Raw genomic sequence first — 121,896 nt, forward strand, 5'->3', positions numbered from 1 at the left:
TTTTCCATGCATTTGCTCATTTGATTCCCACCCATGTGGTTAGGCTCCCCATTTGCCATATAAGCAAAGAGTCCTGGAAATTATAATAAGCCAAAAATACTAGTAGCAAAGCCAAAACCAGAATACCGTCTTCCTGACTCCATACCCTAGTCAGGGGCAATGGGAACTGCATAATACAGTGGACATAGGCCATTCTGGCTACCCAGCATCATTCCCCTTTAGCCCCTTTCCCCTCTGGGATCTCTCCCTCCTACCTCTCCTTCCAAGGGATGTTCTAGTGGTGCTGCCAATCACGTGGTCCTATGGGGGTGGGCACCAGGCCAGGCTGACCAATTACAATCCTTCTCAAGGATTAACATGGCTGCTAAGGGAGAGAGAATCTCAGTGGTTTTTCTGGGTTGGTAACAGTGAGGACCATAGAAACCTGGAGACTCTGGCAACTGTCTTTACTGTCATCCGGGGAGTGGCACTTGAGAAAGAAGCCAGCGGAGAGGACAACTGGGCTGAGAGGTAGAGGGAGGGCGATGGCCCCAGTGACACCAGTGAGAGCCCGCTGGTTCAGCCGTGGCTTGGCCTCTCAATTGTCAGCCACTCTGACTTGCTTTTCTTTCACTCACAACTAAAGAAGCCATGACACACAGATGTGGGAGTAAGACAGATTTGGGTCCTCTCTGAACCTCAGTTTCTGCATCTGTAAAATGGGAATAATCAAAATAACACTTTCTGGAGATTTAAACATACTTCACAAACCATAAAGTTGTTAAAAAGAAAGAAAAGAAGAGAAAGGCAAAAAGCCAAGTTATAATGGGAAAGAATAAAGATTACTGCCATTTTTAAAACAAACAACCCATCAAAAAAATGGGCAGAAGATCTAAACAGATAAATCTCCAAAGAAGACATACAGAGGGCCAAAAAACATGTGAAAGGATGTTCAACGTCACTAGTTATTAGAGAAATGCAAATCAAAACCACTATGAGATACCACATTACACTGGCCAGTATGGACATCATCAAAAAGTCTACAAACAATAAATGCTGGAGAGGGTGTAGAGAAAAGAGAACCCTGTGACACTGACGGCGGGACTGTAAATTGGTGCAACCACTGCAGAAAACAGTATGGAGATTCCTCAGAAAACTAAAAATAGAATTATGATTTGATCCAGCAATCCCACTCCTGGGCATCTATCCAGATAAAACCATGACTCGAAAAGATACACGTACTCCAATGTTCATTGCAGCACTCTATACAATAGCCAAGACAAGGAAACAACCTAAATGTCCATCAACAGAGGAGTGGATCAAGAAGATGTGGTATATATACACAATGGAATATTACTCAGCCATTAAAAGGAAAGAAATAACAGGGTTTGCAGCAACATGGATGGACCTAGAAATGATCATGCTAAGTGAAGTCAGTCAGACAATGAGACACCAACATCAAATGCTATCACTTACAGGTGGAATCTAAAAAAAGGACACAATGCACTTCTTTGCAGAACAGATTCTGACTCACAGACTTTGAAAAACCTATGGTTTCCAAATGAGACAGTTTGGGGGGTGAGGGGATGCATGAGGATTTGGGAAGGAAATGCTATAAAATTTGTTTGTGATGATCATTGTACAACTGTAAATGTAATTGAGTAATAAAAAATCTTATGTATTTTTTTAATTAGTGCCATTTACAAATAATATAATTATCCTCACAGAAATTTCAACCTGTAGGTGTAACATTAGAACTCTTAAGAGAGCTCAGCAAAGTTATTGGATAGAGGATCAACAGTCAGAAACCAGTAGCATTTCTGTACTCCAGCAACGACAAATTTTAAAATACAACTCTCTTAAGCACCTTGTTCACCTTAGCCACAAAATCTGTCAGATTCCCCAGAATAAATCTAATGGGAGATGTGCGAAACCTCTGTGGAGGAACCTCTAAGTCTGTGCTTGAAGGACATGAAAGAAGGCCTAAGTAATTGGTGAAAGACAGCAAGTTCAGAGAGGGGGAAGGCACAATATGGGAAATATGGCAATTGTTCCCCAAATTTAATTTACAAATATAATACAATTCTGGTCAAAATCCCAGTAGGCTTTTTCACTGAACTGGACAACTTATTCCTACAATTTATGTTGGAAAATAAATAACAGAATTACAAAGCCTAAAAAAGGAAGACTCAACCTACAAGACAACAAGACCCACTCACTCTAAGGCTATAGTTAAGAAACCATGAAATAACAAATACAGATTCATTGTTATGCGCCCCATTGTAAAAATCCTTTTGGGGTTAGTGAACCATCTAAATTAATCCGTATTTTAAAAGAGGGTGGCTCCTTTCAAAAGGACAGAGTGCACAGTTTTCTTGTTCACAAAGCTCTTGCTCTCTCTCTCCTGTAAGAGGACTGTACTTCCTGTGCTGTTGACATCAGGCCTGGCCTTGTCACTTTCTTTGGACAAAGATTTGTGAGCTTGAGTGATGTAATTAATGCCTCTTCTGAGCAGAGGCTTGAAGAGTCTTCGCATGTCTCCACCGTGGCCCACCCCCTTCCACCAGAGCTGCCCATCCCAAATAGGGTCTCTGGGTCCAGCTGGGTCCTAGAAGGAAGGGGTTGTAGACAGAGATGCAGCCAACCTGGGTGTAGGATGAGCAAGAAATAAACCTTTGCTGTCGTAAACTAGTGAGATTTTATGTTTGTTACCTCAGCATAACTTCGAGAAGTTGACTGATGCAGAAATCTAACTAATGAATTGACAAAAATGTTTGTCCTTTATTAGAATATAAATGGCATCTTTTTATAAGTAGTATGTGGATGCTTTACACTGGTTTCTCATCAGAAATTCTAACAAACAAAAACATTCCCTCAAATATTTACAAGGATTTATATTTTTCAAGACATTTGAGGAAATATTGTAGGCCACTGTCTCCCATGATGAAATCCACGCCTTATTTTAGGATATTAAGACTGCAAAGTAGAGAGTTCCCATTGTGTCACAGTGGTTACAAACCCAACTAGTATCCATGAGGATGTCGGTTCAACCCCTGGCCTTGCTCAGTGGGTTAAGGATCTGGTGTTGCCGTGAGCTGTGGTGTAGTTCACAGATACAGCTTGGATCCTGTGCTGCTGTGGCTGTGGTGTAGGCCGGCAGCTACAGCTCCAATTCGATCACTAGCCTGGGAACTTTCATATACTGCAGGTGAAACCCTAAAATGCAAAAAAAATAATAAAATAAAAATAAAAGAGAGAGAGAGACTGCAAAGCCTTGCACTAAGGAAAACTGCATTGATTTGTTTCTCCAAATCATTTGATGCCAGAACCCTTAGCCTGTCTCTTAACATATCATGAGAGTTTGGGTCACAGGTTTTTCTTAAAATGATACTTTTCCTCTTTCGCTTTACATATATCATATCACTTACACATTATAATAACCTGTTTGAGAGCAACGACATTACCCCCATTTTACTGCTGAGACAGTGAAGGCACAGAGAGACAAACTGACTTGCTCGAAAAAAAACCATGGCCAAAAAAGGGTGGAGCTAGGGCTTGAATCCAAGTCTGGAAACAAGACTGAGCTCTTTGCCCACCTCACTTCCTCTTGCCTCCAAAATCACCTCCTGGCTCTTGAGCTAATGGTTGATGCTGCCAGATCCACCAAATCCAGGCCTCTCCATTCCTTTCTCACTCAGGGCTTCCTTCCTGCTACCATCTTTATATCTCTTCTTCATCCTTAAGCCTTCTTTGAGGCTTAGCTCATGACCTGTCCTCCAAGAAGCCTTCCTTGACTACTTTTCTCTCTGACTTTATGAAAATAAAGAGTGGGAGTTCCCATTATGGCACAGTGGAAATGAATCCAACTAGGAACCATGAGGTTGTGGGTTTGATCCCTGGCCTCGCTCAGTGGGTTAAGGATCCAGCGTTGCCGTGAACTGTGGTGTAAATCACAGACACGGCTTGGATCTGGTGTTGCTGTGGCTCTGGGGTAGGCCGGTGGCTACAGCTCCAATTAGACCCCTAGCCTGGGAACCTCCATATGGTGCTGCTGTGGCCCTAAAAGAACAAAAAGACCAAAAAAAAAAAAAAAGAGAGAGAGAGAGAGTGGAGCAGAACATGTCCCTGAGATTTAAATTCTCAGACACCCACTTGGATCTGAATCAAAAACTATGGGGATAAGACCCAGCTGTCTGGGTTTTAACAAGCCCTCTTAGTAAGATACTGATGACTTCAAGTTTAAGAATCACCAGTCCATGCTGACTACTTTGGTTCCTTTCCCCTGACCAGCAATTAGTGTTGGAGGAGATGAAATTCTGGAGATGTGAGGCAAATCTGCAGAGAGGGGGCTTCTGGAAAATTTCCTCATTCTTAATAAAAGACATAGGATGAAAGGCTCTACCCATTAAGATGCTTTGGGTTTCAAACTGTGGAAAATACAGCTAACAGGAGCATAAATAAATAGGGATTTTATTCTCACTTTCAAAAAATCTAGAGCTGGAGTTTCCTTGCATTGCAGCATATTAGGGATCTGTCATTGTCACTGCAGTGGCTCGGGTCAGTGTGGTGGTACAGGTTTGATCTCTGGTCCAGGAACTTCCACATGCCGCAGGCATGGCAAAAAAAAAAAAAAAAAAAAAAAAAAAGCTAGAGCTAAGCAGTGTCTAGCTTTGGCTTGATGGCTCTGCAATGTCTGTGAATCTCTTAGTGTTTCCCTCTGAACACAAGAAGGCTGCCACAGATCGAGTGTCGCATCATATTCCAGGCAGAAGGAAGAAGTGGGGAAGGCTGCTGCAAGCATGTCTCTCTTTTAGGGAAAAGTGGAGGCTTCCCAGAAGCCCCCAGGAGGCTTCCATGAATGTCTCTCATCGGGCAGAATTGGCCATGTGGGCACCTTTGGCAGCAAGGGAGCCTGGGAAAGTGGGTATTTGGGTTTTCCAACCTCTATGATGAAGACAGGAAGAGAAGGCTTGGGAATGATGTGAGGAGAGCAAATCAGCAGTGTCTTCCTTGCTGAGCTGAGTTCTAGCTGCTCACAGCTGAAAAACTTCCTGACAGGAAGTGGCACAGTAGGTGGCGGACATCAGGCCCAGGGTGGGTTTTCGAACTAAATGAGGCTGGGCTGGCAGGATTTCTCCAATACACCTTCCTCTTCTCTTATCTTCCTGTCTTTGTTTTCCACAAAATCATTCCTCCGGGATATCCGAAGAATGGGCCCTTGGAATTTACCACAGCCAACAGGGTAAAGCAGTTTGGGTTCTGAGGCGGGAGAAACCCAGGGCTAACTTCTGGTCTGTCACTTCCATGCTGTGTGACATTGGGCAAGTGGCTGCACCTCTCTGAGCATCCGTTTCTTCATCTGTGGCATGGAGCTAATAAGAGCCCCTGTCTCCCCTCAGGGAGGTACAGGGATAAAATGAGATTAACAACATAAAGCAACAAGCTCCATGCCTATTACTAAGGTAGGTGCTCGCTGAACTGGTGGCTATTGTCACTCTTATCAATTATTTTAGCACAATCCTACTGCTGTGGCGTTGAAGACAATGCTGTTCAGACATCAGGCCAGAGAAAATTAGTAGGCAGGATTCTTAGTACACCTCCTTTGAGAACGGCCTTAATGAAACGAAGAACAAAATTCTTATTAGCACATTGGTCATTTCCATGTAAACGAGCATCATCCTAAGCACGAAAGTGGTGCCCTTGAGTGTAAGGCGAAGAAGATGCTGACCCCCTCAACCCCTTCTTCAGCAGCCCCTAGTGAGAGGGGAGGGGAGGTCAGTGACTGTCCCTCTCCCAGGATGGAGATGGCCAGCATTTTGAGCTGCCCTCCGTGCTTCCTGACATTTGTGGTTTAATCAAGCCCCATTAATCCCTCCCAGTTTCAAAGCCCAGCACAGGAACCACAAACTCCCACAGCCTCTGACGGGAATTGTGTGGCTAAAGCCAAGGGAAACTCTTTGAAAGGTAATTAGTGTCCTTTGAATCCAAGGCCCTTTGATTTGGCTTCCTGGCTTTAAATGGTCACAGGAGATTTTGCAGCAAGGGGGATAAACAAGAAGGCAGCAACAAGAGCCCCTTCCCGGGGCCTTCTTGTCTGCCTCTCAAGTCTTGCTGTGGCCTGAGAGAGGACACCAGCGAGCATGGTCAAGGGTGGATAAGTGGCTGAGGGGGGTGTTCATTCATTGGTTCATTCATTCAGGTTCACAGATGTCTGTGCCGGGCACGGTGCTAAGCCCTGGGTATGCAGGTTTCATCAATCATTCCTTCATTTGTAGCATCTCTGTGTCAGACACTGAGCCAGGCCCTGCGGCTATAAGCTTATTGTTTTGTGAAAGGGGCACGCAATAAACAAGTCCATAAATAAAAGTAATTCGCTTTTGAGAATAAAATACCAAGAACTAAATCAGGTTCCTCCAGCAAAGAGCAGAAGGGGTGTTTTTACAATGGGGAGTTAGGGAAGGCAGAGCAATATTGAGAGCAGTACTGGGAGGCACCAAGATACATATAAGCCAGTTATTTAATACAGGGCTGTAGGAGATGAGGGATTACTAGAGGTGTCTACTGGTTGCCATGGAAACCCATGGGCCACATTCAGATCAGCTCTCTTTGAGGAAAGCTTTCTTAGGAAAGGAGTCAATACACACTAGGGACAGCTCTTGTAACAACTCTGGAGTTTTAAACCACAAAGGTGGGTTTTTTTCTCAACAATTCTAGCCTGGCTTGGCTGTGGCTCTGCTCACACCATCATCCTGACTCCAGGACCCAGTTGCTGTGGCAGAGGGAAGAGAGAATTCTGGAGAGTCTTGAACCTGCCTTTAAGTGCTCTAGCCTGGAAGAGACATGTGTTACTTGTACCCACAACCCACTGACCAGATATTGTCACGTGGTCCCAACTCAACCACAAGGGGACTATGAAATACTATCCTACCACATAGCCAGGAGAACGACACAAGCTTGGTGAACAAAGCTAAGGACAATCTCAGCAGGTGACTGTGGACGGAGCCTTGTGGCAGAGAAGCAGGACGTGAGAATTGTAGATGGAGGGAGAAGAATGGCAAAGGCAGAGAGACCTAAAAGAGTCTGGAGTGTTTAGGTAGCTAGAGGACTGGTAGGGCTGGAAATAGAACTGGAAAGGTAGTCACAAAACTCTATGTGAAGGTTTTACCATATGATATCACTTATATCTGGAATCTAATATACGGCACAAAGGAACCTTTCCAAAGAAAAGAAAATCATGGACTTGGAGAATAGACTTGCGGTTGCCAAGGGGGAAGGGGAGGGAGTGGGAGGGACTGGCAGCTTGGGGTAAACAGATGCAGAATGTAGCCTTCGGGATGGAATAGCAATGGGATCTTGCTGGGTAGCACTGGGAACTCTGTCTAGTCACTTATGATGGAACACTTAATGTGAGAAAAAAGAATGTATACATGTATGTGTAACTGGGTCACCATGCTGTACAGTAGAAAAAAATATATGTATAAATAAATGATTAAAAAAGAAAAAAAGCTCTATTTGATGGGTACTATTATTGCCTCTATGTTTGAGATGAGAAAATAGAAGATACAACTGATGAGTGGTAGAGCTGGTATTTGAACCCACGTGGTCTGATCCCAATGTCTGAATTCTTAATCTCTCTGCCATATTGTCTTTAATTTAGGGAGGGGCCAGATTACAAAAGATCCTCAAGGCCAAAAGATTGGCTTCCGCTGGCCAGGCAGTAACATTTACAAGGTGTGGTGTGGCTGTACTGTTTAAAATACATATACAGGAGTTCTCTGGTAGCTCAGTGAATTAATGATCCAATGTGGTCACTGCTGTGGCTCAAGTTCGATCCGTGGCCCAGGAACTTCCACATGCTGCAGATGCAGCCAAAAACAAACAAACAAAATGTATATACATTATGGTACATTAAATATACAGGAATAGGAGTTCCCATCGTGACTCAGGGGCTAAGGAATCCGACAAGGAACGATGAGGTTGCAGGTTCAATCCCTGGCCTTGCTCAGTAGGTTAAGGATCTGGCGTTATGATGGAACACTTAATGTGAGAAAAAAGAATGTATACATGTATGTGTAACTGGGTCACCATGCTGTACAGTAGAAAAAAATATATGTATAAATAAATGATTAAAAAAGAAAAAAAGCTCTATTTGATGGGTACTGTTATTGCCTCTATGTTTGAGATGAGAAAATAGAAGATACAACTGATGAGTGGTAGAGCTGGTATTTGAACCCACGTGGTCTGATCCCAATGTCTGAATTCTTAATCTCTCTACCATATTGTCTTTAATTTAGGGAGGGGCCAGATTACAAAAGATCCTCAAGGCCAAAAGCTGTGGTGTAGGTTGTAGACGTGGCTCGGATCCCTTGTTGCTGTGGCTCTGGCGTAAGCCGGTGGCTACAGCTCTGATTAGACCCCTAGCCTGGGAATCTCCATATGCCGCAGGAGCAGCCCTAGAATTGGCAAAAAGACAAAACTAAATAAATAAATAAATAAATATACAGGAATGGTCTTCTCTCCTAATAAGAAATGTGGTCCCTCTAATTCTTCTTAAACTGGGAAGTCCTCCCAATGCATCTTTCCTTTGCCACCCTTCAATATAGATGAGGTTGAAGAGAAGTATTTCTTTCCAGTAAGGAAACAGCCCCAGGGTAATTATTAACAATCACTAAGGAGTTCCCATTGTGGCTCAGTGGTAAGGAACCTGACTAGTATCCATGAGAATGCGGGTTCGATCCCTGGCCTTCCTCAGTGAGTTAAGGATCCCATGTTGCCGTGAGCTGTGATGTTCATTCACAGACACAGCTCGGATCTGGCATTGCTGATCCTGTGGTGTAGGCCAGCAGCTGCAGTTCCAATTCAAACCCTAGCCTGGGAATTTCCATATGCTACACCTGCGGTCTTAAAAAGACAAAAAAAAAAAAAAATTCCCTAAAATTGTTTCCCTGTCAGGGATCAATAAAGAATGGTGGGGAATGCCATAAACTAGAAAGAATTATGTCCCATGCTAAAAGGGCAGCTATTGTTCACTGCCATCCTATTGTAGCATATGTGGAATAATTTAGATATTTTTGGAATCCCCAAATTAAAAAATATTGGCATAAAGCGTGGCGCAAACCTAAGATGATACATCTATAGATCAAAATACTCATGTGCGCATGACTTTGCCTCCTCCATGTGATAGCCAGCCTCTAAGTTGGTCCCAATGATCCCACCTCCTGATATTTATTCTCCTGACATCATTACTATGTTGAATCAGGGCTGGCCAGCGTGATCGGTAGAATATGGCAGAAGTGCCAGGGCGTGGCTTCTGAATCTAGCTCATAAGGCATTGAGATTCTACCTCGTTCCCTTGAATCACTCCTTCGGGGGACAGCAGCCATACTATGAGGACACTCAAGCTATCCTACGTTGGGACCCCTGTGAAGAGGAACTGAGGCCCCCAGCCTATAGCCAGCACCAAATGTCCAGCCACGTGAGTGAGTCTTCTTGAATGGGAATCCTTCAGCTCCTGTCAAGCCTTCAGATGTGTGCAGCCTCTGTCAATACCTAACTGGAACCTCATGAAAGACCCTAAGCCAAAACTGTCTGGCTAAACTTCTCCCAAACTCCTGACCCAAAGGAACCATGAGAGACAATAGATGATTATTGTTGTATCAATCCAAGGATCCACAAACCTTTTCCATAAAGGGCCAAGTGGTAAATATTTCAGTCTATGTGGACCATCTAGTCTATATTAAAGCTATTCAACTCTGAAAAATTGGCCATAGATCATACATAAATGAATGGGTATGGCTATGTTCCGATAAAACTTTATTTACCAAACAAAGCAGTGGGTCAGATTTATCTCGAGGACCATAGTTTGCAAATCTCTCCTTTAAACCATTTTGTTCTGTGATTTGCATTATATAACTAATCCCTTCCCTGAATTTGTGGGGTGACCTGAGTACCTCGTGCTTTAGACAGAGCACACTGCTGGTGATTTGCAGGCCAGAATAGAAGCTGCTGGCAGCACAAGCATCCAGGGGCAATGGTCCCAGGAAGAGAGCCCAGGCTGGGTGAGGAGATGTACAGACCCAGGTGATGGCATGGATGCTTTCTGTTCTTGCCAATCAAGATCTTAAGAAAGATACTAAAGACATAATGGAGACCATTCCCTTTCATTCTCCCTGCACTGTCTAGTGCTGACCTTGAACTGTCCCAAGAATAAGGATGAGGACGAAGGCTTCTCCCTCCCTCAATGCTGTGAAGAGTACACAAAGCTGGCATGGGGCAAGCTCCTAACAAGGCTGAGGCTTGAGCCCAGAACAGAGGAACTCCCTCTGGATGGTGCTAGGAACACATTGCCCAGTTTCTCTGCCCCTTCCCCATGTGCCCTCTGCAGTCTGTGCCTCACAGCCCCTCTGGGGACCCAGTTCCCACCCCTACTGGGGTCAAGGTTGCAGCTGGGCCAGTGCACAACCTGGGACAGACCTGAGCCTGAAACCTCTGCATATATGGGCATATATGGGGCTGCAGTGGGAGCAAGGGGCACAGGACCTGGGGAGGTGGGGGAGGAGAGACAGAGGGCAGAGAAATAAAGAAGGGAAGGGAGAAAGGTGGGGGGGTGGGAGAGAAGAGAGAATCAAATAATCCATGAGGCTGGATACAAAGGTTCGAGCGGTGTCATCAGAATCTTGCCTCTCTCAATCCATCTATGTGAATCCCATTCTCTAGCAACCTAGGCAGCTCCAGCTTTGGATTCTAAAGCTGCAAAAACAGTGACAGTCCTCCAGCAACCCCAGCAGCAGTTTTTTGTTTGGTTGTTTGTTTAGGGCCATACCTGCAGCCTATGGAGGTTCCCAGGCTAGGGGTCGAATCAGAGCTGTAGTTGCAGGCCTACGCCAGAGCCACAGCAACGCCAGATCCGAGCTGCGTCTACATCACAGCTCACGGCAAAGCCAGATCCTTAACCCACTGGGCGAGACCAGGGATCAAACCTGCAACCTCATGGTTCCTAGTGGGATTCGTTTCCGCTGCACCACGACAGGAACTCCCCAGCGGCAGTTTTGAGATCCACTCTAACTGGCTCTCAGGTCACATGTCCTCATGCATTACCATTACCAATCGCTGTGTCCAGGGCCTGCCTTGGTCAGACTGGCTTGAGTCCCATGCCCTATCCCCAGCCCTCCAGGACTGGAAAAAGATGAAACCAGGGCGTGTACCGGAAGAAAGGAGAATGTTTAGGGTTAAAGCAGGATAGAGTCAAAAATCATAAATCTTTCATTAGAGTTTCCTGGCTGATTGAAAAATTCCTTTCTAATCGCTTCCTTGCACAAAAGGGGCGATCAGACTCCTAGAGGAGAAGGCTGTGCCGGTGGTCACACAGCTCAACAGCACACTCACTGAATGTTTATTTCCCTCCAAAATTTACGTGTTGAAGCCCTAATCCCTAGAGGATAATATTTGGAGGTGGGGCCTTTGGATGGTAGTTAGGTTTGGAGGAGGTCAATTTGGCGGAACCCCCATAGGGGGAATAATAAGAAAAGGCAGAGACCAGAGGCACACCCCTGCCCAGCCATGTGAGGGAACAGCAAGAAGGCATCTGTCCACAAACAAAGAAAAGGGACTTCACCAGACACCAGATCTGCCAGTACCTTGATCTTGGACTTCCCAGCTTCTAGAACTGTGAGAAATAACTGTTTGTTTGTAAGCCACCCAGTTTATGGTGTTTTTTTTGTTTGGTTGGTTTTTGGTTTTTGGTTTTGGTTTTGTCTTTTTGCCTTTTCTAGGGCCATTGCCGCAGCATATGGAGGTTCCCAGGCTAGGGGTCTAATCGGAGCTGTAGCCGCCGACCTATGCCAGAGCCACAACAACGCGGGATCCGAGCTGCATCTTTGACCTACACCACAGCTCACGGCATTGCCGGATCCTTAACCCATTGAGCAAGGCCAGGGATCGAACTGGGAACATCATGGTTCCTAGTCGGATTCGTTAACCACTGTGCCACGACGGGAACTCCCCAATTTATGGTGTTTTGTTTCAGCAGCCTGAGTGGACTGAGACAGTGATAAAACCCAGGCATGATTCTAGGTCTTGCTCCCTGGCAACTGTCTGCACAGGAGCAGGTCAAATGAGCCAGGTACCCAGGGGCCAGTGGGGTTCTGAGGCCACTTAGGAAGACGGACGGGCAGGCAGGGTTGTCAAGGTCTTTGAGCAAGGATTGAAGGGAGGGCAGAGTTTCTCTCTGCACAGAGAGCAGGGAGGAGGACAGAGCTCCCCGCCAAAGGGGGTTGTCTTTCTCTGGCTCTTTCTTCCTCTAAGGACCCAACCATCTGATGGGAACTAAGACAAGTGGACAGGCTGTTGCTACAGTGTGTGACCAGGACATTATAGGGAGAAAGTATTGGGGTGGAGGGCGGGGGCAAGCATAGTCCTTGGTCCAAGCAGAGGCAGTCAAGGAGGCTTCCTGGTAGCAGCAATGTGTGAGCTGAATTTTGAAAGATGAGTGCCAGTTAGCTAGAAAGAGGGAAAAGGCCTTCCAGTGGCAGGAAAAATCAGAGCTATAGCCACTGGCCTATGCCATAGCCACGGCAATGCCAGATCTGAGCCGCATCTGCGACCTATACCACAGCTCACAGCAATCCCAGATCCTTAACCCACTGAGCAAGGCCAGGGATCGAACCTGTGTCCTCATGGATATTAATCAGATTTGTTTCTGCTGAGCCACGATGGGAACTCCGCAGACCAACTTCTATGTTTCACTGGCTACATTAGGTCACAAGACCACCCTTAGCTGCAAGGGGGTCTAAGACATCAAGCATCTGGCAAAAGGAAGTGGAATTTCCATGTCAGGTTTACTAATGATGATTAATTTCCCAGGTCAGGGTACAAAGCCCCCTTAAACAAAACTAAGAAAGAAAGGGGTAGGATGATAGGAAATGGCTGTTGAGAAGGCAGCTTAACCATGCCTGCCACACGTGGTGGAAAGAAAGTTGACAACCGAAGACTAGTCCCTCCTAATGTGGAAGGTGAAACTTACTGGCCCATGAAAAGCTGAAGACTAAGAACCACTGGATTAGGTGACTGGTTTTCAAACCAGATCCCTGTGTTGCCCAGAGTTATTTAGAAGCTACTGTTAGGGTGAGAAGGTGGCAAAAAGGGTGGAAGTAGCAGCCCCTAATCATCCTTCAACCCAAGGGCTTCCAATTTTGTCTGAATATTATCTTGAGCATCCATATGAAATCCTGCTGGATGCATATGGAGGTATGTGTATTTTTCTGTGCGCATGTATGTATGTGTCTATGTGTACATTTTCATATACATCTATATGTATTTGAGACAGAGAGAGAGAGAAATCTAGAAAGATACATAGCAGGGTTTCAAACTGGTGACCCCCCCACCCCCCAGAGTCTCAGTCAGTATTTAAAAATCTCTTCAGGAGTTCCTTTCATGGCTCAGTGGTTAACAAATCCACGTAGGAACCATGAAGGTGTCGGTTCTATTCCCTAGCCTTGCTCAGTGGGTTAAGGATCCGGTGTTGCCGTGAGATGTGGTGTAGGTCACAGACTCGGCTCGGATCCCGTGTTGCTGTGGCTCTGGCGTAGGCCGGCGGCTACAACTCCGATTCGACCCCTAGCCTGGGAACCTCCAAATGCCGTGGGAGCAGCCCAAGAAATGGCAAAAAGATAAAAAATAAAAATAAAAATAATAAAATAAAATAAAAATCTCTTCAGCATTTGCATATCTTTATATACCACTGCATACTCTCAATTATTGCACAGATTCAAACATTCCTGACACCTTTAATATCACAATTCACATATTTATATTAATTTTCATGTAAATTAATTCATCATCCTCACACATTTTTATGAATTTTAATACCATTTGATGCACACATATTTATGAATTTTAATACCATCCAATTCACATTTACAGGCCTGGCCCCCTGTGCCTTTGGTTTGTGACCCCTGCATGTACCAGGGCATTAATAATGTCTCTCTCTGGGTCATGGGTCGTTTTTAATTTTTCCTTTTTCCTGGTCTGGCCTGTCTAATTTTGCTAAAATAAACAGACATGGCTTTTGTAATAAGGGGGAAAGACGCCATTTTAATTAAAAAGTAATAACCATGTGGCCTGTGATCCTGTGGGCTGTTGGGCCGGTCTCCATGGGCCCCCGCGGAGCCTGGCTCTTCTGCGCTGCTCCTCCTGCCTCCCCGTCCTGCCTCGAATGTGCTGCCAGGGGAGCCACTGGGTCCCAGCCTGGCCTCATGAGTGAGGATCTCCCCAGAGGTGTGAGTGGGAGATGGGGCTGGACAATCTCTGAAGAATAGGCCCTTCCCAGAAGAGTGAAGACGCCCCGTTGGGGTCCGAGGCTCATTCCAAACACTGAACTCAAGGGTGGGGGACACGGTTCCTTGCAAATGCTAACTGCTTCACTCTGATTGGGGCGGCTAATGGATAGATTGCTTCAAGCTCATGCGGTATTATCACAGCCCAGCCCCACGCTCAGCTACTGCAAGTCACCAGGACAACATCTGGTTTGAATCTTTTCTCATTACAACCTACAAAAATAAAAGCTGAAATCTAAGCTACCCCTTTAACACTCTGGAGCTCGTCTTCCTTTCTTCCTCTCCCTTTCTTTCCTCTTCTCTTTCTCTTACTTTCTTGCACTCCAGAAACATCAAGCCAGGTGTAAGAGTTGGACGTAAGAGTAAGTCCAACCTAAGTGCCTTTTTGTCCATTTTACAGCTGAAGACATTGGGGCCCAGAGAGGAGCCGTGGCTGTATCTCACACCTTCTTACTGACTTTATATACTGACACACCTACTTACTGAGCCTGCTAAGCAGCCTGTGGCAAGCAGCTTGAGTCTCCCAGTTTCCTTTTCTCCAAGGCAGGGTGGGGCTGACACCCCCTAATCCACCATATCTGAAAGCTTCATGCAAGGAGCAGACAGGAGAGTGGGCAGGAAGGGCTGGGTGACCAGCAGAGGGGTTGTCCCTTCACTGAAGGGCTTTTAATTAACTGGTGGCAGAATTAGGTCTTTTTGGAGAATCCCCTGATTTCCTTTTATCTTTTCTTTCTTTCTCTCTCTCTCTCTCTCTCTTTTTTTTTTTTTTTTTTGGCATTTTAGGGCCACACCTGCAGCATAGGGAAGTTCCCGGGCTAGGGGTCGAATCAGAGCTGCAGCTGTGGGCCACAGCCCCAGCCACAGCAACACAGGATCTGAGCCGTGTCTGCAAACGACACCACAGCTCAGAGCAATGCTGGGTCCTTAACCCCCTGAGCAAGGCCAGGGATCAAATCTGCATCCTCATGGATACTACTCAGGATCATTACCACTGAGCTACAACATGAACTCCCCTGATTTCTTTTCTTACTTAAATTTACTTTTTATTAGAGTATAGTTGATTTACAGTGTTGAGTCAATTTCTGCTATACAGTATAGTGACCCAGTCATAAATACATATGTATACATTCTTTTTCTCATATTATCTTCCACCATGGTCTTTCCCAAGAGACTGGATATAGTTCCCTGTCAGTAGGACCTCACTGCTTATCCATTCTAAATGCAATAGTTTGCATTTACCAACCCCAAACTCCCCATCCATTCCACTTCTTCCCTCGACCCTCTTGGCAACCCCACGTTTGTTCTCTATGTCCGTGAGTCTCTTTCTGTTCTACAGGTAGGTTCATTTGTGCCATATTTTAGATTCCACACATAAGTGATATCATATGGTATTTGTGTTTTTCTCTCTGACCTACTTCACTTAGTATGAGAATCTCTGGTTGCATCCATGTTGCTGCAGATGGCATTATTTCATTCTTTTTTATGGCTGAGTAGTGTTTCACTGTGTATACGTACCATGTCTTCTTACTAATTGCACCATCCTCTACAATTTATTTGGGAAGAAGCACTGGGAAGACGGCAACAATAATTCCTTTTAACATATAGGGTGCTACATTCAGTGTTTTAGGAACAGTGCAGCATCACACACAAGAGCGACATTCCATAGTCCTGACCTCAGGCAAGCACATTGTTCCCTCTACCTTGGTTTCCACGTGTGATCAATGGGTTGATAATAGTGTCTACCTAACAAGCTCAATATGAGGATGAAGCAAGAGTGTGCGTGCGTGTGGTTAGACTTTACCATGGCAATGATGGAGTCCTTTCTCTAACTGATCTCCTTGTCTCTCTGGACATTCGATAGCAGCCCACCTTGCTGTGCACCGTGTGTGTGTGTGTGTGAATAAAGGAAGCTCCCAGGAAACTTGCTTCCTCTCTCTACCTCCTTCTCACTGACTTCTCTCTCCCTTCCCCAGTCATTCTTCCTGGGCAAAAGGGACATCCCTAAACACCTTGACTCAGATATTTTTCTACCTGTGGCTAATGGTCAAGACCCATCTTCCTGCCCATCAGGTCAAGATCAGGCTCTTCATGTATTAATGAGACCCTAGGAATTGAGAAAACTTGTTACTCGCTAAATAACTCAGGCTTTCATGACCATTTCCTTGAGAAGGACTCAGAAACCCTGAGGCTGGACATCAACTTTGGATCTGAGGGTCTGAGGCTGAACATCAGCTTTTTCCCTTGAGCTCCTGCTGTAACAATCCTGATCCCAGGAAGGCAAATGGATGCCTCTGGCTGCCGGTGGGAGCTTCCACATAAGGAAAGGGAAAGGGGAAATATTTCAGTATTTTAATTCTTGTTAGATTTCCACGAGCCACCTGACTTAAATAGAGCTCAATAGTCTCGTTCAATTGTTATTGTTAATAATATTATTATTATTTTTCTTTACAATATCAGGGACTCCTATCATTACAGCCACTTTTGAAAATAAACCATTGTATTCAAAAACACCCAGCAGTGTGACACATACAAAGTGAACACACCACATAACTGTCATCTCCCATGCTCCGTCGCAGCCGTGTCCCTTTTCCTGCTCCAAAGAGTATCCCTCAGCATAACTGCTAACACCATGGATTAGCGTTGTCTGGTTTGGGATCTGACGTGCCTGGAAATATGCAGTATGCATCTATTGTTTCTGTCTTCTTTCACTCAAAATTATGATTGTGTGATTCATCCATCTTGTCTCATGAAGTAAAAACTATTTTTATTGTTCTTTGTTTTTCTACTATATAAATATAATATACCCTACTTTACTCATTCATTCCTCAGGCAATGGACGTTTAAATTATTTCCAGTTTGGGGCTACTACAGATAATACTTCCATGAATACTTTTTATGTCTCTTCTGGTGCTTCTTTGAATAAACTTCTATTGGGTATAAACCTGGGAGTGGAATTGCTGGCCATAGAGGGTGCACACATTTGGCTTACTGGGCGCTATCGGTTTTCCAAGATGCATAAAAATTTCAGTTGCTCCACATCCATGCCTGTACTTGGTAGTGTCAGACATTTCCTTTTCAGCCATTCTAATGAGTGTGTATCTCATTGAGACTGAAAAATTCATTTCCCTGATAACCAGTGAGCTTGAGTATCTTTTCTTGTGCCTTATTCACCACGTGAATATTCTCTTGTGAAATGCTTGTCTGTGTGTGTTGTCATTTTTTAAGTTGGGTTGTATAGATCTTGCATGGAGGCACTCTTCATATGTTCTGGTTAACAAGTCCTTTATGGGTTGTTCATACAAAAAATACTTTCTTTTCCTCTGCGGCTTACCTTTTTACTACATCAGTCGTGTCTTTGGATGAACAGACATTATGAATTTTAATAAATTCAATTCTTTTCCTTTATGGTTAGTGTTTTTCTGCACAATTTAAGGAATCTTTGCCTAACCCAAGGTCATGAAGATATTTACCTATTGGGGTTTTTTTTTTTCCTTTTTTTTTTAAGGGCCGCACCCACGGCATATGGAGGTAGGGCTAGGTGTCCAATTGGAGCTACAGCTGCTGGCCTAAGCCACAGCTACAGCAACATGGTTATCTGAGCCACATCTGTCACCTACACATTCACCACAACACCAGATCCCCAACCCACTGAGGGAGGCCAGGGATCAAACCCACATCCTCATGGATAGTAGTTGGATTTGTTTCTTCTGCACCATAGCGGGAATTCCTTACCTACTGTCTTATTTAGTTTTAATTTTCATTTATTTTTTAATTTTTACATTTAACTTTCAGATTTAATTTCATAAGCACCTGGATTTTCTTCTTTGCGTATGTGAGGTAGAGAATCAAAGATTCACGGAGTTCCCATTGTGGCACAGTGGTTAAGGAATCTGACCAGGAACCATGAAGTTTCAGGTTTGATTCCTGGCCTTGCTCAGTGGGTTAAGAATCTGGCATTGCCGTGAGCCATGGTGTAGGTCACAGACGCGGCTCAGATCCCGCGTTGGATGTGGCTCTGGTGTAGGCCAGCAGCTGCAGCTCTGATTAGACCCCTAGCCTGGGAACCGCCATGTGCCGTGGGAGTGGCCCTAGAAAAGGCAAACAGACAAAAAAAAAAAAAAAAATCGCTTTTCCCCCAACTGGACCTCCAGTTGTCCCAACACCATTTAGGGGAAAGTGTATCCTTTCCTCACTGTACTATACTATCAGTTTTGTCCTAAATCAAGTATCACAAACATTTGGGTCTAATTCCAGCCTCTCCATCCATTCCATGGGTGTCTTTTGCTAACACTACATTATCTTAATTACTCATTTAATAATACGGCCTGATATCTGTCAGAGCAAATTTTCCTAACTTTCTTCCTCAAGATTTTAGCGGTAACTCTCAGATATTTTGGATTTTCATGTAAGTTTTAGAATCACCTTGACTTTTTTCATAAATAAAAGAAAGAAAAAGAAAGAGAGAGAATGGAAGGGAGGGAGGGAGGAAGGAAAGAGAGAAAGAAAGGAAGAAAAGAAAGAAGGAAGAAGAAAAGAAAGAAAATTCTTGAGATTTTAAGATTGCATTGAATTTGTAGATCAAATCAGGGAGAACTGACATCATTGCAATACTGAACAAACATGAACATGTAATTACCTATTTTAGAGATGAGAAAATGGAATTTCAGGTCAGTAATGGAGGACAGGACAGTCACAAGCCCCCAAGGGGACACACACTATCAGGAATAACTCTGTGGGGATCCCTGGAGGGGCTGAGAACTTGGCAAGAGTTGTCTCACACTCCATCAGTTGGAAAAGAAACCTCCTTGGCCAGAGGAAGGACCCCTGAGGGCAGAGGGAGGGGAATTTACATGTCCCTATACCTTGGCAGAACAGAGCTGTTTCAGGCTTATCACCTGTCCTCACTGGGCCTCTGTTTCCTAACTCTGTGGAGCTAAAAAATCTAGTCTATCCTTACAGTGTTTTGAGTTCAAGTGAGACCATGGGGGCATTCATTTATCCATTCATTCATTCAGCCATTTAGCCATTCACTCACCAAATAGGTATTGAGTACCTACTGCATAAATGGGAAGTACCAGATGAATTAGACAAAATATCTGCTCACCTAGGAAGAGACAAAAGAGACAAAAATAGTGAAATGATGAATAAATAATCACAGTGATGGTCAAGATTCCTAAGTGCCTTGTCATGGGCGGAACACCTTCTCTGGAAGAAGATTTGAGAATGCTTTGTAAACTAAAAGGGCTGCATGGGAGTTCCCGTTGTGGCGCAGTGGTTGGCGAATCCGACAAGGAACGATGAGGTTGCGGGTTCAATCCCTGGCCTTGCTCAGTGGGATGAAGATCCGGCGTGGCCATAAGCTGTAGTGTGGGTCGAAGATGCAGCTCGGATCTGGCGTTGCTGTGGCTCTGGCGTAGGCCGGTGGCTACAGCTCCGATTGGACCCCTAGCCTGGGAACCTCCACATGCCGCAGGAGCGGCCCTAGAAAAGGCAAAAAAAAAGATAAAAGGGCTGCATAGACTTGAGAGTCATTCTTATTCTGCTTCTTTTCCCCCTGCTTTTTCTTCTCTAATAAGTAGAGGTCAATATAAGACAAATTATAGTTAATTTATTCCCCCACCCCACTAAGCCCGGTAAAAAAAAAAAAAAAAACTTTTGATAATAACTGTTAATATTTAAGGATCTTATCCTATATCTGGCACTGTTCTAAACCTTCTTTTTATTGAGAGATACTTCCCATACCATAAAATTCACCTGTTCTAACGTATACAATTCAGTGGTTTGTATAATCACTGCCACTATCTAATTCCAGAATATTTTAATCACCCCAAAAAGAAACCCTCTAGAGTTCCCGTTGTGGCTCAGCGGTAATGAACCCAACTATTATTCATGAGGATGCGGGTTCCACCCCTGATCTTGCTCACGTGTGGGGGATCCACCATTGCTGTGAACTGTGCAGTGTGGGTCACAGATGCAGCTCAGATCTGTTGTTGCTGTGGCCGTGGCGGAGGCTGGCAGCTACAGCTCTGAGTCAACCCCTAGCCTGGAAACTTCCTTCCATATGCCGTGGGTGCGGCCTTAAAAAGACAAAAAAAAAAAAGAAGAAGAAGAAGAAAAAGCAACTGTCCACCAAGGGTGACCCTCATGTAAGCTATGGCCTTTGGGTGATAATGACGTGTCAGTGTAGGTTCTTTAACTGTAATATTTGTACCATTTTGCGTGGATGTTGGTGGTGCAGGGGGAGGGCTGTGCGTTTGTAGCGGAATAGGGTACGTGGGAAATGTCTGTACCTTCTGCTTAATTTTGCTATAAACCTAAAATTGCTCTAAAAATACAGTCTCTTTCAAAAAAAGGAAAAGAAACCCCATTAGCAGTCATTCTCCAGTCCCTCTCTTCCCAGCCCCTGGCAACCACAAATTTACTTTCTGTTTCTAAGGACTTGACTATTCTGGGCATTTCATATAAATAGAATCACACAATAAGTGGCCTTTTCAAACTGCCTCCTTTCACTTAGCCCAACGTTCTCAAGGTAGGTTCATCCATGCTGTAGCACATGTGTCCGTATTTCATTCTCGGGTGACTGAATAATATTCTAGGGTATGAATACAACACATTTGTTTATCCATTTATCAGTAGATGGATATTTGGGTTATTACGAACGATACTGCTGTGGACATGCACATTCAAGTTTTCAGTGCAATATGTTTTCAGTTATCTTGAGAATATATCCAGGAATTCATGGGATTTATGAGAACTCTACATTGAACTTTTTGAAGAACTGTCAAATCATTTTCCAAGGGAGCTGCATCACTGTACATTTCCACCAGCAACATAGGAGAGTTCCAGTTTCTCCACATTCTTGCCAATGGTTAGGATCGTCCACCTTTTCTTTATCTTAACCATCGTAGGGGATGCGAAGCACTAGCCCACGGTGGTTTTGATTTGCAGTGCCCTAATGCTTAATGGCATTGAGCATCTTTTCCTGGCTTTATGGGCCATTTGTGTATCTTCTATTGAAAAATGTCTATTCAAATCCTTTGCACTTTTTTTTTTTGTCTTTTTGCCTTTTCTAGGGCCACTCCTGTGGCATGTGGAGGTTCCCAAGCTAGGGATCTAATCGGAGTTGTAGCCACCGGCTTACACCAGAGCCACAGCAACACCAGATCTCAGCCGCATCTGCAACCTACACCAGAGCTCATGGCAACGCCGGATCCTTAACCCACTGAGCAAGGCCAGGGATTGAACCACAAACTCATGGTTCCTAGTCAGATTCATTTCTGCTGTGCCACGACGGGAACCCCAATGCCAGAAGCAGCCCTAGAAAGGGCAAAAAGACCAAAAAAAAAAAAAAGAAAAAAAGAAAGAAAGAAAGAATAGGTGTGTGTCCATGTATAACTGAATCACTTTAATGTACAGCAGAAATTATCACAATGTTGTAAACAAACTATACTTCAATAAAACTTTAAAAAATGAAAATCAATTGTCCATACATGTACGGATTTATTTTTGGACTCTCAGTTCTATTCTGGTGATGTATACATCTATCCTATGCTAATACCACAATCTTTTTTTTTTTTTTTGTCTTTTGTTGTTGTTGTTATTGTTGTTGTTGTTGCTATTTCTTGGGCCGCTCCCGCGGCATATGGAGGTTCCCAGGCTAGGGGTCGAATTGGAGCTGTAGCCACCGGCCGACGCCAGAGCCACAGCAACTCGGGATCCGAGCCGCGTCTGCAACCTATAGCACAGCTCACGGCAACGCCGGATCCTTAACCCACTGAGCAAGGGCAGGGACCGAACCCGCAACCTCATGGTTCCTAGTCGGATTCGTTAACCACTGCGCCACGACGGGAACTCCCACAATCTTAATTGTTGTAGAACTGTAGTAAATTTTGAAAAAGGGAAGTGTGGGTCCTCCAATATTAGCCTTCTTTTTAAGATTGTCTTGACTATTTGGGGTCCCTGGCATTTCCAAACGAAATTTAGGATCGATTTATCAATATCTTCAAAATCAGCAGCTAGAATTTTGAAAGGGGATTGTAATTAGTCTGTGGATCAGTTTGGTCAGTATTGCCAATATCATATCTTATAATATATGAACACAGGATATCTTTCCATTTATTTAGATCTTTAATTTCTTTCTTATAGTTTTCAGTGTACAACTATTTCTTGAAGGGCAAGTTTGCTAACAACAAATAATCTCAGTTTTTATTTATCTGAAAATGTTGTAATTTTTCTTTCTTTTTTTAAGTGCTTTGAATATGTCATCTCACAGCCTTCTGGCCTTGTGGTTTCTTTCTTTCTTTTCTTTTCTTTTCTTTTTTTATTTTTAAGGGCCACACCTGTGGCATATGGAAGTTCCCAGACTAGGGGTCTAATCTGAGCTGCAGCTGCCAACCTACAGCACAGCCACAGCAACGTGGGATCTGAACCATGTCTGCAACCTACACCACAGCTCATGGCAACGCCAGATCCTTAACCCACCGAGCAAGGCCAAGGATCGAACCTTCATCCTTATGGATACTAGTCTGGTTTGTAACCCACTGAGCCACAATGGGAACTCCCAGCCTGTGGTTTCTAATGAGAAAGCAGCTATTAATCTTATTAAGAATCACTTGTACTGGCGGAGGCACTTCTCTCTTGCTGTTTTCAAGATTCTTTCTTTGTCTTTGACTTTCAATAGTTTCATTATGGTGTGTCTAGGTGTGGCTCTTGGAGTTTGTCCTACTTGGAGTTCGTTTAGCTCCTTGGGTATGTAGATTAATGTTTTTCATCAGAAATTATTTGTGCAAATCCTCTGACTCTATCCTTTCTTTCTTGGACTCTCATTATGGGTACAATGTTATGTTTGATGGTGTCCCACAAATCTTTGAAGCTCTATTCATTTTTCTTCCATTTCTTCTTTTAATACTGGTTGACCTAACTCTAAATTCACTGATTTTTTTCCTGCTTGATGCAATTTGCTGAGTCACTCTAGTGAATTTTTCATTTTAGCTATTGTACTTTTCAACTCCAAAATTTCCATTTGGTTCCTTTTATATAATTTCTGTCTCTATTGTAATTCTCTGTTTGGTAAGACATCATTCTCACTTTCTTTTCCTTCTTTAGACATGGCTTCCTTTAGTTCTTTGAATATATTTAAAATGACATACTTAAAGTCTTTTTCTTCCAAGTCTAACGTCCTGGATTCCTCAGGGACAGTTTCTATGGATTGCGTTTCTCTTATGCAGGGAGCATAGTTTCTTCTTTCTTTTCATGACTCATAATTTTTGCTGTTGAAAATGGACATTTTACATAATATCATGTAGTGACTCTGGAAATCAGATTCTTCCTCATCTCCAGGGTTTGTTATTGTTGCTGCTTTTGTTGTTATTTGATAATTTTTCTAAACTAGTTCTACAAAATCTATGTTCTTCTTCGTGTGGCACTGAAATCTCTTTCAGTTACTTTACTTGTCAGCAAGTGGTTGGACAGAGATTTCCTTAAATTCCTGGAACTGGTAAGTCTCCCAGTCTTTGTAGAGGTGCTCTGTGCACGTTGGGACACTCAACACTCAGTCAGGCTAACTCTGCCTTAGCCTTCTCTTCCTGCTCATGCAGAGCCTTAAGGTTAGCCTTAAAAGAGATAAAAGCTTAGGCGCTTCTCAGATCTTTCCATTTGTATAGCTCTGGGGATACACACAGTGCTACACACGCACATAGCCTTTTAGATTCCAAGGACTATGTTGGAGCCTTTCACAGCCATTCTGGGCACCTCATTCCCTAGCTTTTCCTTTAAAGACTTTTGGTTAGCTGATTGTTTTCCCCCAAATATTATCCACCACTGCAGGCAGCCCCAAAGCTAAACAATTGCCTCTGTGTGTTTTCACAAATGCCTCCAAGAAAAAGGCTTTTTGTGCTGGATGAACTCCTACTCAGTTCAAATAAAGACAGTCTTGAAGTAGAGCCTTCCAGGGAACCACCAGACAGGCCAGCTAATGGCAGTAGTCGGGAAGAAAAGTTTTGAAAGTGGTCCAACCTTATTCAGTTCCCTCTGGTGGCTGCTGGGCTGCTGGACTTCAAGTCTGCCATAGAGTTGTGGGTGGGAATAGGGCAGGTTAAAATGCCACAGATGTTCTTACCAAGGTTTAGCCCTTTTCTTGAATAAATTCTTCTTTGATTGCTACAAGAAGTTTCAAGAATTCTGGGGGAAAAAATGATTCTGACAACTTTTCCCATTTTGTCACTGCTTTTAAAGAAGAAAATTTGTGAAAGTCCTATTCTACCATTTTCATTTTTCTAAAACATTTGCAGATATCACCTTTTTTTCCACAATCCCATGAGGTAGGTATTATTATCATTACCTGCATTTTACAAATGAGGAATCTGAGACACAGAGAGATCAGTGACTAACCCAGGTCACATAGACAACTGGTGGCTCCAGGATTCAAATGCAGAAGTTAACTCTGGGGCTGGCTGGCTCACCAGGATCTTTTGTCCTCCCAGGATTGAGAAGGAACACTGACTCTGTAGAGTCAAGAATTCTGAATTCAAGTCCCAGCTTTGCCTCTATTCCATTGTGCGACCCTCGGGTGCGTCAGTTTCTCTCTGTGTACCTCAGTTTCACCATATAGAAATGAAGCAATTGGCTGATTATCCCCTAGTCTCTCTCAAGATTTTGAGTGTTCCCCCAGCCTGGAGAGCCCACCAGACACCCTCACATGAAGTTATGACCTCTGAATTGGGGGCAGGCCTGGATGCTCCTGTATAGAGAGTGGGTGACAGCTGTCACAGACTTCTCTGGCCCAACCTAGTTTCCCCAGGGGCTTTAGGTGACTCCAGAGGAGGTTTTTGCCTTCTGGGGTTGTCACTAATGATAGAGTCCCTTATACACTGTGCCATGGAGTTCAGGCCACTGATTTCCCTTCTAGTACCTGGTCTGGTTCTCCCAAGGCCAAGGAGAGCCAAGCGTGGAAGGGGTGGTCCTTGCTTCATTTTCTTCGCCCCCATTTTCTTCCCCCCCATTTTCTTCCCTACCTCAACTGCATTTCCCACCAGAGCTTATAGGAACCTGATCCTTATGTTAGGCCATGGGATAAAGAACTTTCTTTCCTAAAAAATTTCCAAGTCTTTCCCCAGTATTTGACTTTAGGTGACGTCTCTGACCTCATCTCCCACCTCCCCCCTCCCTCCCTGAGCTCTAGGCACACTCCCACCTCAGGGCCTTTGTGCTTGCTCTTCCATCTGTCTGGGACATCCACCTGGCTCACTTCCTCACCTCCCTCAGGACTGTGCTCAAATGTCCATTGTCTCTGAGACCTTCCCTGTCCTCTCTAGTTTAAATATTCCTACCTTACTCTTAGCCCCACTTTCCTTCCACATTTTACTTTTTTCCTTAGAATGGACCATTTGTTACATAAGCCAAGAAATAGCTTTTTTTTTTTTTTTGCCACACGAATTTGAGTTTTCCTTCCTTTGCAAACTAAGCATTTCTAAGCATTACAGCCCTTTTTTCTTTCTTTTTTTTTTTATTTTCCCACTGTACAGCAAGGGAGTCAGGTTATCCTTGCATGTATACATTACAATTACATTTTTCCCCCAGCCTTTCTTCTGTTGCAACATGAGTATCTAGACAAAGTTCTCAATGCTATTCAGCAGGATCTCCTTGTAAATCTATTCTAAGTTGTGTCTGATAAGCCCAAGCTCCCGATCCCTCCCACTCCCTCCCCCTCCCATCAGGTAGCCACAGGTCTCTTCTCCAGGTCCATGATTTTCTTTTCTAAGGAGATGTTCATTTGTGCTGGATATTAGATTCCAGTTATAAGTGATATCATATGGTATTTGTCTTTGTCTTTCTGGCTCATTTCACTCAGTATGAGATTCTCTAGCTCCATCCATGTTGCTGCAAATGGCATTATGTAGTTCTTTTTTATGGCTGAGTAGTATTCCATTGCATTACAGCCCTTGATGAAGACTTGACAGCTGAATCATCGTCCAAAGACAAAGGCCCCTCCCTTAGCCCTACAAAAGGACTTGGCATAGGGAATCCTCATTATGGCTCAGCAGGTTAAGAACCCGACTAGTATCCATGAGGATACAGGTTCAATCCCTGGCCTCCCTCGGTAGATTAAGTATCCAGCGTTGCCATGAATTCATGGTGTATGTCACAGATGTGGCTTGGATCTGGTGTTGCTGTGGCTGTGGTGTAAGCTGGCAGCTGTAGCTCCAATTTGACCCCTTGCCTGGGAAGTTCCACATGCCACAAGTATAGCCATTAAAAAAAAAAAAAAAAAGGACTTGGCATAGAGTTGGGTGCTTAGAGGCCATGACATGGAGCAGGACAACCTGCCTTGTGGCTGCAATTGGCACAAGGGTGCTCTAAGAATGGCAGATGTGTGCAGGATGACACACATGGATAGGGAGAGGGAAAACACTTATTCAGATGGAGCTGGCCTGTGCCCATCTTTCCCATTCTTGCCAACCTGGGGTCTAACCCAGTGATTGGGAAATATCTTTTCTTTTTTCCTTGTTAATGTCCAGCCAGAGCCAGCCCTTTCCACCAGGCCTCATGAGCAAGGTGGAAACTATGGAAGTTCTGGACAGGCTGATGCTTGCGGCTGGAGGCTGGACCTCATCCCTGCCATGACCCTGGCAGCCAGTCTCCCTGACCCACCACACCCACGCCACCTGCCCACCAGGCTATTCCCAGAGTTGCCCTAGCCTGGCCATCTCAGCAGCCATGGTGCACCCCACAGAGTGGAGGGAATGTGAGAAGATGTCACGTTGAGGTCAGCTGAGCAGCCCCCCTGGAGGGGAGACTGAGGCCAGTGAGAAAGGACACCCGCCCTGGGTCACACAGACAGTCAACAAAATCCCAGGGCTGGCTAGACCAGACCAACCTGGGTTGGGTTTTTGTTTGTTTGTTTGTCTTTTGTCTTTTGAGGGCCACACCCATGGCATATGGAGGTTCCCAGGCTAGGGGTCGAATGGCAGCTGTAGCCACTAACCTATGCCATAGTCATAGCAACACAGAATCCCAGCTGTGTCTGTGACCTACACCACAGCTCACAGCAATGCCGGATCCTTAACCCATTGAGCGAGGACAGGGATTGAACCCACATCCTCATGGATACTAGTCGAGTTCGTTAGCCACTGAGCCACGATGGGAACTCCCCCAACCTGGATTTTAACCCAGTCTTCACTTAATTTCAGAGTGGCTTTGGGCAAGTGCCATCCCCTTTGTGAGCCTCCATTCCCTAATCAAAGCTTAAAACAGTCTCTCTTGCATTGGGTTGTGATCAGGGTGCCATGAGGCAGCACACACAAACTGCAAGGGGCTTGACCCGCACGGTCCCTCGGCAGGTGGTGAGTCCTCCTAAGAATGGCTCTGGAGCCCTAAAAAGAGCTGATGACCTGCTCCATGTGAGGCCCTATTCTAAGCGCTCTACTCCCCTAGCTCTTCTCACCCTCACAACAACCCCACGAAGTAAGACAATTAGCAACCCCTTTTAAAGATGAGGAAATTGGAGTTCCCATGGTGGTGCAGCAGGATCAGCGGTGTCTTGGGAGCATGGGGACACAGGTTCCATCCCCAGCCTGGTACAGTGGGTTAAGGATCTGGTGTTGCCACAGGTGCAGCTTAGGTTGCGACTGCAGCTCAGATATGATCCCTGGCACAGGAACTCCCCATGCTGTGGGGTGGCCAAAAATAGAAAAAAAAAGAGGAGGAAACTGAAACCCCAAAAAGTTGAGAAGTGCTGCACTTCCCCAGGGTAAGAAGCCTGGACTCTCCCTGACAACATGGCCTATTGAGGAAACCACAGCACACCCTTGCTGCCTGATTCTATTAGCCCCAGATATTGTCTCTGAGCTGTTTTGCACCTTTGTAAACTCTAGGTAGCTGATGGATGTGCAAGCTCTGGTAGAACTGACTTCCTTCCCCTTTGTGGAAAAACTAGCTTTTCCTCCGTTTGTAAGTCATTTCCTTGACTCCATATAAATTCGTGCTTTTTTAACTTTTCCTTTGAGCTAGTTATAACTTCTATCTTGTTCTCTCATCATTTAATGAGTAAAATAAAACCTTTAAAACGTATCACTTTTAGATTTGCATGAGAGTCAAGATTCTACTTTTTCCTGAAGGTTATCTTTTAACAAACCTTGAAAATCAATGCCTGATCTGTATGGCAATGATCTTGGAACGTGAGAACAACTCTCAAGTTCTCCCTTGTTCACACCCAGAGCTCAAGACTCAGCCCGTTCATGTGTATTTTCTAGACAATTCTAGATGCTACTGATTACCTTTCAGTTTACAGATGAGGATATTAGGGCTCAGGGAGGCTAAGAAACTTAGCTAAGTTCTTAGCTTAGTTCTTAGCTAAGTTTATGCAGCTAAAGCCAGTGTTTCTCCTTCTGGAACTCCGTGAGTGTGAGTGTGTGTGTGTGTGTGTGTGTGTGTGTGTGTGTGTGTGTGTGTTTGTCCAGCTTCCTTGACTAGAATGTGAATCTAGCTCCAAGTAGAGTCCAAAAGACAGATTTGGAAATGGTCTGGTGTGTGATAGAGGCCAGGTGATGCTATGGTTAATAGCAGCTTCCAGAGGCCTTGGCAAGAAGCTCAATCTCAAGGGAGTGAGGCTGCAGCATTACAGTTGGCCATGCCTTTGACCCTCCAAATCCTGAAGACCCAGTCCAGGCCTGTGTGGTGGCTCACTCTGCCCCTTCCCACACCTCTCCACTGAGAAACTTGTCCAAGGTCAAACTGTTTGTAAGTGTTGCAGCCTGGACTTGAACCCAGGAAGTCTGACCTTGCATGCTACAGTCTTCAAGACCTGGGCTTAAACCCCAAGCTGTTCTTCTCAACAGTTTGTAACCCTGGGCAAATCATTTAACCTTTCAGAGCTGCTTAACTTCTCCTGAAGTAGTTAAGATAATTGAGTTAGACAACATAAGCCAAACACCAGACACATGGTAAACCCTCAATAAATAGTGCTATTTCCCAAGGCCTCATTATCTCAAATAATGAGCCACCACTTAGGAGCTCCTGGCATGTGTCAGGCACTATGGGAAGTGCTTTGGTGACATCATCTCCAGGAATCCTCCCAGCAGCCCTTAGGGAGATACCATTATAATCCCTATTTGACAATTTGATAAGTCATTTGCCCAAAGTTACACAGAGAGCAAGCAATGAGGTTGAGACATAAACCAGGTTGCCTGACTTCAAGACCTAGACACTCTTCCATGCTATGGATTCATTAGTTCATTCAATTCAACAAATATTTACTGGGCATCTACTCTGTAAATAAGCTACTGCCCTAGGAGCTAGAGGTATAGCAGTGAACCAAACAGACACAAATCCTGTGCTCACAAAACCAAAGTTCTAGTTATAGGAGCATCAACAAAACCTCCTGGCCTTTCAAGTTGAGGCTGGTCACTCATCACATCTGCTTGATCAAGGTGGGGCAAATACCCGATGACTTTGGGGTTGGAGCTATACATGGCTAGGGTAGCGGGCAGGGGAAAGGATCAGAGCGAAAGCTGTGCAGGGATGAATGCGAAGGTGTCTGCTGAGGGAAGTTGGGAAGGGCCACAGAAACAGCAGGGCAGAGCCTCAGTGTCCCCGGGACCTGGATTCCCTGAGGACTGTCTCCGAGGTCAACATGCCCAGAGCTCAAAGCAGGTGTTTCCTTGCACAGAGACCCCATGGACAGAGCCTGCTATGCAGCCCCCCAATCTAGGGCTCCCCTGAACCTCCAGGTAGAAAGAATCAGGATGAAGGCGATTATATACACCTCACCCTGCAAGCTGCCCTGGATGGACATTTGGGTGGGTCCAGGCGCCCTCTTGTGGCTTCCCTGGTCTGTGCATGGACCTTCCGCAAGTCCCTGTGGTTGGAGGGGCTGCCCACGCCCAGACCATTCCTTTGTTCCCAGCCTGGACCTTTTTCCCTATTCTCAGCCTTTCCTGGCTCCAGTTGAGGCTTGAAGAACTTAGTCACAGTTTTCTCACCTTTTCCTGTGTAGACCTTGGAACACAAAACTTGGGTGCCTACAAGCCCTTGCAATGGTATCAGCAGGTGCATCCTTACAGTGGTGTAGCACACAGGTGTAGCATCTGATTCAAATCCTGTCTGTGTCTGTCACTTAGGATCATCAGTTGTACAAATTTGCTGTGCTTTTTCTCATTTTAAAAACGAAGGTCATAACAGTTTTGACCTTAAAGAGCTATGGGAATTAAATGACATAATACTCCTTAGCCAATTTAGCTGTCAAAGGCTCAATGCCATTCCTGTTCTACACACACACACACACACACACACACACACACACACACACACTATACCTCTCTCCTATATTGCAGGGGCCTGAAGCCGTACTTGCCCCCAGGGTTCAAAGTTAGATTCAGCCAATGGGAGGCAGCAAGGCACATTATTCTGTTTCCAACAGCAGCAGCAGCATCTGGAGTTTAGGGATTCAGCTTTTCAGACCCTCTACACAGGCTTTTCCCTGAACACAGCCTCAGGACAAAGGTAGCAATGGTCATTGCTAGTAGTTTCCTGCTGTTCCTGCAAATTCCAGACTCTTTGAAAGCTGCTTCCAGTCTAGTTTTTACATTCCAACCCACCCAATGGTTTTTATAAGGCCTCAGTTTTTCATATTAAATCCATTCCTGCTGTATGTGGAGCAACTAGGGCTCTCATTTATTGCTTGTGGAAGTGTAATATGGTACAACCACCTTAGAAATCCACTTGACAGTTTCTTTTTCTTTCTTTCTTTTCTTTTCTTTTCTTTTTTTTTTTTTTTTTCTTTTTAGGGCCACACTCGCAGAATATGGAAGTTCCCAAGCTTGGGGTCGAATTGGAGCTACAGCTGTCAGCCCATGCCGCAGCTCATGGCAATGCTGGATCCTGCCCCATGGGAACTTCCCCATTTGGCAATTTCTTATAAATATACACTACTACCATGTGACTCAGCATTCCCGCTCTAGGAACGTACCCAACACTAATGAAAACATATGTCCACACGAAGACCTTATGTGAATGTTAATAGTAGCATTATTCATTATTACCCCAAACTGGAAATAACCCAAATGTCCATCAACAAGATAAAGCATGGTACAGTCCCATAGTGGAATATTACACAGAAATAAAAAGAAACTGATACACAGAACAATATGGGTGAACCTCAGACACAGTGATGAGTGAAAAGAGCTGGATACAAGAGTGTGTATTTTATGTGTCACCCATGGAGGGGTGCTAGTCTCTCTTCAAGAAAGAAGTTGGGGGAGTTCCCGTCGTGGCACAGTGGTTAACGAATCCTACTACGAACCATGAGGTTGCGGGTTCAGTCCCTGCTCTTGCTCAGTGGGTTAAGGATCCAGCGTTGCCGTGAGCTGTGGTGTAGGTTGCAGACGCAGCTTGGATCCTGCGTTGCTGTGGCTCTGGCGTAGGCTGGAGACTATAGCTCCAATTCGACCCCTAGCCTGGGAACCTCCATATGCCGTGGGAAGCGGCCCAAGAAATAGCAAAAAGACAAAAAAAAAAAAAAGAAGTTGGGGAGTTCCTGTTGTGGCTCAGTGGAAACACATCTGGCTAGTATCCATGAGGATGTGGGTTCAGTCCCTGGCCTCACTCAGTAGGTTAAGGATCTGGCATTGCGTGAGCTGTGTGGAAGCTCGCAGATGCAGCTTGGATCTGGCATTGCTGTGGCTGTAGCATAGGCCAGTGGCTACAGCTCCAATTCCCTAGCCTGGGAACCTCCATAGGCTGAGGATGCAGCCCTAAAAACATAAGAGGAAGAAAAAGAAAGAAGTTGCCATCCAGCTATGAGGAGCGATGTTCTCCAAAAGCCTACAGTGGCAACACCTTGGGATAAAGCTGAGGTGCAACACGCTTCACAGCAGCTCGCCCAGTGACAGGTCCCAGAAGGATGCCTGGCTGTTTCTGCCCAATATGGGACTCTACAGGGATCTTCATTTGGGGCCAGCTGAGATTTTCTCAGAACTGCACCAAGCCTATGGCTCCTCCTGTCCCATCCTCATGTCTTCCCCCCCTTCTTTCATGGATCTCAGAGCTGCATCATGGTCTGGAAATCTTCCACACCTACCACTGTTCCTGCTCCCTTTTCTTTCACAAGCCTTATCTGCAATAAATCTCTAGCATTGCTAACCACATTCTGACATGTGCTTCCCGGGGCCCCTAACTGACATTCCTTTTTATGAAATTTTAAGAGGAGCCAAATGATCTGTAGAGACAGAAAGCAGATCAGTGGTTGCCTGGGCCAGATGTTAAGAGAGCGCGCCAGCAGAAGGCATGTGGGGAAACTTTTTGGAGTCACGGAAATGTTCCATACCTTCAGCGTTGTGGCGGTTACACTGGTTTATACATTCGTCAAAATTCGCCCAAGTGGACAATTAAATTGATGATTTTATTGTACCCAAATTATACTTCAACAAAGATGATCTTTCAAAAAAAAAAAACTCTGCTTTCTAAAAATAGCTAGCATGTATGGTCATTACAGGACTGTGTATGTTTGTCAGAACATAGAACTAGACACCAAAAAGGAGGATTTGTATTGTGTGTAAGTTATCGTTTCATGATAAAAAGAATGAGGCGGGAAAATGTTTACTGATTATCACGTGATTGTTACTCAAAACAGTTTGGCGGATGTATGGGGGCAGTGTTCCACTGGAAGACACATACTTCCCGAGTTCAAAAACTACTACCAAGTTACGTAATGAAGAGAGTGTAGTACTGTCATACAGACAGACATATAGACCAAAGAAACAGAATAGAGAGCCCAGAACTAAGCCCTTGCATATGTGGCCAAATGATTTTTGACAAGGGTATCGAGACCGTTCACAGGGAAAGGACAGTCTTTACGACAAATGGTGCTGGGAAAACTGGATATCTACATACCAAAGGATGAAGATGGACTCCATCTCACACCATACACAAAAAGTGAACTCAAAATGGACCAAAGTCTTGAAAGTAAGGCCTAAACCTATAAAACTCCTAGAAGGCAACAGGGTAAAAACTTCACAATGATTTCCTGGATCTGATACAAAAGCACAAGCAGCAAAAGAAAAAAAATAAACAAACTGGACTTCACGAAAATTTAAAACTTTTGTACATTCAAAGATACTATCAACAGAGTAAAAAAGGAGTTCCCCAATGGCTCCGTAGGGGAACAGTTCTGGGGAACAGGTTTGATCCTTGGTCCAGGAATTTCTGCATGTTGACACTATGGGGAGGGGAGAAGAAGGAAAAAAAAAGAGTAAACAAGAAGTCTACAGAATGAGAGAAAAATATTTGCAAATTGTACATTTCATATTACTATATAGAGAACCTTAAAACTCCACCAAAAGAAAAGAAAAGAAAACAATTCAAGACCTACATGACAAAAACCCTATATGAAGCAAACTATGAAACCCTGATAAATAAATCAAAGAAGAACGGAGCAAATAGAAAGATATTTTGTGTTCATAGACAGGAAAGCTGAATCTTGTTAAGATGTCCAGTCTTTCAAACTTGATCTATAGATTCAATGCAATCCCAATCAAAATCCCAGCAAGTTATTTTGAACATATCCGCAAACCTATTCTAAAGTTTATGTGAAGAGGCAAAAAACCCAGAGTCGTGAACACTATTTTGAAAGAGAAGAACAATTACCCACCTTCGAGACTTACCCACCTTCGAGACTTACTATAAAGCTACAGTAATCAAGACAGTGTGGTATTGGTGAAAGAACAGGCAAATACATCAATGGAGCATAACAGAGAGCTTAGACAGAAACCCAAATAAATGTAATCAACTGATCTTTCACAAGAAGTAAAGGCGATATAATGAGAAAATGATAGTCAAATCTGTAGACAGAAAGTAGAGGGGTGGTTGGCAGGGACTGGGAGGAGGGGGGAATGGGGCATTAATGTTTTATGGGTACAGAGTTTCAGTTTTGCAAAATGGAAGGAGTTCTAAAGATGCATATTGGTGATTGCGCCATATGGATATACTTAATATCACTGAACTCTACACTTTTAAATCATGAAAATAGTTACGTTTTATGTGCATTTCACCACAATTTAAAAAAACTTTTCGAAAACTAATAGCTGTATTCAAATTATCTCCTCCAGGTGTCAGACACGCTGGACACCTCATTGACAAGGGGAATGGGAAATGTTGGGCTCCAGATACTATTGAGGAGTGTTAATCATGGAGGGCTTCTTGGAGGAGGTGTGTTGTTGGGCTGATGTTAGGCCAAAGGAACAGGATTCCAGTGGTGAATGATTCCACCTCAGTGTCCATCTGGGTACTGATCCTCCACTCACGTCTTCACGGTTTCCAAGGAGATAGTTTCCAGGGAACTTGGAATATCCACATTGCTGTCACTTGGCAACCCAGAACTGGGGGCTGCAGCGTCCTGCCATGTTCTTTCCATCATCCTAGGCCCTCATCTCTGGCATGGGCTCTGCGCTGCCCAGGCAGCGGGGGCCCAGCCAGGGAGACACCTTCCATCTGCTCTCCTTCTCAGCCACTCACAGGCCTCCCAGGGACAGTTGAGACCCCTGTTGATGGCGGTAAGTCCGCAGAAAATGCTAGATGAGCCAGGGGGTAGACATAGACAATCTCCAGCCCCAGAGGATTTTCCCACTTGCTCCCATCCATGAAGGAACCTGGAGGACCCTGGGGTCCAGCATGGGTGAAATATAGTCCTGGATCTCTAGTGCATCTAGGCCACAGACAAGGGTGGAGGGGGATGTGGTACAGAACAGACTCCATGGTGCCCCACTCACCCCCCAGCAGGTACCTCTAAGAACCACAGGCTTCCTTCTTTACACTCTGCAATTCTCTGCCTGAGGGCTTTTCATGCCCCCAGTTGCCCTTGACCTGTGGCAGTTGGGAATGAGGGAACAAAACACCCCAGTTCCCCTACCTTCATTTAAACAACTCTGAGGCAAGTCCTGTGCTGCTTCCCAAAGTTGCCAGGCAGGACTGAGCTCCAGGTGCCCAGAGATGGCACCTTGGCTTGATCACATAACACCCACTGGCTGCCTTCCATCCCCTGCCTCACTTCTCCAGGATCTCTAGTGCACTCCCTTATTACTATTTCCTGGAATCAGCTCCCAAATAAACAGCTCAAGTCCTTGTCTCATGTTGGCTTCTGGGGGAATCCAAGTAACAGGGATGATGATGTGTAATGAGGAACCAAGTTCTGTGAGATGTGAGCTATAACCAATTGTATGCAAAGCAGTGGTCAAATCAAGGGGAGCTGCCTGCCCAGGTCCAGGCAATGGTGATGGTAGGGACACTGCCTTAAAATATATATATATAAAAGCAGGAGTTCCCATCGTGGCTCAGTGGTTAGCAAATCTGACTAGGAACTGTTAGGTTGTGGGTTTGATCCCTGGCCTTGCTCAGTGGGTTAAGGATCTGGCATTGCCATGAGCTGTGGTGTAGGTTGCAGACATGGCTCATATCTCAAGCTGCTGTGGCTCTGGCGTGGCTGGCAGCTACAGCTCCAATTAGACCCCTAACCTGGGGATCTCCATGTGCCTTGGGAGCGGCCCTAGAAAAGGCAAAAAGACAAAATCTATATATATATGCAGGAGTTCCTTTCGTGGCTCAGTGGTTAGCGAATCCGACTAGGAACTATGAGGTTGTGGGTTCGATCCCTGGCCTTGTTCAGTGGGTTAGGGATCCGTCTGGCATTGCCATGAGCTGTGGTGTAGGTTGCAGATGTGGCTTGGATCCCGTGTTGCTGTGGCTGTGGCCGATTGGACCCCTAGCCTGGGAACCTCCATATGGCGTGGGTGCAGCCCTAAAAAGACAAAAAAAAAAATGTAAAAGCAGTTGGAGTTCCCTGGCGTTTCTGTGAATCAAGGATCTGGTGTTGCCACTGCTGTTGCTTTTGATGTGAGTTTGATCCCTAGTCCTAAAATTTCTGCATGCTGCAGGCACAGCCAAAACAAACAAACTTAAAAGCAGTAATAAAATGGATCAACAGCCAGTCTACTTTTTCTAACCAACTTCAGCGATAAAATTTTCCTCCCCATGGAAGTTGATAGAGCTCACTGTCCCATGCCCACCCCTTCGCATGCCACTGAGGCCAGCGGCACAGAGGAGAGAGCAATTGATTGTGGCTTGAGGAGATGGGAGAAGGCCTCACTCAGGATGCCACACTGACCCTCTAATCACACAGTAGCAGCTGCCTTTCCCACCTTCATGACTTTGCATGTGCCATTCTCCTTTACTGGAATACCTTTTGTTCCTCAATTCACTGCCAATCCTCCAAATAAGAGTCACTGCAGTTGGGAGGCTCTTCCTCCAAGAAAACCTCCCTGACACCCAGCCTGAATTAGATGTCTCCTCTAGGCTTGTATAGTCCTCCAAATGCCCCTCTGCCATGACAGGTTTCACGCTGGGTTACCAGTTTTTTGTTTTTTGTTTTTTTTCCCGCTAGACAGCTCTGTAGAGATAGGAACTACAGTTTGGTTATCTGGGCTGTGTTCATAGTAGACACTTAGGAATGGGGCTGCTACTGGGTGGGCACCTTTGTGCAGTGCACAGCCTGTATCACTATCCATGGCAACCTATCCTATGGATATTTAGTGAACGAGTGAATAGATGAATAGGTGAGAATTTTCAATAACTAGGGAAGGACACTTTAAGCTTTGAAAGTGAAGAGCTTCCCAGTGGAAAGGGCAAACAGCTTCATGTCACAGGCAATACATCTCAGGAGTTCCATGCCACCGGCTTTAGCATCACCCAGAGTATATTCAATAAACCTACACTCCACCTCAGACATGCTCAACCAGAATCTCTGCAGATGGGATTCAAGAATCTGGGCATCCCAGGGGAACCCCAAAAACAAAAAATTGGAGAGGAATAGGGCCAGCTGACAAGGTGAGTGGTGGAAAGCAAATGGGTGAGAGTGGCCCAGTTGGGCTGAGCTCAGGCCAAGAATTCATTCATTCTGCATTCACTCATTCATTCATTCAGTAAGTATTTACTGAGACAGGAAGGCATTCAGGTATACCTATACACAAGACGGACATGGTCCCTTCTCCTTGGTCAAAATTAATGTCAAATACTTAAGCAAATACATATGTAATATAGTGTCAGCTTATGATAAATGCTTTGCAGGTAAGAAAGCGGGATAAAAGGTTAAAGATAGGAGGTTCTTTTCCATGGGGTGTCAGGAAGCCCTCTGCTGAGGCTGACATGATGTGAGGAAAGGAGTCGGTTAAAATGAAAGAGCACGTGGATATATGAGAAAGTGCAGTTCGGGCAGAAAGAATACATGCAAAGGCCTGGAAAATAGAACACGCGGAAAAGGGAGACTGGTTATGAAGCTACTGCTACAGTCCAAGTATGAAATGCCAGAGGCTCCAACGAGGGTGGAGGCAGTGCAGGTAGGAGGAAGTGGTGGGATTCAGAGTATACTTTGAGGGTAAAGTGGACGAGCTTTGCTGTTGGATCCAATGTGGGTGTAAAAGAAGAGGGGAGTCAAGATCACTGCAGACGAGTGCAGGGGATGGGAGGAGAGTTGGAGGAGATAATGTTAAGAGAGAGGCAGGGGTGGGGAGCACAGACCATAAGATGGTTCCTACAGACAATGGGAAGGACTTACTTTTCTCTGCAGTGTGATGGGAGCTCTGGGAGGGTTTTGAGCAGAGGAGGGATGTGAGCTGGCATACGTTCTAACAGAATCTCTTGTTGCAGAGTGTAGAATAGACTTTAGGGAGACAGAGATAGAGTAGGGCAGTTGAGAGGCTGGTGTCAACATCCCAGTGAGAGATGATGGTGGTTTGCAGCAGGGAGCTGACTGAGATGGGAAAACAAAATTTGTTTGAGTAAAAGCAATAAGGGGATTTCAAGAAACTTGTTGAAGAACTAATACATAATAAAAATTACGAAGGAGGGAATTCCCATTGTGGCTCAGCAGAAATGAACCCAACTAGTATCCAAGAGGATGCAGGTTCCACCTCTGGCCTCCATCAGTGGGTTAAGGATCCCACATTGCTGTGAGCTGTAGTGTAGGCAGAAAAAAAAATTATGAAGGAGACAGGAAAATGAATGACTGAAATTTGGTAGTAGATCAGGAGCACCAGCTCTGGAGTTAGCAGCTGTGTTTTTTGGGGGAAGTGGCTTCCATTCTTCGAACTGGTGATAAATCTGAAAAGTGGGAATGATAATGAAACTTAACTCATAGAGTTTTTGATAAGGTGATATAAAGGTGGTTTTGTTTTTTTGTTTTTTTTTTTTTGTCTTTTTGCCTTTTCTAGGGCTGCTCCTGCGGCATATGGAGGTTCCCAGGCTAGGGGTCTAATCGGAGCTGGAGCCACCAGCCTACGCCAGAGCCACAGCAACGCGGGATCCGAGCCGGGTCTGCGACCTACAGCACAGCTCACGGCAACGCCGGATCCTTAACCCACTGAGCAAGGGCAGGGACCGAACCCGCAACCTCATGGTTCCTAGTCAGAACCACTGCGCCACGACGGTAACTCCCGATAAAAAGGTTTTGACACAGGATCTAGCAGCAATAAACATTTAATCAATGTTATCCAAGGAGCTAGACTAGATTGCAGTATCACCTCTGCCACTCACTCATCTTGGTCAAATTTACCCCTTTGTTTCTGTTTACCCATCTGTAAAATGGAGTTAACAAAAACTTTATGGGGTTGGATTGTGAGTTTTAAATAAATGAATGCAAGTATTTAGAATTACGTGGTCCGGAACAAGCACTGCATAAGTGCTAACGATTATTATCAGTGTATTTTAGGCCTATTTCATAATCTCTTCCCCCACCAGCATAAACCCACCCCATTCTGCAGATGAGAAGTCTGTGGCTCTGAACAAAGTAGCCCCTCCTCAAGGACGCCACAGCCTGCGTGTAGTGGCCCCGCCAGCTACGGTAAGTTGAAGATTTCGTCTTTGAAGGACCTCACCCCCAGGATACCCGCCTCGCCCGCCCGCTGCCTGGCGGAACATTTAAGTGTCGCGCTCTTGCTTCCAGTCGGGCTCACTCTCGCAGCACCGCCGGCCCCGGCAGGCACTTCCGGCGGCCACGCCCCCAGCACTGGGGCGTCTCCATTTTGGCCGCGCAGGTTAGGGACGTGACTCGGACCAGAGGATCGGCGAAGCGGTGTTTTCAGTACTCTGAGGGCCGAGCCGGCTCATCGCACTCTCTCCCTTCCTTACTCTGCCTGCAGAGGCCGGGGGCGCGCATGGCGGGCTTGGAGGTCCTGTTCGCGTCGGCGGCGCCGACCATCACCTGCGCGCAGGACGCCCTCGTCTGCTTCCTACACTGGGAGGTGGTTACACACGGCTACTACGGCTTGGGCGCCGGCGACCAGGTACGCCAACGGAGCCAGCCCAGGGCCAGGGTGGAGGGGGTAAGGTGTCTCCTGCCTGAACCCAGAGGACCGTCGGCTTGGTCCTTAGTGCCTGGCCTTCCCTCCTCCCCAAGTCCAGGCCCTGAGGCTTATGACACCATTGCTACCTATAGCCTGCAGGTCAGGGAGGTGCTAGCTATACTGTCCCAGCCCAGCTGGCACAACATGATTTGAAAAGCCAAGGACAGATTCTCGCTCCTGTACAGCCCGGCAGTCTCCCAGGCCGGGATTGCGTGTGGATCTGGCACCGAGGCAGGTGTGCAGCCCCCCTGAGCCCTCTTCACCTACCTGAACTACGCGAAGCTTCTTCCCATACAGCTGGGTGGGGTGGGGGCTGTTGTCAGCACTATCCTCCTACTGTCCTTAGCGCCCAGCAGAGATCTGGATCCATGCAGGGGTATAGGTGTGAGCTTGGACCCATTCAGCTCCAGTCAAGGGCCCCAAGAACTCAGACACCCTCTCCCTTTCCTGAAGGGCCCAGTGCAGCCCACTCTCTGGTTGTCATATTTAGCTCAGGCTTTGGGGCAAGAACAGCCTGCCACACACATACAGAGGTGCACCCAAAGATGTCCTACAGGACCAGCCCCTCCTGTTGTCCTCAGGTTCTGCCTCTTCCTGCTGGGGGCCTTGTTGTCATCCCCACAGAGCCCTAGGACTGCTGGGCCCATGCAGCCTCACTAATTCTTTGCTGTAGCATTCTCCCATCTGCCCCTGTCCCTTCCCTCTAACTCTCCCCCTCCACATCCTGTACACTTCCTCTGAGAACTGGGCGGGAAGCCCTTACTGTCCCTTTGTGTCCCTTTGCTCCATCTGAGAAAGTAGCCTCCCGTACACACACTCAGGACTCCAAGCCACCACTGCCTTTTCACTGTCAGAACCTAGACCAGCTCTGGGAAGCAGGGTGCTTCACTCCTTCCATCTCACAGTGAGATCTTAACCTTACTTTCATTTCTAACTGCTTTAGTTCTCAAGCTCCCTAATCCTTTTTTAGTTTCTCACGCATACATCCAGAGACTTAGTTTTTCTTCTTCTGACACAGAGCTTTAGGGATCCCTCGTCAAACACAGTTTATACATCCAGGTTCTCTACCCCATCCTCACTGTCCATTCCTTTTCCCTTAGAACTGGTGACCAAGACCATCACACCCTTATCAACAGGTATAAGAAACAAGTATTGTCGTGGATCTCTGGCTCCCCCCCTCCCCCAGACTTAGCTATTCTGATCGCCCTGCACTTTGACTCACTTGCCTTGCCTTTCAACATTTCACACTTTGGGACCAGGTAGAGGCGGCCCACACTCAACAGACAGATTTCCCCTTTCAGTGCATAGTCTCCCCACTTGGCTCCATTCCAGCTTTCCAGTCTTTAACAGCCCTTTCACTTGCCCCAGGCATTTCATATCACCTTTTCTGGGGTGTTCTCCCAGATAGCTGGTGTGTAGGATGGTGCCGGGCACAGTGGGACTGAGAGGAGGGTAAGACTTGCCCCTGCCCTTGGGGCTTCCCTATCAGCTCTCAGCATCTCCCCCCCCCAACCCCTCAGATCGAACAGGTCTGCCCTGCTCGCTGTCCCTCCTCATGTACCTCACTCTGTTTACTCTCCCCCCAGGAGCAGGAACTTGTTACAGGGACTCCCTTCTCCCCATTGCACAGACATGTATCAGCACTGCTCACACCACTCGTCCCCTCCCAAATCCTGTCAGCAGTTCTCTCTCAGTCACTTGGACAGCTTAGGGACATCAGTTCCTGTAGGTCATTGCCCTGTCCTAACTGGCATCATTCCCTTGCCATACACTCCAGGCTCCTAAGTTTTCAGAAAGTACACAATTTCACTTTAATACTGGTCTAACAAAGTGAATAAAGGATCCTTAACTGAATCCCAGAGATCCATCTAATTCCACTCTCTTCTTGGTGCCACATGTTGAGTTCACGCTGACCAATAAAAAGATAGTTACCCCTAAGATACCTGCAGCTCCAGGCATCTTAGGAGTGGCCAGGGAGAGTGGGGATGAGGGTTTGGAAAGTATTGTCCATCTGTTTATGTCCTCTGAGGGGCCAGGGGGGCAGGTGGTGGCGGGAAGGCGGCGTTTGTACGGCACACTGGAGCACGAAGTGTAATTGCTTCTCTCTGCCCTTTGTCTGAAGTGCCACTGGAGCTCAGGTTGCACTTGTCCTCTCACTTCTGAGTCTGCTTTCACTCAGAGTAGAAGCCATTTGGAGGAGCATTTTTCCTGTTTACATAAGAGCGGGTTTGTTTTCCAGCCTGGGGCCAGCAGACTCAGCTGAAACCAGTAGTGTTTGCCAAGTTCACAGGGTGTTTATGTTGTCTCTCTAGCCACCTTCAGCTCCCCACCCTTCTGGGGGTGATAAGAGAGAGAGGAAGGTCCTAAAATGGTATACTTGATCATTTAATATATTGACAGTTAAATAGAAAGCTAAATTATCTTTTAATCTTTGGTTTTGTCTCCTCTGGTACAGGAGAGCTGTGTCCATAAGACTTAGAAGAGCAATACAGCTTCAATAAAAATTCAGTGTTTGAATTTGGAGTTCTTTCTTGAAGTCAGCACCACTCCTCATAAGAGCTTTACAGCTGTGTCAGGCAGGTGGTTGAGGTGACAAGGGAATAGAGATGGCCATAGACTGTTCTTGCAGGAATCTAAGAATACTGGCAAAAGCAAGAAAATGCCCAAAATGACCCTCTTTGGGTGCATTTTAGCCCAGGACCACTATTAAAGATTGCTTCCAGCCCCAGGGTTTTGCCTAAGGGGACCACTCTTTTTTGCTTTTGGGGGGGCCCATCCGGTGCACCTGGCTGGAAGCCAGGAGCTCTGAATGCCAGACTCAGTTCTGCACCTGACTTACTGTGACCTTGGGCAATTCTCAGCCCCTCTTGGCCCTTGGATTTTTTTCATCTGAGCAAATTAAACTGCACAGCCATGTACTTTGGCTACTTTCCAGTTGTAGCTTTTTGAGAGGCCTGATATTCGATGTCCTGATCAAGAGGGCCTTTGAATGCATGTTTGGCCTGATATCAGCAAAACCAGTCCCTTTCAGTTCCACTTGTTTTCCTGTATTGGGGCAGCCCTTGAGCTGGGGAACTTTGGTTCCCCTGCAGTGAGAGAATAGCATAGTGAGCAGGCTGAATTATTTATATTCCAAGAAGAAATTCTGGTGGGTTAAATCTTATATGTGGAGGATATAAATATAAATTCAAAGACCCTTGATAGAACAGAGACAAAGCATGTTATCAAATTCTTGGCTTCCGAAGTCAACCTTAAATCCACAGCACTAAACATGTTCCAGGGCTGGGGATGAGGGATAGTTTCTCTTTCTTACTTAGAGTGGGCTGATTAGTTTCACTTTTGTTTTCTGTCATCCTGTGTCTCAGCTTCAGGCCTGTGAGTTTCCTTGTCTTTTGGCCACATTCAAAATCATGCCAGTGGCAACATCTTGAATTTTATTTGGGACCTCTTTTCCTCATTTGATTCCTGAGCCCCAGAGGTGACCAAAGAAGAGAGGCCCACAATCTCCAGTCTTGGCCTCTTGTCCTTGAGGTGTGTGCTCTGTGTTGCTAGACCTTTGTCTTTTGCTGCTGCTGTTCATCTTTGGTCCCACTCCCTCCCACTATATTTTCATGAATAGAGATCGTCCCAGGCCACTTGCTCTGTGTTTAGCAGTAGGAATATACATCCATGAAAACAGTATGTAGATTTTCTTTTATGTTTTAAACGTTTTTTACATAAATGCCACCTGTCTATAACTCTCATTTTTCAAAACACCTTTTCTTTGTCATTGTTTACTTTTATCTGTAGTACTGTGATTAGATCTAGTTTGTTCCTTCTAACTGATGTACAGTATTCCTCTGTGAGCATATGCATTTTACCTCCCCACATGCACCTCCCCTTTGGTGCCACCAACAAGGTTGTGCAGAAGATCCCTTATCTGTGCCTCTGTGCACAGAATTTCTTCCAAGAGTGGCGGTTTGGGGTCATGGAGTATTTGCTCAGCTGATTGCACTAAGTATCACCAGGTTGTTCTCCAGAGGGGTTGTCTGAGTGTGAATAGCCTCCAGCAGTGCCTGGAGGTTGCCATTCTCCCCACACTTACACAAGCACCTTGCAAAAAATAGAAAAATGGGTAACATTGTCTGATAAATGGATCCTGGTATCTCCTATTTCACCTACATTTCTCCGAGTGCTAGTCAAGTTGAACAACCTTTTATACACTGTTTGCTGCTCTTATCTTTGGCTCATTCATATCTTTTTCCAGTTTCTCAACTAAGTTCCCAATTTTTATTTTCATCTTCCAGGCATTCTCTTTTTGTATTAGTAATTCATTCTTTCCATTTTTAGCCATGGCGCATCGCTCATCCTAGCCTGTGGCTGCCTGTTAACTTTGCCTATAGTGTCTGTTGTTGATTTGAAGCTGTAAGTTATTAGCAGTGTCAAAGACAACACTTTTTTTCTATGGACCTTGTTTAAGAAATCTTTCCCCTCCTGGAAATCAGTATTTAGTTTTTATTATAGAAATAATTTGAGATCTAGTTTTAAAATGTTAGTGTGTAAAAGGAAAGTCATAGGGTTATTATTATCGCCACTCACAGTGATGCATTTTTGCACCCACGAGGTTGGCAAAATTTTTAAATTGGACCATAGCAATGTTGCTGACCACGTGGAACAAGAACTCTCACACATCGCTCATGAGGAGTATAAATCCAAACTTCTTTGGGAAACAATTTGACTTTGTCTTATAAATTAAAAATTCTTCCCCTAAATATACTCTATAATAGAGTTCATCTATATGTACGCTAGGAAATATGTACAAGAATATTCATAGCAGCATTGTTTATAATAGCAAAACGAATGAATTGGAAACATTCGAATATCCATCCACAAGTGAGTGTGTAAATTGCAGCATATTCATACGATGGTGTGGTATCGTTCACAGTGTCTAAGTGAATGTACTATAGTTAAGTGTATTGACATGGATGAATTTCAAAACAACATCGAATGAAAAAGGCAAGTGGTAAAAGCGATGCCATTTATATAAAATTTAAAAATGTTTGAAACCATTTTTTTTTTTAGGGTTTGTGTATAATAACACAACTCTAAGGAAAAGTAAAGAAATATTTTGAAGTACAGACTAGCGATTACCCATGAGGGAGGAGGAGGGAGATTCCCTGGGGGTCCACCCCCAAAGTTTTAGCGGTGTTGACCATGTTCTCTTTCCTAAGCTGGTTGTAGACACACAGGTGTCCATTTTGTAATTCGTTTTTTTATTTTGTACATACGCCATATTTTGCATTTGTATGAAAATGGTTCGTAATTTTTGTTTAAACCCCTAGGGACCCCTAGGGGTTTAAACAGATTCTAATGGACCCCAGGGAAGGGTCCATTAGAATCTGCATTTTTAGTCAGCACTTTGGTGATCCTATGCACATGGTCCACGTTCCAGACTTTGAAAAACACTGTCTTAGGACTTCACAGCACCCTCGAGATGATTGGCCTTGTTCTTGGTGGTGGGGTGGAGACGAGATTATTAAACCCACGCTGGGCAGGTTCCAGTGCTGTGCCACAGAGGCAGTCAGGTATTCAAGAGGAGCACTAGAACACAAGTCCAGAGACCCCAGGCCTCTAATGTGCTCGACGGCCGTGGATATCTTCCTTCCTCTGACCTCCACGTCCTCACCTGTGAAGTGAGAGAGGGGGTCAGATTATGTGGAAGGCCCTTTTTAGATTTGAGGTCCTGATCTTCCTCTCATCTCTTGGTGTCTTCTCAGCCGGGTCCCAGTGATAAGAAATCAGAACTGCTGCCAGCTGAATGGAACAGCAATAAAGATCTGTACGTCCTCCGGTATGAGTCTAAGGATGGGTCCAGAAAGCTCCTAGTGAAGGCTGTCACCGTGGAGAACAGCATGATCATCAACGTGCTGGTGAGTCTGTGGGACGTAGAGGGATCCGCTGATGGGCGTGGACCTTGGGATCGCCATACCTTTAACGGTATGGATCAAGAGTCCTGAATTTCATGAAGCCTTTACCTGGTGATCCTACCTCACAGGGGCTTTCCTTCTCAGGGGAATGGTTAAGTAAATGATGGTAAATCCATTCAGGGACAGCCGGGAAGAAAATCCGGCATTTTAGCCCCGGGGGCTACTTTTAGTTCTTTAGATAAGCTTAGTTCCCTGCTGCCTTGGAGCCTTTACACTTCTTGTTTTCCTATGCTGGAAAGCTCTTCCTCCCCAGCATTGCCACCTCGCACAGATACACACTCACCACTCTTCCTTTAGCCTGAGTGAACTCCCTCTTGTTTTCACTTACTTAGAAAGTCCAGTCCTGACACCTTACTGTCGTCTCTGCCAGAAAAATCTAAATTATGCCTCTGCTTCATTTTATTTTCCAGCCTGGTGCTTAGCACAGTTTATAAATAATGTTCTTATTTTTGCTTTGCTATAATACTTGTATTCTGCCACTGGACTGTAAGCACCCTGAGGGCAGTGACTCTGTTTTTAAGTTTTGTCCTGGTTGTCTGTAAAAGTATCATGCAGTGTGTATTGTGCTGCACTTCGCTTTTTTTCCCTCAATATGTTTTGGAGATCTTTACATGGGAATGCCTATAGCTATATCCTACTTATTTTAACCAATGTGCAATATTTCATAATACCATAATTTATCCCTCTCCTTTTTGATGACATTAGATCTTGTATCAAACAGGATTCTTAATTATAAACAACAAAATCCCCTCAGACTTGTTTAAATAGTTGGGTTTATTCAAAGAACTCCAATAGCCCATTGAATTGTTGAAAGGGCTGGAAAAACAACTCAAGGCTGGGCTTCCAGGGCATTGCTCCAAACCGTGCCATGGAAACCACTGCTGCTGCCACCTCCCCAGGGCATTAGATACTGGCTTACACCAACCCTGGCACCCTTTCTCAAGAGCCACTGAGGTTGTGACCCCTGCTGCCTCTGTTACTACCCTCGTTAGCAAGATTGTCTGCCCCTTACCCAGCCTGTTTATCTTGTTGCCCACCTCCAAATTGAAGTTGTGCATCTCTTTGGCACCTCGGTTACACCATGTGTCCAGGCTGCAAAAGAGCCTAGGAAGTAGGTTTTCTGGGCTTTGCTTCAGAAAGGCATTATTCCTAAATCAGAGAAGTCAGCAAGCATTAGAAGTGTATTTCATCCATTACAGACACTCCTTACATATGTGTCTTTGTGTCCATGTATATTTCCTTAGGTTGAATATTAGATTGTTGCCCTCCCCCTACCTGCCCACTCACTTACTCATTAGACCAGAAATACCCTAGTCTCTCATTTTCTATTTTCATTTTTCTAGGAATGTGGCTCACAGCAAGTGTCAGACTTGACCCTGAACTTGAATGATTATATCGATTCAGAACACCTGGTTGACTTCCACAGGTATTTCTAAGTGATGGCATTTCCCTGGGAAAAAGAAAAAAGAGCCAGTGGCCAGATATAAGGAATAGACTTGAGTGTCAGAGAATCGAGGAAGGTTAACATCTTTCTCCGCTGGGAAAAAATCTCTTCTCAATTCTCTTGTCTGTTTTTAATTTATTTGAAGAGACTGGTCACATGTGAGATGCCATGGGAAATAAAATGAGGCAGTCCAGAGTCTACAGGGTAGAGATGCTGCCAGGCAGTGGAGTCGGTCAGAATGAGCTCCTGTGAAAAAGTACACTAATTTGATTTCTACTTCACTCCCTAATTTTTTTTTTAAGACTTAACTTTTTAGAGCAGTTTTAGGTTCACAGGAGAATTGAGCAATAAGTGCAGAGAGTTCCCAGGCACACCCTCCTGCCCTGCACTCTTCCATATCCTGTACCAGAGTAGCACATTTTTACAGTTGATGAATCAATGCTGACCCATAATCACCCAAACTCCATTCTTGGTGGTGTGGGAGTGTGTTTACTTCTGTAAGAAACTGCCAAACTGTCTTCCAAAGTGGCTGTACCGTTTTGCATTCCCACCAGCAATGAATGAGAGTTCCTCTTGCTCCACATCCTTGTCAGTGTTTCAGTGTTTCAGATTTTAGTCATTCTAATAGATGGGAGTGGTATCTCAGTTTTGTTTTAATTTGCAGATCTTTGGTGAGATACCTCTTCAGGTCTTTGGCCCATTTTTTAATTGAATTATCTCCTTATGGCTGGGTTTTAGGGGTTCTTTGTATATTTTGGATAACAGTCATTAATCATATATGTGTTTGGCAAATATTTTCTTCTAGTCTTGACTTGTCTTCCCATTCTCTTGACTTTTTATTTTGAAATTTGCAACCCCACAGAAAAGATGGTTTGCAAAAATATTACGGTGATACCCATGTACCCATCACCTGTGTTCATCAGTTTTTAACATTTTACCACATTTGCTTAGTTTTCCTGTATGCTTTTTCGTCCTTGGATCATCTGAAAATTATTTCCAGCCTCTAGGAACCTTAACCCCTAAACGTTTCAGCATGTCCTCCTGTATGACCTTAGTACAGTTATCACTCTGGAAATGTGGCATTGATACATTAGTGTCATTTAATACACAATATACAGTCCATGTTCAGATTTCTGCAGTCATCCTAGCAGTGTTCTTTTTAGCAAGGCTTTTGGGTTTTAGACATGAGGAATTTTTTGTTCTTATCCAACCAAATATCACACACTGCGTTTATTTCCATGTCTTTTCAATTTGTTTAGAACAGTTAGCTAGATTTTTGTTTTTCTTAGTATTGATGTTTTTGAGGATTTGAGGTCAGTTGTTGTATAGAATGTGCGGATTGTTTCCTCATCATTTGGTTCAGGTTGAACATTTTTAGCAAAAAGACTGTGTAAATAAGCCTGTGTTCTCGTGTTTCACGTCAGGCATGTGACATCTGTCTTATTGTTGATTTTGTTCAATTTCATTGGTTGGTTATGACAGTATCTACTACCATTCTCTACAACAAAGGCAACTCTTTTCCTTTGTATTTAGTAAGTGACCTGTGGGATTATATTAGCAGGCTGTGAATATTATACCTCCTAATAGTCTTTTACCCAGTCATTTTAGCATCTATTGATGAGTCTTCCCTGAATCAGCTATTACTGTGATGGTTATAAAGTAGTAATTTTCTGTGTTTACAATTCTTTCTGTATTTATTAGTTAGAATTTTTTATTTAAAAAAGCTTTCTTCTATTCTTCCATCCCCTTAATTTTTTAAATGTAAATATGGACTCATAGATTCTTTTTTATAGTCCACTTCTGTCATTCTTTGAATGCTCAATTTGTTCCAGAGTTAACCAGTAGCAACCCCTTCAAACTGCCTTTTTTGTCTCTTTGATAATGTCCCCATTATTCTGTGAGTGTTTTCACACTTGCTGGCACAGTAAGGAGTTCTACCCTCACCTCGTGCTTTCCTTGCCCCTGCCTTGAAACCAGGCATTTTTCTGAAGAAACATGATTTATGTTGATGGGGAATAGCATTCAAAATCTGGGCCCTGAATGTCCTCATTAATACTAAGGATGACATTGCTTCCAGGCCTTTTCAGAGGATAGAGATAGGAGGGTTTTTCCTTAAAAGTTTTTTTTTCTTATATTTCAAACTGATACTTTTACTTTTTTTTTTTCTGGTCTTTTTTTGTCTTTTAGGGCCGTACCCATGGCATGTGGAGGTTTCCAGGCTAGGGGTCCAGTTGGAGCTGTAGCTGCCGGCCTACGCCACAGCCACAACAACACGGGGATCTGAGCCGAGTCTGCAACCTACATCACAGCTCACGGCAAAGCCAGATCCTAAACCCAGGCTAGGGATTGAACCTGCATCCTCATGGATTCTAGTCAGATTCTCTAACCACTGAGCCATGACAGGAACTCCAGACACTAACTTTTAATCTAACACCACAAGATTCATATTCTCTTATTCCATGCTTGTAACTCCCTTCTCTTGTGAGAACAACATCAATATATTTGCTCTTTTTGTTTGATTCTAATATACACAGAGATAGCTTCTGGACTTTATATCAGTACTGACCAAGAACAAATTATTAAGTAAAGCTGCAAATACAATTTCTTTCCAGTTCTGTTTGTCCCACTGAGCTTGTGTATCATGAGTATTGAGTTCAAAATGTACTTAGATTTAATGCCTATTTGTCCATCAGTATAATGAAATTATCTGTTTGCTAAGTAGTTGGGCCTTTTTGTTTCCACTTTATCCCATTTTAGGGACTTTATCCCCATCCTCATTGACCTCTTCAGGGTTTTGGAGGAAGGCCGGCATCACTATAAATTCACAGTCATCAGCACTGCCTAGAAACCCTGTTGGATATAATTGCATCTAATCAGCAATAACTGTCTTGAACCTGCTCCACTTTGCTCAGACTTTCAGACCACCTACTCCATCGGTCTGGCCACCCCTCTTTGTCTGCATCCCTCTTCCATGCAGCCTCTATGTGAGGAGATCCCAACTTCCACTTCTGCTCACCACCTTCCAGTCAGTTTCCCACACAGCAATTAGACCAGCCTTTTAAAAACCCAGATCAAATCACGATTAAAAACCCTGCTTGCAGTTCCTCAGTGCTGCCACCTCACACACATTAGGATGACCATTATCGAAAAACAGAAAATAACAAATATTGGTAAGGATGGAGAAATTGGAACCCTTGTGCACTATTGGTGGAAATATGGTGTAGCCACTATGGAAAACAAAAAACAGTAAGGTGGTTCCTTAGGAAATTAAATTACAGTCTGATTCAGCAGTTCCACTTCTGAGCATATATCCAAGTAGAATTGAAATCAGAGTCTCAAAGATATTTGTGTACCCATATTCATAGAAGCATAATTGCCAAAAAGTGGAAGTGACATAAGCGGCCATGAGTACCTAGGACAGATGAATGGATAAACAAAATGTAGTGTCTGCATGCAATGGAATACTACTCAGCTTTAAAAAGGAAGGAAATGCTAACAAATTCTTCAGCATGCATAAACCTTGAGGACATTGTGCTGAACACAATAAGCCAGTAACAAGAAGACTATGTGATTTCACATATATGAGGTACCTAGAATGGTCAAATTCATAGAGGCAGTGCGATAGTGGTTGCCAAGGACCAGAAGAAGAGAGATTAGGGAATTAGTTTCAGTTTTGCAAGAGGAAGAGTTTTGAAGATAGGTGGTGGTGGTGACTGCACGGCACTGAATAGACTTGATACTGCCGAATGGTACACTGCAAACTGGTTAGAGTTGGTAAACTAAAAAGAAATGAAATATTAAAAAAATAATCCCCAAACTCTTCAGTGAATGTTCATTTCTCTAAGGATAAAGAACCTTGGATGAGGTCTGAAGCCCAGGGCCCAGCCCCTCCACCCTCATCCTGTGCCACTTGGCCCTGACCACCTGTGCCTCAGCCGTGGGGCCATGCTTCACTTCCCTCTTCAAAGCTCTCCCCGCTGCCAGGCACACTCCCCACCCTCCTCACAGCCAACTCCTATGCTTCCTTCTGTTCCCATGTAAATGTCAGTTCCTCAGAGAAGCCTCCTTTGCTCCCCCCATGTTTGATGTTTCAAGACCACCTTTAAAGCAGTTCATGAGTGAGTGTGATTAACTTCATGGAGCTGGTCTTGCCTACTAGCCTGTAATCTCCTTGAGGGCAGGATCTGGGTCTGTTCTACATAGAAGACAGAGGAATGAAGGCGCGAAGTGAGACCAGGCCTGGCCTGGGTGGAGCCGCTTTTCTGGGTGCCACCCACACCGTGACATCTCACTCAAGAGGGTAAGGGAAGGGTGCTTAGAGTGTGATTTCTCTCTTGACTTTTTCATCCAGCAAGTCCATTGGAAATGAAATGGACAAAACCTGTGGAAGAACTCAGGCCTATATACCAGGCTGTTCTTTCTCCTTAGAGCATTTAGTCCCCTCAGCAATACTAAGAGAGAAACGGTGACAATGTCTCCACCTTGTCTTTTTAAAATAACATTTGTTGTTGGAGTTCGCATGTGTTGAGGTGGAGGAGTGGGTATTTGATTACTGTGAATTGATGCCGTAGAACTACCTCAGAACATTGTTCTGAAATGAAATGAGATGTCAGCCAGAGTGCTTAGTGCTGGGCCCAGCTCTTACTAATATGCAAAGGGGAAAAAATCTGATCCCCAGGAATAATCATCTCCATGGAAACTGAGGCTGTGAGAGCTGGGGTATGGATCTGCCTCCCCATCACAAGGCCCTCCCTCTCTCCTCTGCCTCTCTGCCTGCTTTTGGACCCCTTCCTCCATCTGGCCCTCCATGTTAGGTCGTCGTGGCATGGCACATCTGTTCTAGGTAGGAAATTGTGCCCTTAGTTGAGCCAACTGTGATTTGCTGAGGAGTATAAGCTTGTTCCTTTCTGCCCTGTCTCTTTTACGTTAGGCTGACAGGCTGTCTTTTGCTACTTTTTGCTACTACCAAAATGGCAGTTTTACTAAGGCTTAGAAAGCATGCGAGAACTTCTCCTTCAGAACTTTGCAGCTTTTGAAGCAGACCTGAATTCTACAGGCAAACCTCTCACATAGGGAAGTCAGAGGTCTTCCACTGTATCACACACAGCTCCCTGACTGAGAGGAAGGAGGAGTTAGATGTACTCTCTAGACCCGGCAGGGAAGCAGTACGGTGCCCGAAGTTCTGTAGCTTCTAAGTAGGAGCCTCATCTCTCTAGGGATGTATGGACCATAGGCCCTAGAGCTTCCAGACCATTGCAGATGTTACACTCTTTACTCATGGAACTCTTCATTCGAGCACAGTGTTCTCGGAAAGGGTAGAGGCAGCAAGTGGAGGTCCCTGTGCCCCATCCACCTGGCTTTCTCTGTCGCCCTTCCTGGGCTCCCTTCCATGCTAGAGAAAAACCTGAAACCACTGATCTAGTCTAGTCTAATCTCAGTGATTTTATGGTTATGTAATAAATATATTTTTTAATTAAACTTTTTATTTTGAGATCATGGTAGACTTTCATGCTGGTCTAAGATACAATACAGAGAGACTTTTGTATCCTTTATGCACTTTACCTCAATGATGACATTGTATAAAACTATCTTAAATATTACAGTGAGGATACTGACATTGATACAGTGACATTTAGCGTTTCCATCACCACAAGGATCCTTCCTGATGCTTTTTTATAGCCACACCCACTCCCTCCCTGCCCCCATCCCTTGACAACCATCATCTATTTACCATTTCTAAAATTTTGTCATTTCAAAAAATGTTTTATAGGAGTTCCTGTTGTGGCTCAGCAGAAATGAACCCTTCTAGAATCCCTGAGGAGGGGGGTTCGATCCCAGGCCCCGCTCAGTGGGTTAAGGATCTGGTGTTGCCCCAAGCTGTGGTGTAGGTCACAGACGCAGGTTGCTGTGGCTGTGGTGTAGGCTGGCAGCTGTGGCTCCAATTCGACCCCTAGCCTGGAAACTTCCATATGCCTTACCTGTGGCCCTTAGAAAAAAAAAAAAAGAAGAATCTTATAAATGGAATCATCATACAGTATGTAGTTTTGGGGATTGGCCTTTCTCACTCAGCATAATACCCTCGTGATCCATCTGAGTGGTTGCACGAATCCGTGGTTTGTCCCGATGTGTTGTAGTATTTCATGGTATGATATTCATGGTATTTCACAGTTTGTTTAACCATTCAGTAGTTGAAGGACATCTGAGTTGTGTCATTTTTTTTTATTACAAATAAAAGTGCTATGACAAACACACAAAAATGAGTGCAGATAAAACAGGAAATTTGAGTAAGTTGGGTAGGTTTTATCAGTGTCAGTCTGCTGACTCTGATATTGTACCACAGTTTACAGATATTACCTTTGAGGGAAACTGGAAACTACTAAAGTGAGAGGGAAATGTATAACCTTAAATATGAAAAAAAAAAAAAAAGCTGAAAATTAGTTATCCAAGCTTCCATCCCCAAAAGCTAGAAAAATAATAAAAAAATATTAGGGGAGTTCCTGTCGTGGCACAGTGGTTAACGAATCCGACTAGGAACCATGAGGTTGCGGGTTCGATCCCTGCCCTTGCTCGGTGGGTTAACGATCTGGCGTTGCCGTGAGCTATGGTGTAGGTTGCAGACGCGGCTCGGATCCCGCGTTGCTGTGGCTCTGGCGTAGGCCAGCGGCTAGAGCTCCGATTAGACCCCTAGCCTGGGAACCTCCATATGCCACGGAAGCGGCCCAAAGAAATAGCAAAAAGACAAAAAAAAAAAAATATTAGGGAGTTCCCGTTGTGGCGCAGTGGTTAACGAATCCGACTAGGAACCATGAGGTTGCGGGTTCGGTCCCTGCCCTTGCTCAGTGGGTTAACGATCCGGCGTTGCCGTGAGCTGTGGTGTAGGTTGCAGACGCGGCTCGGATCTCGCGTTGCTGTGGCTCTGGCGTAGGCCGGCGGCTACAGCTCTGATTCGACCCCTAGCCTGGGAACCTCCATATGCCGCGGGAGCGGCCCAAGAAATAGCAAAAAGACAAAAAAAAAATTAGACCTCTCTGTATTATTCTTTAAAACATCATATAAATCTACAATTATCTCAGTAAAAATTTTGGTTAAAATATGCTAATACTTACAAAATAAAAAATTACAATGCTATGAACATTCATGTACAGGCTTTTTTGTGGACATAATATTTATTGCTCTGCAATAAACTCCCAAGAGTTCAATAGTAATTGTATGTTTAGTTTTTTAAGAAACTGCCAACCGGTTTTCCATAGTGTCTGTATCATTTTACATGTCCACTACCAGTGTATGAGTGATAGTCTTTTTGATCTTCACCAGTTTTGGGTTTATCACTCTTCTTCCATTTTAGTTATTCTGTTGTATAGTAATATTTCATTGTGGTTTTTTTAATTTGCATTTCCCTAATGGCTAATGAGAGGTCCCTAAATATTTCAGATGCAAATCCTTTGTTGTATATTGGTTTATAAATGTTTTCTCCCAGCCCGTAGTTTGTCTTTTCATTTATTTAACAAGGTCTTTGGTAAAGCAAACATGTTTAATTTTGATGATAGCCATTTGATCAATTTCTTTTTTTAGTGGATCAGGCTTTTGGCGTCAAGTGTAAGAACTTTTTGCCTAGCCTAGATCCCAAAAATTTTCTCCAATTTTTTTTTTCTAAACTTTTATTTTTCTTGGCTGTGCCCAGGGCATGTGGAAGTTCCCAGGCCAGGGATCGAACCTGTGCCATAGCGGTGACCTGCACCAGCTGGTGACCTGACACTAGTGACAATGCCAGGTCCCTAACCCACCGAGCCACTAGGGTACTCCTAAACATTTTTCAGTTTTATGTTTTACATTTAAGGCTGTAGTCTATTTTAAGTTATTTTTTGTATAAAATGTGTAGTTGAGAGAGATACTCATTTTCTTGCCTATGATTGTCCAGTTGCTCCAACATCGTTGTTCTTCCTTCACTAAATTGTTTTTGCTCCTTTGTCAAAAATCAGTTGTCTGTACTTGTGTGGATCTATTTCCGGCTCCTCCATTTTTTTCATAGATCTTTGTGTCTGCTCCTCTGCCAGTGTCATGCACATACTTACTGTTGTTGCTATGTAGCCGACCTTAATATTGAGTAGAATGATTCCTCCCACTCACTTCTTTGTCAGGATAGTTTTTGCTATTCCAGCGTCTGTGCCTTTCTGTATAAACTTTAGAATAAACATATCTTTGTCTATTAAAAAAAAAAAAACCTTGCTGGGATTTTGATAGGAGTTGCATTAAACCTATAGATCATTAAAGCTAAAGCGGGGAAAATGGACATTTTTACTATAAATGTAGTATGTCTCTTTGTTTATTTTGGTCTTACTCTATTTCTTTCATCATCATTTTATGATATTCAGCATGTAGATCCTGGACATGTTTTTAATATTTCATTTGGGGTGTGAGAGGTGATTATAAATGGTGTTCTTAGTTTTTATTTTCAAATGTCTGTTGTTAGAATATAGAAGTGTAGTTTATTTTTGTGTGTTGGCCCTATATCCTGTCACCTAGCTGAACTCAATTTTTTTGGAAGTTTTTTGGTAGATTACTTGGGAATATCAAGGAAGACTGGTATGTCATCTGCAAATAGGAGCAGTTTTATTCTTTGTTTTCTAATCTGTATGCTTTTTCTTTTCTTAATGAACTTCTAATATTATGTTAAACAAGGATTGTGAGAACATCCTTACCTTGTTCCTAGTCTTAAAAGCAAAATACTCAGGTTTTCATTTTTAAGTATATTGTTAGCTGTAGGGGTTTGTTTGTTTGTTTTTGTAGATCCTTTATATCAAGTTGAGGAAGTTCCACTCTATTCCTAGTTTGTTTAGAGTTTTTATCTTGAATGAATTTTTTTTGGCGTGTGGGGGGGTGCTACACCTACAATTTGTGGAAATGCTCAGGCCAGGGATTGAACCTGCGCCACAGCAGTGACTCGAGCCACTGCAGTGACAATGCCTGATCCTTAACCCATTGCACCATAAGGGAACTCCATGAATGGATTTACTGTGTTGAATTTTGTTAAATGCCTTTTCTGTATCAAATGACAGGATCATATGATTTTTCTTATTTCTTAGCTTATTGCCATGGTTGGGATTTGTAAATATTAAACCTGCCTTTCATACCTACAGTCAGTCCTATGGTGTATAATTCTTTTATATATATATATATATGTGAATTCAATTTGTTTATACCTTGTTGGGTATTTTTGTATCCAAGTTCATGGAAATCTGGTCTGTAGCTGTCTTTTTTTGTACTCTCTTTGTCCGGTTTTGATATCTGGGTAATACTGGCCTCATAAAATCACTTGGGAAATATTCCTTCCTCTTGTATTTTTAGAAGTGACTAAATTGTTGTTAATGCTTCTTTAAATGTTTGGTAGGCATCTCCACCGAAATCATCTGCACGTGGATATTTCTTTCTTGGAGTGCTGAAGTTACCTTAATGGAACTATTCAGCTTATCTGTTTCATTTTGGCTCAGTTATTACATTCATGGTTTTTGAAGAAATAATCTAAGTTGTTTTAGTTAAGTTGTTCTTAGAATTCTCTTATCCTTTCAATGGCAACAGATCCTATCCCATTTCATTCTTGACATTGGTGATTTGTGTTTTCTTTCTTTGTAGTTTGCCAGCTTGTCAATTTTACTCATTTTTTGGAAGAACCAGCTTTTCGTCTTACTAATTTTCTCTGTTGTTTTTCCATTTTCTCTTTTATTTATTTGTTATTATTTCCTTATTTCTGCTTGCTTTGGGTTTAATTTGCTCTTCTTTTTCTAGGTTTTCGAGATCACTTTTTTTTTTTTTTTTTTTTTGGTCTTCTTAAGGCCACACCCACGACATATGGATGTTCCCAGGCTAGGGGTGGAATCAGAGCTGTAGACGCTGGCCTCTGCTACAGCCATAGCAACACCAGATCTGAGCCACATCTGTGACCTACACCATAGTGCACGGCAACACTGGATCCTTAACCCGCTGAGCGAGGCCAGGGAGCGAACCTGCATCCTCATGAATAGTAGTTTTTGCTGACCTACGATGGGAACTCCTCTTGAGGTCACAATTTTAATTGTTGATGACTTTCCTCTTTTTCAGTATGAGCATTTAGTTTATAGCATTGCTCTAGCTGTAATTTCACATATTTTAATATGTTGTATTTTTATTATTATTCAGTACTTTGTGTTTTTCAAGGCTTCTTTTTGATCCATAGATTATCTAGAATTGTATTGCTGAGTTTCCACGTATTTGGAGACTTCCTTCCTGTTTGGGTGCTTAGTATGATTCCATATGGTCAGAGAACATACTGTGTATGATTGCAGGTTTTCTTACACTTAGGAGGTTTGCTTTTTGACCCAAGATATGGCGCCTTTTAAAAGACCAGCTTTTTAGGTGCACTGTAGAGCCCTGCCCTCTCACCTCAGTCTGCCTCTGTGCCTCAGCTGTAGTTCACATCCCTCATCTCTCACAGGAAGAGAAGAGAGGCCCAGAGCAGCCTTTCAAGGGCTCCTGAATTAGTGACAGAATTGGGCATGAGGCCCCCAGAGCCCTCCCTACCTAGACCAGCAACCCAGTTCATCCTCCCCATGGAGGGTTTGCCTTCCGTGACCCTTCCCATGACATGTGATGAACACACAATGAGGCTGAGGGTGGGGTGGGGAGGGGTAGGTACAGAGGAGGAGCCAGTCCAGGCCTGTGCCCCTGCACCCTCACCTCTTTCTAATGGGGTGGTAAAGGAGGAGGGGCAACTCAGATGCCTAAGAAGCTTAGGCCCAAATCTCGGAGACAACGCCGGGCTATTGCCCCCCTCACCCAGGTCCGCCGGGCGGCCCGTTCCCACCCTTGCGAACAGTCCAAGCGCAACGCCAGGGGTTGTCAGGGCCGCCGCCGCCATTGCCGCCGCTGCCACTGCCAAAATAGGGTACGCAGGGTTGCCAACCAGCTGCAAGCAGTTGACATCTCACCTCCTGCCTGCAGGGCCTACAAGAACAGTGAGGAGCTTCGGTCTCGGATCGTGTCTGGGATCATCACACCTATCCATGAGCACTGGGACAAAGCCAGTGTAAGTCCCCACCGGGAGTTTCCCCCTGCCACTGCCAGAGAGGTGGACCCACTCCGGATTCACCCCCACCACCCACACACCAGCCGGCAGCCTCCCTGGTGAGTACAGAACCCATGGTGGGCAGCCCATGCTTCCGCAGAAGGATTCCAACCATGACCATCTTGCTCTTTGACCACCCCCCACCCTGGCCATGTGTGTTTTCAACAGAATTGTCAGAATTTTGGTGTCTATAGGAAAGTGGAGACGTTAGTGGAGCAGTGAGTTCTTGGACGGCTAAGAGTGACCCCAACTATGCAGCATCCTCTGCTTCCTTTCTAGAGGAGCCTCCGAGTCTGCCCACTGGTCAGTGCTTCTGGGGTGTGTGTGCAGTACTGCAGAGTTGCTGCTCAGGTAGTTCGGTTATTCATTGCAGAGCTCTTTGTGCAGGACGCTGGACCAGGCTTTTGGGAAAAGTGCAAAGATGTAGAAGTACTGGAGGTTCCTGGAGAAGATGTAGTCCTGGTGTTCCCTTTCTTTTCATTTCACTTCACTGTAGTCCCCTGACTTTTCTAAAACAGTATGAGGTATGTGCAGGTCACATTTAAGATCTTTGCAGATTAGGATGGCAGCATTTAGGACTAGACTTCTACTGTGAGGGAGAGACAAGGACCAAGGATACCTTAGTCTCTAGGTGAGACAGCACTTCCCAACTTGGAGTCCACAGTGTGACAGTAATGGTGGGCTTGGCAGGGTTGCAGTGGAGGGCCCACGAGCAGCCATAATGAGCACTTAGTAAGTGTTAACTGCCCTTGTTATTTTATTGTTGTGCAGTTAAATATCTTTGGTTAAATAAATGGGAAATTTGTTTATGTGCCTAAATAAGTAGTAATTGGCACATCTCTGTGCAATCTTTGGAAATACTGGGGTCTGTGGGGAGAGCGGAATGTAATAAAAAGTGGTTGAAAGGTTGGAACAGCTTGTCTGATCTAACCTACTTATTTTACAGATGAAAATGGAGGTAAGATAACCTACCTAAGGTCACCAGCCACTAATAAAGAAACAGAGCCAGGGCTAGGGGTCCAGGTGTCCTCACTCCAGCACAGTGCTCTGCTGTGATGTAAGCAGAATATGGTGGTAAGATTTAGGGATAAGCCCTGGGTAGCAATCAATCTGGGGAGACTTTAAGACCTTACATAGATAGTAATTTTCAGCTCTTTCAGATTCGCTTTCCATTTCAAAACGTGGATTCTCTGCAATCTCCTTTACTCTCAAAATGGAATTCGTAGATAATCTACCAAATGCACAATTTCAAAAGGGATCAGTATAGTAAAATCCTAACTGTAATATAAATGAGAAAAAGTGAGTAATTAATAGTAAGATAATGTTTCTTTCACTGTGTAGGTGCCTGAGCATGATTATACTGGAAAAGATAGACATTTGTACTTTACTTACATGTGGAATTATCTTGAATTTGACAGTAGTAACAAAAGCAGGCACATACTACATTATAGTTCCATTTTTGGAAAATTTGCATTAAAACAATGTAAAAGTATTTCGTGTTCATATATAAGATGGTCTTTAACTAGTTTATGGTAGGTACTTGTATATAGGCTTTAGATCTCTGAAATGTCTAAAAAGACTTTGGAAAGTTGTGTGGGATACAGTTTATTCTTCATTATGTGGAATTCTGCTGTGAATTGTAGAGCATGAAGCATCTCTGGTCTTTGCCTATAAATGCCATATGCATTCCTACCACTATTAACAAGCAGAAACACCCCCAGGGCTTACACAAAAACACCTCCAGGGCACCTAGAGGCCCTGCCATCCTAATCGGAAATCTTCAGACCTGAGTCTGGAATTATGAAGTTAAAAAAATGCTAGCCTTGGAAGAACTGAAAGAATTAGAAAATCACCATATTGCAGCTTCTACTGAAATGATGTAGTGACTAGGCACAAATTGTTAATAGTTGCTAAAACCATTAGGTGAAAGGTTGAATGGCAACTTTATAATGGATGAGTCAGACTGATAACACTTGAACTCATAAATCAATCTTAACACTAAAAGCGGAACAGCCAGATATTGTGTCTTCTAGTATAATGCAATAATAGGTTCACAGCAACCTGAATCTAAATTGAACCCCCAGTTTAAAAGAAATGTGAGAGGTAGAAGAACAAGTTAAATAGACACATGGGTTCCAGGCAGAACTGGAACATGAAAAATTTTTACAGGATAAATTGATTATGGTTTTTTCATCAAATAAATGAATGGCATCGGGAGAAAAGGGAAAGGGGGCCTGTTAATAGAAGTCTTATCAACTAAATACAGTTCTTAATTCAGACAAATTCATTCTAACATTATTTTTGAGACATTCGGGGAAATTTGAATGTTTGTCTGGATACAGATCATTCTCCATTATATTGAATTCTACTGTGAATTGCAGAACGTGAAGCATCTCTGGTCTTTGCCTATAAATGCCATGTGCACTCTGGGCCAGGGGTTAAATCTGAGTCACATCTACAACCTGTGCCACAGCTGCAAAACAATGCCGCTGTTTTGTTTTGTTTTTAAGTAAAGTAATTAAATTCTGGTCATGTTTTTAGAAAAGAAGTCTTCGTCTGTTACAAATGTATAATTTTATTAAATGAAGTCTTTAACAGTGAAATGATATGTCTGGAATTTGCTTTAAGATAATTTCACACCCTAAAAGGGTGAGACATTGGGTTAATGAGTGGTAAAATAGAATGGTAGAATACTGATAATTACTAAAACTGAATGAAAGAATATGTGGGAGTTCATAAATTAAGCTAGTTGTACTATTTTTTGGTTCATCTGAAAATGTCCTTAATTGTGAGATTTTTATTAATACCAATCTTTCACAAACTTCTGGAAAATAGAAAAGGTGGAAACATTTCCCAACTGTGAGGCTGATGTTACCCCGATAACCAAAACCAAAAACATCACAAGAAAATGACAAACCAATATCCCTTATGAATATAGATGTAAAAATCCTCAAAAAATACTAGCAAAACATCTAACAACATATAAAAGGCTTATACACCATGACCAAATGAAATTTATTCCAGGAATGTTTGGTTTAACATCTGAAAATACATCAGCATTAATAATCATATTAATAGAACAATAGACAAAAAAAACTCATTCATTTCAGTAGACAGAGAAGATGCATTTGACAAAATCCCAACACCCTTTCATAATAAAAGCATTCAGCAATGGAAGGAGATTGTCTCAACCCAATAAAGATCATCTGCAAAAAACACACGGCTAACATCCTGTGTCATGGAGAAAGATGGAATGCTTTCTTTCTTTTTTTTTCTTTTTAGGGTGGCTCCTGAAGCATATGGAAGTTCCCAAGCTAGCGGTCAAATTGGAGCTGCAGCTGCCGGCCTGCACCACAGCCACAGCAATGCAGGATCCAAACCACATCTGCAACCTACACCACAGCTCACCTCACAACGCTGGATCCTTAACCCACTGATCGAGGCCAGGGCTCGGACCCCCACCCTCACAGATACTAGTCAGGCCTGTTACCACTGAGCTACAGCAGGAACTCCGAATGCTTTTCTTCTAAGATCAGGAACAAGAGGGCATCTGCTCTTGCGACTTTTCTACAACATGGTACTTGCAATTTTAGCCAGGGTGCACTCGAGAAAAAGAAATAAAAGTATCCAGATTAGAAAGTTAGAGAGTTCCTGCTGTGGTGCAGTGGGTTAATGATCCAGCTTGTCTCCGTGGCGTTGCGGGTTCGATCCCTGGCCTGATGCAGTGGGTTAAGGATCTGACATTGTTGCAGCTGTGACATAGGTTGTAGATGTGACTCAGATTTAATCCTGGGCCCAGGAACTTCCATATGGTATAGGTGTGGCCGAGAAAGGAGGGGGGAAAAAATAGAAAGTTAGAAGTAAAGCAATCTTTTTTTTTTTTTTTCCCCTCTTTTTAGGGCCATGCCTGCTGCATACAGAAGTTCCCCAGGCTAGGGGTCAAATCTGAGCTGCAGCCTATGCCACAGCCACAGCAATGCCAGATCCAAGCCACATATGCAACCTATGCACCCAGTGAGTGAGGTCAGGGATCAAACCTGCATCCTCAGGGGTACTAGTTGGATTCTTAACCTGCTGGGCCACAGTGGGAACTCCAAAGCAATCTTTATTTGTCAGTGATACAGGATCTTGTTTACAGAAAATCCTAAGGAATCCTTTTTAAAAAACCTTTTAGAACTAGCATTATAAGATCAACAAACAAAAATCCATCGCATTTTCTATACATGAGCAGTGAACAATCCAAAATGAAATTAAGGAAATAATCTCCTAATAACCTCCAAAGGACTAAAACACTTAAGAATAAATTTAACAAAAGAAGCCCAAGACATGTATAGAGTTTTGTTTGTTTGTTTGGCAGGGAGTTGAGGGAGATTTGGGAGGGGGTAGAGTTGTGGGGTTTTCTGGTGGAAATTGGCAAGCCGATCCTAAAATTCATATGGAAATGCAAGGGAACCAGAATAGCTAAAACAATCTTAAACAAAGTTGGAGGATTCACATTTCCCAATTTCAAAACTTATTACAAAGCTACAGTAATTAAGACAGAATGCTATTGGCATAAGGATAGAAATGTAAAGAGAATAGAATTGAGAGTCTAGAAATAATCCATACATTCATAGACAGTTGATTTCAACAAGGGTGCCAGGACAGTTCATTAGGAAAACAGTAGTCTTTTCAAATGGTGCTGGGACACTGGATATCCACATGCAAAAGAATGAAGTTGGACCCCTTCTTCAAACTATACACAAAAATTAACTCACAATGGCTCACAGGCCTAAATATAAGAGCCAGGACTATAAAACTCCTAGAAGAAGATTTAGGATTAAATCTTCATGATGTTAGAAGTAGTTTCTTAGGTGAAACACCAAAAACACAAGCTACAAAAGAAAAAAAAAAAAAAACAGGTGAATTGAATTCATCAAAAATAAAACTTGGAGTTCCCGTCGTGGTGCAGTGGTTGACGAATCCGACTAGGAACCATGAGGTTGTGGGTTCGGTCCCTGCCCTTGCTCAGTGGGTTCAGGATCCGGCGTTGCTGTGAGCTATGGTGTAGGTTGCAGACGCGGCTTGGATCCCGCGTTGCTGTGGCTCTGGCGTAGGCCAGGGGCTACAGCTCCGATTCAACCCCTGGCCTGGGAACCTCCATGTGCCACGGAAGCGGCCCAAAGAAATAGCAAAAAGACAAAAAATAAATAAAAATAAAATAAAACCTTTTGTGCATCTAAGGACAGTATCAAGAAAGTGAAAAGACACCCCATTGACCAGGAGAAAATCATTTATAAATCATCTCTCTGATGAGAGACTTGTATCCAAAATACACAGAGAACTCTTAACTCGGTATTAAAAAGACAACCCAAGGAGTTCCCTTTTGAGCACAGTGTTAACGAGTCTGACTAGGAACCATGAAGTTGCGGGTTCGGTCCCTGGCCTTGCTCAGTGGGTTAAGGATCCAGCGTTGCCGTGAGCTATGGTGTAGGTTGCAGATGCAGCTCGGATCCCGAGTTGCTGTGGCTGTGGTGTAGGCCAGTGGCTACAGCTCCGATTAGACCCCTAGCCTGGGAATCTCCATATGCCTTGGGAGCAGCCCTAGAAAAGGCAAAAAAACAAAAAAATAAAAAATAAAAAGACAACCCAATTTTAAAATGGTTAAAGGATTTGAATAGACATTTCTCCAAGGTCTATGTACAGGTGGTTCATAAACATGTGAAAAGATGCTCGTCATTAGTCATTAGGGGGATGGAAATGCAAACTACAGTGGAACACTACTTGTTTGTGCACATAGTCATGTACAGCTTTTGTATGTGAATGCTCATAGCAGCATTATTAGTAGTGGGCAGAAAGTGGAAACAACCTGACTGTTCAACTGGTGAATGGATAAATAAATGTAATATATGCCTAGGCTGAAGTATTTCAGCAATAAAAAAGATTTAAGTACAGATAACTGATAGCGTGTATGAGCATTATGCTGAGTGAAAATAGCCATTTATGTGAAATGTCCAGAATAGGCAGATCCATAAAAACGAAGTAGATTACTTGTTGCCAGGAGCCGAGGTGGAAGGATTAGAGAGCATGAATTAGGGAATGACTGCTAATAGATACAAGATGTCTTTAGGGTGCAGAAAGTGTTCTGAAATTAGAATAATTGCACACTCTGTGAACATCTAAAAACCATTGCACTATGCATGTTAACTGAGTGAATTTTGTGATTCATGAAATATCCCAATAAAGTTATAAAAAAAATTAAAAGGTCCTAGCTTTGGCTTAACTGGAAACATGAATATATAACAGTAGAAATGAGGTTCTTTGGGATCAAACTATAAGAGAATTGATAATAATCCCCCATGATTGAGACTTCTATATTTTTCCTTCAACTAAAGAGTAGTTTGTTAATACCTAAGCAATATTTTATGAAGCCATCATCATACTAGCAAAAGGAATTCATTTAAAATTAGTTGCTGGAAGTCCACGTGGTGTAGTGGGTTAAGGATCCAGTGTTTCCACAGCTTTGGTGCACGTCGCAGCTGCGGTATGGATTCCATCCCTGGCCCAGGAATTTCCACATGCTACAGGTGCGGCCAAAAAAATAAATAAAATTAGTTGCTTAATGCTTTCCCCCTAAGAAACAAGGCAGGAGTATCCACTCTCACTAGTCTTATTTACCATAGTACTGAAAGTTTTGCATATAGATTAGGAAGAAATAAAAGTTTATATTCACAGATGACATAATAGTCTACATGGAAAATCCCAAGGAATCTACCAATAATAATAATTATGAGCCTAGCAAGGTTGCAGGATACCAGCTCAAAATTCAGAAGTTAATTGTAATAAACACATGGAAACAGAAACTTAAGACATAATACCATTTTCAATCACTACAAAAAATACTTAGGTATAAATCTAACAAAACAGGTTTAAGACTTTTATGCTGAAAACTATAAAGTGCTATTGAGAGAAATCAAAGAAGACCCAGTAAATGGAGAAACATGTTCATGATTGAAAGACTCAACGTAGTAAAGATGTCAGATACTCCACAAATGGATCCATTAGTTAAATACAATCCCTATCAAAATTCCAACAAAGATTTCTGTAGATGTAGCAAGATTATTCCAGAATTTATATGGAAAGGCAAAGGGATTTGTTAGTAGCTGGAATAAATTTGGAAAAAGAATAAAGAGGGAGAAATCACTCTACCCCAATATTCAAGCTTATTTTATAGCTAAATTAATCAAGACTAATCTTAGTAGATGGACAGACTCACAGGTCAATAGAGCAGAATAGGGAACCTAGAAGTAGGCCCACAGAAGAATGAACAGTTGGCTTTTGACAAGGGTGCACAAGGAAATCTGTAGAGCATTTAGATAGTCACAAGCAAAATAAGGACCTTGACCTACCTTCACATCTTATATACAGTTAACTCAAGTTGGATCATAGATTTAAATGTAAAACTTAATATTACAACACTTTTGAAAGAACTCAAAGGAGAGAATCGTAAGGATCCAAGGCTTGGTGAAGAGTTCTTAGATATGACTCTAAAAGCCCAGTTTATAACAGAGGAAAAAAAACCCAACAGTAAATTGGACTTCATCAAAAACTTAAAACTAAAAACTTTTGCTCTGAGAAAGACCCTGTTAAGAGAATGAAAACATAATTTACAGATTGGGAGAAAATGTTTGCAAACCATACATCTCACAAGGGAATCATCTCTTGAAAGATAGATCTTAAATTCAACAGGCTAAAAAACCAAACACTCCATTTAGAAAATAGGCAAAAGAGGAGTTCCCGTCGTGGCGCAGTGGTTAATGAATCCAACTAGGAACCATGAGGTTGCGGGTTCGGTCCCTGCCCTTGCTCAGTGAGTTAACGATCCGGCGTTGCCGTGAGCTGTGGTGCAGGTTGTAGACGCGGCTTGGATCCCACGTTGCTGTGGCTCTGGCGTAGGCCGGTGGCTACAGCTCTGATTCGACCCCTAGCCTGGGAACCTCCATATGCCGCGGGAGCGGCCCAAGAAAGCAAAAAGACAAAAAAAAAAGAAAAGAAAAGAAAAGAAAAAGAAAATAGGCAAAATATATGAAGAGATAGTACACTGGAAAGGATATACAGGTGGCAGATAAGCACATGAAAAGGTGTTAAACATTACTGCCCATTGCGGAAATGCAAATTAAACCACAATGAGATACTTCACACCTATTAGACAAGCTAAAATTTAAAAAATAGTAATGTAATGATACTAAATGCTGAAGAAAGTACAGAGAACAGAGGGAGCGCTGATTCATTGCCAGTGGAATGTGAAATGGTATAGCTACTCTGGAAAATTGTTTGGCAGTTTCTTTCACATATAGGAGTCCCCACTGTGGTGCAGTGGGTTAAGAATCCGACTGCGATGTCTCAGGTCGATGCAGAGGTGTGGGTTTGATCCCTGGCCTCAAACAGTGGGTTAAAAGATCCAGTGTTGCCTCAGCTGTGGCTCAGATTCAGTCCGTGGCCCAGGAACCTCCATATGTCTCAGATATAGGCATTTAAAAAAAAAAAAAAAAAAAACCCATAAACATGCACTTAATAGTAAGATCCAGTAATCACACTCCTGGGTATTTATTTCAGAGAAATAAAAATTATGCCACACAAAACTTGTATAAAGATGTTCATAAGCAGCTTTATGGTTTTTGGTTTCTGGTTTTGTTTTGTTTTTGCTTTTTAGGGCTGTACACATGGCATATGGAGGTTCCCAGGTTAGGCGTCGAATCCAAGCTACAGCCTATACCACAGCCACAGCAACATCAGATCCAAGCCGTGTCTGTGACAACAACCTGGACATCCCTCAGTTGGTGAATGGTTATAAACAACCATCCATACCAGAAAATACTACTCAGCAATAAAAAGGAATGAACTGTTGATACCCACAACAGAGTGGATCTCAGGTCATCAGGCTGAGTGAAAAAAAAAAAAAAAAAACAGTTCCAGAAGGTCACATACTGTATGAGTCCACTCATATAAGGTGTTTTGAAATGGCAGAATTCTGGAGGTACTAACAGACTAGTGGTTGCCAGAGGTTATGGGTGGGGACAGGTGTGATTATAAAACGGGGTAGCATGAGGGCAATCTTTGTGGTGGAGTAACTATTGGAGGAAACTGGGTGGGGGTACACAGGATTTCTCTGCACTATTTCCACCTTCCTGCGAATCTTTATTTCAAAATAAAAAGTATTTTAAAATGAAGAAGCTAAAGGATCCCTTAGGGTCTTAAGCCCACTGTATTTATTGATTTCACTATACGTAGGGCACCAGATTAGCACCAGGTGCTTCACAAAGGCCAGCGACACTGTCTCTGCTCCTCCTCTTACCTCCTGTCATGGGGATGAATGGGGGACTTGGGAACGCCACACTTGGTGTTCAGGGTAGGCTTCCCTAAGAAGGGACTGACCTCCAGGGCAGGCAGAGAGTAGGGTAGAGTGGGTGCTGCAGCCTGAGGGTCTGTCCTCTGCAAAGCCCTGGGAGGACAGGCAGTGTGGTTAGAGCCAGGGGCCGTGGGGGCACTGGTGGTGGTGAGTGGATTGCTGAGGCCAGGGTAGGCTGGTGGTTTGGGGCCTCAGTTCAGGAGACCTTTACTTGTGAAGGCTATACATCTTTGGGCTGAGAGAAGCTATGGGGAATATGTGGGCATTGTCCTAGGCCCAGAAGATGGGGATAGAGGCTGGGGATTGGGGTCAATCAAGGGCGTAGCCAGCCCTGGCCCATCCCACCCTGCATATTCTTTTGTTGGCTAAAATTCTTGGCCCCCTAGCCCTGGGATTCACCCCATCCTTGACAATACTACTTGCGATTTTTGTCTAATCCCAAGATTAATGGCTTTTTTTCAAGTGGAGCAATTTGCCCTACTTTTTCACCTCTTTGTATCTCCATCACCTGGATCTATGCCTTGCACATTTTTGATATGTTCTTTATTCAGCAAATGTTTCCCTCTGGGTTTAGGGATCCCTGGGACTGGGCCCCTACTCTTAAGGCCCGTGCTGTCCCTTTAGCATGGGAGACAGGTGAATAAGTAAGAGTGACAACTGCCATTACAGAGGTTAGTGCAGAGACCCTTCAGAGGTAGCCTGGGACAGGCTTCCTCGGGGTGGGGGGTGGGGGGTGCTGCCTGAGCTGTGTCTTCTTAGGGAAGAACAGAAGTATCCCTAAACTCCTTTTTTTTTCCTGTTCATGAGTTTGGATTATTTCCTAAGATTCCTTCCAGGGGAAGCTTGTTTCAGGTTGTGGGACCAGCAGGCCAGAGCACCAAGGTCTGAAAGCAAGGGACTGTCCCTGAATTTTGGCTCAAGAAAGAATTCATTTCAGAACCCTATGATGTAACAGCTCTGAAAGGTGGACTGGATTTTGCGAGGCCCAAGTATGTGAATCTCCCCCATGGGCAGCTGAGAGCCATTGAAGGATTCTGATGAGGATCCGGGTGGGAGGGGATCAGGCAGAAGGCCTAGCCTCATCATTTCTGCATACCACTCTTAGCGGATGGGACTTGTTCCCCTTCTTTCTGCCACCTTGCCCATCTCCATGTCAAGGAGGGAGTATTATATGGCCATTAGGGGCTCAGGCTTTGGAGGTCGATTAGCTGGGTTCAAACCCTGACCTTGTAGCTTTGCTTGCCTCTCAGTGAACACAGTTAGCCTTGGCTTTCTCCTCTGTACTTTGAGAATAATTGTACCCATGTCAGAGGTTTCTCAGCACGGAATATGGCAGTAGGTGCCACGTGTTGAGCTCATTGCTCAGAATATAGTAGAAATACTTCATATATTCCTTTCAGGTAGCAGACACATGAAAAACAAGACTGAAGCTATAGTGACTGGAGGGTCCCCCCGAAGAGAGACCCTTTTATTTGCTTAAATACTTAGCCTACTCCTCCTGGTAAAGGAGCCACTTAGGTATGAGAGTATGAACCCAGATGGCGTGCTGAGCAACTGCATTTGGGCTCAGGACCTTTATGGACACTGTGTCCTTTATCATCACACTGGCCGCCCCTTATTGAGGAGGAACTATTTCTTGGCCGTCCACCATGTGCCGACCGCTGCACCGGGTGTTTTAATTTACATTTGCTCATATTCCAGACAGGAATCTGAGTCAGTGGCATCCCTACTTTTCCCGGGTGAGACAGTGGACAAGTGAGGTGGCACAACTTCCCAGAATTAACTAACTGGGAGAGTGAAAACTGGGGTCTGCCCCTTCATAGGATCACATAATCGGTTTGTGTACATGTTCAGGGTAGTGAGGGCACACTGGCTGCGGAGAAAAATCTATCCCCTTTCCTCCCTCGGTGAGGCCTTTCTCGAGCCAGCTTATCTCCCAGGACTGGGACACCGTGCTGGGGGAGGAGGCAGAATGCTGAGGAGGCTTTCTGTCAGCCGGTAGTGAGTTGGCAGGTCTTCCCCCTGGAGTCCCCTTCTCCCTCCACCCCCACCCATTGCCAGCCCCCTTCCTCTGTCAGCACAGATGCCTATCATGACATCAATTTCTCTGTGAGAGCCCCATCACCAGTGTGTTGCTGGGCAACCAGGCACTCACACTTTCACCTTTTGGGGGGGGGGTTGGGGGGAGACTGTGCCCATGGCACATGGAAGTTCCTGGGCCAGCAACTGAAGCTGCACCACAGCAGTGACCTGAGCCACTGTAGTGACAACCCTGGATCTGTAACCCACTACCACTGTGCCACAGAGAACTCCCTTTTTTGTTTTTCTTTCTTTCTTTTTTTTTTTTCAACTTTTTGTTTTTGCTTCAAATGCCAGATTTGAGGGTGGGGCCTTAGGGTAGAAAGAAGAGAAGGAGCAGGACAGCAGAGGGCCCATCTGGCTGCTGTGGGATGTTAATTACACTGTCACTGAACAGCCTGGACTTCTGTTCTGAGTAGAAAACGGCAGTCTCTGTCCCTTCCCACAGGATACAGCTCTGTGTCTCACTCCTCACTTTCCACACCACCTTGCTTGTCCCACACCTGGAAACTTCCAAATGCAGATAGAAGTCGGGATGTCTCGCTTTACTAAGTGTGTGGTGGCGTGTGCGTCCAGAGCTTGTCAAAGGAGACTGGGTCTGCTGGTTTGATGCTGGTGTAGACAGAGAGGACACTCCGTTGCAATGGAGAATTGAGGGTGAAAAGTAGGTCTGTTCTACTCTTTCCAGAAGAATTACAGAAAACAACCCATCTGTAAGGGAAGTTTTTTCATCTAAACCTAACTTTTTTTGTTGTCATTATAATTCTAACCCATTTCCCTTTGCTCCATCTGTCCTCAGTAAAGAGACCGTATGCCCCAAATCTTGTTCTCTGTTTTGAAATAATCAGTTCTTTCTGTGCTTAACCAACTTTTCTAAAAATCAGTCCTTAGATATAAAGCTCTTATTTATGTCATCCAAAATTCATTTTTAATCCTAATCAGTCTGCATCTTTACATATTTTTAAATGTTCCCAGTATTTGTAGTCTGCATTTTCTTTTTAAAATTTTATTATTCATTTATTAAAGTGCTAAGCATACCCTTTTTAATGTCTGATTTTTTTCATTTTTTTAAGTTTTATTGAAGTATGGTTGATTTATAGCGTTGTGTTTATTTCTGTTGTATAACAAAGTGATTCAGTTATACATATATACATATCCATTCTTGTTCAGATTCTTTTCCCATATAGATTATCACAGAATATTGGGTAGAGTTCCCTGTGCTCTACAGTAGGTCGTATCTGATATTTTATTCTACGGTGTATGCTGTAGTTTGCCGAACCTCCATGGAGTATTTCAAGCATGTACAGTGTTTCATTTTAAATAGTACACTATGAGCATCTATATATATACCTTTTTTCTTTTCTTTCCTGGAGTCATATTTCCTGTGCTGGCAGATCTCAAACGTTTTTGTCTCAGGAACTCTTTCGCACTTCCCCAAATTATTGAGGACCCCAAAGGGCTCTTGTTTAAGTTATATCTATTAATATTTACCATGTTATAATTTACAGCTGAAATTTTTAAATTAAAAATAAATTCTAGGAGTTCCCATTGTGGTGCAGCAGAAACGAATCCAACTAGTATCCAAGAGGATGCGAGTTCCATCCCTGGCCTTGCCCAGTGGGTTAAGGATCCAGCATCACCATGAGCTGTGGTGTACGTTGCAGACATGGCTGGGATACCACGTTGCTGTGACTGTGGCTGTGGCTGGCCGCTGTAGCTCCGCCTAAACCCCTAGTCTGAGAACTTCCATGTGGCTCAGATGTGGCCCTAAAAAGCAAAACAAAAAAACAATTTTTAATTTAAATATACATTTATTTATTTATTTAAAAATAGGGAGTTCCCGTCGTGGCGCAGTGGTTAACAAATCCGACTAGGAACCATGAGGTTGCGGGTTCGGTCCCTGCCCTTGCTCAGTGGGTTAATGATCCGGCGTTGCCGTGAGCTGTGGTGTAGGTTGCAGACGCGGCTCAGATCCCGAGTTGCTGTGGCTCTGGCGTAGGCCGGTGGCTACAGCTCCGATTCAACCCCTAGCCTGGGAACCTCCATATGCCTCAGGAGCAGCCCAAGAAATAGCAACGACGACAACAACAACAACAAAAAAGACAAAAGACAAAAAAAAATTAAACAATAATAGGAGTTCCCTGGTGGCCTAGTGATTGAGGATTTGGTGTTGTCACTACTGTAGCTCAGGTTCAATCCCTGGCCCAGGAACTTCCGCATGCCGTGGGCACAGCCAAAAAAAAAAAAACCACAAACGAAAAAACAGTAATAGACCTGTTTTGTATTAACATAAATAACAAATTTGATGAAAATAACTGCTTTCCAAATCAAAAACTTAGAAGAGTGACTTTGTTTTCATTGTTACAAATCTCTTTAATATCTGGCATAGAGCACAGTTAGATTATCGTTTCTGCTTATACATTTGCTTCTGCATTTAGTCTGTGGGTGATTATGTTTTTATTTAAGCCTTAGCATAGATAGGTTGTTGGAAAAGAGAGTAGTTTAATAACCTTTTCAAATAGTTGTGGATATTCTTCTTTGTATTATACCAAAACTTGATAAGTAATAGTTTCTATATGGTGTTAACCTAAAACAATAAAATGGCCAGATATTACCAGAAAAACAGGTTTATCCAGGAGCAGCAAAGGATTGCAGTTTGGGACAGGCAACTATGGGAAATCACATGCAAGTCTGGTAAAGCAAAGGAGAAGAAGCTCTTTTATAGAGGAGAAGGGAAAGTTGGGAGGGGCTATTATAATAATCAAAAAGTCCATTGGAGGAAACTGGGAGTTTAAAATATAATGGCTTTTCAGTGGCTGAGTTGTGACACTCTCTCACTGGCTGAGCTGTTGCCAGGCAAGGAGAAAACCTTTCTCTCTTCTCCAGGCAGTAGTAAAGTTAGTGTTACTTCCTGCTGGTGATGTTAAGGAATAAGGTACTCTCTTCCTGCTGGGGTCTGTACTGATGCCAAGTGGAATGTGCATGACAGCTTTTTATTGTATTAATATATATTAATTATATACTGTTATATATTAATTATATTAATAATATATATATTATATATTTTATTATACAATATTTTTAAAAATCACATTCATCAATATTACCGATATAATCAGCATCAGTATGGGGAAGGCATCAAGCTAATGGTGAATATGAATTTCTAAATTGCTAATTTTCACATCTAAGTTTGAATTTTATCATTGGCAACTTATACTGGTGGTTATTTTCCTTGAAGTAACAGGTTCATATGGCTTTTAAGAAAGTATTTACTGTGTAGCCAAGTTTGAGTAACCATGATTTGTTTGTCTATCAGTCATTCTGAGTAAAAATGTTTTTCCATGAAAAAATGGCTGCTTCAGCACAAGGACTTCTCTTTGAGACAACCATTGTATTTCTACATGCAACAGGAGTACTTTATGCATATTTTCCATTTCATTACATAATATTAAAAAGAGGTGTACTCTAATAATGATGTTTTTAATTAAAACATTCTTAATGTTTTTTATAATTTGGCTTATCAGTGCTTTTTCTTTATGTGTGATGCTTTATCTGTTTCAGAAACTTTTGTCCCACCCCAAAGTCATGTAGAATTACTCATATATTTTCTTCTAGAAGCTTTGTTTTACCTTTCATATTAGGATAATCCATTTGAAATAAATTTTTGTGTAGTGAGATAGATGCATATTTTATTATATTGATATCTAGTTGATTTAGCACCATATTTTGAAAAGAATTATCCTCTACCTATGCCACCTTGATAATTTTCATTTTTCATTACTTGTGAAACAATAATAATTGCCCTCATTCTTTTCCTTAGAGCCAGATAGTCTTGATCCCTTTGATTTTTTCCCCCATGGATGGCAAAGCTAGTTCAGTAATATTTATGTGGCTGTTTTATGCCAGGTATTCCAGATCACATGCTAAGCATTTCATCCACATGTTTTTATTAAATCCTCTCAACCCCATGGGATCAGTAAGGGCTATCCCCATTTTACAATTTATATGAACTGAAGTTCATGGATTAGCAAATAACTTGACCCCAACCAGTAAGGAGCAGAAGTTGTGTTATAATAATAGAATATTGGATGCTGTTTATTGAACTCTTGATTATGTAGCAGGTGTTAAGCTTTCATAAACATTCTCATTTAATCCTTATAGTAACCCCAGAAATAGGTACTATCGTCTGTATTTTAAAGGGAAGAAAGCTAGGGCTTAGAGATTTCATGGTTTGCCCTAGGTCATACAGCTCTTAAGTGGTGAAGCCAGAATCTGAACTTGGATCTAACTCTAGCACCTTTGCTTTTGTCTTCTGTACAATTTCTTAGCCCCAAGTGGGTCTGTCACTTACGTGTCAAATACAGTACTAGGCATTGGAAGTATGTGATGAGGTATCGATCCAGCCTTCAAGGAGCTCACAGTCGTTTAGGGCTGATTACCCTTTTTATTCCAGACCCTAAGTTTTTTTAAAAGTGAAAGTGTGTCTCAGGTCTACTGAAGCTCAGAGAGGGGTCATGATCCTGAAGAATTGAGTTAGGACAGTATAGAAGGAAAGGCTTCACAGAGATAATGCCTGAGGAGCTAAAATTTAAAGGACAAATAATAATTCTCTAGTATTGGGAGTAATTGGCATTTGTGGCTAAGGGAACAGTGGGTACAAACGGGGCTATGAAATCATCTTATCATCCCGTGTGTGTGTGTGTGTGTGTGTGTGTGTGTGTGTGTGTGTGTGTGTTTAGGCAGAGGAGGGATCGGGGGGTTATGTATTACCACTTCTGGCATGTGAAGGGAGAATAGGTGAAAATGAGGGCCACATCACAAGGGACCTTATGTGCTAAGGAGCTGGGTTTGATCCTGGGGTAATGGGAGCCATCAAAATATTTTGGATAGAAAGTGGTCTATTTGGGACCCATATACTTAACCATATACTTTTTTTTCCTCAAAATATCCCAGTTAGATTCTGACAACTAACATGGTTAATATTAAATTGAGCCTTTACTGAGTGCCAGGCTGTTACATTAAGTATTAAATATAATTTCTTTTAATCTTCATTAACAAGAGAATGAGAGGTAGGTGCTATGTTATCCTCATTTTATAGAAAAGAAAACTGAAGCACAGAGAGTTTAATCAGCTTGCCCAAAGAAACACAGCTCGTAAGCATTGATATGGGATTCATCCCTTAGTATCTCCTCCTATAATAGCAGTTGCTTCAAAAGAAATTATCAAAGACAAATACCATATGATATCACTTATAACTGGAATCTAATATCCAACACAAATGAACATCTCCTCAGAAAAGAAAATCATGGACTTGGAGAAAAGACTTGTGGCTGCCTGATGGGAGGGGGAGGGAGTGGGAGGGATCGGGAGCTTGGGCTTATCAGCCACAACTTAGAATAGATATACAAGGAGATCCTGCTGAATAGCATTGAGAACTTTGTTTAGATACTCATGTTGCAACAGAACAAAGGGTGGGGGGAAAAAATGTAATTGTAATGTATACATGTAAGGATAACCTGACCCCCTTGCTGTACAGTGGGAAAATAAAAAAATTAAAAAAAAAAAAATAAAGAAATTATCTTGGCTCGGATTATTCCAAGAACAAAGAGAAAGCTAGTATGGTTGGAGCACGGTGGGGTAGAAAGATGGGAGATGACTCTGTAGGGGTAGGCACAGGCCAGTTTGTATAGAGCCTTGAGGTCAAGGTCAGGTACAGTGGGAAACCACTGGGTGGATGTGTTTAGCAAATGAGGGATTTCATATTGTTGACTCTTTTTTTTTTCTTTCTCTCTCTCTCTCCTTTTTTAAATTTCTCGGGCTCCTATGTAGAGAATGAATTATAGAAGGACAGTAGTAGAAACAGCAAGACCAGGTAAGGGGCTGACACAGGCACCCAGGCAGGAAATCATCATTGTGGCAGATACGTAGATGATCTGGGATATACTAGGAAGTATACCTGATAGGGCTTGCTTATGGTTTGGCTTAGTGATGGGAAGAAAAATCAAGAATGGTGAAAAGGGTTTTTTTTTTTTTTTTAGCTTAAGTCATTTCTAATTTTGGGCTACCATAGCTAACACTTCAGTGAACATATTTTTCATGCAACTTAGAGCACAAATCTGAATGTTTCCTTAGCATACATTCCTGACAGTGGAATTAACTACATTAAAGACTAAGCCCCTTTTTAAAGATGTTGATATATATATTGCCCAGTTGCCTCCTAAACAGTTGTTTTAATTAGCATTCCAACTATATTTTGATGTCATTTCTCCATCCTTTTCACTGGTAGGGTTAGTCCTTTTTCTTTTAAATTATTTAGAAAAACATCATCCCCATAATGTATGTAAGTTAACCGAACCCAATCTCAGTTTGTGGTACCCTGTTCCTTGCTGGCTCTTGGCTGGGGGCCTCTCTCTCAGCTCCTTAAGACCTTTTGCATTTCTTCTTACATGGCCACCTCCATATTTAAAATCAAGTTCTTCTCATGCTTCAGATGCGCCATCTCTTCTGCCATCAGCCAGAGAAAGTTCTCTGCTTTAAAGGTCCATGTGATTAAACTAGGCCACCCAGATACCCCGCCCCCCTTCTGAGGTCTGCTGTGCCATAAAATATTAAAACAATTGCAGAAGTGATTTCTCATCACACTCACAGGTTCTGGGGATTAGGGGCTGTGGAATCTAGTGAGCAGGCTGTTTCTACCAACTGCAAAATACATTTCCTCTCCCCTAGGGTTCCCAATAGTCTATGCCATTACTGTGTCAGCTCAGCCTAAATCTTTTCTAAATCTTGTCAGCTTATAGGACCCAAATCTCACCTTCTAAATCATCTAAATCAGGTGCAGTTGGGAGTTCCTGTTGTGGCAAAGTGGAAACGAATCTGACTAGTAACCATGAGGTTGCAGGTTCGACCCCTGACCTCTCTCATTGGGTTAAGGATCCAGCATTGCTGTGAACTGTGGTGTAGGTCACAGACGTGGCTCAGATCCTGCTTTGCTGTGGCTGTGGCGCAGGCCGGCAGCTACAGCTACGATTAGACCCCTAGCCTGGGAACCTCCATATGTTGCAGGCGTGGCTCTAAAAAGCAAAAAATAAATAAATCAGGTACAGTTGAGGTTCCAGAGTACAGCTCCTTTTTATCTCTTGACCAGAGAAACAAGTTTCCTGTTCCCATGATACAGTCGTCAGATGAGCAGAGGATAACAATTATTGATTTCTAACATGGAAGAAATATGACCATGAAAGTTGTTCATTACAGCATTATTTACAGTTACACCAGAAGCAGTACCAACACAGTAGAAATTAAGTAAATTTTAAAAATTTACTTCACTTAAGTGAATATCATTTGGCCATTAAAAATGTTAATAACAAAAACAAACAACTTGAGAAATGTAGGACATAAGTGGAAGAGGAGAGTGAGATCTGAAATTATATTGGTAATATAATTGTATAAAAGCATGCTTATGAAAAAAGACTAGAAAAGAATAACAAAACTAGTCATTGTGTCAGAGTCAGATAATGGGTGACGTTTTATAATTTTTTAGTATGTATCTTTTTTTTTATTTTGAAAATCTTTGTTCACTTAGCCTAAATGGAGTATTTCCCAACCATTCTCAATCCCCAAGTCACCTTTGAACTTATAGGACATCCTAAGGGTAGAGAAAAGTTAAGTGTAGTGCCCTGCTTGCTCAGAGCACCATAACCTGTACTCCGCTTGTTAATCTACACACACTCTTGCCTGTATCCCCACTTCTCTGCTTCTAATTTTCCACACTTGGCAGAACAAGGTAAATAAACCAGACCACCAAAATTTGAACTTGTACCCTCACTGGGAAGCAGCCTTGCCATTTGTGGTCCACAGACCAACAATGTCAGAGCATCAGGGAGCTTGTAGAAAATGTAGGATCTCAAGTCCCATCCTTGATCTTCTGAATTAAATCCTGCCTTTGAGCAAGATTCCCCCCACTGATTGATGGGCACATTATAGTCTGAACAGAACTTACCTAGGTGGTTCAAGAAATGCTATGAAAACCAACTCAGGGATCAGGGTCTGGAAATTTTCAGATTATTGCTACTGGCTGCTCTGTGAAAGCACAACCAGCATGCCTAGAGAAGACTGACATGCAGATGAAGAGCTTCGTGTTCACTCCTAATGATCACCTGAGGGTGCAGACCAGCAGCTCTGTTGTAAACAGCCATATTGGTGTTCTGTTCTGTTGAGAGCCTGGGTTTGGAAGGTTCTGGTTCTGGAATAAACACACTTCATCCTGACTTTCCCACTGACTGCAGCTATACAGAATGCATGGATTACTCGAGGATGCTGAAAAGTGGTAGCTGGTAGATTGGCAAAGAAGACCATAGGTTTAAATACCACCCTGGCAGTGAGTTCACCATTGTCTTCCAGTTTGAACTCAAAGAAACCCAAAACAAGGAATTGGATTTAGTGTGAACAAAGAGCACTCCAAGAGCCCTTCATTCTGGTTAAAGAAGTAGGAATGAGGTCTAGTGCTCAGAGAGAATGGGGAAATCTCAAGTTTTTTCTTCCTTTTCTCCAATTTTTTTTTTTTTTTACACCCCATCCTGTGGCAATCCACAAACACCTGAAACTGAGGGAGAAGACCCTTCCTTTCCAATAAAACTCATCTCAAGAGTATGGGGCTGAACCACTCTTGCTTTTTTTCTTCCCTTTATCCTTTTTCCACTTGGTACAGGTATGACACAGGCACTGACAGGGGAAGTACAGGGCAGAGCAAGGAAAGGAATGCCTCAGCTTTCTAGCCAGAAAGCCAAAAGGGGAGCCCAGGGGAACTGGAAGGTACCAAGGAGATAGATCACAAAAGGAAGGAGTTCAGAAAGCAGCCTCATAAAATTATGGACTCTGGGCCTTACCCAAAAACTATATGTAAATGAATCTGATTCTAAATAGCACACCAAAGATTTTGAGAACAGAACTACAGGATAGCCCACATACCATATATATGGGGCAGAATGACAAGCACTGCAAGGGTTTTGAAAACAGAACTGACATTGAAACCTGAACATGGATCCCAAAACCCCCTGGGTTGATTGCCTGCGAGGACAGAATTATCAGGATTGTCCCAAAACCTCATAATAAAATGTTTAAAATTACCAGGCACACAAAACATCAAAAGTCCAGCTCACAAAAAGACAATAGATGCCCATATTCCCGGGTGATGCAAATGTTGGAATAATTATCTGATAAAGACTGTCAGACAATTTAGGCAGCTATTTTAAAAATGCTCTGAGAAGTGAGAGCAAACAGTCTAGAAACAAATGGAACAATAGAAAATTCAGCAAAGAAGCAAGATAAAAACAAGAACCAAATGGGAATTTTAAAACTGAAAAATACAATAGAGTAACTACTGGAAGAATCAGTATCAGAATAGAGATAATAGAGGAAATATTAAGTACTTGAAATACATCAATAGAAATTAGCCTATCTGAACAACAGAGACAAAAAAAATCTTTAAAAATAAACAATTTAAAAGTAAACAATTTTGGACAATTACAAAAGGTCTAACATTGGGCCATAAGAAGGAGAGGAGAAAGAGTGTAATACAAAAAAATTATTGAAGAAAATAATGGCTGAAAATTCCTCAGATTTGGCAAAAGGCATAAACTTACAGATTCAAAAAGCTGTTCAAACCCTAAGCAGGATATATCCAAAGAAGTCCATGCTCAGATATAATGAAACTGCTAAAAAGCAGGGCGGGGGGAGTGGGGGAGACATGAAAGCAACTAGAGAAAAACATGCATTGCCTGTAGAAGAATAAGAATTTGAATTATGGTGAATTTCTCGTCAGAATCCATGAAAACAAGAAACCAAGTAGCCCACCATTCTTAAAATATGGAGGAAAAAAAGAATTGTCCGACCCATAATTCTATATCTAGCAACTACATCATTTTTGTTTCTGAAGGATATTAAGATATTCTTAGTGAAAGGACACTGAGAGAATTCATAGTTAACAGATCTTCTCAGAAGGAATTGCTAATAGAAGTTCTTCAGACAGAAGGGAAATGATACCAGATAGAAATTTGGAACACCAGGAATAAAAGAAAAGCAATAAAAATGGTAAACATCTAGATAAATATAGTAGACTGTTCTCTTGAAATCTTTAAAATATGTTTTATAACTGAAAGCAAAAATTAGAACATTTCATTGTATGTTAGCTGTAATATAATATGACAGTTGTATCGTAAAAGGAGGTGAATGAAAGAAATCTTGCTGGTAAGGTTTTTATCTCCTACCTGAAATGGTCAAATATTATTTCTCAGTAGACTGTGAAAAGTTATGTATGTTTATTGTAATCCCTCAAGCAACCACGGAAAATATACGAAGAGATATAGTAAAAAAAAAAAAAAAAGACAACAAAACAAAACACTTATTTAAAGTTGAATTTAAAGAAGGAGAAAACAGGAAAGAAAAAGGAAGTTGGAAAATTATTGGAAAGGTAATACTAAAATGGTAAATCTAAATCTAAACACATCACATTAAATGTAAAATAATCTCAACACATCAGTTAGTTAAAAGAGCATGGGTTTTCACGGAATAGGAGAAAATCTTTGCAAACGATGCAACCAACAAGGGCTTAATCTCCAAAATATACAAACAACTCATAAACTCAACAACAACAACAAAACCCAACCCAGTGGAAATACGGACAGAAGACCTAAGTAGACATTTCTGCCAAGAAGACATACAGATGGCCAGCAGACACATGAAAAAAATGGATCTGGTGTGGCTGTGGGTATGGTGTAGGCCAGCAGCTGCATCTCCGATTGGACCCCTAGCCTGGGAACTTCCATATGCTGCAGGTGCGGCCATAAAAAGCAAAAAAAAAGAAAAAAGAATATGTGTATGTATAGCTGGGTCACTTTGTTCTACAGCAGAAATTGAAGGAACATTGTAAATCAACCACACTTTATTAAAAAATTTTTAAATAAAAAGTAAAAAAAGAGCATGGGTTTTGAAGTTGGGCGAACCTAGTATGAATTCACTCTTGGCCACTTACTACTTACCTGGTTTTGGGTAAGAACACTTGCTTCTCTGAGCCTCAGTTTCCTCCTTTGTAAAATAGGAATAAAAATCATATGTACTCAGAGGGTTCCTGCGAAGATGAAATAAAATAATGTATATAAGGAGCTCAGTACATCCATCCGTTTGAAAAATAGGTTGGAGAGAGAGTTCCCTGGTGGCCTAGCAATTAAGGATCCAGCATTGTCACTGCTGTGGCTTGGGTCACTGCCATGGCATATGTTTGATCCCTGGCCTGGGAACTTCCACGACACGAGTGCAGCCTCAATAAATAAATAAATAAAATTAAAAGTAGGGGAGATTCGTGTGTGTTCACATTGGCAAAGTATCTTTGGAAGGACATACAGGAAAACAAGGTCATTAGTTGTCTGTGGGAAGACCTGTCAGGCTGGAGGACAGGGCTGAGAGGGAGAGTTTTTATTCTGTAGGTCAACAGTCTCTTGTCTACAACTCTGAAAACCAAGTGGCATTCATTTTTTCTGTTTGTTTTGTTTTGCTCTTTCATAAGATTCGTGCCAAACCTTTGGGATCAAAACCTGACCTGAAGTGTCATAAAGCTCCTTAGATATTCATTGAATTCTTACTCATCTGGCAGAAATGTTAGGGTTACAGCATGGTACACAATATATGTTAGGCACACTTCACTGACCTTTCTAAAATATGAAAAGTTCTGAATTCCAAAACACATCCAGCAAGATTGTGGATCTATGTATCCTTTGAATTTCTAATGCAATCTGTATTCTTCAATGTCTGTATTCTTTTGAAATTTGAAACCGATAAAGGGCTTACCTCTTCAGAAAATTAAATTTAAAAAAAATTTTAAACTAAATTTAGCATGGTGCCTTACACAAAGCAAGCTGTCAGTAAATATTGGCAGCTGCTGTTATTCCATTCTTCTAGGCCTTTCCTGTCAACAAATCTGTTCATGTCCAGTAGTACATTTCACCATAAGAGCAGACTCTGTGACTGTTACTACTTAGATTTTACATCTTAAAAGACCATGGTGCAAAGCTTTTGTGATAGACCCCTGCCAACCAGCTAGATAGTCTCCTACCCAGACCAGAGCCAGTCTCTGACTCCCAGTCCTAAGGCCTTTCCTGTTCACCAGACCAGCTTAGCCACTGGAGGACATCAGCTGCATTTGTATGTCCAAGAGAGGCATGTTATTTTTACCTGAGAGGAGAGGAGAGCACATGGAGAAGAAACTGGTGTGGTCAGGGTCACCCCCAGATCCCTTAGAGGGGCCCTCTGCAGATGGGCCATCCTGTCCACTGGGCCCAACTAGGCACTTGTGCCTACAGTGTTTAGTGTACAACACTCTCCTTAGTTGATTACCGCATGGAGTTTTAGGGGCTTGATTTTAGAGACCATGGGCAAAAATTAGCTTTTTTTTTTTTTTTTTTTAATCTCTCGAGCCTCATTCAGTACATCCAGGACTGAGATTATTTTATAATAGCTTCTGGGCACATAATGAGTTCACAGAGGTGTGCATGTGTTGTAGTGACACGGTGTTGAGTGTGAGCCTAAAGGATATGCCGTGACAGTTTCCAGTACACAGATTATTGGGGTGGGCCTGGCAGCTGCCTTTGACCCTCCATTGTTCTCTTTTCCTTCTCCCCTCCCACACTCTGGCCCAGGAGAGGGAAAAAGAGATGGCTCCATGTTTCAGGAGCCATCAAGACTCTATTCGTCACAGCATTTGCATAGTCTCTAGAAGCTTCTTCTGCCTGCTGCTACATAGGGGCAGTATATGGAGACGGGTAAAAATGCTCGCTGCCCTCTGGCACCACCTGACCTGTGGAGTGAGGCAGGTTGTTGGAGGCCACCAGAAAGTTTGATTGTCAGCTCCAGTTCCCATGGCTCAGGAACAGTAATAACCTAGGTCAGGAAAAATTACTTCCCTTGAAAGCCATGTCCACCTCAATCACAATAGCCTTTCCAGCCCACTAGGTATCACTAACTGGAGAAGCACCTACTTTTGGATTTTTTTTTTCCCCAAGTTCTTCATGAATAGCATCTTACCCATAAGCTTAGATTAGCTGCCATTTACCACACTTTCTTGAGGTCTGACAGGAACCCGCTGCACCCCAGAACTATCAGGTTTGCATTGCTCACCAGGGCTCCAAGCAGATTCCAAACAGGCTTTTTTCAAATCTTTTTTGTTTTATTATATCCACATCTTTTTCGTTTTATTATATCCATAGCCATATCCTTTATAAAAAAAATTCAGGAAAGTATAAAGAAGAAACTGCACCCATGTGTTTACTGTCACTGTTTATATTTTAGATAGGTTTCTTTCTAGTTTTATTTATCCACACACACATTTTTCACACTTAGTTTCCTAGGCTATTGATAATCCCCCTTTCTTCCATAATTAATGCTAGAGCATAAGTGTCTTTGCACATCATTTCAAAACATTCTTAGAACATTGTTTCCATGGTTGCAATACCATCATCTGCCTAACTGGACCCAGGTTAGGGCCGGCCCAGTTCCCTTGGTTAAAGTTTTTATGATGATATTTTAATTCGAATTATATATTCTTTAAGATGGCTATCTAGGCATAAAATTACCAGATCAAAGAATGTAAAGATAAAAAGGCTTTTGAAAGATATATATTTAGGTGTTTATATAAAAGCATAGACTTGATCTTCACAAAGCATACGCTCATTTATGTTCCTGGCTCCTTCAGTCTCAATATGGGCCAAAAATGGTTCTGAGTGGAGAGTGAAAAAAAATCTTAGACATCACAGTGGTTTGCGGCCATCTAATGGGCTGCAGCGCATAAACAGGGTTGCAGGATCTGTGGTATGACGATTTCATCAAGGAGCCATAATGAGCAAAAGTTGAGAAGCACAGTTTTAGCTGTATGTGAGCTCCATACCCTTGGACACTTTTAAATCTGAGCTTTTTGGTTTAGGGTTTTAGAGTATTATTTTTCTGATCTAAATGTTCTTGGTTCTTTATCCAAAGTTTAGGAATCTGAGAGAGGTATGAATAAAATAAAATTTATCTCATTACCGTCGTTCGTATTTTTATCTTTCCACATTATTAGGATGCTCCATGTTTCCCCTTTGTGTCCAGCTCTTCTCACGTAATTGCCATTGTAGTATTTTCAGTGTTGGTCCGTGCCAAGGACTATTTTGAGATGGTCATGCATGATGTGGTCTCATGCAGGGGCTTTCTCTGTCCCCCATGCCTGGGAATACATTTGTGTCCCCACAGGCATCAGGTCCGGGCCTCTGGGAGCCCAGGTACCCGGCTGCTCTGGGACTTTCAGTAATTGTCCCTTGTTTGTTTCAGGAGCGATCCCCTGGGCCCGTTTGCTGTCGGGGGAGAGGACCTAGACCCCTTTGGGTGAGTATGCTGGGGAGGTGGCAGCTACACAACCTGCTCTCGTGGCTTTCCAGCCTCAGCTCATCTTCTAATTTTAGAGCTTTTCATCAGTCTCCCTTTGGGTTGTTGTCGGGTGGCTGAGAAATCGCTGCCGCGTTCTGCTCTGCCATGGTCAGAGCAGTGCAGGAGGGCTCTGAGTGTTGAGGAGGAGCTGAGGAAGCCCAGTGGGCAGCTCCTTTATTGTTCTCTGGCCCCACTTTTCCTTTTGGAAGACAGCAGCTGTCCCTTGGATGGAAGAACACCCAGGGCTTATCCAGCACAGGCGGAAGAACACACAGTGGGCTACAAGGCCTCAGGGCATTCAGGGCTCTTCAGAGTTTACCTCACTTGATAAGGGGAGGTTCTGATCCCCATTACTCTGGTATCATTCTTGTCAAGTTCCCAACAAAGTTATTACAGCCTGAGCTATGCACCGTCTTCCCTGAGTGCTTCTACATTTTAACCTCTGCTGCAAAGTGTCCCCAACTTGAACATTTTCAGACACATTTGGACAGTGGGGAAACCATGTAAATCTGCAGTGAAGCTTGAACAGTGACCTCAAAGTTTGGGGAACATCAGCTCATTCATCCAAGTTTGAGTCATGAGGTCGGTGGGTCCGTGGAACTGCATGAGGAACAGAAGCTGTCAGGAGCTAGACTTGGGCAACCCACGGTCACAGATTATCTCAATCCATTAGTCCTTAGACCTGAAGTAGTACCCGTAGAGCCTTGTGATGGTTCTGCATTGCCCTTGGCAAGTTCTGGCACATGTTCTTGATCAGAGTGTCCTCTTGAGTACAAGACACGGCAAGGATCTCAATTTTGTGGGTTCAGGGAGCCCATACAACTGAAAGTGCAGGCCGTGATTGCAGAAAGAGTATGCTCTCTAGGTTCTTGCTCTTGCCTGCTTCATGCTAGAAGCCATCCATACCTCTGCTTGAACCATCCAGAGTAGGTGTCCCAGTCAGTTTTAGTCCATCTCACCACCTTCACTTCTCCAACAGCTGCTTGCCACACCTGCTTACCCATCATTCCTTCTTGCCTCAGGTGTCGGAGAGGTGGCATGATTGTGGATCCCCTGAGATCTGGCTTTCCAAGAGCACTTATTGACCCATCATCAGGCCTCCCAAACCGTCTTCCTCCAGGCGCTGTGCCCCCAGGAGCACGCTTTGATCCCTTTGGACCCATTGGGACCAGCCCATCTGGGTAGGTATTCACTCAGGTATGCTGAGAAGTAGGACCTGACGGCAACTCAGCTCAGCATTGCAGGAATGAAGGTGTCTGACAGCCCGCAGAGGGTTGCCACTAACTCCATGCCCCTCTGCCAGGAGGCTTTTGCCTGATGCCTCCCCGGAGCCTTTCAGGAGCCCCCCATCCCTCAGTGCCTCCTGTCCCCAGCTCCCTTCAGGGAGGACTCAGAGGAGGGGTTGTTGCTCCACTTACTGGAGATTGTCTATGTGTCAGGAACTCATTAGATCCACATGTTAGCCCTTGTGGGTAGATACTACTGTCCACACTTCACAGATACAGAAATTGAGGCCCTGAAAGTTGAAGTAACTTATCCAAGATGGGAGAATCAGAATTGAGACCCAGCCTGTTGGGCTCTAGAGCACATGCTCTTCAGTGTAGCAACACAGCATTCCGGAGGCAAGCTCCCTCCATTTAGGGCCCTGTCTGCCTGTGTGCCCCTTGCTGTCCATCACCCCAACTCACCAGCCCCTCTTTCCATTCCAGACCTAACCCAGACCATCTCCCCCCGCCGGGCTACGATGACATGTACCTGTGAAGGCCTCAAGAATGTAACATCCCAGCCTTCCCTCCACTCTCCTGGAGCTGCCACTGCCGGCCCCATCAGCAACCCTTTTCTTGTGGGTTGGCGGCAAGGGACTCTGCCCATGTGTTTGCAGGCCTGCTGGGATTGCCTCCCCACCCCCTACCAGAGCCAAGGCACGTGCTGCAGCTCTTCACCTGGCTGCATCTAGGTCCCAAAGAGAAAGCAGTGTGTCTCACCACCAGCTCCTCCCCACTTCCCAGGGGAGACTCCGGCAACATATACCCTCGACCCAATGCAGTCCCAGTTGCAGCGCTATAAGAACAGAACGCATTTTGGATGTTATTATTAAGAACCAAATGTCAATACAAAAATCATGTTGCCGGTTTCCCACTCTTCTTTACTGCATGGCTCTTTCCATTTATGAGACTTGAGAGTTTGAATCTTTGAGGGTCTGAGTGACTCTTTCTACCCAGGACCTGTTCTTGCTTCTCACGCACCTTCCTTCATAAATTGCTTTGCTCCTGACACCAGTGAGATGGGTCCCAGTCTGGCTGCATGGATGAAAAGGAGTGACTGGAAATCCCATAGGCCACAAGGATGACTTTTACAAGGACAGACACATTGCAGAAAGACTGCATCATTCTGAAAAGGGCAAAATCCTCCAGTTCCGCTTGTCTGAGCCAGTCCTCCGGGTCCATCTGTGCCTGAGCAGTGACAGCCTATGAACAGAGGAATAAAGAGAACAGACCTGAAGGCTAATCTCTTTTTTGCCACTAACTTACTGAGTGACCCTAAGCAAGTCCCTTCCCTTCCCAGAGCCATGATGCCCACCTGTGTAATCTGAGGTGAGCCTTTCTGCTCTTAAGTGGTCTAATGTCTGCTTCTGTGTATGGTGACCCCTAGGAACTGCGGCAGAAGGAGAAGAAGGAAGGTTCAGGGCTTTGTGTGGTACCCGTGGGACCCAGACACAAGCATAGCAGAACAGTGCTGAACTTTGGGGCAGGTGGGGAGCCCAGCAAGGCAGAGGGCGGATGGAAGAGCTAGTGCTGCAGAAAACAATCCAGGAAGGCATTTTGCCCCCAGGGAGCCCCAGCCTCTGGCCCAACTGGCCTTTGGTGCTCTCCGGATCCTTTTCAGCCGGAGGCCTGGCAGATGTGGTCAGTGATGAACTCCTGTGCCAGAGTGGAAAGGGCATCCTAGAACACCAGGCTCAGAGGCCAGAGAGCAAAGCACTAGTCACTTTCACCCCACAACTAGCATTTCGGCCATGAGTGGATCCTTTGGCTTCTCGGCTCCCTGGAGTCCTTCCCCTTAATTAGGACGTATTATTATTCTTTCATGGGCACAGGGCTACCAGAGCCTTCCTGCAGTATCTGCCAACATGCTGTAGCCTGGGCTTCTCTGCTCTGCCCAAGAGTGGGTTAGTGGTAACCTAAACAGGCGTATGTGCCCAGGGTCATTCCAAGAGGGAGGCTGGGCCTGGGTGGGGAGGCTAGCATGAGTGGGCTCCCTTGGCATTTCTGGCACTGGTTTCGTAAAAGACCACCCTGAAGTTTTTAGAACAGCTCTGCTCTGGAGAAAGACCCAGAGGTCCAGCAGAGCTACAGATGCAGTCATCAGTAACCTTCCTCAAGAGCAGGCAAATGGGTGGAATGTTTTCGTTTTGAGATTGGATCATACCTTCTACCAAAAGGTCTTGGGGCAGTTTGTTCATAAAAGCATTTTTTATTATAAAAAGCATTTAAAGGAACATCAGATCAGAGACCATCAGGCAAGCAAGGTAGGTAGGTAACTTTTGAGGACCCCGATTCAAGGAAAAGACAAGATTGAAACAATAAATTTGCCACTTAGATTTTCTAAGTAGCAAAGGTTGATAGGATAGTTGTACATAATTCTGTTTTCTAAAAACAGAAATTTTAATGATTCATATGCAGAATCAGTTTTGTTTGTTTGTTTTTTGGCTGTGCCCACAGCAAAGGAAGTTCCTGGGTCAGGGATTGAACCCAAGCCACAGCAGCAGCCCGGCTGCTTAACCCTCTGCACCACAAGGGAACTCCCAAGAATCAGCCATTTTCTGAGTGGGTCTCCTTGCATCAAGGACACTGAGGAATACAGACAATGTCTTAGTTATGCCAGGTGGGGGCGGTGAATGGGGTCTTTAGGAACTTCCAGGTAAAGCCGTCAGCACACAGTGTATGTCTGCGCCACTTCCCTCCTTGCCATGGTCATCACCAAGCAGCCAAAGGGAATGATTCAGGTGTATATTGGAGCCTTAACGATAAATATCAGCACTTAATAACCTGTTCCTCTTTATTAAAAAATAACAGCTTTATTGAGATATAATTCACATCACCATAAAGTTCGTGTATTTTAATGTGTGCAGTTCCGTGGTTTTTAGTATATTCACAGTGTTGTGCATCCATCACCATATTTGATTGCTGAACATTTTCATCACCCCAAAAAGAAACCCCATGCCCATTAACAGCCGGTCCCCATTCCCTCCTCCCAGCCCTGGGTAATCACTAGTTCATTTTCTGTCTCTAAAGATTTGCCTGTTCGGGACAGTTCTCATCTGTGGAAACACACAATATGTGGTCTTTCATGTCTGGCTTCTTTCACTTGACATTTTACTGTAGCATGCATCAGTAAATCCATTCCTTTTTCTGGCGGAATACTATTCCTTTATCCATTTGTCAGTTGAAGGACAGTTGTGTCCACTTTTTGGTTATCATGAATAAGGCTGTTATGAACATTTATGTACAAGTTTTTGTGTGGTCGTGTGTTTTCACTTCTCTTGGGAGTGGAATTGCCAGATCCTATGGTAACTATATTTAACTTTCTGAGTTGCTGTCAGACTGTTTCCCAAAGTGGCAGTACCATTTTTTTACATTCCCACCAGCAGGATGTGAGGGTTCCAGTTATGCCACATTTTCACCAATACTTGCTAGTCCTCTTGTGTATAGCCATCCTAGTGAGTGTGAAGTGGTAACTCATTGTGGTTTTGTCCTCTTATTTTAAGAAAAAAAATTTTGATCCAGGCCAAGCAAGGCAGAGACCAGAGACAGTCACCCTTGTGGAGCAGACTGTGGCTTCAGGAATAGCCACCGTGGGATGACCATGGCTAGTGAGCCACAGAGGAGTTGGGTTTGACTTTGGGGGATGGTTCAGGGCTAGATGTGACATAGGACAAGTCCTGTCTGTAGGGAAGTTGCCATGACCTTTCCAGGTCTAGCGAGATTCATGACATCACTTCATTGGTTTGAAATTTCTTGTTGATCCAGTGGCTTGCAAGTAAAGTAAAGGTCTGGTTCTAAATCTTTGACTCTTGGTGAGTTGCCATAGACACATGCAGGTCTCTGACAGTCCCCACACCCCACCTTCTCTTCCTTGCCTGCCTCATTCCCAGTTCTTAGAGCTGGCTGCATTTCTCATTGCATTGCATTTATCTATGCAGTCATGCGCTTCTGCAACTTCCAGGCCAGTACCTGATGACATGTAGTTAGAACACAGGTGCAGTCCCCATAGCAACTTCATCCTTTGGACCCGAGCCTCTTTCATGACCTCCCTTTCTATTCTCATTAATGACATTCTGTTCTGTTGGTGATCCATGCCTCCTCATAGAAAATAAAAAACAGAATCTGTGGAGCAGTTCGTATCTGTCACCTAATCTTGTCTACATTGGTACAGTCCCAGTGAGACAGATCCCACCACCAAGGAGAGGAAAGACCCCGCACATGCCTATTCTCTTCTTTCTCTATTATGAAACTTACATGCTTGTGGGCCACTGTTGACTTTTTTGCACCGAAAGATTCAAAGGCAGGCGTCCAAGTCCCCAGCCCTTGTTTGTCCTTGGAATACTGCAAGGCACACCCTCATTTACTCCAGCTGTGCTGGTCCCTGAATCTGAACCAGAGAGTGGATCACAAGAAGGAGTGGCAGGCAGAGAGGATGGCAGGCAGAGAGGAGTGGCAATAGGCAGGTGACCAAGGATAGACCCTAGAATGCAGACAGCTGCAGTGACATGAGGTTTGAACACCTCATTAGTGGCAGGGCCTGGTGGGAGGTGCAAAGTGGAAGGCCCAGTCTCTGCCTAGGATGATAGTGCTGTCTAATAGAGGAGACTAGGTGACCATGGGACAGGCCATGTTCCATTCGAGCCACAGAAGGTAAGTAAGTGTTGTGAGTGTGACAGGAGTTCTGAGAGAGAAGAGAGCAAACAGAAACTTCTTCAGCTTTTTGAAACAAGGTTTGGATATAGACATCAGCAAGATCACATCGTCATTGCCTTGATCTGGAGGTCAGAAATTCCAGAGCCACACAGCAACTACCTAGATCTGCAGCAGGAAGTCAGTGCCCCTCATACTGCCACCCTGACCCCCACTCAGTTCAGTTCAAGTGCAAGCCTGACTTGCATGCATCTGAGAGTTGGAATCTATATCACCTCTCAAACGAATGCTGCAAGGGAGCCTGGGAAAATGTTCTTGTTCCCTTTTCCTGCCTCTCCCTTCAGGAAGGCACATTTGGGACAGAGGTCCCGTATGTCTCTACTGCATGGGCTGTGATGTAGATGCGTACCACAGCCATGCTTCTCCAGCTTGCCCAGACCTGCCATCTCCTGAGATGCTTGCTCAAAGTACATAGTAGATCCTGGATTCCAACCCAGACCTAGATTGAAATCACTAAGGAAGGGCCTTAAAGTCCATTTTTTACAAGTTCATCAGTTGATTCATGTGACCAGGCCAATCTGAGAATTCCTGAGAAGGGAAGGCAAGAGTTCATCTTTGCTACTGAAACCAGCAGCACCAGGAGCATCACCTGGAAACTTGTTAGAAATGCATAATCTCAGGCCCCAGCCAGGCTTATTAAGTGAGATTCTTCATTGTAACAAGTTGCCTAGGTGATTGATGTGCACTTTTCAGTTTGAAACTCTCTAGTATACAAACTTTATATTTTTTTCCTTCACCTAGATATCAGGTGGAAAGAATCAAGTCAAGTCAGTTCATGGATAATATGATCAATGCATGCAGGAATGCCCTCATTTTAAGTTTTTCCAGTTTTACCCCCTGTAACTTCTCCATTAGTTCTCCCATACCACTCAAATGTATTTCATATGTTTTACAATATGTACGTACCCTTGTAAAATATTACGTTATATCTTCATAACAACCATGAGATACTATCCTCATTTTCTCGACCAGAAAAAGATGTGGAAAGGTTCAGAAATTTGCTCAAGGCCAAACAGGAGTCTCAGAATCAGGCAGGCATGGGTGTGACTTCCAGCCTTCCCTTGCCTTGTGTGTGGCCTTATCTGGAAAATGAGCATTGCCTCTACTTTCAGGATTGTTGCTGGAGCCAACCAAATAAGGTGTCTTATAAATAGCAAGAGCTCGGTAGGTGCCAGCTATCATTATTACTGAGGCCATATGGGTAGATAAGACTGGGGGCTCATGGAGTTCCCATTACGGCACAGCAGAAACAAATCCAACTAGTAACCATGAGGTTGCGGGTTTGATCCCTGGCCTCGCTCAGTGGTTTAAGGATCCAGCGTTACCATGAGCTGTAGTGTAGGTGGCAGACATGACTCGGATCCTGCATTGCTGTGGCTGTGGTGTAGGCCTGCCACTGTAGCTCCAACTAGACCCCTAGCCTGGGAACTTAGGCTGCCGTCCAGTGCAGAAAACAAGCACAGATCTGGTGCCCCTGGTGTGCTAGGCTTCTGGTCTCATGTTGTACACCTAACTATTCCCAAGATAAACACTGTTAGTAGCATTAGTGGAAGTGGCGCTGGGCTTATCCCTCCAGGGATGGCAGAACTGTGATGGGGACCTGGGTCAACCTAGTTCTAAAACCAGTGGTTTTTTTTAGTAGAACTGCTGTACTTAGTTCTCACCCCTTGTCCAGATGAGGAGTATGGCAAAACGCATTCCTAAAGCTGGAAAACCAAGTCAGGACTTGGATGCAAAAGGGGCAATGCTGCATAATCCCCCAGGATGGTCTAGGACTCCCAAGTCAGTCCTGTTTGTAAAGTATGTCTCATGTTTCTGAGCACTTCTATCTATAGCCACAACACCCAAACACCCAGGTTAGGAACATCCGAAAGCACCCAGCCCAATCCCCACTCCACAGAGGAAGGAACAGGTCCACAAAGCCGCTCTGTAAGGGTGAGCTGATGAGAGACTCCATTGGGCCACAGAAATGGCCTTGGGCTCTGTGCAAGGCTTTGTCACCTGACCCCAAAGGATGCTCACCCCAGCCTTCTGAATTTTTCTGAGCTACTTTCTCCATTGAACAAGTGAAAAAGCAGACCCAGAGCAGTTGAGTGACCTTCCCAAGGCCACAAAGACCACAGAAATCCTAGCCCAAGGCTTTCCTACTAGACACTACCACACACAGCCGTGTTGCTTTCTGGGTAACCAAAATACGAGGATCCCCCTCCTTCGCTCTTCCTTTTCTCCTCTCGGTGAAGCTGTGTCAAGAAGAAGGTGCCATACAGGTTCAGCACCCTGGCCAGCACCCTCCGCTACGCAGCTGCCTGAGGCAGCCTCTGGGCAGGGTAGGCTAGTATCTGCTGCTCCCCAATCCAGGATGGCCCTCCCCTGGGAACAGGCAGGCATCCCTAAAAGGGCACCTGGACCTAGGAATCCCTCCTCCAAGACAGAGCCCTGTCCTCCCTCTATCCCCTTCACATTTGAATCACAAGAGCACAGTTTCATCCCGTGGGCTTCTTGAAGCCTATGAAGAAGAGTGGGGCCTGAGCCTTTGGGCCCCTGGGCAAGTCTCACCCCTCCCTTTGGTCCCCTCCCCCCCGTAGTAAAACGGGAATAAAGGCAGGCTTGACTCCCTCCAAGATCCTGCTGCTGATCTGTGTGATTCCACAATTTAAGTAGGTCATGGGCTTGACTGAGTTCAGTGCTGCCTCAACTGTCCCCTTCTCTCTCCCACAGAGCTTTCCAATTCATTTCTAAACCACAAGCCTCCAAGTAGCAGTCCACAGCCCAGATCCACAAACATACACTGACTGGCCCGCATATTACTGAGCCTTGACTCTGCTATTTACCAGTGACCATGGGAAAGTCACTTAATCTGCCTGTGCCTCAGCTTCCTCATCTGTAAAATGGAAGTAATAATAGCACCTGGTCTCCAAGATGGTTGTGAGGTTTTTAAGTGAGCCAGTAGTGTAAAGACTTAGAAGAGTGCCTGGCGTAGAAAGAACACTCTATTTCATGAAAAATTTTGATGGCCTAATGTGTGTACCCCGTAACAGGTTCACTGGAATGTACATACATGAAGTGTTTGCTTTGATCCAGTTGACCTCTGTCAAACCCCCTTCTCATCTCAGCATCTAGGTCCCAACCAATAACAAACTGGTTGCTTAGCTTTCCAGACTCAGTCCCAGTCCCGTTTAAAACTTTCCAAATTACATCCAGTTCCAAGAGATCTCCCCTGACCTCTCTTGAACCCTTGCTCCTCCACTATGGTGGGGTGTGGAGGAGGAAGGGAGAAAAATAACGTATCTCTTCCCCAGCCATGATGGTTGGGTGGGATGGGAGGTGCTCCTACTCTGCTTGGTACAGGGGTTTCCATTTGTTTTCTGATGCTGGGGTCTTCAGTAGACAACATGCATAATTTGGGGTGCTGTTGAGAGCTCTGTCCTGGACTCTAGAGAGTGATAACGGTCTCTCTCCAGTCCACCGGAGGCCGTCAGCCCATATGCTCCTGGAGGAATATGCTGGGCTGCCTACCACCTGTGCCGCCCCCAGCTCCAGCCTACCCTTTCCTGCCTCTCAATCTTGAAGCCTTAGAACACTAGGGTCCTCCACTGCCTTCAAAGGCCTCAGAACACTGAGAGGGGGTTGCAGGCCTGCCCTTCCTCCTCTCTGATTCCCAGCACCATCATCCCTTCAAGCCAGCATGGGCTGTTCCCACAAGCCTCCCACATCAGAAATTCTCTGGGTCAGAAATAGACCTCGTCTCCATGTTCACAATCACCTGTGAGTCCGAGAAGGTACTTGTCAAGCCCTTTCAAGAATTCTTTCCTGGAGTTCCCATCATGGCTCAGCGGAAACAAATCTGACTAGTATTCATGAGGATGCAGGTTTGACCCCTGGCCTCGCTCAGTGAGTTAAGGATCCAGCATTGCTGTGAGCTGTGGTGTAGGTCTCAGACATGGCTCGGACCTGGCGTTGCTGTGGCACAGGCTGGCAGCTACAGCTCCAATTCAACCCTTAGCCTGAGAACCTCCATGTTCCACAGGTGTGGCCCTAAAAAAAGGGAGGAAAAAAAAGAATACCTTCCCGAGTTCCCTTATGGTGCAGCAGGTTAAGGATCCAGCATTGTCACTGCAGCAGCTTGGGTCACTGCTGTGGCATGGGTTTGATCCCTGACCTGGCAACTTCCACATGCCATGGGCATGGCCAAAAAAAGAATAATTTCCTTACTTTCGTCATCTGTTTGTCATCTCTTTGGTGCTATACCTCCAAAACCTAGCACAGAATGGTGCTCTAGTCTTTGCTGGAAGAATAAAAGATCTTAGATGGGAAACACTCAAGTGGTCTGCAGGCCTCGCAGCTCAGTGAGCCTCCACCTGGGAGGCAGTCTAGTCCACTTCCTGAGGACACCCCCATCTCTATGAGTGACACTTAGTAAGCCCTGGACCAGGGAGGGGGTTTTGGATGTCTGGTCCCAGCAGGTGGCCTCTCATTGGACACTCCCTTATCCTCAGTTCAGGCGTGTCACAATTCTCAGGCAGTGGGATAATCCCTTTCAGCATCCTTTTACCCATATAAACGTCCAGATGTCCAGCTGCTCTTGAAAAATCAGGAGCCCTGGCAACCCAGAGCCCATCCACCACAGGGCAACAGCCAGCCAGCTGGAGCAGGCGCCCCTTTAACCCTGCCACTGCTGTTCAACGCCAGCTGCTTCATTCGTGAATGTCACCTGCCAAGCTTTACAGGCATTTGCTTTGGGGCCCCTGCTTTCATCTCTGACGGGGGAGTGTGGAGGCTCTCAGAGAAGAGTCAGGTGGCTGGCAGGTGAGTCAGCAATAGTAGCAACTCACCTGTGGGTGCCTGACCCTCAAGAGTGGCTTTGAAAGAAGATATAGACACAGGAATGAAAAAAGAGGTTAGGGAGAGACTGGACAAAGAGAAGAACTGGGAGAGAGGGAGGGAGAGAGAGATCCTTTTCTGAATGTCCTTTACCCTAAGTCATTATTGGCTCAGATGCCCCGCCACCCGGGAAGAGGTTGGCATGGCAGCCGTCTTCTTCCCCTGTCCTCCCTGTTCCCCTGGGGCCCACTTTCCTGCCAGAAGATCCTTCCATTCACTAACCTTCCCCCAGGCCCAGGAGAGCAGCAGCTGCCACCTCAACCTTGGCAGCTCAGGGGCTGAGAAGGGGCAGGCTGCAGAGATGGATGCCTGGAGTTCAAGGTCACATCCTCTGGCTGCAGCTGGAGACCACAGTCCCATGGACTAGCCTCCCCAGTGCCAGCATCACCCCTACAGTGCCCATGCCATCAAAAGATTCTTCGTGCCACACACATCTGCAAGCACTCACAGGGCTAACAGTGAGCTCTCACCATGCACCAGCCCCCAGGTATGTGCTATTCCAGTATAAACTCTAAATCCTCACAACAACAACCCTGTGAGTCAAGGACTGTGGCGGTCCCAGTCTAGAAACGAAATGCAAGCCCCCTGCACTTCGGCACGCCTCATCTCAACACTCCTGTAGCCCAGAACCCACAGGCCTGTCACCCTCCCCTCCCCGGTACACACCAGGCTGTTTCATGCCTCTGAGCCTCTGCTCAGGCTATTCCTCTCTGCCCAGAATACCTTTCCTGCCCCCATTCTCACCCCACACTGGATATTGACACACTGTTTAAGAATCCTGTTCGGTATCACCCCTTCCAGGACCACCTTCTCTGACCCCAGCTTAGTCAGATACCTCCTCTGTGCCACCACCCTCACCCACCTGGCCACACATACACAGCCCTCTCTGCACTGTCCTTTTTCCCCAGACAGTTCGTGACCAACTCCAGTGCAGGGCCCCTGTGTCCCCAAGGTGCCTCACCCAGGGAAGAATGCAGATTAGGTGTGAATAACAAATGAATAATTCGGTGAATTACTAAGTACCAGGCACTTAGTGCTTTACAGGTGTCATCTCATGTACTGCTCACTCTGCCTTATGGGGAAGGTGCTGTCAGATGAGGAAAGTGCGGCTCAGGGGAATTCAAAATCCATTCATCAGACTCCAGAACCAGAGCCCTGATACTGTTACATGATGGGCGATCTTCAGTGGACTCCCTACATAAGGAGCTCTGCCCCCAAGCCCTCTGAGACTGGAGTACGGAGAAAGCTCAGAAGTGCTCTCCCCATCCCTACCGGCCCCCCCATCGGGAGGAGGGAGACAGTAATCCCGCCCCCTTGGTACCATTCAGATCTCCTGGGCCTGCCTATCTGCTCAAGGACAACCCGACCCAGGAACAGGTTGGTCTGGGAAGAGGGTGCTGGTGCCAAAGAAGAGATTCAGCAAGGCCAGGGTTGCTGTCGTCTTTAGCCAGCTCTGGTCCTTGGGGCACGGGTTCTCCTCCAAGGAGAGGAGTTGGAAGCCTGAGAGCCTCTTGACTAAACCGAACTCCGCTATGCTCTTCCCTGAAGAGACTCAACACCAGACCAGCAAATGCTAACATACCTCCACTGACAAGAAGCTCCCTACCACGCCAACCCAGGCAAGATCTGAGCAAGCTTCTCCTTCCTTAGCTGAAACTTAACCTCCTCAGGGGACCTCAAGAGGAGTCCCTGCTCCAGGAGAAAGCAACGGACCCAACAAGAGGACATCTCCTTGACTCTGCCAGTGCCACTGACACTCCCCTCTCCTCCCCTACAGAACCCTGCCTCCTGTGGCTTCTTCATAATGCCTTCTTTCCTCCCCTCATCTTGCTCCTCCAAAGCTCTCCAGACATGGCACCATGGTCTTAACTTTGGAAAGCCCTCTTCTTATGTATCCTGACCCCTCAGTTCCCAGAGAAGGAGAAGTGGGAAGGTTTCCAGTCTCACTCTGGAGCATCGGAGAGGTAGAGTGACTTGCACAAAGGGCCACAGGGAAAGAGTGTCTACCAGGCAGAAGGAGCAGCAAGTGCAAAGGCCCTGCGGTAGGAGCACTGCCTGGCAATACTGAATGTGCCTGTAAGGAGATGAGCATGGCTGCAGCGGCATGAGCAGAGGCTAGGGTGGGAGATAAGGTCGGAGAGGCATAGGCACCAAACTGTGTAGGACTCTTAGAGGCCACTGTGAGGGAGGGACCTGAAGCTTATGCAATGTAAGGAGCCATCCTTTTTTAAAAAATCAAAGTTAAAAATAAAATTTGAGTTCCCGTCATGGCTCAGTGGTAACAAACAACTAGTATCCATGAGGATGTGGGTTCGATCCCTGGCCCCGCTCAATGGGTTGGATCTGGAGTTGCCATAAGCTGTGGTGTAGGTCGCAGATGTGGCTCGGATCTGGTATTGCTGTGGCTGTGGTGTAGGCTGACAGCTGCAACTCCAATTCGACCCCTAGTCTGGGAACTTCCATATGCGGCAGGTGAGGCCCTAAAAAGACAAAAATAAAATTAAAAATAAATAAAAATAAAAGTTTGACTCAGGGCCTTGGAAGGAGCCTGTGCAAGTGACAGGCCTGGATGGTAAATCCACCCTGGACTGGCGAGAATGGTGGCTTTTGCCTGGAGAGGGAGGGAGGGAGCCATAGGAGCAGGCAGCCTGACCCAATTAACCTTTGAATAGGATCCATCTGGCTGCAGAGTGGAACACGAACTGGGGCGGAGGGTGGGCAGGAGCGGAATTAGGACACTAATGAGCAACCCAGACCAGGCAGCAGGGGCCAGATTCCAAAGGGGAAACCAATAAGATGGGCTGACGGGTAGGGGGGAAGGAGAGAAGAAAGTCAAAAGGGTCAACTCTCTGCTGTTTTAGGCCCAATCCAGTTCCCCCCAACTGGAGTGGGCAGAATACTGATTATGGAGCCTGGACCTCTACCTTATCTCTGACTTGCACCCCGAGCCCACCCCTCCAGCACCAGGAGGCTGAGGCCGAACTTTCATTCCTCTTGCTTCACAAAGAAAACAATACTTAAGATGCTCAGAGTGGTAAAGTAACTTGCCCAAGGTCACACAGCCAGTAAATGACAGACCACAGTTTCAAGCCCAGGCTTTACCAACTCCAAAACCAACATCTGTCCCAATACTCCAGGAAAATTGAGGTCTGGGGACCCTAGTAGCATGTCAGGTGGTAGATGCAGTTTCTGAAGGTGAAATACATTCCAGCTACCACAGGGTCCCCTAGGACCACTTCACAGCTACCCTCAAAAACACCTGCAAAGAAAGCTCCCGGCACCCTGTGCTACGATCCTTCCTAAGCCTGATCCACTGGCTGGGAATTCTCAGCTATAATCTTGGGGAAATGCTTTTGGCATCGCTCAAGTTTTCTTAATTCATTGACAAACTAATGATTGCCTCCATCCATGTCACACATTTTCTAGAGGAGTTTCTGCATTAGGATGCAAAGCTGGTTTCTCTGGCTTAAAGAAAAACCTGAGATTCCTGGGATTTAATCTTCTAACAAACAGATTTAGCCCCTAAAAACAATACACTGCATTTAAACCGATTGGAATGGATGGTCCCAGATGCATCCGCTCAACAGGTTTAGTCTCCAAATATGAGTCCCCCACTGTCACAATAATCATTTGGCTTAGATTGATATTTTTTATTATTATCATTATGGATTTGAAAGCTTTTAGCCCATCATTTGGGATGTTGGAGTCTACCTCCTAGAATGGCTCATGCCACTCTCTGTACCCACTGCTCGCTTGGAGCCTTGACTTATTTATCTTTCACCACCTAGAGGCATTGTTCTGTGGCATGTAGAAGTTCCTGGGCCTGGGATCGAACCCATGCCGCAGGTGTGGCCTGCACCACACCTGCGACAACGCTGGCTCCTTAACCTGCTGCACCACACGGGAACTTCCAAAGAGGCTTTGTTCTTTTCAAACCACACCCCTTCAACACCAGTAACAGAACCTGGCAGGCGGAGCTCCACAGCACTTGTCCCTTCCAGCCCTCCCCCCAACCCTCTGCTCCGGCGAAACCAGCCAGCAGGAACAGAGATTTGATCCGTCATAGAAGGTGTGAGGTTACACTGCCCAGATGTTCAACCTACTGGCCTGAAGGCTCAGGTTACAGATAATCAGAGCTGCTCTAACCTACAGGCCCCAGGCCCACTCCCCCCTCCCCCATCCCCACCAAAAGCAAGTTAGCATCCATGATCCTTGGCCCACAGGACCAACCAACATGGAGGAAGAAGGACCTGCCTGGGGTCAGGAGGTTCACTGAAATGACCCCTTTAGAATCCTCACCTCTAGGGCCCACTTCCTTTCCTTCTCAGTAGGTTAAAAGAGAGTCTGGATGGAGCCTGAAAACACTCGACAAGAGAAGCAGAACAAACGGTGATCAATATGGGGCTAGAGTTTCCTGGCCACCAGAATGTAGATTTCTCCCCAGATAAAGTGGGGCTGCACTTCACTGCTGGGGTCAGGGGCGGGGATGTTAGGGGAAGAAGATCACAAATTCAGCATTAAAATTTTTTTTTTTTCTTTTTCTGTTACTTGCATAGGGTCAGGCCCAAGAAACATACTCAGAAGGAGCGGATAATGAAGCCCACACCGTGTCCCTAGAAATACAGCACAGCCCTCAGCCTCTCTTGTTTGAGAGAACCCCCTGTCCAGGGAGTGAGTGAAACGGGGTGCGTGACTTTGTAAAGTGTGTGCTAAGATCTAGCCGCAGCAGGTAATTCGACCCCAAGGCCAAAAGCAGGCTATAAGGAACTTCGAAAGTAGCCTGGCCTAACCTGGGGACGCAAGGGGTCCTTTAGCAGGACCAGGTGAGATGCTGACTCTCCGAGAGTGATGGCCACCAAAAGGTCAGAAAATGACATGGAGAAGGATCAGCACCTGCCAGACATGCCCCTCCCGTGAAAGTGGCCAGATGCAGATACCTGGCTCCCACTGTACACAGGAATCCCTAGGGCAGAACTGGAGGGGCCCAAGGGATCAGCCATGCCAGGCCCCACATATCAGGGTCAGGAGGACTGAGGCCTAGAGAGGGGAGGTCATCCCAGTGCTGGCTCTGTCCCTCATCAGGAAGCCACCTCCCACTTTAGATGGTTGGGGCTTCATGAAAGGGGTCCCTCCAAAGTCGCTCAACACCCACACATGGCTGAGGAGGACAGCAGAGATCCCGGAATTCCCCCGGGCACAGGGAACAGGATGGGCAGCCTTTCAAACAGCTCTCGCTCCTCGGAAATGCCAAGAAACCTCATCCTCCAAGGGCAGCAGTTTCCAAACTTTTGTATTTTTAGCAGCAGAAGCCATCCTTCAAACAAAACCTTATGCCAAACCTCAAGCTACGAAACAGATCAGGGGCTGCTCTCCCCAGGAGCCCGGACCAGGCCCCAGGCTCCCCCTCTAGCACCCATGACTCCTTCCACAGGGCCCTCTGCAGAGCTCAGTCTGAAACCCAGACTTGGGGGCCTCGTGGCCTGGAAGCTGAAGCAGCCAGATAGGGTGGGCTCTTACTTAAGACCCCTGGCAGGTGTGGCAGGTCTCTGGGATGGGGATGACTTCGTTCTCCACCAGGGCCTGGCCCCCATCCCCACTGAGCTGTCTCATGCGCAGGTTGATGGAGCCGTAGGTCTTTCTGGTGCCCCTGCCCGGCACGAAGGTTGGCCTCCGGTACAGCTCGCCCTTGCACAGAGAGACCATCAGCAGCACAGACAAGAGCATGCCGCCCACCGTGAGCAGCCCCAGGCCTGCGATGATGCACTTGTCCAGGTGGGAGCCCAGGCGGGCGTAGTACATTTCCAGCCGTTCCATCTCCCGCGCCGACACTGTGTCCGGGTTGACGCGGGCCTCGCGGGGGATGGCGTACGCGGTCACCACCAGCAGGATGCCGCTCACCAGGAAAACCAGGGCAGAAACAAAGCCGTAATCCACTGGGCGGCTCACGGGCTCCAGGCCTGGCCCCTCTTCTGAGCGCAGGGACAGATCGTCCCTCTGGGACCGCAGCTGTGAAGGGACGCCCCCCGGGGGGCTGGGGGAACTGCCCAGTCTGGTGTCCCCAGGGTTCTGGAAATGGGTCTCCTGCTCCTCGGAGGAGAAACAGGCATTCTCCACACCCTCCCGGCAAGGGGCCGCTGGACCCAGGGGAGCTGGTCTCCTTGGGGCCTGGGGACCGTTGCTCAGTGTCTTCAGTTCCAGACCAGAGGGAGATGCCATTGGGAAGGCGGGCCCCAGCTCATCCCTTGGCCCCTTGGCAGCTAGAAGAGAAAACAGAAGGTCAGTGGCATTTAACAAACCTCAACCAAGAGCTGGGAGCGATGCGAAGGTGAGTCCGGCACGGTTCCCATCTGGAGGAGCCTGCCACCGCTGGGGGACAGGGGGAAACGGGGAGGCAGGGAATAAGACAGTGACAGAGCAGTGCCTCCTAATCCTGGCCAGGATCCCACTTCCCCGCTGGTGGGCATCTGGCTTTGAGCCATTCCCATGTCCCCTCGGAGCCTCAGTTCCCCCATATATTAAATGACAATGATACTTCTACTCCCTACATCACGGGGCTGATGTAGGGATTGAGATAACCTATAGACAGTACTCAGAACAGTCAGTGTTCAGTAGGTATCAGCAGTGAGCTATTATTCTAACGCAGGGAATCTAAATAGAGTAGATACCAGGTTCTAATCCCAGCTTCGCCACTGGATTTTGGTCAAGGGATGTGACTTTGCAGATTCAATTTTCTCACCCATTAAATGGGAATAAGCAAAATGCCTCCTCCATAGGGTTGTTGTGAGGACTGCATAAAATAAGACATGTAAGGCCGCCATCAGTTCCATTAATGGACACTGTTGTGATGAAGTGACTGGGGCCAGGAGAAGGGGTAGAGATGAAAGTGGTTGTGGGGACAAAGGGGACAAAGTTAGGGCAGCTTCTGGGAGTTGGGAGCATTTGAGCCAGACCTCCAAGGATGAGTGAGAAATCCCTAGGCAGAGAAGCGGGGACAAGGGCATTGTGGAGAGGGGGAGGGGGTGGCTAAGAAGTCAGCAGGGGACCAGCTCTCTAAGGACTCTGAAAACCAGGGCCAGGGAGGCAAGGTGCAGGGGCTGGCAGGGCTGACATCTGCCTCGGTTTCAGAAAGCTCTCTCTGGCTGCTGAGGGGGAGGACAGATGGGGCGAAGAGGAAGAGGGTGGAGGCCAAGGGTCCAGGGAGGAAGCTAACGTGGTCAGGCGAGGCCTGGATGGTGACTGAGAGGCAGAGAGAAAGGAGCTTATTTGAGGGCCATGACTGAGGTGCACGCCAGATGTCCTTCTGTAAACGGGAGATGGGAGGACCTAGATAAGGATGAGGACCACGGAGAGGGAGCTGGGGAGAAGCAGGGAGGGGTACTCTCTGCTCAAAGAGGAGCTGCCCTGCGCAAGCACCTGATCACACACTCGCACAGATAGACAGAGAGCACGTGTGCCAAAAGATACCTTACAGCCCGTGGGCCATATTTGGCTCACAGAAGTTTTGCTTCTTTGGTTTCTGGTCTGATTTTTTTTTTTTTTTTTTCCTGAAGCAGTTGTCAATGGATAAAAAGCAAAAGAGTTCACACTTTTAATGATGGAGTCCTCCCTGGGGCAGATCCAGGGCTTCCCCCTTCCCCCAGCCCCGCACAGCCCCCACCTGGCACATAGAACTCCTGATCTCACAGCAGAACTATTCTGTTCCCCCTAGACATCCATGGGTGTCCTGTGGGCGCAAAGACCCAGGGCCCCAGGCACCCAGACCCAGTCCCCAAACCGCAGAAACACCCCTAGGTGCAGAGCGGCTCACAGGCCCTGGTGTGTCTACACACATGTACACAAGATTCTAGACCTTTCTCTGCATCCCCCTGCCCGAGTTTATTTTCCAGTACTCTGTGCTTCAGTGTGTGTGTGTGTGTGTGTGTGTGTGTGTGTGTGAGAGAGAGAGAGAGAGTAAATGAATGAAGTGGAAAGTGAATGAAATGAATGAATGAATGAAATTCAAAGAGCCTTAGTGCAAGTAGGCACGTTTTTCGATCTTTCTGATCTTCCTTCCAACATGGACTTGCATCAGACACCTCCTCTTAGCACACACAGAGCCTTTCATCTGAGTACAAAGCCTGTTTCCACTTACAACCCATCTCTATCACCACGTCCCTCTTTCCTGAGGTCCAATTTAATAAATGTTTACTGAGCACCTACAGTCCCCATTGAGCACTTCACTCAGGAGTATCCTGTCTAATCCTCACGAGCCCCACAAACAGGAATTACTATCTCCATTTTACAAAACGTGCCCAAGATCCCATGGCATGGATGTAGGGGCCAGGAGCTGAATGCAGGTTCCCCAAGAATTATCACCTAAGAGCCTGCAAACCCACACACTCTTGCACCAGTGGCATCACCCCACCCTGCCTCCCTGGCTCTTCCACGCCTCACCTGTAGATTCTCTACTGTCTGCCACTGTTTACAGCAACCATGAGCAGCTTGAGGGCACGTTTATGTCTGGGTCCTCAGCCCCCTGCTCAGGGCTTGGTACAGCCAGCCCTCAGGAGTGATTCGAAGGCCCAGGCAGACATCCTTCTCACTTGCAGGATGGGCCAGGCTCTGCCCATGCTGCTCCCACTTTCCAGTAAACCAAGAGGAGAGGTATGTTCATTGGCTTTTCAAACTCTTGGCAACAAAAGCATGTTCCTGAGTGCCCAGCCACTAACAGGGACTGGCAGTCACGTCTCCGGCTCAGTTGGTGTCCAGATGTGGTCCCCCACCCAGGTCTTTAGAATCCTCCACCGAACTCAGCCCCTAGAGTGGCTTAGGAACTCCCTTCTCAGACCAGCACACTGATGCCTCCATATCCCAGAAGAAACCCAGGGCACCCAAATTCTGGGAGTAGGGCTCTCTCTAACCCGGCAGGAACCCAAAACTTTTTCCTTAGGATACCAGCAGGGATAGGGTGAGGGTAGAGAAAAGGGAGGTTCCCTCTCACCCAGAGTTGCAATGTGTCACACACAGGTTCAGAAACACCCACCACTTACACAAGGGTCCATTACCCTGTCAATTACCCCAAACTTAAGCAGAAACAGACAAGCTGACAATGACTCTAGTGTCCAGGCTCACACCCCACAACTGTATCAGTTAGACTCCAATGTCATCTGCAGTCCAACAGGACCTGAAAGGCACACCCGGGTTCCACACTCATACCCCCAAGGGGCTTTTTCCACATTCAGCATGCACAGACCCGGGAAGTTACGCAGTGACCCACAGATCCACAGACCACACTGGCACCCGGACCCCAGGAAGGAACAAGGCACACACGCGCGCGCACGCACACACACACACACACACAGAGTAAACTACCCACAGGACTGCCAAGATCTAAGCCAGACCCACCAAGATCCACTCTGGCCCAGCACCCCACCCACTGGTGCGCACTAACTAGCGGGAAGACAGACGCACAGCGGGCGTGGGTGAAGCTTCACAAAACCCAATCGATAGACTCACGCACGAGTTGTACACAAAGCCTCGGGCGCGCATATACGTCCACGCTGTTATACCCAAAGTTCTGCGCAGAAAGCCCCAGCATCCCGGCTGCCCGCCACACCCGCGCGCCCTCCAGCCAGCAGCTCACGCCCCCTGCTCCTGCCCTTGACCACAAACATCGCCGGGCCGGGCCAGGCCGAACCGGGCCAGGCGGCGCCGGTAGCAAGCCGGTCAGGCGGCCCTGGGAGGCCGGGCTCCGCGAGGACCGGCGTGCGCCCGCGTTCCCCAGCCGCGTGTCCTTCGGCCGGGCCGCGAGGTCAGGCTAGCTCTCCTTGGCCGCCCCTCCCCGACTCCGGCCCTCGGCCTCCCGCCGCCCCCCGCAGTCCCCTTCTGGCGTGCGTACCTGTGCGGGGCCTCCCTCCCCGCCTCCCCACGCGGGAGGCGAGGACGCTGGGCAGCCGCCAGGCGACGGCGAGGGCGCGTCCTCTCCGGGCGCCCACTCGCCTTCCCGCAGCCGGCGCCCGCCCGCCGGTGTCTGTGCTGCGGCGCAGTCCGGGAGGGAGCGGGCCCAGCCGCCGCCGCCGCCGCCGCCGCCGCCGCCGCCACCTCGTCCTCCTCGGCTCCCGCCCCCTTCCCGGCCGGGCCCGGCCCAGAGCCGCTGCCGAGGCGCACGTACCTGCTCGCGCCGCGCGTGGCTGTACCGCGGCGGCCCCGGCCGCTGGGGGCTCCGAGGAGGGAGGGACTGGGAAGGGGCGGGAGCCGGGGATCGCCGAGCGCAGCGGCTCCAGCTCCGCCCGCAGCCGGCGAGGGCGCCCGTAGAGTTAGCGCGGGGAGGCACTGGGAGGCGGGTAACCGACTGGAGTGAGTGGGGGAGGACACGGCTCCATCTTCCTCCCCCTCCTCTCCGGGCAGATCGGTTTTACCGACACCAGGATTTAGGGAACTGATGCCTAGAGCCCGCGGCGCCTGGGCGCAGGGGCGGGGCGCAGGGTGGGTGCTGAAGGAGACCCCTCCCCCGACCGCCAGCCCTACCCCTCCGCTGGGGAGACCCTAGAGCGCGGAGCCCCCAAGCTTCCTCCTCCCCTCGCCTCCCCTCACCCTCCTCGCATGCACACCGCCCGCGGGTTGGACCCAGGGTCCCCTCAGTGGTCGGGATAGTCTTCTCCGGAGTGTGCGGCTCCGTGGCTCAAGGGCGCCACCTGAAGGCCAAAAGGAAGCCTCTGACACATTCCGCCGCCCCCGCCGTCCCCCACAAGCCCACACCGCCTTTTTCTTGCTCTTTCTCTGTGTGACGGTGCGGTGCCCAGCTCAAGTCGGGTGTGATCTTGGAGCACTGCCAACGGCCACACACCCTCACCCTCCAAAGCCCAGCTGTAACGCCCCCTCCCTTGGCAAACCAACTGGCTGCCCCCTACACTTCCTCGCCCAGGAGTCCCTCCAGCTGCACTCTCTTTGCCTGTGCATTTGTCCTTATCTGAGAGTTGCGATTTGGGGTAAGTACCTGCCTCCTTCATCGGACTGGCAACTCCTAGAGGACAGGGCCCCTGTCTGATCCCCCCAGAGCCCAGCGGTGGGTGTGGGTGACCAGGTGGGCAGATTTCACTCTTTCGTCCCTTAAAATGGGGCTTCGATTAAGGTGAGTCAAGTGAGGTGCCTAAGAGGACAAACGTTAAGGAGACACTCCCTCCTTGGGGGCGCAGATGGAGCCCACAGAGGAGTGTGGTCTGAAGATCCCAGGGTTTTCAGAAGTCTTTGTGGGTGGCTTACACTTGTGGCATCAGGTAAGTTTTCTCACTCTATGGGCCTCAGTGTTCACCTGGGAAGATGGGACCATGAAAACGCAGGTTCCAGGGCCTTTGGGAGGGTCAGCGGAGGTCAGCCATCTGGGAAGGACAGGCCGATGAAGATGCCCTGTCCTGGCTCCTTAGCTGCTTCACGAGAGGGCATAGCCTGTCCTGTTCCAAAGGCCAGACAGACAGACAGCAGGACAGTGGAGGCTACCCTGGAAGCCAGGTGCCCAGGCTTTGAGGCCCCTGTGCTGGAGACCTGGGCAGGACCTCCAGGGATGGGAGTGCTTCAGTCTCTTCCTGACTTCCAGAGGCCTGGCCTCTCGTTTGGGACTTCAAGAGGAAGCTCGCTGTGGGCCAGACTCCCATGCAAATCCACTGTTCATAGGTGTGCAGCCTTGTGCAAAAGGGTCCCCTCTCAGAGCTCAGTCTCCTCATCTGTGAAATGGACTTAGTAAGGGTTACGGGGATTAGATGAGATACTCCCTGTGAGGCACTCACTGTTCCTTCCCTCAGTCCTGCCTCAGAGCCTTTGCTCAAATGTCACCTTCTCAGAGACACACTATCCTTTTAAAACTGGCAGTGCCCGGCACCCTTTACTCTTGAACTCTTAATTTTTCCCCATAGCATTTATCACCTCCTGACATTTGCGTATTTCTTTCTTTGTTTATTGTCACCACCATTAAAATAAAAATGCCAAGAGGCAAAAGCTTTGCCTGCTCCCCTCCCTGCTGTATTGACTAGAAAAGAGGCCAACACATGGGAGACCCTTGATAGATACTTATGTGAATGAAGAATGGAGAAAGTGAGCAAATATTTATTGAACTCCTATTATATGCTGATTATGTAGACTTCCTCCCTCCACAGAAGAAGCTTGTATTCTAGTGCGAGGAAAGGAGAAATAAATGTAACACTGCCACAAAGCAAAGGCACAACAAGGTGCTAACCTAGTCTGGGAGACAGGGATGGCTCCCGTGCAGAAGTGAGGATTGAGCTGAGACTGGAAAGATGCATAGGAGGCAGCCAGGTAAAGAGAGCAAGGAAGAAAGGCCCAGTGGAGGGATGGCATGGGCAAGGGCCCTGGGGTAGAAGGGAGTATGGCGAGTGGGAGGCTTGATGGAGACCAGGGTGGTTGCCGTGAAGGGCTCAATAAAGAACATGGGAGATGAGGCTGGACTATCAGCGAGCCAGGTCACGGCCAGTCCTTGTAAGCCAAGTAGATGGTTCTTTATCCTCAGAGCAATAGAGAGCCATTGGTCAGTGTGAATAAAGGGTTAACAAAAACTTTTCCTCTTCTGCATGAGAATTTGACCTTTGGTTAACTGTCTAGCTCTGTTTCCTTGGAAACAGATAAACATATGTCCACTATGTTACTAGGCAACATTGCTATGATAAAAATGACCCTAGGGAGGAGGCTAGAATGATCCATATGGTAATGGATTAGAATTGGAGCTATTGGTGTGAACTTTACGTATTTGTGACATATTGTAGATATTGACATATGTATATACACACAAGTTAGTATACACTGTATTTCCTTTCTTTGCCAGCTCAGAGGACCTGGCTGCATGATACTGCATAGCAACGAGCACATCTAAGGCCCAGATCTTGGTTTTTAACACCATTCTCTCATAAAAGGAACCAGGGAGAAATGGATGATTGTAGGACTGGAGCAGGAAATACACAAGATGAGCCTGGAGCATCTTAGAGTGCCAGAAAGTAGGGAAGTGCTCAAACAATCAAAACACACAAACGCACAATGATGGGGATGTGTCAAAGGAGCCAACTAAAAGAGCTCCCAATGGCTAAAGTTCGGAAATTTTGATCAACATATAAAGTAATATTAGGTTGTAACATAAAAGTATGATAAATGGGAAAATGGGGAGAAAAGATAAACCTCCTATGGAGAATTCTAAATATGTAGATACTTCATCCTCAAGGAAGGGAATATTACTCCCCAATTCTTTTTTTTTTTTTTGCTTTTTATGGCTGAACTTACATATGGAAGTTCCCAGGCTAGGGGTCTAATCAGAGCTACAACTGCCGGCCTACACCACTGCCATAGCAACACGGGATCCGAGCCATGTCTGTGACCTTCACCAGAACTCACAACAACACCAGATCCTTAACCCACTGGAGGCTGGGGATTGGACCCGCATCCTCATGAATCCTAGTCAGGTTCATTACCACTGAGCCACAACAGGAACTCCTACTCTCCAACTGTTTGGTTGTTTGTTTGTTTGTTGTCTTTTTAGGATCACACTCACGGCATATGGAGGTTCCCAGGCTGGGGGTCCAGTTGGAGCCGTACCCGCCAGCCTACACCACAGCCATGGCAACGCAGGATCCTTAACCCACTGAGCGAGGCCAGGGATCCAACCTGCACCCTCAGGGAGGCTAGTCAGGTTCGCTAACCACTGAGCCACGACGAGAACTCCTACTCCCCAGTTCTTAATTGTGGGCTCACCTTAGTGCCTTCCACAGAGAACAGTAAGGAAGTTGGGGAAGGGGGAGAGAATCACTTCACAGGTGAGAAACTAACAATCCTGATTTCCTCAGCCAGGTGATCAAGGTCAACATCAACCATCAGATTATGTTGATAGCATGTACCCTTGTTACGATGCGATGAGAATGGTACTTTACCTCTGTGATCTTGCGCTCCAAACCCATAACCCCAGCCTAACTATGATAAAGATCAGACAAATCCCAACTGAGGGAAGGGACATTTTATAAAATACCTGACCAGTATGCCTCAAAACTGTCAAGGTCATCAAAACCAAGGGAAGCCACAGCCAAGAGGAGCCTCAGAGAGGCATAATGACTAAATGTAAGATATTATCTTGAATAGGATCCTGGGACAGAAAAAGCAGACGTTAAGTGAATACTAAGCAAGTTGGAACAAAGTATGGATTTTAACTAACAATAATGTATCAATATTGGTTCGTTAATTTTAAAAAATATATCGTATTAATGTACAGTGTTAATAATAAAAGAAATTGAGTGTGGGTGTGTGGGAACTCTTTGTACTCCCTTCCTAAGCTTTTCTAAAACATAAAGTTTTTTTAAAGACTCCTGATTGGTAAATTGCTTCTGGGCTGGGAGGAACTATGAATAGCTGGTTGGAAATCATCCTTGGGGCTTCGAGAGCATGCTGATTCATGTAATTGGGTAGGTCCAAAGATACTGGCTCCCACGGAACATGAAACTTTTAAGTCAGGATGGCTCCTGTGCCCCTGCCCGTCTCCTTGAACCTGTGTTGTCCTGCTCTGGTACATGTTTAGCAAGGATGCTCCCGATGAGAGGAGCACCTGATGTGCCACGCTAGCAAGCTGAGGTCCCTGTCTTATATCAGTCACAGTAGGTCACTGCCAAGTGTGGCTTATGGTCATCTGTTGAGTCTGAGTGTGTAGTTGAACCTACAAAGACCCCTTGTGGACCTTGTAACGGGTGATAAGCAGGAGAGTGACGTGATCAGATTTGCACTTTGAAAACATTTTCCCTCTGGCTGCTCCCAGGTGCTAGGGAACAAGAGAGAAAACAGAGACCATCAGGAGGTTATTGTCATGTTCGCATATGATAAGCCCTCAGTAACTTCGCAGCAGTTATATGTCTATGAGAAATGTGGGTCTGCAAGAGAGAGAATGTAGGGTTTTTTTTTTTTTTCCTGTATGTTTAGGGCCACACCTGTGGCATATGGAGGTTCCCAGGCTAGGGTTCTAATCAGAGCTACAGCCGCCAGCCTACGCCACAGCCACGGCAATGCTGGATCTGAGCTGCCTCTGTGAGCTGCACCACAGCTCACAGCATCGCTGGATCATTAACCCACTGAGTGAGGCCAAGGATCGAACCCATGTCCTCATGGATCCTAGTCGGGTTCGTTAACTACTGAGCCATGATTGGAACTCCAAGAGAATGTTCTTATAGAATATTAGAATATCACCTCATCCAGAATTTTCCAAAGGGTAGTGGTACATAACATGATTTTTGATGTTATATAGATAACATGTTTTGGTTTTCTATTGCTGCAGGAAAAAAAAAAACACTCCAAAATTTATCAGCGTAGAAGAAAATTATTTATTTGTTCACTTTCACAATGTGGGCTGGACCTGGCAGGAATTGCTCAATTCTTCACTACATGGTACAAACAGCTGGGAACTGGCTATGGGCTTTTCTATGATCTTCCACTGTCTCTCCAGGTGGCTAGCTTGGGCTTCCTCATACAATGCTGGTCTCAGGGTAGTCAAGAGTTTTTACACGGCACTCAAGTTGTCCCAGAGTACAAAAGAAGCTATGGGAGCTTTCTAAAGCTGAGGGAACAGGCACAGTGTCACTTCTGCTGCACTCTCCTGCTTTAGTGCAGGCCGTAGGCCCACCCAGAGTCAAGAAAAGGGGTCCACATAAGTGTATGAATATCGAGAGGCATGGGTCCCTGGAGGCAGTAACAGTCTCCCACCCTCTGTGCTATTAGTATACACACACACACCCATGTGTACATCTGGATTCACTTTAATGGCTAGGCATTTATGTTATTTTAATGTGTTTTAGCAAAATAGATAACTAGATCATGAAACTAAGGATATCATAGTCAATATTACTTATAGTAGGGCAGAAAATAATATGTCTAGGGAGTTCCCATTGTGGCTAAGTGGTAACGAATCCAACCAATATTCATGAGGATTTGGGTTTGATCCCTGGCCTTGCTCAGTGGGTTATGGATCTGGTGTCACTGTGAGCTGTGGTGTAGGTCATAGACATGGCTCGGATCCTTCGTTGCTGTGGCTGTGGTGTAGATCGGCAGCTGCAGCTCCAATCTGACCCCTACCCTGGGAACTTCCATATGCTGCGTGTGTGGCTCTAAAAAGACAAAAAAAAAAAAAAAAAAAGAAGAAGAAGAAGAAGAAGAAAAAAAGAAAGAAAAAATATGTCTATGTAAAGTTGCAACAACATATTCTACTGGTTCCCTCCACTATCCACTCTCCTTTTCTTCCACTGGGATAGAATCATTGATCAAAAGCTAGCACAGTGCACTCAAAATCAACATTCCCTGTCCCAGCCTTCCTTCCAATTATGTACGACCATGTGGACAATAAGCCATTAGAATATCAGAGGAGAAGGTGTGGGCAAAATGTATTAAATGTTCTTCTTCTTTTTTTTTTTTTTTGGTCTTTTTAGGGCCTCACCCACCACCCTGGAGTTTCCCAGGCTAGGTGTCTAATCGGAGCTACAGCTGCTGGCCTACACCACAGCCACAGCAATGACAGATCTGAGCTGCCTCTGCAACCTATACCACAGCTCATGGCAATGCCAGATCCTTAACCCACTGAGCGAGGCCAGGGATTGAACCCACATCCTTGCTGATCCTAGTTGGATTCTTTCCACTGTGCCATGATGGAAAGGCCCTAAATGTTCTTTTTTTTTTTTTTTTTTCCGTCTTTTTGCTATTTCTTGGGCCGCTCCCGCGGCATATGGAGGTTCCTGGGCTAGGGGTCGAATCGGAGCTGTAGCCACCCGACTACACCAGAGCCACAGCAACGCAGGATCCAAGCTGCGTCTGCAACCTACACCACAGCTCACAGCAATGCCGGATCGTTAACCCACTGAGCAAGGGCAGGGACCGAACCCGCAACCTCATGGTTCCTAGTCGGATTCGTTAACCACTGCGCCACGACGGGAACTCCCCTAAATGTTCTTAAAGGAAGGGATATACCCTCCCTCCTTCTCCCCTTTTGTCATTTCTGCTTCCAGGATGCAGATCCGATGACTGGAGCTGGAGCAGCCACCTCGGCCCATGAGCTGGAAACATGTTAGGATGAGGGAACAACAAAATTAAAGGTATCTGGGTACAAGCTGACCATGGAAGCACAGTCTGGGACAGTTTTCCATACTTTTGTTGTTGTTAGAGAACTAAACTCTTGGAGTTCCCTGGTGGCCTAGCAGGTTAAGTCTCTGAGAGTGTCACTGCTGTGGCTATGTTTCAAACCCTATCTTGGGAACTTCTGCATGCTGTGGGGCATGGCCAAAAAAAGAGAGAGAGAAATAAGCCTTTTTTTTTAGGGCCACACTCGATGCATATGGAGGTTCCCAGGCTAGGGGTGTAATTGGAGCTGTAGCTGCCAGCCTACACCACAGCCACAGCAACGCCAAATCTGAGCCACCTCTGTGACCTACACCACAGCTCATGGCAAAGCCAGATCCTTAACCCACTGAGCAAGGCCAGGGACTGAATCTGCGTCCTCATGGATGCTAGTCAGATACATTTCCATTGCACCGCTGCGACAGGAGCTCCTTTTTCTGCCTTTTTTTTTTTTTTTTTTTTTTTTTTTTTTAATGACCGCGAGAGCTGTACATGGAAGTTTCTGGGCTGGGGTTGAATCCGAGCTGCAGCTGCAACCTGAAATGCCGGATCCTTTAACCCACTGCACCAGGCACGGGATCAAACTCACACCTCCACAAGCCGCTGCAGTCAGATTCTTAACCCACTGCACCACAGCAGGAAGTCTGAGAAATAAACTCTTCATAAGCTACTATTACTTAGAACTTTCTGTCACTCAGAAGAATTATTCCTATATAACATGATCCGTTTAAAGACAAATATAAGTAAATCAAAGTAGAAGTGGTAGGTAAAAATTGAGAAGGAGGTGTGAGTAGCTGAAGTTTGAAAAATACAGGTCCTACAACTCAACAACAAAGAAACAAACAACCCAATAGAAAAATGGTCAGAAGACCTAAATAGACATGTCTCCAAAGAAGACATACAGAGGGCCACTAGGCACATGAAAAGATGCTCAAAATCACTAATTATTCGAAAAATGCAAATCAAAACTGCATCTCACACCAGTCAGAAGGGCCATCATTAAAAAGTCTACAAAAAATAAATGCTGGAGTGGGTGTGGAGAAAAGGGAACCCTCCAACATTCTTGGTGGGAATATAAGTTGGCACAACTGCTATGGAAAAAAGTATGGAAGTTCCTAAGGAAATTAAAAATAAAATTATCATATGATCCAGCAATCCCACTCCTGGGCATATATCCAGACAAAACTGTAATTCAAAAAGATACATGCACCCCTATGTTCACAGCAACACTATTCGCAATAGCCAAGACATGGAAACAACCTAAATGTCTATCAATAGATGAATGGATTAAGGAGATGTGATGTACATACACAATGAAATATTACTCAGCCATTAAAAAGAACAAAATAATGTCATTTCCAGCAACATGGATGCAACTAGAGATTCTCATACAAGGTGAAGTTAATCAAGAGAGAAAGACAAATACTATATGATATCACTTGTATGTGGAATCTAAAATGTGGCACGGCTGAACCTATCTATAGAACAGAAACAGACTTACAGACGTAGAGAACAAACTTGTGGTTGCCAAGAGCGTGGGACAGACTGAGAGTTTGGGGTTAGTAGATGCAACCTATTACATTTAGAATGAATAAACAACAAGGCCTTACTGTATAGCACAGGGAACTCTATCCAATCTCCTGGGATAGACCATGATCGAAAAGAATGTAAAAAAAGAATATATAACTGAGTCCCTTTGCTGTACAACAGAAACTGGCACAATATGGTAAATCAATCATATTTTAATTTAAAAAAAGAAAGAAAGAAAAATATGGGTCCAATTTGACCTCCTGTGTTTCAGGTGAGAAAATCTGATGTAGCCTTCAGTGTGTCAAAGAAGGTGATGAGAAAGAATAACCCAGGCAAGACTGAAGAAAAGGGGAGAAAGGAAAAGTATTCCTGGATGAAGGAATAGTAATGAATTGCTTGTGTTTTTATTTTATTTGACAAACACGTATATAGGCCTCTCCATATGCCGGGCAATATTCTAAGTGCTTTACAAACTTTTTTTTTGTGTGTGTGTGTGTTTTTGCTATTTCTTTGGGCTGCTCCCTCGGCATAAGGAGGTTCCCAGGCTAGGGGTCGAATCGGAGCTGTAGCCACCCGACTACACCAGAGCCACAGCAACGCAGGATCCAAGCTGCGTCTGCAACCTACACCACAGCTCACAGCAATGCCGGATCGTTAACCCACTGAGCAAGGGCAGGGACCGAACCCGCAACCTCATGGTTCCTAGTCGGATTCGTTAACCACTGCGCCACGACGGGAACTCCGCTTTACAAATATTAACTCATCATATTAACCACCTTATCATGCGGGTGCTATTTTTATCTCCATTTTTAGATAAAGAAATGGAGGCAAGAGCAGCTTACCCCAGTAGTTCATGCAGCTGGTTTACCCCAGATCTGGGATTAAAATCCGGACCCCAGCTCAGAGCTGATAACCACTGTGCTTAGTTCCATCATAAGCTTCAAAGCATATGCAAAATTCCTGAGGTTTTTTTTGTTTTGTTTTTTTCTCTAAAAAGGGCAGCACCTGCAGCATATGAAAGTTCCCAGGCTAGGGGTCTAATCAGAGCTGCAGGTGCTGGCCTATACCACAGCCACAGCAACACAGGATCTGAGCCGCATCTGGGACCTACACCATAGCTCACAGCAACACTGGATCCTTAACCCACTGAGCAAGGCCAGGGATCAAAACCGCATCCTCATGGATACTAGTCCGGTTCATTACCACTGAGCTGTGACGAGAACTCCTCCTGAATTGTTAATACCTCCATTTTTACATTTGGGAAAGTTGAGGGTCAAAGAGAGAAGAGATTGGTCTGTGGCCACACTGAAAGATAGTAGAAGTATAACCAGAACAATTCCAGATGGATTTGGGGACCTGGGATAGTCTATGGGCTGATCAGCTGCATGCCTGCTATCCCTGCCCCATTCTGTCTCAGCAGCCTCCGAGCAGCTTGCTGAGACCTGTGCTTGGTTTGTTCACTTGTTTTGTATTTACCCTCTGGCACCGGCCCAGCTCATCTGGTTTTCTTGGAGCTTTGACACTTCTATGGAATGGCTCTGATATCACAGTAATGGGACAGTTTAGGGACTGAGGAAATGAATTGGTGGCCACACTCCAGGCCCAGGAGGGAGCATCCGCACACACACCCTCCTGCATGCACGTCTTCCGCCAGCCCTGCTGGTATTCCCTTCCCCTCCACCTGGTTTGGCTGAAGCTCCCAGTCTCTGGCAATGAAAAACCTAGGTGCTGAGATATTTCCCTGTCCTGGAAGGAGAGAGGAGGGAAATCAGGTTCCCAATCCATTGTCTACAAAAGCAAGAGCCTCCTCCTGGCAGCTCCCTGAGGCCGGGACCTTGTTTACTCCCATCCGCGTACAAGGGAGGCACTGCATTTAAGGCCATTCCCTTGGGAGAGGTGGGCCCAGGAAGAGAGGAGGAGGAGAAGCCTTGATGGAGCATCTCCTGGGTGCTGGTCCCTGGCTGGGCTGCACCTGGTCCCCCCACACTGACAGCTGGGAACTTGGCGAGGAAACAGGGCTCAAATCAATCAGGCAACTTGCCTCAGAGTCACACCCAAGGCTAGCTAGGACCACGAAACGCTCTTCCCACTGGAGTTCCCTTCGTGGCTCAGTGGTTAACGAACCCGACTATGATCCATGAGGATGTGGGTTCGATCCCTGGCCTCGCTCAGTGGTTAAGGATCTGATGTTGCCATGCGCTGTGGTGTAGGTCGCAGATGCAGCTCGGATCCTGCATTGCTGTGGCTGTGGCGTAGGATGGCAGGTATAGCTCTGATTTGACCCCTAGCCTGGGAACTTCCATATGCCGCAGGTGCGGCCCTAAGAAAAAAAAGAAGAAGAAACAGTCTCTCCACTGTTCCATTCTACTTCCAGAAACACCACCACATTATCAGGGTCAGGGCTGCGCTTCCCTGACCTAAGGACCTAGGGCTGAGTAGTTGGACAGGGGACAGGTGTGTATAGGACACACGTACAGAGGGTACCTGTGTACAGAGCAGAAGGGCTGGAATACTTGTATACTGGACACTCGTGTCCAAGATAGATGTGCTCAGAAGGAGGTGCACCTGACTCATATGTGCAGGGCACATGTGGCTAGGACTCATCTTAGGTTGAGTTCCCCCAGAAGCAAACCCAAGACAAGAATTTGAGGGTGAGTCGTTTACTTGGGAGGTGCTTCCAGGAAGCACAATAGAGGAGCAGAGACGTGAGACCCAGAAGGGAAGGCTTCCAATGCACTGCAGGTGCCTTGCTGAGCACCTGGCTGCTGCAGGTAACTGGAACTGTCTTGCCTGAGAATAGAGGAGGGGAGGTATTGATCCACCAACACCTGTTAGCCAGTGCTTCCAGCCTCTCCTCTGTACAGGTCAAGAGTGTACCTGAAGCAGAATCAAATGTGCTTTGCAGTAGGAAGCCCTTGGCATCCACGGAGAAGGGGAACATCAGGGGGACATGAATGGGGCCCTGGCAGCACCTTACATTTGCAGCATTCCCCATCGTGTCTCAGTGGTTAACGAATCCGACTAGGAACCATGAGGTTGCGGGTTTGATCCCTGGTCTCGCTCAGTGGGTTAAGGATCCAGCATTGCTGTGAGCTGTGGTGTAGGTTGCAGACATGGCTCAGATCCTGCGTTGCTATGGCTCTGGCATAGGCCGGTGGCTACAGCTCCGAATAGGCCCCTAGCCTAGGAACCTCCTTATGCCATGGGAGCGGCCCAAGAAATGGCAAACACACACACACACACACACACACACACACACACACAGACTGTGTTTGCCTAGTTAAAAACTGGGTTTCTTGGACATTCCTTGGTGGCCTAGCAGTTAAGGATCTGGCATTGTCACTGCTGTGGCTCAGGTCACTGCTGTGGCATGGGTTTGATCCCTAGCCAGGGACACAGCCAAGAAACAAAAAAATGAAAACAAAAACAAATTGGGTTTCTTGTCTCATGTAAAAGGCAGATACTGTTGGGGATTCTGTGACTGAGTGATTTTGGCGCCTTTGCAATATTCTTGGCGTTTGTCTCAGGATTGCAAGATGGTGACTGTAGCTCCAGGCATCACATCCACATTCAAGGCAGAAGGAAGGAGAAGAACGTTAAGAGTAAAGGGGGAGCATCATTGTCATGTTTCCTTCTTAGGTAGGTAAAGTTTTCCTAGTGGTCTAACAGCGAATCTCTGCTTTGATCTCATTTGCTAGCAATGAGGAGTCTGGAATCCAGAAGAAAGGGTACTTGGAATGCAAGCATTTCCCTTTATCTATAGCCTTTTAGATGGGTGAGAGAGGAGGAAGGGGACTGGGGACACAGATGTGATATCTGCCCTAAATGAGAGTTTGTATATCTGTATACATATAAAGCATTTAGACGGAGTTCTGCTGTGGTGCAGTGGGTTAAGAATCTGACTGTAGTGGCTTGGGTTGCCATGGAGGTGCGGGTTGGATCCCCGGCCTGGCATGGTGAGTTAAAGGATCTGGCATTGCCACACCTGTGGCATTGGTTGCAGCTGTGGCTTGGATTCAGTCCCTGGCCCAGGAATTTCCATATGCCGGGGATGTGGCCATTAAAACAAACAGACAAATAATATAAAGCATTTATCTATTTTCATGATAATTATTAACTTTATCATTTACTTTTGTCGTTTCTGTGATCCTCCTGGCATCAGATTTGAATTTTGGAATGCACAGGCCCTGAGGCACCCCTACCTTAATGGTCTCCCTCCTCCCTCCCCCCACCTCCTTATTCTGTTCCAAGCACTGATTCAGCTCTTTAAAAAAAAAAAAAAAAATCTGCATTTTCCAAGTGAGCCACTTCCTGCTCTCATTAACTCCATCCTCAGTGACTTGGCCAGACTCCGTTTTCAGCCTGAAGCAGGTAGGAGACTGTTCAAGTCACAGGTCCCTCGGGCCCATCCCAGGCCAGTGTCAAGGTCTCTCCCAAGGACACTGAGATGAAAACAGCAGAAGAGCCAACCTCGAGTCTTGGGCAGATCTTGGAGTGGCTGAGAAAAGAGCTGGTAAGCTTTCGCATTTCTTTTTACTGGACGCCTTCACTCCACAACTTCCAAAGTCCCCCGGTTCCCCATCCCAGGTGCCCCCTAGGCTGGGGCAGAGCTTTAAGCTGGGGTGGAGGCCCTGCAGGCACCCCTCCGGGACCAGCCATAGCGCACACAATGGCCACCTCAGGTGCTGGGATAAGTGGGTCGTGGCCTACATAGGAGGCTCTGGGTGCAGACTGGATTTAGAATTACACTGAGTCCCGGTACGCGCCCAGCTCTGCTGCTGTGTGGCCACTAGCAAGTGGCTTTACCTCTTTGAACTTCGGTCTCCTTGTCATAAAATGGGGAAAACAATAGTAGCAACTCCACGAGGGGTATTGTAAGAATTTGGTGAGGGAGGCGGTGTGATTCATTTAGGGTCTGCCTGGCACATCTGCGTTGGCTGTCACAATCCTGCCCCAGCCGGATATGAAGTACACCCTCTGTCTTAGCCTGTGTGCTCTAGAAAGCAGAGGTTTGCACAAAGATTGGGGTATTAACAATTTATTTGCAGGTACAAGCCCAGAAGTGGCGAGAGTGGGGGAGATAGGGAGCGGAGGCAAAGGCCAGAGCTTATTTCAGGAGATGCTGTAGGTTACCAAGCTGGCTGCTGCTGAGGAGGGAGCCCGAAGGAGGCCCGGTGGCCCTCTCAGCAGCTGGTTTACCTGACTGCAGGATTCTCTGAGGGGTTGAAGGAGGATCGGCATCCTTTGGGAGAGAAGAACAGGAAGCGTATCGGCACAGCCTGTCCCTGTCACCCATCTCCCGTTGGCGTAGGTCCACCCCGTGCGGCACTCACTCTCCCGAACTCAGAAGCTGTGTTACTTTGTCCCTTGGTGGCTGTTCAGGAAGCCAAGCCTTATGCATCTCCTTGTGATGTTTTCTCTATGTCCCAAAATAGAGGGGTGTCCCAAACTATGTGGGGACACCATCCAAGGGAGAGAGGGAGGTGGCTTTGGGAACCCGAGGAGGCACCCTAAATTTATATCCCAATTATGGGAGCTTCTACTTCTGGGGAGGGACAGGTAGGATTGTCCAAAAATGACCTGTCTTGGTTGCCAGGCAACAGATCAACTGGGATCCAATCCGGTCCTCAGCCTGATGGGAGGGGCCGACCCAGTAGGGCTTTCTCAAGGGCCCAGGGGACTCCAGCAGCTGGAGCTGCAGTTCTTAGAGTCCTCGGGAATCCCGGCTGGGTGGCAGTCCCTCCATGTGCTCCTCTAAATTCTGGGCACCCACACTGAGACTGTTTGGTACCTGAACCCCACAAGCTGAGCTCTACCTGAAAAATACCTCTCTACCATCCATGAGGAGGGAGGACAGGTGGGTGGTGGCATGAGGGAGGTGGGGGGAGAGCCTATTTGAGGCACAGCTTCCCAAGGCTAAACACCCCCCTCCACGTGTTGCCAAGAGATAATCCTTGAGTCTCCACTTGCTGATTCCTGCCTTGTAAACTTTCCAGCCAAGTCTGTTTTGAACCTCTATCACAGGGAATTGACATGACTCCTTAAGGGGTCCCATGTGGAGCCCAGCCAAGAAGGCCCCCTTGACCATCAGGAAAGCATGTCAGTTACTTTATGCAGCAGATTTTTTGTTTGGTGTTACCGATTTGTTCGGTAACACCGACAACTACCATGGATGAAAGTTCTGTGCTCTCCCTCCTGTCCTGGAGTCACCCCCCAAGTCCTACTGGGATCTCAGTCGGACTGGAGAGTCTCTTCCCATTTCACTGATGAAGAAACTGAGGCTTTGGTGGATGTGGCTTCTGTGAGGTGTGGACTTGTCTCCCGTGAGCCAGTGATGGGAGCAGATTTTCTGGGGAACTCCAGCACTCCGGCTGCCCCCCTCACAGATTCCTTCTCTCTCCTAGGCTGAGATGCAGGTCCAAGACCAGAGACTCCTGCTCACGCTGAGGCATCTTCACAGCATCCTGGAGGAGCTGCGTGCAGAGAGCGCCCACTGGGAGGATGCCAGGTCCAGTGGTGGGACCTCCCCCATCAGAGCTCGAGCAGACTCTGAAGGCAGAGGCCGCCAGCCCTTCTCCTCCAGGGGCCTGGCCCATCTCCTCCAAGGGGTAGACAGCAGACGAAGCTCCCTCCCTTAATGGGCCAGAGACGTCCTTGGCCTTGAACCCTCCCTGCACTGATCTACACTTTGATTGTGATGTTGTTGGGAAAAAGCACTGGAATGGGAGTCAGAGAGTCTGGGCTCTGGATTCACCCCTGTCCTCCTCCACCGTATGTCCCTGGACCTGTCACTCAACTTCTCTGTGTCCCTCTTTCCTCTCCTGTCACTTAGGGTTTTTGCACAAATAAGGTATCAGCTATGAACACACAAACATGGTACATGGCTTCTGGCAAGCCCCCTAGAGGTAATCCTATTCTTGGGGATTTCTCACAAAGTGATTGTGGAAACAAAGAAAGAGCTCGTTGTGCCAAGATGTTTATCTAGTGTTGCCATGGTGAAAAACAGCACTCTGTATAGCGAGTTAATGGTTGTTTTCTGTCTTCTCAGCAGGACTTCTTATACCCCTTTATCTGAAAGCAACAGGCCCTGCAGCCACTCTAGCCCAGGAGATGGGCATGTGACCAGGCCTAGCCAATTACAATTCGTGGTCATTCTAACAACACGATTGGCCCAGTGGGAGAGCCAATCAGAGCCCTTCTCTGGGATTGCTCTTTGGGTGCTTGTTCCACTGCACTTGTTCAAAGGTGGAGCTGCCAGTGGCCATGTTCCATGTCTGCAGAGAAAGACTTGCCTGCAGTAGGAAAGAAAGAGGCTAATCTTCAAAGAAAAGCAGAGAGAGGGCCACACAAGGATGGGCAGAGAGGAAGGGTGCTGGGTTTTTTCAGTCCCTGGTTTCTGTGAGTTACTCCTGCTGTCTTTCCAGCAGAAGCCGGTAAATTCCACCATCACCACCCATAAATACACACATGAGTTTGTTTTTGCTTAAGCTAATTTGAGCAGGGTTTTTCTCAATTGCAATCAAAATGTCCTGAGGAATACAATCCAAATGGTCAAAGAAGCAAAGAAGAGAAATCATGAAAAAAAAAAATGGCATTTCACTCATTCAGAGGTGGCAACAAAAACCCTGTTTGGCAGGCAGGCAACAAGGTGTGTGATGTGGCAGAGCTCTCCATTGTGCTGTAGTCACAACTTTGAAAGATTATATCCGCCTAGAAGGACCTGAAAATGGAACAAGTGAAAATAAAGGTGTTAAGATGGTCCGATTCCTATCAGGCCTTTTCAGTTTTGAAAATCATCTTGCATGTTGTTAGGATATTGTTTTTAATGGCTTTGAAAAAGTAAACCCATTGCATACAGAGGCAAAGGGGGTGTTTGCATTATACGTACAATGTTTATAGTCAGACTAACCTGGGATTTCTATGTAATATTTGATAATATAAAAAGACTTCTCTATCAACAGCTGAATGGATAGAAAAAAATGTGATATATATACATACAATGGAATATCATTCAACCTCAACCTTTTTTAAAAAGGAAGGAAAGTCTGGCACTTGCCACGGCATGGATGGATTTTAAAGACATAATACTAAATAATAAAAGGACAAATACTACCTGATTCCACTCATACGAGGTGCCTAGAGTAGAAAAATGTATAGAGACAGAAAGAATTTGAATGGTTGTCAGGAGCTGAGGAGCAAGGAGCAGCGAGTCCTTTAATGGGTGCAGAGTTTCACTGCTACGAGATGGCAAAAGTTCTAAGGATAGGTGGTGGTGATGGTG

The 121,896-nt window shown here is 45.4% G+C and overlaps 3 protein-coding genes across 4 annotated transcripts; 2 read left to right on the plus strand and 1 right to left on the minus strand.

The window, feature by feature from the left end:
* Window positions 1–39,333: 39,333 nt before the first annotated feature.
* Window positions 39,334–86,616, plus strand: PSMF1 (proteasome inhibitor subunit 1). The gene is made up of 7 exons (XM_047771424.1): window positions 39,334–39,634; window positions 45,451–45,603; window positions 47,004–47,086; window positions 58,079–58,261; window positions 84,019–84,072; window positions 85,137–85,295; window positions 85,824–86,616. Exons 1-7 carry the CDS (start codon window positions 39,506–39,508, stop codon window positions 85,873–85,875), a joined length of 813 nt encoding a protein of 270 aa, XP_047627380.1. The 5' UTR covers window positions 39,334–39,505; the 3' UTR covers window positions 85,876–86,616.
* A 12,331-nt stretch (window positions 86,617–98,947) lies between these two features.
* TMEM74B (transmembrane protein 74B) lies at window positions 98,948–105,255 on the minus strand. Of its 2 annotated transcripts, none has more exons than XM_047771425.1 (2): window positions 105,121–105,255; window positions 98,948–101,227 (listed from the first exon to the last, which is right to left on the minus strand). In XM_047771425.1, the coding sequence occupies exon 2, from the start codon at window positions 101,184–101,186 to the stop codon at window positions 100,488–100,490; it is 699 nt and encodes a 232-aa protein (XP_047627381.1). In that variant the 5' UTR covers window positions 101,187–101,227; window positions 105,121–105,255; the 3' UTR covers window positions 98,948–100,487. The 2 variants fall into 2 exon arrangements, with proteins under 2 accessions (XP_047627381.1, XP_047627382.1); XM_047771426.1 differs by lacking the exon at window positions 105,121–105,255 and adding an exon at window positions 104,848–104,903.
* Window positions 105,256–118,015: 12,760 nt separating this feature from the next.
* Window positions 118,016–121,521, plus strand: C3H20orf202 (chromosome 3 C20orf202 homolog). Its single transcript, XM_047770344.1, has 2 exons — window positions 118,016–118,128; window positions 120,020–121,521. The coding sequence occupies exons 1-2, from the start codon at window positions 118,063–118,065 to the stop codon at window positions 120,251–120,253; spliced, it is 300 nt and encodes a 99-aa protein (XP_047626300.1). The 5' UTR covers window positions 118,016–118,062; the 3' UTR covers window positions 120,254–121,521.
* Window positions 121,522–121,896: the final 375 nt, after the last annotated feature.

This window comes from Phacochoerus africanus, chromosome 3 (assembly GCF_016906955.1).
Source record: "Phacochoerus africanus isolate WHEZ1 chromosome 3, ROS_Pafr_v1, whole genome shotgun sequence".
NCBI classification, from domain to species: Eukaryota; Metazoa; Chordata; class Mammalia; order Artiodactyla; family Suidae; genus Phacochoerus; species Phacochoerus africanus.

What these genes read in the sequence shown, in the direction of transcription:
- C3H20orf202 (XM_047770344.1), top strand. Translation starts at nt 118,063, where the DNA reads ATGAAAACAGCAGAAGAGCCAACCTCGAGTCTTGGGCAGATCTTGGAG. An exon ending in AGTGGCTGAGAAAAGAGCTG is followed by an intron (nt 118,129 to 120,019) that starts GTAAGCTTTCGC and finishes TCTCTCTCCTAG; the next exon opens with GCTGAGATGCAGGTCCAAGA.
- PSMF1 (XM_047771424.1), top strand. Translation starts at nt 39,506, where the DNA reads ATGGCGGGCTTGGAGGTCCTGTTCGCGTCGGCGGCGCCGACCATCACC. An exon ending in GCTTGGGCGCCGGCGACCAG is followed by an intron (nt 39,635 to 45,450) that starts GTACGCCAACGG and finishes GTGTCTTCTCAG; the next exon opens with CCGGGTCCCAGTGATAAGAA. An exon ending in GCATGATCATCAACGTGCTG is followed by an intron (nt 45,604 to 47,003) that starts GTGAGTCTGTGG and finishes TCATTTTTCTAG; the next exon opens with GAATGTGGCTCACAGCAAGT.
- TMEM74B (XM_047771425.1), bottom strand. Translation starts at nt 101,186, where the DNA reads ATGGCATCTCCCTCTGGTCTGGAACTGAAGACACTGAGCAACGGTCCC.